Source organism: Salmo trutta, chromosome 14 (genome assembly GCF_901001165.1).
Source record: "Salmo trutta chromosome 14, fSalTru1.1, whole genome shotgun sequence".
NCBI classification, from domain to species: domain Eukaryota; kingdom Metazoa; phylum Chordata; class Actinopteri; order Salmoniformes; family Salmonidae; genus Salmo; species Salmo trutta.
The window spans coordinates 22320552-22464730 of record NC_042970.1 but is presented as its reverse complement, the minus strand read 5'-3'; the positions used below and the strand labels follow the sequence as shown (position 1 = coordinate 22464730).

Here is a 144179-nt window from a genome sequence, read left to right as displayed (position 1 = left end):
TAAATGTGTATGTGAAAGAGAGATGGGGGAAGACTGAGACACTGAGAGACAGAGAAATGTATACATTTCAATAATCAGTTTCAAGGACTCATCATGTATTATTCAAACTTTATTTCCTTAATGTTGTGAGATGGAAAAATTATAAACACATACAGGTCAGGAACAATGTCTCGTCTAAGATAAGTCAGTGTTTTTTCTTTACATAATAACAATGAACTTATAATTGTAACTATCCATGTTTTCTGAAGCAAAAAGAGTGAAAATAAATTATCATAACAATAATTATAACAGCAATTATAACAACAATAGTTGTTCTGTTTGCTTGCTTATTTTTTCAATAAAATCTGTTAAAAATAGGAGACCAGGTGGGTGGTGTGTATTCCAGCATGTGAGGGATGAGGGGTCAGTGGTGTTTGTGTGTGTGTGTACATGTGTGGGGAGGCTGGTTCAGAAAGTCTTTCATTCCTACGGTATCAACAGTCTGTCCACAGCAGCCAGTCAGTGGGGTGGGGTGGGGGGGTTTAAGAGGGGAAAGCAGTGGTTCCCCTATCTCTTCTCTGATAGGGTGGGAGGGGGGGGTACCAAAGTGACTTAGTAGAAAAAAGGCAGAAGAACCATGAATGTCCCCATTCGCACCCATGCGTCTTCGTCTTCCACACACTTGAAGGGAGAAACTTAGCATGCCCACATTCCTCTTCACCCTCTCACTCTCTCTACCTTCAGTCACGTCTCCTCTTCATCAATCTCTCAATGAGGCCAGGCAAAACAATGTCCTACTGACAGTTGATCCCCATTACTATTACCCTTCTAAAAACAGACGCAGTCCTCTTTATGTGGTCCCACAGTAGTGGTGGTGATGGGGTTGGAGGGGTGGTGGTGGCAGGGCCTGATGCAGGGGCTTCAGGGGGCTTCAGTGCTCAGCCCAGGCTGGCGACCGACCTGAGTGGTGGGGATGGCTAAAGGAGGGGTGGTGGATGGGCATGGGAGTTGGCAGCATGTGTCCGGAGTGGCTGAAGGGGGGAAGGTGGCCCATGTGGGTCATGTGTCCAGCCAGGCCAGGGCCACCCCCAAAGGGAGAAGACCTGTCATGCATGCATTTGGACAGCTCATCGTAGCCGTCTCCGGACCGCTTGCCCCTCTTGGACTTGCTGGACATTTTGCGGTTGCGCGTCTGGATACCCTCCTTCTTCATGGTCATTGGCCTGTTTACCTGTGAAGAGCCAGGGAGGAGGGATGTTAGCCAAGGAGAAGCCAGACAAGCCTGGAGTAGGCTACTGGAGTAGGCTTCATATTGATATTTTGTGGCTTTCAATATCATGTCAAATACCTGTTTCTTGTTTTAAAAAACTGTCCAGAACTAAATTATTTAGTCATTGGACATTTTCTTGCACTCTCAATGCTTTTATATTCAACTTTGTCAAGCTTCGTTCGTAATTGTGGATAATTTAGAAAAATCTAAACAACTATGATGGAAAACATATTGCCTTTTTAATAAACGTGAGAAAGAATTCTGATGTGCCATAAATATTAACAGACATTGGATGATCAAGCCACATTAAAAGGCATGAGCATTTTTCCACTTTTGTCTTTAAAATTATATAGAATCCTCTCACTGAACATGAATACATGAGGACTGGAAGCCACGCTGAACCTGAAAGGGCTACTCTCAGACAAGTTGGCATCAATATAACTGACGCCTTTACCCTGAATGACAGTCCCACCCTCCAGCCTCTCCTGGGAGTAACACCCCCCATTGAAACAAAGATGGATTAATAAAAAGAAAAAACGACTGGCGGGTTCTGCTTGACAGGAAAAGCAGACTTTGCGTCCCCAGCCTCTTTCTCCCCGGCTCCTCAATCGATACAAGCTGTCCGCCTACTTGACCAGCTCACCCCCCAGTTTCTATGTAAGCGGTCAGGCTACTTACGTTGTGCAATTTGTAGTAGAGCCCGCAGGCATTGCACACCGGGTCACCATTGCCGTTGCGCCTCCAAAGGGTGGTGGTGGTGGTCTGACAGTTAGCGCAGCAGGTGCCAGCTCGTCTCGCAGCGGACTGAGGAGGAGAAAAACGCATAATGTTAATACATTATGAATAAAGCCATTCAAATGTTAGCTGATTTGATCATTGTATTAGGCAACAGAGGTCAACGAGGAAAGTGAACATGACATGAATACGATTATTGAAATTAACTACCGTGACCATTTAGGCATAGCCAAAGGCGGCTACATTTCAAATGTTCATTCGGAATTTATAGGACATTTCTGAGTTTAGAACTTAAAACCACTCGTTTTAAAAGCCTACTGTAATGTTCCACCAGATCTACCCATATCAACTAGTATCACGCATTGAACAACAGAATAAAGCATTCTCTTCAGTAAATATCTTCCCATGTATCTTTTAGGGTGATGAGTATTATGACTTTGTGTTGCTGTGTAGGCTATTCTCCAACCAACCTCCTCTCAGGGCTACATCCACAAATAACATCAAAGACAGCGCCAGTTAGACTCATGAAATTGCTTAAAGGGAGTCACATCTGTATTGATTTAATTGAATATATTCTGTGATCTATACAAGCTTAATTCAATTTTTCAATTTGTGCAATGCTGCAAAAGCTGTTTCTAGTTAAATGCGTTGTTTCTATCTTTTACCAATTACTGCTGTCATATTTCATTTAATTAAAAAAATTAGATAGGGCACATTAATAATTTATGCCGTCTTTTTGCATGATTCTCCCTTGATCCAGAGAATCAAACAACCCGGTCTAAGACATCTACAATACCAGGGCCCTGTCTGCCAATGTGCTTTGTGTCCATTACAGATAAATTCTTCACACTTAATAAGAAACATTTAAACTCAGAATACAATAACTATACAGCCATGATGCTGCATGTGTGTTTTTCTTTTCATTAACTTAAGGTTTTATCATATCATAGTTGTTCATGCAAAACATCCCCAATAAAAACAACGATGGCGACGTACGGAATGTAAAAAAAGAGAAAGAGAAAAACGACAACAAAAAACACTTCGCATTCCGACGCTTAAAGCTTGTGCCACTGCTAACCCAGCATGACAAACAATCCATTTATTTTCCAATTCCCCCCACCCCCCTCACGTTTTCTCTCTCCACACACACATAACTGGTTCCTACAGTGCTGTGATAATCGCTTTACAGTATATGTCAAAGTCTGGGCTGAAAAATGCAGCAGGGTTTGTTGAAGGCGGAAACACCCGGGAACCTGGCTTCCTTATCGGCCCGGGCAGATATCCGGATAGGAAACAACTGGATGCCCTTTGAACTGAACTCTGAAAACACTTGAGCTGAAAATGCAAAGCTGCGACCACAGACCGACCCATGGAAAATGTAATGGACTTCTCATCGGAAGAACTAGGCAGAGGCGCGCAGCCAAGGAGAAAAATGCAGAAGGTTTATTTACACCAAGCTGCGCTAAAATGAGTTATACTTGTCCCACTAATGCTGACAATGTTGCTAATACAGTCAGAAACAATGTATTTCAGAAAGACAGTTATTCAAAACATATTCTAAACATAATCCCACCCTATTCACCATGCTCTCCATCCCATGACATTTAGCTCAATGGAAGATAGCAATGGTAAAGAAAACAACCATTTCAATTTGTTGAACATTTTGAGTTATTGATTTCAAGGCAACCACATGGGTTGGGCTACACACATGCATTAAAAACATGAGTGAATTGGGCTACAATTAGGTTATCCAACTAATGTGTCTTTGGCACTGCATGACTGGATGAGTATAAGTGTAAGTATACCTGTCTAAGTACAGATTTAATTAGATATTAAGGTATAAGCTCTTGATTGAAACATTTATATTATGTAGGCCTATAGTAGCATATGATTTAATTCTGTGAAATAAATTGAATGTCTGATCAGAGCAAAACTACTCAGATTAAGCCTATAGGCCTACATAAACGAGGTGTGGCGAGTTAAACGTCTACTGATCATGATTCATGAACCTGTTTAGCTGAGGAAAACAGAAGCTAGGAAACGTAATTAGAAAAGCAAAATAAAGTAAAACAATTTTCTTGTAAAATTGAACTAACTAATTTAAAGATTAGATCAATCTAAGAGCTCTATTCAGTCTGTATTGCTGAAGCTTTACAGATTGCGTTTAAATGCAGATTTACCATAAATGCAGTCTCTGCTAAGGGAGGGAACACAGCCTTTAAATTTCAATCAGCCTTTAAATTTCAATCTTGTAATGCTGAACTTCCATACGGATTGAATAGAGCCCTAAATCTACTGCGTAATGCTTAGCCTACATTTTTTTGGAGCTACCCAAATGTTAGGAGTTGGATTGCGCCTTGGACTGCCATTGAAATTAGCCTAAATTACTTCTCACAATTTACTTTTGGGAAACTTGAATATCTTTTTAAAGTTTCAGACTGAAAATGCCAAATCAGTGATGTAGTGGAAGCTAAATGCAAACGTTGAAAATGAAATTTGCATAGCACATAAAACATTTAGAAAGAGGGAGATCTAAAGATGGAACAACTATCATTGGTTGCTAAAATTACTAGGATAATGCCTTTGGCTGCTAGAAAATGAAAGAAAGTTCATTTGAAAACCGATAGAACGTGAGAGCGCATGAGGATGTGTTCATGAAATATTTCTATCAACATTTCTATGGTTGAATTTTGGCTTGGCTACTTTGAAGCAAGGTAAAACATGCCTCATAATACGAAGTAAAACGTCCAGGTTTCAAACAACTAAGGAACAGGAAAAATATAGTGATGCTAATGATTATTTGCATTGATCAATCTCATGTGGCCTACTATTAGCCTACTTGACTAAGAAAGACCAATATTGGATTTATAATTTTAGGTCATTCAGAGTACATATCAATGTTCCTCATAAAAGATTTCACACAGGGCAGGCCTTTTTACATTTTTTTTGCAAAATGAAAGCATACCCACTTCTCTTCTCTTTATCCTATAGAATCAAAGTTATGATTCCTAATCAGGTCTGAATATAAAATGAAAGCAATAAAACAATTTCAAAATAAGCAGGAACCAATATATTTATTTGTTTTAAATAACTTGTAATGATAACTAAACAACTCATCATGTTAATAATATTGAACATTAAACATACAATAATACTTTGGTCCGAGACAAACAAATATCTATAAAAGTGTATGTGCATTAAAAATAACAGGGCTTGGAATACTCCTTGCTCCTAAATGCCTGTGCAGAACACTGGACAAAGTGTTTGTGTGTGTGCACTGTTTTTCACTCACTCCAGTGTGGTGATAACTAAAGCAGCATGGGCATTGGTATCAGTGACAGTATCAAAAGTACCAGCAATAATAATAGCAGTAACAATGGCAATAGTAGCAGTATTGTAACAGGCGGTGTAGGGGATCACCAGGAGGTGAGAGGGACAAACAATTCCAGGAAGATCATAGGGAAAATATAACTTTCCTGGAATTGTCCTGGCAGTATCTGCTTCATGCTCTATTTGGGCCCCCTTTCTCAGATGTGGAGGGGTAGACAGGAGAGAGACAGGGACTCACCAGTCTGCGTTTGGGCTTGATGAGAGGTCTGTTCTGGCCATTCATCTTGTGGTACAGGCCGCAAGCGTTGCACAGGTAGTGACCCGTCCCGTCCCGCCGCCACAGAGGGGTGGAGGTGGCACCGCAGTTGACGCACTCGCGCCCCTCTGAGCAGAATTCAAGTGGAGGGAAGACAAAGGGAAATTTATATAATTAAAAAGTTTACACTCCATCAAAAGCTAAACTGTAACAGATTCACATTAAAGACAATAGTCGTCAGGCCCAAGGAGGACACACAGGTACTAATGAGCCTACTGGAGCCACTTTTCATTAGTAGTGTAATATGAAGTCCTAGGCCCCCCCGCGAGGACAGACAGTGTCTCAGTGTGCAGGTGTACCAGCCAAGGACAATCCATATGACTGTCATTTGTACAGCTTGGTTCAGGGTGAATCTCCATGGATACAGACACCTGTATGTAAAGTGATCCATGTTAGGAAGCCCAGAGACAGCCAGGACGTGTCCAAAGGTGTCCAAACAGATGAATGTGAGACACCATCAAATTAGAGGTACATAATTCATCAGCTTAGCAGGCACACATGATAGGAAACAGAAGTGTGTGCTGCTGGTGGTAGTATTAAATGTGGGCCTGACCACACTGTGGTCTCAACCAAATAGATTCCCATAATATAGCTCAGTATCACTTCATATCAGCCCGGTTTCTCTTTTTCCCTTTACTCGTGCCCTTTAAATTTGTTTACTAAATGTTTTCATTGTTAGGTTTGTGTACCTGACAGCAACTGTGACCCATTTAGTGGTGACCCTGATTGTGTTTTCCTCCTCTGCATTAAGAGCTCAAGCCTTTTCACCCACTTCTACATCTTCAACTGCAGAGAACCAATGGGCGTTCACTCTCTCTCCTCTCAGTTTCACTTCGTTTAATGCACAGGCCCAGTCAAATGGGAGGTTGCTGGCGCATCATGTCTTATTATAATGTCACCGACACCCACAGTCCCACCAAAACCCGAGAGAGGGATCTGCTCTGGACAATGGCAATGTTCACTTTGAAGTGTATTCTGAGTGTTTGACTCTCTCTCCCAGCCCAGCAGAGGCACCAGTATCAAAACAACATCACCTTCCACCTCCACAAATGCTAAAGCTGTTGAATTGTTGTGTAATTTGGGGAGGTTCCACAGGGAGAGAACACTGAGATCGCACTGGCCAAGAGTATAGAGAGAGTGAGGCCATTGCCTTTCGAGCGAGGAGGTAGGTAGGTGAGCGGAGAGGGCTGTTTTGAGGTTATTTAAACAGGAAGCAACACTGTCTTAAGGTATGTGCTGACTGCTGAAATGTCATTGTGGCATTTCATACAACAATCAATCACTGCTACATCAGATGGGACTGACCGATAAGAGTAGTTAATGGCAGGCCTTATAGTTACTGATTTTGGAGAGTAACTCACATAACAGTAGGCTTTTCTTGCATTAAATAATCCCCTTAAAACATTTGTGAACTGTTTGAATTCAAATATTTGCATAACCAATCTACCATACACAAAGTATTGATCTACGAAGCATCGATCAGAAAATAGCACTTTGAGCTCTGGTGATCATCTAAATGAAGACAGTTGTTGCTAATATCTCTATACACTAATGAACTGTTAGAGAGATTCCACACTCAACATATTTTTGGACACCAGGGCCACAACATAATTAGTCTGTGCAAATGCAATAATAAATGTCTCCCTATGAGCTCATGTGATGGCTTGATTAACTATCTAATTCATTATCTAGTATTTGTATTAATTTCTCTGAAGGTGATGTGCTCTTTGGCAGATCCTAAACTGCTATAAGAGTAACATCTATTATTACAATATCATAATATCGTTATTAGCAATTATAAATATCTTATTATGACTTTGTTGTGATTGATGTGGTCATTACTACTAGTGTTATAATCATCCTCTCAACTAGAGTAGGCTACCCTAACCCTGGGTTTTATTCCTTCTCACCATCACAGCGCACTGGGCCAAGGCCATGCTTAAAAACACAAACAGCAGGGCTCTGTCGCCTGTGACGGCGCATCCCGACGGTGCTTTGTTAGTATTGGGGCAAGCAATGGGCAGGGGTGGAGGTCGTGATTTGTTCACTCAGAAGTATAGGCTACAGGATATGGTAGGAGCCAGAGCGTCGTGACTTCTGCATTTTAAGTGCAATAAAGAACTATTCTAAAAGAAAACAAATGGAAGCGAACACTTCTGCCAAACAAGGACATTGGTGGGATATATGTTCAGCATCTAAACCAGATAAACATAAAAACGTCCACTTTGAATATGGTTTAAAAATAGTAGCAACATAAAGACTATAGGCCTAGGCCACGTAGCACTTTTGATAGGCCTAGCCTACTAACAAAAACAAGCACAATAGCTAAGCCGTATTACATTGTCTACTGAAATATTATTATATTCAGCACCCTCTTAAAAATACTATATCCTACTATAAGCCAAATAATCAACGAGAAAATCAATTTTCACGTTGAATTCCCTATTTCTATTTTGGTGACTGATGACTTTAGGCTATCATCTCTTTGCCTTGACTCCAAAACGTGTAATCATGTTCAAGCTGGTCCTGAATATTTGCGTTTGTAATCGGTGATCCTGATTAGTCGTTTCATGTTAGATTCCCATTAAGTGACCCTTTTAAGTGGATGGTGTTTACAAGTGGTGACGAATGAGATGGAACATAGATAAGAGTCGCTGGAACAGGTTTGAGGAGGAGAAAGAAACGCTGCAGGTAAAATAACCTGAATAAACTATTACAGCAACACATACCGGACCACTCAATCTATTTCAAGATAAAATAAACATTTATAGCCCTACAAGTAAAATATATTTAAAGTATGTTAATTATTGTATGTGCCCTGGCAGAAATCGACGCACTTCCAAAGCGTTTTGACAAACTATAGGCCGAGTTTATATCGTCAAACATGCAGGCCCAGATATTGGTATCTTAAAACTTACATAATTATACCAAACTCTTTAGGCACAGGGTAACTTTTGGAATAGAGTTATGAAACTCACCTGAGCATGACCGGGCTTTGCTTTTACACTTCGGCGTAAAGCTGGATGAAGATCCGCCCAGCAGGCTACCGGGGTGGAAGAGGCTGCCGCCGTACTCGTGTGGTGTTGGTAGAGAGTATGGGTAGGTCGGTATAGGGAGGTGCGTTGCGGGAGTTTGGGCACTCATCGAAGCCAGGCTGTTGCGCAAAGGACTGCAACCCTCCATTTTCATTCCGTCTGCGAGTGACACTTGGTACTTTATGGACTCCTTTTCGTCCATTCTCGCAGAGTTGGAGTTTGGAGAAGTAGGGCCGGGGTCCGGGGACACGTCTTTGGGAGGCGTAGGAGGGAAACTGTAGAGATGGTGCGGGCTGGAGTGGGACGCAGGGGTGAGGGAAGACACGGGAGCAGAACTGGAGCTACTACTACAAGGGTAGCCGGAGCTAGCAGGATGCAGTCCGGGCTTGCTGAAATGGCTGACTGCCCATGCGTTATGGTGGTGGGCAGCAGAGATGGCCGCCTTCCCGCTGTCCAGCCACGGAATGCCAGGGCTATGGATGAGGTGTGGCCGGCAAACCTGACTCCCAAGGCGAGCTGGAAATAAGAAATATGCTATTATGAATTTTTACTAATCGAAAGCGATTGGTCCAGTTCTCTCAGAATGCGTAAAAGTGCTGTCTCTTCACCTGTTAATGCAAACTCCAAACTATTTAAACTCGACATCGAGTTATCATTTTCTCAGTGTAAAAGTTAATCAAACTTAAAACCCACGTCATTTAAAATCACCAGCCAAAGCTAAAACAACAATTAGGCTACAACAGCCCCGTGCCATAGCCTATACAACATATTTACTAATTTAAATGTTCATGCTTATTTCCGAAAGCATGTAGGCCTAACTGAGAAGAAAACAATCCACGAGGAGAAAATAGGACCTTTGTAGAGGCCTTGATTGAACTGCTGATTGCCAATGGCCATTGCCTGGTCGTTGCTCAAGTTCCAAAACTTGGGCTAAAGAATATTATTAGCAATTTTGCGCTTTTTATATTATATCCGGAAGTGCCTCTCTCTCTCTACTTTTATAGAAACCCCTGACCCAACAGAGAGGGGTTAAATGACATACTTCCCTTTCCTCTTGCTATTTATTGCAAGAAATTCTCATTTTATGATTCCATGCCGTATGTCAGATACATATAAACCTAGGCTACCCGCTTATGGACATAGATGTGTTAGAGTAATTGAATTCACATATAGGCTTACGCGTTGAAGGAAAAAAAATAACAAAATGTCCTAGGACAAAAAAAAATTAAAGTCCCATAAGGGACTGTTATAACGACTTTTAACTGGTCCGGGATCGTTTTTGCGCATCACATATAACCATTTATGGCAATAATATAGGCCTACCATCAATGAGTTTGAAAGCAACAGGCTGGGTTGATGGAAACATGTAATCGTATTGTAACTCGTACACTCTCACAATTACCTACAGCTTTAAAGCAGACTTGACTAGAACACAAATGCAGTTTAGTTACAAGGCTGAGCGCGTCTTACCATGTGTCTGGCTGTATGTAACCCTGGCCCGGGAGTTGGCATAGTAGGGGTTCCCCTGAGAGTCCAAGTGGTTCAAAAACACGTCCACCTCGTCTGGGGGCAAAAGCGGCGCCATGGGCTCCATGTAGTTGTGGGTCAGGCTGTGGTGATGCGAGTCCAGGTGCTGCCCATTCAACACCGCGTGGTGATGCGCCATCCACCGAGATTGATCAGCTGCGACTTCCATAACTAAGTCGTCGATTTCCTTATCCAAGATATAACCAAAACCCCGTAGCCTACTTTTACTCAAAATATAAATTATCTTTCTGTTGTCCTTCTCCTGGATCAAACACTTTTAAACAGTCCCGAAGTGTGGAGAAAAGGATGGACGTAGTGATGCAGTTGTGATATGGGTTTTCTGCACACTCTCCTTATAGTTTATTTGCTTCAGATATAGAAACCTTGATCCGTCTTGGCTCTTACTGACACCTGCAATGAAACAAAACAAAATGCTCTAATTTAATACACAAGGTGGTGCCAGCCCATTTTGTAGAACTCCTTCGGGGATGTATGCAAAAGATAAGAGGTTGTTATTATCCATATATGTTCAGTCCTCCGAGGAACATTGATTGTATAGATAGGCTAGTCTACCACTGAAGCCCTTTTACAAACAGCCTCCGTCACAAATGTAGCCTACTCATTCATATGTATTATTAAAAAAGAAAAAAAACATTGCTGCAAGTGTCTGTTTTTTTTGCATCCAATCTTATTCCGTTAAAAAAAATATTTATTCTGAATATACCTGGTGAAAGTTTGATCTATAACTACGATCAGCTGTTCAAACACATTTTAATCTCTGAAAGGCCTGATCCGTGAGGTACCCGGGCGTACGCTCATTAATGAAATGTGGCTGTACTGATGCGACTGGCGCCAGTAAATTCAATATCAAGCGAGCCGGGGCGGAGTCACCGGCTAGCAGTGACCTCCTGTAAGCCAACCACAGATCAGTATAGCTACAATTGGCTCATGTATCTCAGCTCTTTCAATTTCCATTCTGCTGTCGAAACAGTAATGCTCGAGACCAAAAAAGTAAAAGACATATCAATCAGCGTTGTAATTTCTTGGGGGTCTTTTTCTCTCTCGTGAAGCTCACAAAATGAGCAATTGGCCTCTGATATTGTCTTCTACCAACACTCAAGAAGTGGACAGCCAAGATGGAGGCAAATTGTAACTATAAAATGTAAATCTACCAAGTTCTAGAGCAGTCAATTACATTATCTGGAAAACGCAATTTAGGCTGTTGTCGCTTAGCCTTGCCTATACCACGTTTAGAGAACGCATCATAATACTATAAGCTTGAATTTGAAGTGTATGCCAATGCTATTTTCAATTGGCTAATTAAATTAAACCAACCATGATTATATTTTCTAATCAACAGGTTTAGTGGGCTAATATAAATGCTATCAGACATCATAACATAATTATGGGTATTTTGGTTAAGCACTCTGTTGGTTATTATTCTGTATTCATGAATAAAATGGTTGGTTTTACGCATAATGCCTTGTTTTACGCATATGCCCTGGGGAACTGCATCGGCAGGTTGGACAAACTTTACAAATATTATATATGCCAATCATGTAAATGTTACGTAGAACAACAACCATTACAAGTGTGAGTTTTCACATGAGACTGTAATGCAAATAAATACAACTTTCAGCACCTCTAGGATTAATATGGTTGGGGGCGTTTTATGACCTCGAAAGTGGGGCCGATGTTGTGAACGCCTAATTGTCTTTAATTAGTAGTCACGACATTCTTCTTGTGAAAACATTGGTTTTGTCTCAGAAATAGGGCGATCAAACACTATTGGCATGGTAATTGCGCCTTTTTCTCACTTGGTGGTGCAGACAGGGCGTCAGGCCTCACTTGCGTAAAACCAACTGGTGACCATTAGCGCCACTTTGTTAATTCTTGTTACAATCTCCTCGTGGGCTAAAACAAGCTGGCTTGCCCAACTCAGGCAGAAAGACAAGAGTGTCGCCTGTTACTTCTTTTCAGTTCGCTGCAGCTAGCGACTGGAACGAGCTGCAACAAACACTCAAACTGGACAGTTTTATCTCAATCTCTTCATTCAAAGACTCAGTCTTGGACACTCTTACTGACAGTTGTGGCTGCTTTGTTTGATGTATTGTTGTCTCTACCTTCTTGCCCTTTGTGCTGTTGACTGTGCCCAATAATGTTTGTACCATGTTTTGTGTTGCTACCATGTTGTTGTTATGTTGTGTTGCTGCCTTGCTATGTTGTTGTCTAAGGTCTCTCTTTATGTTATGTTGTGTTGCTGCCTTGCTATGTTGTTGTCTAAGGTCTCTCTTTATGTTGTGTTGTGTTGTCTGTCTTGTTGTGATATGTGTTTTGTCCTGTATTTATATTGTTTTTGGGTTTTTTAATCCCAGGCCCCCATCCCCGCTTGAAGCCTTTTGCCTTTTGGTAGGCCATCATTGTAAATAAGAATTTGTTCTTAACTTACTTGCCTAGTTAAATAAAGGTTACATAAAAATAAATGTAACCAGGTAGGCTTTTTGCATAGCCCACCCAAAGACTAATGTCTAGGTATATATGTGATTTACTTCAGTATAGATTAGAAATCCTCATGCCTTAGGTAAGCAAACGCCTACTCAGTAATAGGCTACCAACAGAGCATCTGAGACTCATAATATGTAGGCTTACAAGTATAGTGGCCTTTTATTATAATGTGATGAAATACTGTAGCTACACACTACATGGACCTACCTGTTCAAAAGGGAAAGCATCCAGGATGGACTTGTCAGTCGAGACATACTGGCTTACCCACTATGGTAAAAATGTGGCATTTCGTGCCATGCTTTAACGATATTGAATATTAAAAATGAATTGCTTTATTGTGGCTTTTGTAATAAAGAGTGTGCGTGCGTGCGTGCGTGCGTGATTGACAGGCAATAATTGGAGGGAGCTCGGGGCCCAGACTGGCCGCCTCTCTGACGCCGCGACTTGACGTCACAGCATCACAGAAAAGGGGAAAAAATACCAGCGCATGAACTTTATAATCGTTCCAAAAAAGCCTCGAGATCAACGAGGACCAAGCTTTACTTATTCTGATAGAAATACAATGATGTTTTGGTCAAGCTTATGTGAAGTAATTACATGCATTCTACTCAACCTGTGAAAAAAGGGATGCACGAATGCTTAACGCAATGTTAGAGCAAGGGCATTTGCGCAGTTTGGGCTTTGATATGAGCATGTTTGAATGATGTGTGTGTGGCTTGACATTCAGTCATTGGCACTGGCCAGGGGCCATGACATGATGAGCTCAGCTCTCTGTGCGTCAAATCCTAAAATCAACAAATTAGCGTATGTGGGGGTCATAACACACCCAGGGGTCTCCCTAATTATGTAATCACCCAAATACAGATATTCTCCTGAAATGAGACATATATAGCTACAGAAAATGACAGGTGTAGCAGTGAGGAGATTTGTCTTAATAAATAGTTTTTTATATATAATGTGCAACTGTCTGTCGATTCATTGAGCTGGTCTAATTACATAAATTTCAAAAAATGTTTTTTATGGCACTTAGCTAGGTCTAAAGTACAAAATAAATATTCCCTACAGATATTCCATTGAAAAAAGTGCAGGACTTCATGCAAACTGCTTTAAAAAATAAATAAAATGAGCAACGACACAATAGATCTCTCCAAATTATGATGCATCAATTTAATAGTCATGTACCAACTCAAATTTCAAATATGAATTATTCTTGATTTACTTCTTGACCAACCCCTAAATTGTGATCAAAGCAGGAAAAACCTATCATTTTACAACACCTTCACCCAAATGCATGCTGTTTGTAATTCACCCCTGCTGTCTGTCTGTGTTGTTGTCTGTCCTCAGTGCTGTGCTCCTCTCAGCTTTGTGCTGTCTGGCTGGGACTGGGTGGGTCAGGCCCAGCAAGCAAGCCTCTCCATTGTTGTTTTGCTTGTTTGCCAAATGGATTACTCAACAGGATTTACTCCTCTGTAATTTATACCTTCATTAATCCCATTTGTATCTGTGCTGGAACAAAGGATGGGATGATGGGTTGGGGGGGGTCCTCTCTCAAGGACATAGCAGAATTGTCTCACAGGGGATACTACTAGAGTGGTAGAACCCTTGGAGGTAAGCAAGGGTACCTATAGCTGAGGGAAAGCCTTTATTCCTAAAAAAAATTCATTGGCTATCTTTACATAGCAAACACAGGCATAGTTATGAAAGACAATACAATAGTAGCAAAACCATATCAATTCCTAGGTTTTTTTTCTTTTCTGCTGTAGGGTTGAATCTGTGCAGCGGGCAGCTTCAAAGCATGCTGAAGATATACCCTACCACCATTGCTAAGGTAAGGTTGTTATTACTGAACAAGAGTAAGTGTATGAGTTACAGAGAGTATTCAAATAATTAACAGGTGCTGTTATGAAATGTGCTTGCCTTTCTCAACCTGTTTCTTCCCCTTGCTCCTGGTCATCTATCATTTTCCAGCAGGGTGGGGGCAGGGGGGGTAGGGTGGTAGTGAGAGCCACAGAGGGGTTTGTGAAGATAAGCAGAGCTGGGGAGAGGAGAATGACACAAACCAGCTGAAGCATTACTGTCCTTTACTCATGGGTAATTAGATCGAGCCAGGGCACTAAGGGCTATAGACACAAGCACCCAACACCCAGCCCATCCTAGTGGAAGTGCATGGGAACACAGAACAAGATGTGAAAGCAATGGCTTTTCACCCTCACATTAAACTGCATCTATTTACTTTGAAATTGGTATATGTAAGATTTGAATAAATTACACTGAGGTGCAGCTGAATATTGGAGAAATCAAACTACTATTTTCTGAGTAGGCGAATCTAGCTACTATGTTCTAAGGACACCCCATAGCATAATGGCCCATTCATGGATGGACTTCTGTACATTTTGACTTCCTGTATCTCACTGGTAGCCTTGACATCATTTGAGAGTAGTTTATTTAGATTAGGTGATACTTTTGATTTATCTGAAGTTGACCACAAGACACACACACAAACAGACACATAAAAGGGATGCTTAACTATTTGGCATGTGAGGGACTGATAGGTGATAGGTAACCGTAAGGGGCCACGTGTTGAGTTTCGAGTGAAAGCGTCATTTTTATTAGATGATCCCAGTCTCACGCGGGCAATAAATATGCCTGCTCGAGACAACAGTCCCGCCCCTGTTTCTATTCGAGCGCTGAGATCATGACGTTTTTGCCCTTTCTTGTGATGAAAGGGGTTTACTGGAGTTAATGCGGTTGAAAGCACAGGTGACTAGTGGATCCATCGTAATATGTCAATATATCGCTAATGTTGATCTCACACCCATGATTGGTTAGCCTATCTGGATCTGCATAATTCCATAAGAACAACCCGAGGCCACAGCAATTTTCACATTTTAAATGATGATGAACTATTAAATACTTAATGAACATCTAGTACAGAAAATCAGATCACACTAAGTCAGTTCATTCCAAAACGGATACTCGCAATAACCATGTAATAAATAACACTGTTAAACCATTAAGAATTTAATCTGGACAAATTCTAATCGATGCTCTTCTTCTGCTCATATGACGCGGCTGGTATTTTTGTGGGACTCGGGAGGATTATGTTAGGTCTCTCTACCAGATGACTTCATGTTCGAAGTATCACATTGTGTTATGTTCCTAGGCTATATAGCATAATATTTACAAAAAACAGTAGGCCTAATAACTAATGCTCAAAGGAGCTAGCTGTAGGCATAGTAGCCTATACAGTCTCAATGCATTTTTTTCAACTATTTTATTTGAGGTCTATTTAGTCTTATAAAAAAATATTTTTTTAGAAAACCAGGAAAACTTGTTTGATAGTCGTAATTATAGATTTGACAGAGAAATGCAAACAGCACATAATCGTAGCATATAATAGCTCAATTGGATTAGATAGGCTACTTCTGTAACTGCGTAACGAATTGTTCTGAATGGTGAACTATATGATAAACACATGAGAAACGGTTTGCATAAAATACATTCCAATTGTAGTCTTATCACATTGTTGATTATTGTGATGGCTTCTATTTCATGTTGTTCTTCTCACATTCTAACTACTCGGTGTCATTCCGAGTGCCGTGCCATGGCTCTCTGCAGCCTATAATGTAGTATATTTTAAATGATACATAGGCACATTCATTATTTTTGACTGGCATAAAGCTTGGATAGCCTACTCTCTCACATATTGTATTTCAGTTGATGGACAACTATTATTGCAATATGCAGCCCAACCAGTAACAAGATTGCAAGGATCATATATCCTAAATAATTCCATTTACCACAATACCCTAAGTAAATATTGAATAGCTCTTACCACTTGATGGTTGCATATGTAGTGGCTGAGCCCTGTTCTTCGCGATGCACAGGCTAGATGGACACAATCTGACTCGGTCCTGCTCTGTCTGGGAGAGGAATAATGAGACTCAGTCTTGTATAACCGGGTCTCCGTGTCGCTTGCCTGGCACGGCGTAGTTCTAGCACGGCGTAGTTCTAGCACGTTTCCCTGTTATGCGCACAGTGATGAAGGTGGTAGACTTGCCTAAAAATCAATCCGCGTTTGTTGGTGATGCTGCTGTAGAAGTTATGTCGCTCTTTCCCAAGAGTTCTGTCAGCTGGCAAGCAGTTTAGCGACCTCTCTCTCTCCCTTTCAACACTTTCACTTTTTCTATCTTTGCACTGCCCCTTTCTCTCCACTGAAAACGAGAAAGAACTTCATAGACATATAGGGGCTGGAGCAACGTAACGATGTCGGTCGGTGCTTCAACCAGTCTCGATCGTGTTTTCCGGATCCTGGCATTGGCCATTTTGATATGGATTGTGGAGGAGGGTATCTAGTGCTCATTCTTAAAAACATTTTAATCATAAGGTTTATCCGGCCTAAAGTTTCACTTCGTAATCAGTAAGCAGAACAGTTCCTTATGGAATGTTATGTGAGATTGGAAGGTCAATATCACTCAACCAATCCACTTGACGGTGTAACATCTTCCCAATCAGGCTATTTTAAACTGTAATAGAAGTCATATAAAGTAGGCCTTGTTTAGCGCTATGGCGAGGCAATATTTCTTCAAAATAATCTAATCTATGAAAAAACAAATTGTGAATATATTAGCCTACCTATTGAGTTATCGTGGGTTGTTGGGCTATGATGAAGCAAGCTACATAAATCTACATGCACAATAGTAATTGGCCTAGAGCAATCCGGTGTAATGAATTCCTTCGCCAATTTGGATTAAAATACGGTATACCCCATGACCGACCCTCCCTCCTCCCATCTTCTTTTTACTCTGTCCCACACATTAACACCAACTTTTAAAACATGCAAAGCCTCAATATCTCCTGCACGCGACCTGGGCTCGTGCACTGCCTCTGAAGCCAAGCAGGTGCAAGGGTACAAGGACTGCTGCATCCCGGGCTCGTGTCCCCTAGAGTAGACCCACACAAAAAGAGGAGAAAACCAAGCTTGCATCAATTGAAAAAAAAGTAAACTCTGACATAATTAATTGCATTCATTTCAATGCTTAAAATCATTTATGCAAAATTCATCAAAGACCGATCTGTTTTGGCTCATGCATAGGGCCTTGAATGAAAAAAAACAGACAGAATATACACACTGACTTGATATAAGTTTAATTTTCAAAATAAAATAAACTGATAAGAATCGTCTGGTTTATGATAGGTTATATCATTTTACCAAAAAAAAGAAGAGAAGCCGAAAAATAAAGACAGTTATCTTGAGATGGCGCTATGTCAACTCCCAACTGGAGACAGAAAAAGCTCCATAGGCTACATGGTTTAAATTGTGTAACTTCGTCAATGTTGACGCCTTAAAACAATCCGTGCATATACGCCCAGAGAAACACATTTTAAATAGCCTGTATTGTGCATTTAGGCCTACATTTTTCATCAAATAACATTGTTGTAATATAACATCAAATTCAATGACGGCGGACAATTGAAGACAACATATCTTGTTGAAACTGGAGAGAGTGCATTATTGGCTTAGGCCTACTTGCATCCCGTAACTAGCCTTTACCTTCCTTGAAATGCAGACTCGACCCCGGTCATGGTGTTGTTATCCCATTATCCAAACTAGAAGTTAAAGCACAAAAATGAAAATGCACTCAACATTTGAGAACTTGGAGCAGACATAAGAGAGAAATGAGAACGGTAACGATCCATTATTTTCACAGTATCCCACCCCAAAAGCGACAGTTCTTTATTTTACTAAAAGTTGCACCACAATCAACAACAATGGTTATGATCATACCAGTTAATGTTAATAGTTATAATCAAACACTCATCAAAAATAGCTCTTTATGTGTAATGATCTTTTCGTTTATTTAGGCTACAAGACTGTAGAATATCATCACTTGACAAAAAACTGGTTAAGCTAAATTAAGAATTTCGTAACATGCTCAATTAGAATGCTAATTAGTTACAGATCAATAAAAGTACGAGCAGCGCAAGCCTCGTGATCCGTCCAGCGGAAAGAGCTGCCTCCTGATTTGAGCGCGCGATAAAAGCTTATCAGCACCGAGCTTCCATTCCTATTTGCAACTATTGAAAAAAAATGAATAAAAAAGAATCAAATATATATAACCCATAAATTGATGAAGCTGCTCACCTCATGTTTTTTTTAATAGAAAATAAGACATGTCATACTGTCCACCCAAATCTAGCCTATAGGCTACAGTTTGACACCTATAGCTTCTAACATTTTGAAGCAAATTGTCTTGAGGAGAGCCTAATGACAATAATACAAACTTTATAGTTCAAGGTGAACTATAATACAAATAGGCAGAATTATAGCTTAATAATAATAATTGGCCTTACAATAATTGAATAGCCTAATAATCTTTATCATAGGGATATCATAATCACATGAAAATGCATTCGCTGCATTTATTTTTTATGTTTCTTATAATTTTCAACATGTTCTGCAGCAGGGTTTTTGTAAGTGTCTGCATTGTGCTTGGCTGGAACGTTATTATTTCTATATGCATGCTGCATTAGATGCCAGGGCCCTTCTTCTTTTGATTATTACCAGGGGTAGGCTAATATTTCATCGGTGCTAGGCAATCTTTGTTCTCTGTGAAGATAATAAATGGCCTAATCGTTATCAGCAAACTGCTCGGGGTGTCAGCACCGACCGAGGCTGGAAGCAGGGTCCAAAGTGCTGCTGAATAAATTGGTGTTCCTTATCTCTCACTCCCAGATTATCGCCGTCTTTTCAAACGTGCACAACAAATACATTCAATGCATCTAATGCATCATTTGTGGGGGGAAGATCCCGCAGGTTGATAGAGACAGAGACACAGGGAATGCGAAATATTTACACGTTTTACCCGCTCCCGTGTTAGAGCCAATATTAGATAGGCCTTTGGTTCACACATTTTACATATCACCCTATATTAAACATATATCACAGTGAAGTGATATGATGGTTATCTGCCTGATTAATCCTGTCTCCTCAGTTGTTGTCTCTACATTGGTAAAAAAAATAAAAAAAATAACGTTATTTCTTTGCGTCGGATGTAGCCATGTAGCCTATTCGTTTTCAGAAATGCATTTCTATACTGAATAGCTTACTATAACTTAAACTATAAACGCTGACATATGAAACACAATGGAACATAATAACCAATAACAATTGATAATGACACTATGAATGAACATAAATAACAATGCAATAAATAATAACATAATACTGTAATAATTGTAGCTTAGGCTAAATAATAACTACAATAATAATAATAATGCATATGTTGATTAATCATAGTATTAGCAATGGCAATAATATTCACTTCAATATACATTTTTACATTTTAGTCATTTAGAAGACGCTCTTATCCAGAGTGACTTGCAGTTAGTGCATTAGTTTTAAGATAGCTAGGTGGGACTTACAGTTAGTGCATTAGTTTTAAGATGGCTAGGTGGGACTTACAGTTAGTGCATTAGTTTTAAGATGGCTAGGTGGGACTTACAGTTAGTGCATTAGTTTTAAGATGGCTAGGTGGGACTTACAGTTAGTGCATTAGTTTTAAGATGGCTAGGTGGGACTTACAGTTAGTGCATTAGTTTTAAGATGGCTAGGTGGGACTTACAGTTAGTGCATTAGTTTTAAGATGGCTAGGTGGGACTTACAGTTAATGTGTTAGTTTTAAGATGGCTAGGTGGGACTTACAGTTAGTGCATTAGTTTTAAGATGGCTAGGTGGGACTTACAGTTAGTGCATTAGTTTTAAGATAGCTAGGTGGGACTTACAGTTAGTGCATTAGTTTTAAGATAGCTAGGTGGGACTTACAGTTAGTGCATTAGTTTTAAGATAGCTAGGTGGGACTTACAGTTAGTGCATTAGTTTTAAGATGGCTAGGTGGGACTTACAGTTAGTGCATTCGTTTTAAGATGGCTAGGTGGGACTTACAGTTAGTGCATTAGTTTTAAGATAGCTAGGTGGGACTTACAGTTAGTGCATTAGTTTTAAGATAGCTAGGTGGGACTTACAGTTAGTGCATTCGTTTTAAGATGGCTAGGTGGGACTTACAGTTAGTGCATTAGTTTTAAGATGGCTAGGTGGGACTTACAGTTAGTGCATTAGTTTTAAGATGGCTAGGTGGGACTTGCAGTTAGTGCATTCGTTTTAAGATAGCTAGGTGGGACTTACAGTTAGTGCATTAGTTTTAAGATGGCTAGGTGGGACTTACAGTTAGTGCATTAGTTTTAAGATGGCTAGGTGGGACTTACAGTTAGTGCATTAGTTTTAAGATGGCTAGGTGGGACTTACAGTTAGTGCATTAGTTTTAAGATAGCTAGGTGGGACTTACAGTTAGTACATTAGTTTTAAGATGGCTAGGTGGGACTTACAGTTAATGTGTTAGTTTTAAGATGGCTAGGTGGGACTTACAGTTAATGTGTTAGTTTTAAGATGGCTAGGTGGGACTTACAGTTAGTGCATTAGTTTTAAGATGGCTAGGTGGGACTTACAGTTAGTGCATTAGTTTTAAGATGGCTAGGTGGGACTTACAGTTAGTGCATTAGTTTTAAGATGGCTAGGTGGGACTTACAGTTAGTGCATTCGTTTTAAGATGGCTAGGTGGGACTTACAGTTAGTGCATTAGTTTTAAGATAGCTAGGTGGGACTTACAGTTAGTGCATTAGTTTTAATAAGATGGCTAGGTGGGACTTACAGTTAGTGCATTCGTTTTAAGATGGCTAGGTGGGACTTACAGTTAGTGCATTAGTTTTAAGATGGCTAGGTGGAACACCGACATATCAAAGTCATATTAAGTAAATTTTTCCTGAATAAAGTAGCTATCAGCAAAGCCAGAGCTAGTAAGAGGGAAACGAGTCAAGTGCGAGTGTTAGTTCACTAAAAGCTTACAAATGCAATATATAGGCATATATAACAAATACAATAAGCCAATATACCTCAACATTCCCGAAAGTATGGCAAAAGTTTATTAGAGCAAACAGACAAACAGTTTCTGCCGTTTTCTATTGGCATACTGTTTATTCTCTAACAAATGCCTTTCTTAAAATATTCAAATTCAAACACAATTCTTTTTCAATGTTTTATGTGTATGAAATAGGTGTACTATAGACCTGGTGTGGTATGCTAGGACTACTATTCCTTTATTCTCCCATGTTATTTTGATGTCTTATGAGAGCATATTTGGCATACACGATTATGCGTCGATCACACCTACACTGTCGTTGCGCAAAATAGTATGCAGTATCATCTGGATATGTGTGCAACAAAAGTTCAACATTCACCTTCTGATACCATTTCTATCAAGCCATCTAAGCATAAATCCAACATATGCACCACACAGAACACACTGCAACTGCCTCTGCAACGCAATGCTGCAAGACAAACTCATTATTCTATTGGAAATGAATGTACTTCTGGTGTACCAAAACGCAATGACACTGTGGGTGTGATCGAGGTGTAGGCGCAAAAACTTCACCATGGACATCGAGTTCTCTGATAACTGCCCTTTGAAGTTTGCTGTAGTCATACATCTCAGAGTCTACATTACTAATTTGACCGCACAGAGAGCAAAATGTTTTGTATGTGAGAGAGAACCGTTTTCCATTTATAATCGAGCATGGAACATAATGCAGTATTTAGGAGTGACACTTATGACAAAAAAATCCCGTTTTCCAATATACACAAACTCCCCTTTTAATAACAAGGTATCTCCACCAGCCCTGTGCTCTGATGGTCTCCTAGACAACCAAGATAACAGAGCAGCAGTTTTCCATATCAGCACCAGTCTATTATATCCTGGGATTAGCTCTCTTTCCGAAAAGGTCAAACACAAAATCATGACACCTGGTATTTTCACCCTGGCTATGAGTGCACACACATGTATATACATGCATTCACGTGCCATTTCATTTAAAGTCATTAACCTTCAAAATGTCCCTGCTCACAAAATATCAGCATCATAAAGAAGGACCTTCTGTGACTTATGGTGAATGTAGACAGAACAACATAGCAGCAACACAAGCTGAGGCTTGGAGAGGTTACTCAGGCTATAGTCTCATTACCAACCCGCTAGGCCTCCGGTTTTAGTAGCAATTGGGCCCAATGTGCTGTTATGTAGCGACCCCTAGTGATGAGATGATCATTTAAAAGTAGATCAATATTCAAATGAGGAAAGTGGTGGAAAATGGAGGAAAGTGAAGAAAAGTGTGTGTGTTTGTGTGTGAGAGAGAGAGAGTCTGTGTTGAAAGAGGGAGAAATGACGAACATATAGAGAAATTCATGGCAGATAAAAATTCATTGAGTCATTGAGAATAGATACAGGGGATGGAGACAAAGTGAAAGAGAAGGAAAGAGATTGAGAGAGAGGGAGAGTGAGGGATAGAGAGAGACTACAAAAGGCCATTGCACAGCTGGAATGTTCCAGCTGGGATTCCCGATGGCTGGACAGGAAGAGAGTGGAGTCCTGACAGGAAGAGGGTGCTGGGAGGGTTAGTGCTGGGTGGGGAGAGAGAGAGAGAGAGCTGTTTCCTGTTAGCTGCTCTCCCTCTCTCAACACATTTCTCTCTAAGTGTTCTCTGTCTACCTATCCCTCTGTCTTTCGCCATGCTTCACTCCCCATCCACATTAGGACTTGTAGGCCTATTGGTTATGAAACCATCCTATTTCCCTCAAATGTTTCCCTTCAAACTCCTCATGTGAGTTCACACAGCCACAGGGTATGATACATTTGATCAATGGGGTTGTGGGAGGGAGGAGAGTGGGTCAAGCTGCCAAGCCATCAGGTTGCTTGAGGTGTAAATAAACTGGGGAGCAGGAACCAGGTGTTACCACGGTGGTACTTCCTGCCTGTCAGATCTGTCAGCCAGGTTACAAACCCACGTGGGCTCACAATGAAAGCCCATGTACCAACGGGACAACACGAGTTAATGTCAGAGGTTTGACAAAAAGAGGTTGAGAAAACACAGAAAGAATGAGTCTCACAGTAGATATGAAATAGAGTGGTACGTGAAGTGTGAGAGGAAAAATGTCTTTGTCTCTCCTAAACTCAGTAGACAATCAGAGTTTCCTATCAGCTCTGGAGTAGGGGGAAATTGGCTGCCCTGGAAAGGAGAGGGCCACTCTCACAGCCAATGGGAAGTGCCCCTGTCACTCTAATCAGGAGTGATAGAGAGGAGGAAACGTGTGTGTGTGTGTGTGTGTGTGTGTGTGTGTGTGTGTGTGTGTGATTGCATTTGCCCATAGGTACATGTGCATGTCTTTCTCTGTGTATGGATGAAGTTGTTTTTAACTATGTCTCACTGGGTTTAGAAAGCCCATGGATCTGTCATGGATAACAAACACATGTATAAAATAACCATCAGAGCCAGATCTGCCACCTCTTCACCTTCCCGTAGAGATGGATCGCCCAGTGGATGTTTTAGGTGAATCTCTCCCTGAGAGGCATGACCAGCGTGGCTTTGATGGACAGCCATGTGGCAGAGATCAGGGGGTCTTAGTGGGAGCTGTGGACAGTTACATACAAGGGGAGGAGGGCAAGAGGATTACAGTTTCATCAATACAAATCCATAGAGAGAGAAGAGACAAACTGACATAACACACATATACCATGTATACGAACTCTGATTAAGAACACACATACTCTATGGAGTAGATGGAAGCAATGACAACCTTCTCAATGATTGTCCCCCTCTTTCTGTCTCTCTTGCACCTTTTCCTCCATTTCCTCACCATACGACCCACCCTACCTGCCCCAGACAAGAATGTGTCTCTCCACACCCCCGACACAATCCTCTGTTTGAAGTCAGATGAACACAACATGTCAAGATATCTCTCCATCCCTCTCTCTGTTCCCTTCCTTACCCTCCTCTGTCCGTTTGTCTGTCTATCTGTCAGCCGTGCTCATCTCCACCCCCTGCAGCTGTGAGAGGGGCACAGGCGCTCTCATTGTGCTCCTCTTCCTCGCCCTCGCTCGTCTGCACCCGCCACAATCACACCTGCCACCTGCACAGGACATGGGCCCCGACCAGGTAGCTTTCATCTCCCCCCAGCACAGGCCCCTCTGCCACAGGCCTGTCACTGTGGAATGGCAGACACACGGGCTAGAGGACGGAGAGCCATCTCTGTTTGTTTTCAGGTCAAGAGGAGCTAAAGTATACAGGATTTGTCCACAGCAAAGCCATAGATTTTAGCATAGGATGCTACATTTTTTTATGATTTTGAATACAACAGGAGACAGAGACCTGGGAGTGTGTGGGTATTGCCAGAATGCATGATGGGGATTTTCCTTATTTATATTGCCTTGTAGCCCAAAGTCAATTCTATACAGAATACCATCACTTTAGGTAAAATACCATCAACAGCATTTTAGCTATTGTGGGTAGTGAGTACAGTCTTTACAGCATGGAGGACAGTCAAGTATGACAGACATTTGATGGCACATGGTTTTCCATTTGCATTTGTAAGTGTTAATGAGTGTTCATGAATCATGTGTGTGTGTGCATGCCAAGCTGGGCTCAGGGATAGACGTAACATAGTACATGTAAATCCAGGACACTCCAATTAGTATGATATGTTACGTTTCGTATGATATTTATTAATTTGTGGATGTCCATCATCCATTTCATATGATATGTTGCGAATTACAATTTGTATATGTTACGAAGTGCAATTTGTACAATATGTTACGAATTTGCAAAATGTATGATATGTTACAAATTTAAATTTGTTATGGCTAACGTTAGCTAGGTGGCTAACGTTAGCTCAGTTAGGGGTTAAAGTTAGGAGTTAGCTTAAGCAGTTAAGGTTAGGGTTAGCTAACATGCTAAGTATTTGCAAAGTAGCTAAAAAGTAGCAAGTAGTTGCAAAGTTACTAATTAGCTAAAATGCAAGTTGTCCGTGATGAGATTCAAACAAGCAACCTGGTTATACGCCCATCCACCCCGACCAACCACCCTACTTTTGTTTTGCATTAACTAACCTTCTGTCTTATGTAATCATACCAAACATAAGATATAGTTGTAATTTGAGGCTCCCGGTTTTATGTTTACTATGTTATGTCTAGTCTGTGAGACCAGGTTTTGCATGCATATGTGTGTGTGTGTGTGTGTGTGTGAGTATTGAGAACTCCCTTGATGTTTGGATTAGTTTCCTCCTAATCTGCATGGTTTCTCTCTTCTCTCTTCAACCTTCTGCTATGTACGTGTATGTATGTGCTGCATGTATAATAAAATAGGGACAGGGAGGATGGCTTCTCTGAGGGAGTGATTTATGAGCACGCACTTTGAAGGGTCTTCAGTGCAGGATATTGTTCTCTGACAGTGACTGGTCCCTCGGTAGGGTGTGTGTGTGTTAGAGAGAGAAGGAGAAAGAGATTAGGAGAAGGGGGCTGCAGGTGAGCTCTCAACATAATCAATCACCACCATGTCACGTTGCTCTTGCCCTCTATTTCATAGGTACCTGATTTTTTTCCCTCAGATTCATCCAAAACTATTAATTAATTCTGAGAAATAACTTACTTGCATTAGCCTAAGTTACTGCATCAGGAAATAAATATTATTTATGCAACTCATAACAACCACATGGTTCACACACACATGTTCCTCAGCTTTCACTCTTCGCCACATCAGGATACAGTTCTGTTTGTAGATTCCGGTTTAAACAGAATTTTGCTCGGATTTGGTCAAAGCCTCAACCGCAGCCCTGGTGTGACCGGTTATCACATCCCCTAAAGTCTAAAACTAAAGTACGGCAGGGCCAGAACCGAAAGGAACATCTCTAACGAATCTTCATCTCCTACCACCCACAAATCAACCAAATACAGTAAATCACACTAAACTATTACAAGAAAACACATTTTGAATCTGTCGCTATGCCACGCATTTGGGTAAGACATAATCAAATTATTGCCACTATTGGAAGTGATGCCAGATGTGAGAAATTGGTGGTATTATGAAGAGCTAATGCAACATACTGTACTTAAGCAATACTTTCGCTCTAACCCTTGTTTGTTAACAGTTTATTTGCCAAACATACAGCGATTCACAAATAAGTATGCCGCCTGCTGTAGAATACAATAAGATCTAACATACTGGTAACCAAGTTGTGATGTGATGGCGTCATTCAGTAGTAAGAAGCATTACATTACCTCAGCTGCTTTGTTTGACATACCACTGCAAACAAGTGAGGGAAACTATGTCAACTACAGTCTGTCTGCAGAATAGGAAACTCAGCAAAAAAATAAATATCGCTTTTTCAGGACCCTGTCTTTCAAAGATAATTCGTAAAATTCGTAAGATCTTCATTGTAAAGGGTTTAAACACTGTTTCCCATGCATCTTCAATGAACCATAAACAATTAATGAACATGCACCTGTGGAATGGTCGTTAAGACACTAACAGCTTACAGACGGTAGGCAATTAAGGTCACAGTTATGAAAACTTAGGACACTAAAGAGGACTTTCTACTGACTCTGAAAAACACCAAAAGAAAGATGCCCAGGGTCCCTGCTCATCTGCGTGAACGTGCCTTAGGCATGCTGCAAGGAGGCATGAGGACTGCAGATGTGGCCAGGGCAATAAATTGCAATGTCCGTACTGTGAGACGCCCAAGACAGCTCTACAGGGAGACAGGACAGACAGTAGATCGTCCTCGCAGTGGCAGACCACGTGTAACAACACCTGCACAGGATCGGAACATCCGAACATCACACCTGCAGGACAGGTACAGGATGGCAACAACAACTGCTTGAGTTACACCAGGAACGCACAATCCCTCCATCAGTGCTCAGTCTGTCCGCAATAGGCTGAGAGAGAATGGACTGAGGGCATGTAGGCCTGTTGTAAGGCAGGTCCTCACCAGACATCACCGGCAACAACGTCGCCTATGGGCACAAACCCACCGTCGCTGGACCAGACAGGACTGGCAAAAAGTGCTCTTCACTGACGAGTCGCGGTTTTGTCTCACCAGGGGTGATGGTCGGATTTGCGTTTATCATCGAAGGAATGAGCGTTACACTGAGGCCTGTACTCTGGAGGGGGATCGATTTTGGAGGTGGAGGGTCCGTCATGGTCTGGGGCGGTGTGTCACAGTATCATCGGACTGAGCTTGTTGTCATTGCAGGCAATCTCAACGCTGTGCGTTACAGGGAAGACATCCTCCTCCCTCATGTGGTACCCTTCCTGCAGGCTCATCCTGACAGGACCCTCCAGTATGACAATGCCTCCAGCCATACTGCTCGTTCTGTGCGTGATTTCCTGCAAGACAGGAAGAGCCCGGATCTCAATCCCATGGAGCACGTCTGGGACCTGTTGGATCGGAGGGTGAGGGCTAGGGCCATTCCCCCCAGAAATGTCCGGGAACTTGCAGGTGCCTTGGTGGAAGAGTGGGGTAACATCTCACGGCAAGAACTGGAAAATCTGGTGCAGTCCATGAGAAGATGCACTGCAGTACTTAACACAGCTGGTGGCCACACCAGATACTGACATTTACTTTTGATTTTGACTCCCCTATGTTCAGGGACACATTATTCCATTTCTGTTAGTCACATGTCTGTGGAATTTGTTCAGGTCATGTCTCAGTTGTTGAATCTTATGATCATACAAATATTTACACATTAGGTTTGCTGAAAATAAACACAGTTGACAGTGAGAGGACGTTTCTTTTTTTGCTGAGTTTATGTTGGTGTGAGAATGATTGGCTGAGGGGGTCTACCAGCCCTGCAGCTGCAAATCTCCACTGAAGCACAAACACAAAATGCCATTGTGGGGCCTTGTAACGCCACCAAACATCAGTGCTAACAGACATTGTCTTTGCCTTCCTCCAATGTGTATTTTCACAATGATTATTGTAACGCACATACAATACATGAACATTATCATGGCAACTAGAATGGGTAGTTATGGCACAGGAAATGCCTTGGCACGACCTCTTATGACCCTAAAGGGAAAGCGGTGACCTCAGACTAACCTATGTCTCAGGATCGGGAAGAAATAAGCAGGTCTACTAGGGAGTGCCACCATCCACTAGCAGTTTGGGTTGCTAGGTGTGGTCATCCTACTAAGGCCTGGTGTGCACTCCAGAATAAATCGTGTTGGAAATTCCCCAAGAAATGTAGAAAGAGAAGGGAAATGTAATCAATGTCATATACAGTATGTGACATCTTTGAATGTAATGGAGAATTCAACCCACCATTGCCCTCGTTTATTAATTCATTGACAGGTGAGCCACAATTTAGTGTCTTCAAGAATATAATTGGCTGATGTGATGATCAGCAAAATTAAAGAATAAGCCAATTTTTCCCCATGAGTAAGAGAGAATCGGTAAGCCACATCTACATGGATCACATATGAATTGAGCACCAGTTGTTTTATTTGGGGTTGCTTCCATATTAAAATAAAACAGTGCAAACTTTGTAGGCACTCTCCCTTTCCCAAGTCAAAAGGCTCACTTCACCACCACGGATGAGGAAAATATCTTGAGCAAGAGTGCCCTCAGGTGGTGGAACTAGGTTACTTCCCTAAAGAGTTTTAAAAGTGGAGGAATCATTTGGATTTTAAAACAGTTGTCAGACAATGTTTCAAACTCGGTCCAAGGTCCTGTGTGGCTCAGTTGGTAGAGCATGGCGGTTGCAACGCCAGGGTTGTGGGTTCGATTCCCACAGGGGACCAGTACGGAGAAAAAAAAATTATGACATGTATGCGTTCACTACTGTAACTCGCTCTGGATAAGCGCGTCTGCTAAATGACTAAAATGTAAACTTCGTTAATTTCCCCACATTTCGTTTACTAACGATACAGGTTCACATTATCACTCAACGTCTTCGACTGCCCCATACTACTCCACACACGGCCTATTCTCATGCATTCACTAAAACTATCAAAGAAAATATACCATTTACAAAGAGAAATTATACAAATGTTAAAAAATATTACAGAGGGACAATGAGAAACTTAACATGAAAATGGTAACCTTTTGGATTGGGGTCCACACCGTTTCAGAGCTTCAACTTTGTTCAAATATAACAGCCAGGGGGAAGTAACAAGAGTTCGTAAGTGCAAAGGATATGACGAAGACATTTAGAGACTGTTTGACTCACAAGGGATCCCTTATTTGAGGGGCGCTGATGACTACACCACCCTTAAGAGAGCACAGGTTGGAGGGACTCAAAGGAGTATAGACACGGGACAGATGTGACATGAAAACCCTTAAGAGTAACACAAAAAAATATCACCAACAACCATTCACAAAAGGTTAAAAAAAAATGTATATACACAAAAGATTCCAAATTTAAACATGAAAACTCTGCATTTACTCTGAGGAACAACAGAGCTCTTCACACAATTTAACTTAGACTGCCATGTAAGGTGTGACGCAAGCGTTCCCTGTGGTGTTAAGCATAACGCTGTTGTGTTTCTAGCGAGGCACAAAGGCACAAGTGTTTGCATGCACCTACAGGTTCCTTTAGTGTGTGTACTTTGTGACTGGGATGGACAATGAGCTTGCGGGGGAATGTGTGCAAAGGTAAATATTTCTTATTTTATAATAACTGCAGGGCCGGATCAACAGATGTGTAGTTGGGGCAGCACGTGTGTTTTGTACACTGACACGTGTATAGTGGTGTTTACAGGGTGTCCAGCAGACTGTCGATGCGGGTCACCAGCTCCAGTCTCTTGCTAGAGAGGGTCTTCTCGTTGTCGACGTAGGCCTCCTTCTTAACCTTGCCTGCCACCAGGCGCTCAGCCTCCTGCCAGGAGCGACACACCAGCTCCTTCACCTGGCCGTCCAGCTTCTGCACCTCACCCACCTGTTGACAAACATGTGAGGTTCAACACAGTATATGCACACAGGTAGGTATAAACTGTACACACACACCAAACACTATACACACAATTGAATACACACACCTTATCTGCGAGGTCGGAGCCCTCTGCTTTAAGGCGGGCCTGCAGGGAGCTGATGTCGTTGGTGAGGGTGCGGTGGTCGGCCTCCAGGGTCTTGCGGCCGCTGTTCAGGGCCCCTGTGTCTCGAGATTGCTTATAGCGATTCACCACCTCATCCATGTGGCGGTACAGCCCTAAACGCTTGTTGACCAGGGTCAGGACCTGCTCTGTGATGGAGGACACCTTCATACGAACCTCTGCAGCAGGGTCCTGAAACGAGGGGGACGGACGGATGAGACACTCAGCATGTGCATACAGGAAAAAGAAGATAAACATAGAAGGGAGTGATGTGGAGAGTACAAGTGCTAACACTATTAAAGAGACTGAGGAGGAGTATGTACCTTAGTGATGGAGAAGTCCAGGCGCACATAGATGATGACAGTGAAGAAGAGGATGTAGAAGGCCCCCACCACCAACAGGGGCTCCTGCAGCATCAGGACCTTATTGAAGGTATAATGCACCTGGGGGATGAGACAGAGACACTGAGGAACTCACACCATCAATTGGGAACCTTACATAGTATCTAAAGCATTTCTCTGAAAGGGTTTGCAGATGTAAAGCATGCATCTTGATGTTTAATTGTTTTTTATTTCAGTGGCATAACTCGAGCCATTGCTTATAATAATCCTGTCCCCGTAATGGCACTCTGGTTTTCCAGATGCAGTGAAACCAAAGACAAACTGCCTTCCTTTCTCCCCTGAACCCCCCCCTAAAGTCTCTGTTCCCTCCTCCACTAGGGGCTTGCAGCTCACCACTACGTCCTGGATGTGCTGCTCCACCAGGTTGTTTTTAGACGCCACCAGCACGGGACGGCCAAAGGTGTCTAGGTAAGTGTAGTGCAGCTGGTCTGGAATACGGTCAATGGGGTAGGGGGTTTCCACATGGACGTTCCTGAGAGGAAGAGACATGGATCAATAGAATGAAACAGGAGATCTATGCATTTCCACAGATGTTAAATACACATCATGCATACTCACCTGGCGCCTTCTGGCAGTATGAGTTTAACAGTGAGGGAGTCGATGACCTGGTCATCATATACATGGTCAACCAGCCTCATCTTCAGAGCATACTGATCCCCTGAGGACCATAGGAATATTTTAATTAGCATATTATTTTTTTTGCTTTCAGTTAGGCCATCTCTTTAAAAAGAGTTCTGGTTATAAACAGTTATCGTAATCTGGTAATCTAGTCAACTCACCCAGGGTGTAGAGGTACTCGTAGCTGGGCAGATTGTAGCCAATAATGTAGTGGGTTTTCCAGCCACCAAACAGGGGGAAGCGGGGCCTAACCTCCACCTCCACAGAGTCTTCCAGAATATGGAGGTGGGAGGTGGAGATGTTGCCAATCTCATCCCGGTAGTACACATCCTGGGCTGAGGCAGGAAGGATGGTCTTTGTGAGAAAGAGGAGATGTAGTTATTATACAATCTTTACAAGTCACCTTTGAGAGCATGATTTGCAAATGCAACAATATTCCACTGCAATAAAAGTGTCTTTAAAAATCAACACACCTTAAAGGATTTGACTGATGAGATGCCACTGTCAGACTGGCGCTGGTAGTCATAACGGGAGAAAGGCCCTTTCAGGAAGGCCCCTGTGTGCCTCATGTCGATGGTCTCTTCCACAGCAATGTTTCCCCAATGAGAGACTTCAATGATGCGGGTGATGCTGCTAATGGTGAGGAAGGGGGTGTTGTTCTCATAATGGACCTTCAGGGCATCCTAAAAAGAATGAGAAACAAAGAAATATCAAACTTCTCTTCCAAATATGAATCTACTAGGCCAATGTTTGCTATTGAGCTGGCCCAACAGTGTTCAGACCATTCAACAACAGATCAATGCATCTCAAACCCAGGACCCTCAGAGACATTATACCTCACTGAATGGGGCGACATCACGGAAGGGGCCGTACTCAATGGCCTCATCACTCTTGCTGGGGTTGCCCAGCTTGGTGTAGCTCTCCACAGTCTTAGAGGCAAGGCGGACACGGGTGGTCTGGCTGCGGGTGGGGTATGGAGAGTACAGGTAGTGGTTGCCCTGGAACACCACCAGCTGACGCTCAGCCTGGGTGATGTGGGTGGGAAAGGGCCTCAGAATGTGGCTCAGGACTGTCTCCACCTTCACTCGCAGCTTAGCGCCAACGCCCAGACTGGAGGGTAACTGCACCTTGTAGAACTCCCCACTGTAAGAGGTTAGCAGACAGGAGAGGGGTCAGGTCAGTGGACACCAGCACCAACATATGGCTTTAAAAAACAAGGGGACAAACTAAAACAGTGACAGAAACGCCACTGGAAAAAAAGGGTGAAGTTTAACATGGTGAAAATGTGCATATCTAGAAACTTTATAGTCTAATGCTTGACAATGGATAAGTAACATAACCTTACCCTTTGAACACACCGACTGCATCATGGCATTTTGGTACACCAGAAGTACATTCATTTCCAATGAAAAGTTGTGTTTGCCTTGCAGCATTGCAGAGGCAGTTGCAGTGCGTTCGGTGTGGTACATACGTATGCATGAAACTGTATGCTTAGATGGCTTGACAGAAATGGTAGCAGAAGGTGAATGTTGAACTTTTGTTGCACACATATCCAGATGATGCTGCATACTATTTTGTGCAAAGATGCTGTCGGTGTGTTCGAAGCGTTAGTGAACAGGGATGCACCAGCAATTATAGACCTCTCACCTTTGGCCTTGGATCATTGTCTGCTTGAGCTCAAGTATGCCATCCTCCTCTTCATCACCCTTCACCTGGCAAAGACACACATGTTTACATGTCTGTCCAATCCGGTACAATTCAACTCTTATTACTGCAACTGGACCTGATCTTTATTCATTATAGATAGGAATGAGTTTGAGTATGTTGCGTTGTGACTGTAGTTAGTATTCATTCCCCACGGCTATGGGTGGTGTGCACACAATCACTGATAGCACACACAAATCTTAATTTACTAAACATTATCTTACATAATCAAAGGTCCCGAAATCATGCACACAAAAGGAGCTATTCAGAATATAGATAAGACACGGAAATAACTCCCCTCAGTGGATACGTGTCATTCCTGACAGAACGAGTGCTGCGGAAAGGCACGTTTAAATTTTTATATATATTTTTTAAGTGCACTCGTTAGCCCATTCAAACAGTTCCACGCCACAATCACATAATTCACTTGTTTTTCTCTACAGCCTTGCATTGTTAGCTAGATCGGCCATTTAGCAAAATACATTTGATAGATAGCAAGTCGCTATCTAGAAAGTAGTAAGTTAGCTTCCTTGCCTTGACTGGGCGCTGCAGGACAAATATGTGCATGCTATTGCTAGCTAGGTTAACTACCTAGCCTGTGACCTATAATCATTTTTTAGGTAACTACCTGGAGAAAAATGTTTGGTTTACAGCGAATGCATTCCTAAGTTTCTTACCGATGCTCCGACGTACGCAAGGTTGGGGGCCAAGTCGGGCTCTACTGCCAAGATAAAGCTATGTACCGCCGAGTCTCCCTGGTTTGACAGAAGAATCTCTGCAGTTATCTTAGCAAGGTGCGTGCTCAGGTCCACTGTTCGTTTCACCTCTTCGTTCAGCAGCCCGTCGGCAGCTACTCGATAACACAATCCGGTGAGAAGGAGCAGACAAGTGGGAACTGTGCAGAAGGGTATGCTTCGCGCCATTGTTATAGAATTAAACAGTATGTATAGTTGAAGCTAGAGAAAGGGAAAAATAAAATAAAAATGCCGCTTTAGGATCGAAGTTGCAGCCGAAAGGATGACGCTTAATTCATTTCTCACGTAATGGCGTAAACTTCTTCTTCTTCTTCTGTGGGTTTTATGACAGACTACAACCAAAACATGTGTTTTGCCGCCACCAACTGGACGGGTTTAAACAAAAAAAGGTAAAAATAAAATCCATAACTAACTTAATCCACCCAAATAAAAATATTACATTGACAAAACAAAACAAATCTCCATATCTCCCTTCTCAGGCTCTAGGGCCTGAGAGGGTGGTATGGCTTGTGACAATATTCCATGTAACTCCTTCGCCGAGAAATCTTTCAGCCCAAGGAACCTCTCTGCCGCACCTACAATGATTTCTATCTTCCTGGACCTTCTCTCCACCTTGGCAGGGCAATTAATCACCATAGCTATAAAGGCCACCTTCTTAACCTTTAAAATGTCAGGATCCTGCTCGTGAAATGTAACCCCTGCAGCCTGCAGTGAAAGACTATCCACCACCATGGACTCTTCAGGTGAACCATTCAAACCCTCAACCCTTTAACAGCTGCTGCATATGAGATGCTCTGGACAGCCCTGACTTTGGCCACCTCATTGTCTTTCACCCTTGTGGGGTATTCAAAGGATGTGGCTTCATGGTTCCCACCACAATTGCAACATGTCACATTTTCATCACTTTTATAACACAATATGATATTTTCCACAACTTGGACATCTCAGGTTCTCCAGTATGCAAACACTTGAAACATGACCAAAAGCTTTAGAATAATCACACTGCATTGGTCTTTGGATAAATAACCTGACTCTGTAGTTAATATACCCAAACTGCACTTGGATAGGGAGAGACTCCATATCAAAAACAAAAGAACAGATAGACTCTTTTCTTTTTCTTAATTCACCACATGATTCAGCCGACGTGCATCAATCACTCCAGGAATATACACCAATGACCTGAATGGTCAGTAGTGGAAAGACATAGGAAGAAAAGAGGTCATGAAACTGAAAGCAGTGGAGTGTCTAGTAAAGAAAGCATAAAGAGGGCCAAGGTAGGATGCAAGAGTAAAGATGTGTTGGTGTAGAAAGTGGTGAGTGTTTGATGAGACCACAGGGCCTCATTTAAAATCAAACTAGCCAGGTTCATTGGAAAAGGTAGATTGCTAATATTTTGTGGTAGTCAGGCTCAGCAAGGGAAGATTCTGCAAATAGAAAAGCTTCATGGGTAGAAGATTAAAAACCAACACCCTGGTGCTTATGCTAGGTTGATGGGAGTCATCACTGGGGGTCACAATATCTACAGTATGTCCACAGATGATATTTAAGAAAATGTGAAGGGAGGAAGAGTGACTGAGGTCAAAAGGTTGATCAGTAGAGAAGAGGGTCAAAGAAGGGACATAGTGCAGCATTTGGTTGATGCCAGGTGCAGAGAGAGGCTAGAGGCTCAGAAATATAAAAGCAGTCATGATGTATTGTATGCAGAGGCTGTAAGACAGATTGGTAGAACTACAGTACAGTCTGATGGAGCTTCCATTGCTGCTCCTGTACTAAGTGAACCTACTGTCGGAGCTGGTGCTTCTGCTGGTCCTGGCATGGTTTCGAGACCTGTTCATAAATCTTGGGATCATGAATGTGCTGTGTAAAAAGAAACTTTGACAGTAACATCTGTTACCCCCAATAACTATTTTGCCGTATCCACTATAACCTTCAACCTGGCATTTCTGCGTTCCATAACCTGAGCCGTGTTGTTAACCGTACCAATGAAAGTTAGGAAGTTAACTTTATTGACTATCAATGGTTGTTGACATGCTAAATAATTCTAAGGGTGGATTGTTTCAGCATGATATAGATCAAATGTAATGGATTGGGGAGGTAGAAGTTAGTAGGGAATTATTTGGTTTTTAATTGTATTTTCGTAGTGGTACAGAATTTGTCAGACCATGATTGATCGCACACTCCAACACAGTAGGTGGCGACATGCACCTTACACGTTTGTTTGCGGACCGCCATGATATCATAGAAGAAGAAGAACGGTGTAAACTGGTCCAAAGATGCTGTTCCGAAGAAAAAACAGCAGAGGGAGCCATTGTCCTTTTCTCTCTCTTTTTGCAAAGCGTCTCTCTCCAGTAACGCGTGAATCTGTATGTCGCTACAACCTAACCTTACTTGTGAATGACCAGAATAGAGATGGAATATGTTCGCCCCCAGTTACTTCAAATGGCTATCATGGATGGCATTGGTCCTGTACCCAATCATAGCCTAGGCAGCCGATAATGCATATCTAGCATTCCCGTTCGTGGACCGGTTCTTACATAAAGCATTAAGGCTGCAAAGGCAGCATGGATCATCGTCCAAAACATACATCTCCTTCTCATAAAACACGTTTGAATTTCGAACTAGTTTTCATTGGGAAGGCAGGAGACAGAACACAGAATCCTACTAATTACTACACGTGCTTAATTACATCACTTTTGTTTTGAGCCGACTACGCCGTTGGCTTTGAACGGGGTACCTGGCTTATACCCGGGTGGCAGCCCGGTTCCAAATCGAATGCAATCAATTTTCAACGGATGCAAAACACGACTACAGGGACTCGTCGAACCGTCTCATTGACCACTCAAAACCCTCCCACAAGGCCTGAAAACTAGCCCAATTTTTTTCTCACATTTATCCAACAAGTGTCTCTATAATGACAATCTAAATACAACTGATAAAATTGCTTTACCTTGCTCTCTGCATTTCTCCCTTTGTTATGGTTCATCACACCAATTGATTTATTCTGAACTATGGTGATTGATAGTAAATGGTTAAGACATAGGCATTGTGAAATAGTGTTAATACAAGTCACATTGTTCTAAAATAATCATATTATAAACTGGAGTATAAAAATCGAAAAGCCCCAACAGTTTGCTTTTTGGCTTCTTTTATATATGTCCGAGGGTTTATAGCATGGCTTTTGATGATCCTTGGTTGGGGTCTGAGCAGATTATTTGTTGCGATTGCAAATGCAAAACAAATGGTGGTCCGATAGTCCAGGATTATGAGGAAAAACATTTAGATCCAAAATATTTATTCCACGGGACAAAGCTAGATCCAAGGTATGACTGTGGCATTGAGTAGGTCTCGAGACATGTTGGACAAAATCCACTGAGTTGATGATGGCCCCGAAAGCTTTTTGGAGTGGGTCTGTGGACTTTTCCATGTGAATATTAAAGTCACCAAAAAATAGAATATTATATTCCTTAACTACATGTACTCCCTGTTCACCCATGGCTGCGTGCCACCCACAACTCCAACTCAATCATCAAGTTTGCTGACAACACGTCAGTGGTAGGCCTGATTACCAACAACGACAAGTAAGCCTACAGGGAGGTTAGAGCCCTGGCAGAGTGGTGCTAGGAAAATAATCTCTCCCTAAACGTCAACAAAACAAAGGAGTTGATCATGGATGACAGGAGACAGAAGAGGGAGCACAACCCCATCTTCATCGACGGGGCCGCAGTGGATAGGGTCAAAAGAGTCAAGTTCCTCGGCGTGCTAATCACTGAGGTCCTAAAATGGTCTCACCACACTGACACCACGGTGAAGAAACTGCAACAGCGCCTCTACAACCTCAGGCGGCTGAAGAAATTTGGCATGGCCCCCTGAGCCACTGACTGTTCAATTGGCTACTGTCTGACAGACAGAGACAGTACAGGTGCATCAGAGCCAATGACCGAGAGACTAAAAAACTGCTTCCATAACCAGACCATCAGACTGTTGAACAGCCATCACTAGCCGTCTACCAAGTGATGCACACTCACTCACACAGAACACAAGCACAAGCCAGGCACGCACCTGCATAACCACGGGAAGTAGGGGTGTAGATGAAGGGGTTAAAGAAGGATTTTTAAGCCATGAAACAATTGAGACATGGATTGTGTGTGTGCCATTCAGAGGGTGAATGGGTAAGACAAAATATTTAAGTGCCTTTGAACAGGGTATGGTTGTCGATGCCAGGCGCAGCGGTTTGTGTCAAGAACTGCAACACTGCTGGGTTTTTCACACTCAACAGTTTGGACATCCAGCCAACTTGACACAACTGTGGGATTCAACATGGGCCACCATCCCAGTGGAATGCTTTCAACACCTTGTAGTCCATGCCCGACAAATTGAGGCTGTTGTGAGGACAGCTCTAAATACAGCTTTTGTCATTGCTGTTCTGAACCCACTGCCCCCAAGTCGTTGTGACGTCGCCAAGTTCGCCTCCCCCCACCCCTTCCCCATCCATTGCCCTGTATGGAGGTCACATGTGTCCTTTTCCAGCCTGCCCTGTACTGAGATTGCATAATGAAACATACATGGCTTGAAATGCGATCACCGGTCAAATGTGTGTAGCAAGCTACCTAGTTTAATTATCAACAGCAATGCCACAGCAGCATAACATTTGATTAACACTGGAAAACACTTGATTTACATCATCATCAATATTTGGTCTGGTTGGCAGATAGCCTACGAGCAGCAGCACTTCATAATGTCTTTCCTTATAGAATCAGAGCCGCAGGAAGGGTGCTGGAGGTGCTGCAGCACCCCTGATCAATTGAAATAAATTTTACCCCTGATCAATTGAAATACATTTGCCAAAGGTAAAGAATTACTGCTTTGTGTTCAGAAATAAAATAAATAATTCAGAATAGCCTACTACACCATGAGTGAAAAAATTACCTAGCTGCAGATTATGTGTAGCCTACAGTCGGTAATGCTCGGCAAATCTGTCAGTGAACAGCATGCAGACAAAACAGGTCTTTCGCAATATTTCAAATACAATTGAGGGAAAACACAGGTTGGAAAGCAAGCAAGTGAGTGAGCTGCGCATCATTGGGTGAGTCAGTGAAACTGGAAAGCTTTTTTAGGACTATAATGTCCTCCTCATATTGTACAATGTGTCTCTACACACCTTTTCCCCCGATGTTAGTCATGTCAGGAACCACTGTAACTAGCTTCCTTGCAATTTGTGATGAGTGAGTGTGTTGTTGCAGAAATAAATGGGCCTTTGCTACAGAGGCAGTTAGTACCCACCGGTCACACACTGGTTGAATCAACGTTGTTTCCACGTCACGTCATTCCTCCAAAGCTCCATTGTCCTGAGTCTGCACAACTCTGCCAGGACCTAGGATCAAGGGAGATACTAAAGTGTTTTAGTACTATATCTCTTGACACAATGATGAAAATAATCATGGCCTCCAAACCCTCAAGCTGCATACTGGACCCTATTCCAACTAAACTACTGAAAGAGCTGCTTCCTGTGCTTGGCCCTCCTATGTTGAACATAATAAACGGCTCTCTATCCACCGGATGTGTACCAAGCTCACTAAAAGTGGCAGTAATAAAGCCTCTCTTGAAAAAGCCGAATCTTGACCCAGAAATTATAAAAAAACTATCGGCCTATATCAAATCTTCCATTCCTCTCAAAAATTTTAGAAAAAGCTGTTGCACAGCAACTCACTGCCTTCCTGAAGACAAACAATGTATACGAAACGCTTCAGTCTGGTTTTAGACCCCATCATAGCACTGAGACTGCACTTGTGAAGGTGGTAAATTACCTTTTAATGACGTCAGACCGAGGCTCTGCATCTGTCCTCGTGCTCCTAGATCTTAGTGCCGCTTTTGATACCATCGATCACCACATTCTTTTGGAGAGATTGGAAACCCAAATTGGTCTACATGGACAAGTTCTGGCCTGGTTTAGATCTTATCTGTCTGGAAGATATCAGTTTGTCTCTGTGAATGGTTTGTCCTCTGACAAATCAATTGTAAATTTCGGTGTTCCTCAAGGTTCCGTTTTAGGACCACTATTGTTTTCACTATATATTTTACCTCTTGGGGATGTCATTCCAAAACATAATGTTAAATTTCACTGCTATGCGGACGACACACAGCTGTACATTTCAATGAAACATGGTGAAGCCCCAAAATTGCCCTCGCTAGAAGCCTGTGTTTCAGACATAAGGAAGTGGATGGCTGCAAACTTTCTACTTTTAAACTCGGACAAAACAGAGATGCTTGTTCTAGGTCCCAAGAAACAAAGAGATCTTCTGTTGAATCTGACAATTAATCTTGATGGTTGTACAGTCATCTCAAATAAAACTGTGAAGGACCTCGGCGTTACTCTGGACCCTGATCTCTCTTTTGAAGAACATATCAAGACTGTTTCAAGGACAGCTTTTTTCCATCTACGTAACATTGCAAAAATCAGAAACTTTCTGTCCAAAAATGACGCAGAAAAATTAATCCATGCTTTTGTTACTTCTAGGCTGGACTACTGCAATGCACTACTTTCCGGTTACCCGGATAAAGCACTAAACCAACTTCAGTTAGTGCTAAATACGGCTGCTAGAATCCTGACTAGAAAATTGATCATATTACTCCAGTGCTAGCCTCCCTACACTGGCTTCCTGTTAAGGCAAGGGCTGATTTCAAGGTTTTACTGCTAACCTACAAAGCATTACATGGGTTTGCTCCTACCTATCTTTCCGATTTGGTCCTGCCGTACATACCTACACGTACGCTACGGTCACAAGACACAGGCCTCCTAATTGTCCCTAGAATTTCTAAGCAAACGGCTGGAGGTAGGGCTTTCTCCTATAGAGCTCCATTTTTATGGAATGGTCTGCCTACCCATGTGAGAGACGCAGACTCAGTCTCAACCTTTAAGTCTTTACTGAAGACTTATCTCTTCAGTAGGTCCTATGATTAAGTATAGTCTGGCCCAGGAGTGTGAAGGTGAACGGAAAGGCTGGAGCAACGAACCGCCCTTGCTGTCTCTGCCTTGCCGGTTCCCCTCTTTCCACTGGGATTCTCTGCCTCTAACCCTATTACAGGGGCTGAGTCACTGGCTTACTGGTGTTCTTCCATGCCGTCCATGGGAGGGGTGCGTCACTTGAGTGGGTTGAGTCACTGACGTGGTCTTCCTGTCTGGGTTGCCCCCCCCCGCCCTTGGGTTGTGCCATGGCGGAGATCTTTGTGGGCTATACTCGGCCTTGTCTTAGGACGGTAAGTTGGTGGTTGTAGACATCCCTCTAGTGGTGTGGGGGCTGTGCTTTGGCAAAGTGGGTGGGGTTATATCCTGCCTGTTTGGCCCTGTCCGGGGGTATCATCGGATGGGGCCACAGTGTCTTCTGATCCCTCCTGTCTCAGCCTCCAGTATTTATGCTGCAGTAGTTTATGTGTCGGGGGGCTAGGGTCAGTCTGTTACATCTGGAGTATTTCTCTTTTCTTATCCGGTGTCCTGTGTGAATTTAAATATGCTCTCTCTAATTCTCTTTCTCTCATTCTTTCTTTCTCTCGGAGGACCTGAGCCCTAGGACCATGCCTCAGGACTACCTGGCATGATGACTCCTTGCTGTCCCCAGTCCACCTGGCCATGCTGCTGCTCCAGTTTCAACTGTTCTGCCTGCGGCTATGGAACCCTGACCTGTTCACCGGACGTGCTTGTTGCACCCTCGACAACTACTATGATTATTATTATTTGACCATGCTGGTCATTTATGAACATTTTAACATCTTGACCATGTTCTGTTATAATATCCACCCGGCACAGCCAGAAGAGGACTGGCCACCCCTCATAGCCTGGTTCCTCTCTAGGTTTCTTCCTAGGTTTTTGGCCTTTCTAGGGAGTTTTTCCTAGGGAGTTTTTCCTAGCCACCGTGCTTCTTTCACATGCATTGCTTGCTGTTTGGGGTTTTAGGCTGGGTTTCTGTACAGCACTTTGAGATTTCAGCTGATGTACGAAGGGCTATATAAATACATTTGATTTGATTTGAATTTGAATCTCAATGAAATTAAGTTGAACCAACATTGAATTGACGTCTGTTCCCAGTGGGGTTATGAATTGAGATATTAATGATGAAACTCCATTTAATTTTTCAAGGGTGGGATGGGGTTATTTCATTTAGAGCACCTGCTTCCTGAAAGGTCTGTGCATGGCCCTGACACAAGCTATCACACACACACACACACACCTCATACTCACAAATGCACTCGCATATACACTCACACAGCAAAAGCTCAGTATTGAGGAGTAGTGAACTACATTCAACTTTACTGAACAAAAATATAAATGCAACATTCAACAATTTCAAAGATTTGACTGAGTTACAATTAATATAAGGAAATCAGTCAGTTTAAATAAATAAATGAGGCCCTAATCTATGGATTTCACATAACTGGGCAGGGTGCAGCCATGGGTACCCCCACTGGGGAGGCAGGCCCCGCCAATCAGAATTTGTTTTTCCCCACAAAAGGGCTTTATTACAGACAGAAATACTCCTCAGGTCATGAAACATGGGACCAACACTTTAAATGTTGTTTATATTTTGTTCAGTGTACATTTATTTTTGATACTTAAGTACATTTCAAACCAAATACATTTAGCCTTTTACTCAAGTAGTATTTGACTGGGTGACTCAGTATCTTTACTTTTACTCAAGTATGACAATTTGATACTTTTTCCACCACTGGTTAAAAGGGCAGTGCCAGAGGACCTGAGGGACCTACTGGGTACATAACTTACAAGCATGTCTGACATGTATTGGGGTGCACAATTGTGGATTGATTTAAAAAAAACAATAGAATAATCTTAACATTCATTCTAAAACTCTCAGGCACCAGTGCAGAGACCTTAAAACTGGTGTAATGTGTGCTCTCCGTTTGGTCTTGGTCAGTACCCGTGCTGTTGTATTCTGTATGTTTTACAGTTGACTAATGGCTTTCTTGCGTAGACCAGAAAGGATAGCATTACAGTAATCAAGCCTGCTTGTCATAAAAGCATGGATGAGTCTCTTTGTATCAGCCTGAGAGAGAAACGGTCGCACCTTGGCAATGTTCCTCAGGTAGTAAAAAGCTATTTTGGTCACATTCCTAATGTGTGATTTAAAATAGAGTTCAGAATCTAAAATAACACTTAGGTTTTTTACCTGGTGTTTTATCTTTATTGCCTGTGTATTAAAATGTGCGGACAGATTCTCTCTCTGTGATTTCGCTTCAACAATAAGTACCTAGGTCTTGTCTTGATTTAGCTGGAGGAAGTTGTGAGCCATCCAAGTATTTAAACCACTAATACAGTCTAATAATTTATCCGTGGAGCAAAAATCCTCTGGTGACACAGAAATGTTAAGTTGTGTGTTATCAGCGTAGCAGTGAAAATCAATTTCTGATAACGCTTCCAAGAGGTAACATATAGAAACTGAACAGTACCGGACCCAAAATCGAATGCCATATGTGATATGCATTTTCTCTGAGTTATGTTGACCAAGGGTGACAAAAAAAAACTCTTGACCGGTTAAAAAGGTCCTAAACCAATTTAGAACTGGACCGGAGAGCCCAACCCACCTCTACAGTCTGTCCAGAAGGACATCATGGTCAACAGTGTCGAATGCAGGACTTAAATCCAAGAGAACAGAGAGATGTTTGGCATCTGTGTTGGCTCTAAGATCATTTACCACTTTAACTAAGGCTGTCTGCACTGTGGTGGGCACAAAAAACAGATTGGAATTTTTTTTAAATACAGTTGGCATTGAATTTTTTTTATTTTTGAAAACCAATTTCTCCAGAATGTTGCTTAAGAATGGAAGGTTGGAGATTGGCTGAAAATTGCTAAAAGCTCAACAATCTAGATTACTTTTCTTCAGAAGGGGTTTCAGCATAGCAATTTTTAGTGCAGTGGGGAAAGTAAAAAATAAAATAATAATAATATTTCACCTTTATTTAACCAGGTAGGCTAGTTGAGAACAAGTTCTCATTTGCAACTGCGGCCTGGCCAAGATAAAGCAAAGCAGTTCAACACATACAACAACACAGAGTTACACATGGAATACAGTCAATAATACAGTAGAAAAAGATAAAGAAATAAATACAGTATGGGGATGAGGTAGTTGGATGGGCTATTTACATATGGGCTATGTACAGGTGCAGTGATCTGTGAGCTGCTCTGACAGCTGGTGCTTAAAGCTAGTGAGGGAGATAAGTCTCCAGCTTCAGTGATTGTTGCAGTTCGTTCCAGTCATTGGCAGCAGAAAACTGGAAGGAAAGACAGCCAAAGGAAGAATTGGCTTTGGGGGTGATCAGTAAGGCCATCATTGAAAATAAGAATTTATCTTAACTGACTTGCCTAGTTAAATAAAGGTAAAATAAAAATACCAAACCTAACATATTATACTCATTTGAGTTTCCCGGATTTACGTTTACTATGTTAGGTTGAGTGTATTAGACCAGGCTGACCAAGCACGACTTTGCTCAAGCTACCCTGTTTTCTCTAGCTATCACATTTTCAAATGAGGTGACCCCTAATTTGGGAACCCCTGCCATATACAGTAAAAAGAGGGCAGGGTTTAGGGCGTGTCTTAGTCAACATCTGTGATGACGTCAAAGATTGCTGACTCAGGTTGTTGTGGAGGAAGTGGCAAGAGACTGAAAAGAAAAAGAAATAGGCCCTCTTCAAGTAAACCTACAGGGATTCCTCTTGCTTAATCATTTATCTTACTTTAGGAACACAAGTGGCTTACCTACTAGTATTGAACGTATATATTGCATATAATTAAACAGACGTGCGTTCTGACAGCAACGTTACTACACCACTAGCTAGCGAACGTTAGGTTGTTGGGGGGGGGGGGGGGGGGGGGGGGTGGGGGCAGACAGACAAAATTTAAGTCGTCTGTTTTTCATCTAGTAAGACGAAAGGCCCATTTGGACATTCTTTAATATTCCTTCCCTGTGTTTGGGTTGATCAAGGTAAGATTTGTATCTGGTATTCTTTTTCTGCACAAGTTTTGATAAATGGTTATTTTATGTTAACCAATTTACTTACCTAGCTAACGGGTCGTTTGTCTCCGCAGTGGGCGTTGAGCGCTTGACACTGAAGTCAGATACCTAGCTTCTCGACTCTAATATGAGTGTCACTCATCAGTCATACTAGAACATCTTTTTCAAAATCAGTCCTGTCCAATTACAGTTAGTCTAAACAGCCAGTAAGCATCCAAAATCATGTACTTGGCTAACTATCCAAAACCATGTACTTTTCTAAATGCATGCCTCTGTTGTATCTAATTAGCTAGGTGCTAGTTAGTAATGCACCAACTAACGTCACGTTAACGGGCTAGCTAACCTACTAGGCCCATCGGGGGTAACGCCAACATTATGCCAGCTACTAGTTAGCTAAAGTAACGTTGTTAGAAAACAAACAGCCCGTTTAGCCAGAGTTTAGCTAACTGTCATGTTAGCTAACGTTACTCAATTTAGCTAACCTTGTTGATAAAAAAACGTTAGTGTTGAATGACGTGCTCATCTGTAATCATTAGCTAACTAGCTAGTATGTTAGCAACTGGTAAACATTTGTTTACGAGCTAACCTTGCTAGCCAAATGCTTCATACTAGCCAGGAAGGGGTGTATTCATTCATCGGAATCATTTGCAAAAATGTTTCGTCCGTTTCAAAACTCTAGCAAGCAAATGGAAACAAACGAGGAGGGACCTACCTGGGGTGTATTCATTACGGAAACCTTTAGCCGTTTAAGAACCAAACAGAGTAAAACTAGTTTCTCAAGGTTTTGTCACTTGCACAAGTACAGGGAAACGCCGTTCTTGCTTGCTTTTTCCCAACCATGCTGTAATCAATATCAGTAGTACTACAAAAAAAGTAAAGTAGAACAAAAACACATGAGAAATAGATATGAGAACACAAGTATACTAAACAAAAATATAAATGCAACATTTTCAACGATTTTACTGAGTTTAAGTTCATATAAGGAAATCAGTCAATGGAAATAATTTCATTAGGCCCTTATCTATGGATTTCACATGACTGGGCAGGGGCGTAGCTGTGGGAGGGCATAGGCCCAACCACTTGTGAGCCAGGCCCAGCCAATCAGAATGAGTTTTTCCCCACAAAATGGCTTAATTATAGATAGAAATAACCCTCAATTTCGTCAGCTGTCCTGGTGGCTGGTCTCAGATCCTGCAGGTGAAGAAGCCAGATGTGGAGGCCCTGGGCTGGCGTGGTTACACGTGGACTGAGTTTGAGACCGGTTGGACGTACTGCCAAATTCTCTAAAACAACATTGGAGGCGGCTTATGGTAGAGAAATGAACATTAAATTAGCTGATAACAGCTCTGGTGGCATGCCAATTGGACAATCCCTCAAAACTTGAGACATCTGTGGCACTGTGTTGTGACAAAATGGCACATTTTAGAGGGGCCTTTTGTCCACAGCACAAGGTGCACCTGTGGAAGGATCATGCTGTTTAATCAGCTTCTTGATATGCCACACCTGTCAGGTGGATGGATTATATAGGCAAATGAGAAATGCTCACTAACAGGGATGTAAACAAATGTGTGCACAAATTTGGAGAGCAATTGACAATTTCTGGGATCTTTTATTTCAGCTTATGAAACATGGGACCAACACTTTACATGTTGCGTTTATATTTTTGTTAAGTATAAGGCAGGGTCTGTTCCATGATCGGTTCCAATATCATATTTACAATGTGCAGGAATACTGGAGTGGTAGGGTTAGATATGTTTAGGGGTAAGGTAGGCATCAGGATATATGATGAACATTGTAGCAGCAGAGTCTATGATGATTGTATGTGAGTGTGTCTATTTGACAAATTCAAATAGCCCCCCCCCTTTTTCGTTTGTTTCAGAATCGAGGTAGTGAGTACATTCCTGAATTTGTCCAATATAACTATTGTTTTCGTTTCAAAATCCATCCATTTGGAGTAAACGATTTCCGTTGCAGAACGTTTTGTTACAAGTGTACTGATATAGGAAGGACACGTGACATCCCGGCAATTTTGAGAGAAAAAAAGTTATAGCGGAGTTGTGCCTGGTCGTCCCTAGTTACCACAACCACAAAGTCATAAACCCCGCCTATTTCTACAATTTATATTCTTAAAATGTGATTTTCCACCTAACCCTAACCACACTGCTAACTATATGCCTAACCCTTACCTTAAATTAAACCAAAAAGCACATTTTTAATTTTCACAAGTTATTATGATAGATTATTTTGACTTGTGGCTTTGGTAACTAGTGGAAACCGTTATGCCTGTTGTTCACACGCGTGTCTGCTCTCTCATTGGCTAGAATGGTCTCACCTGATCTGGCCTCCTCCCGACTGTCTTCCATTTTTAAAGACATTTATTTTCGTTGTTACTGGCCAATAGTGTAGCAGTTCAATATAATGGATAATCTGTGGTGTTGCTTTCTACATGAGAAACCGATGTGACCCACCTGACTCTCATGAATGTCATGGGTTAGAGATTAAATATGGAGTCAGCAAGGCCACAGTCAGAATTGCCATATTGTTAGAAACTAAAAAAGTATATAGTGCTTCATTTAATTGTTCAGACTGAGGTTAGGCCTATTTTGGCACCATGCATGTATCTTCCACCCTCACAATCAAGAGTGGTCCAATTGATCACTTATGCTGGTCTACATCCCAGGTCAGGGTTCCTGAATGCACGGTCCTGTGATCAAATTTGTATTCGGCGCATGTGACAAATGAACAGGTGTAGACCTTACTGTGAAATGCTTACCTACAAGCCCTTATCCAACAGTGCAGTTCAAGAAATCTAGTTAAGAAAATATTTACAAAATAAACTAAAGTGGGGGAAAAAAGTAAATAAATCCTAAAGTAACACAAGAAAATTATATAACAATAACAAGGCTATATACAGGGGGTACCGGTACCGAGTCAATGTGCGGGGGTACAGGTTAGTTGAGGTAACTTGTAAAGTGACTATGCATAGTTAATAAACACAGAGTAGCAGCAGTGTAAAAACAAAGGGGGGGGGGGTCAATGTTAGTAGGGTGGCCATTTTATTAATCGTTCAGCAGTCTTATGTCTTGGGGGTAGAAGCTGTTAAGGAGCCTTTTGGTCCTAGACTTGGTGCTCCAGTACCGCTTGCCATGTGGTAGCAGAGAGAACAGTCTATGACTTGGGTGACTGGAGTCTTTGACAATTTTTTGGGCCTTCCTCTGACACTGCCTATTATATAGGTCCTGGATGTCAGGAAGCTTGGCCCCAGTGATGTACTGGGCCGTACGCACTACCCTCTGTAGCACCTTATGGTCAGATGCCGAGCAGTTGCCATACCAGGTGGTGATGCAACCGGTCAGGATGCTCTCGATGGTGCAGCTGTAGAACTTTTTGAGGATCTGGGGACCAATGCCACACCTTTTCAGTGTCCTGAGGGGGAAAAGTTGTTGTTGTACCCTCTTCACAACTGTCTTGGTGTGTTTGGACTAGGGCTGGGTGATATGGCCAAACTCTCATATCCTGATATAGGTCATTTCATAAAACGATACATATCACAATATAGCACGTTTTCTGTAAATTCAATGAATAAATGGTTTATAAAATGAACAATGGAAAGGCCTATTTCTTATTACATTTTGAATTATACTCAACAAATATACAACTCGCGTTTCTTGACCATGTAAATTTGGGCCATGTCTTTGCAAATGTAAGTCATAACTGCAGTTGTTATCTCCTTCCATCTTCGTGATTCTTTGCCACATGGTGTGCTGTGGGAAAAAGTCTCTTGCAACGTCTGAGTTGGGGGTTTGTTTTGAGCACTCGACTGTACTTAAACATTTTTTTTAGCTTTTTTGGGTCTCATCCGTATACTCTCTCCGTACTGTTTCGCATGATTCTTGCATAGGTGGTAAAAGAGGTTAATGGTGTTTGAGCCTGTTGTCGGGACTGGCCTGCGGCAAATTTGCAGAGGACGGTTTTTTGGTCCGTGACAGACTTTTCATACCCAAACCACATCCATGCGACCGAAGTGGCCAATGAGGTGGTATACTCCTCAATGCCATTGGATGAATCCCGGAACATATTCCAGACTGTGCTAGCAAAACAGTCCTGTAGTGTAGCATCCGCGTCATCTGACCACTTCTGTGTTGAGCGAGTCACTGGTACTTCCTGCTTTAATTGTTGCTTGTAAGCAGGAATCAGGAGGATATAATTATGGTCAGGTTTTATTTGGGGGAGATATGGTTATGCTGTTTTGTTAAGAAAATGTAGGTCAGTGAGAGCAAGGTGTACTATATTGGGGGGGGGTCTTTATTCAATGTGTCTTTATGGAAGGACTCTGCACAAAGATGGCCTGTACATCAACAGGAATATTTTATTCCACTCTCTGTCTGTGGATCAAGTCTCATAGCTTTCTTCACATGTTGAAACGTTTCTGGTTGACATTAAGTCTACATTCCTCTCCCAAACCTGTGTCCTGTGAAAGTGAAATTAGAGGAACATGTTGTTGGAGGGGCAGGCAGAGTTAAAAAAAAAAAAAAAACTAGTTTTGTTGTTTATGTAGTTACAGTGTCCAGTGAGGCAGACTGTACTTGGTTACATTCCCAGAACTATTCCTGCTCCAAGCATTTCATTGTCTGTAATCCCAATGACTGGACCACTAGCTGTGGACCAAATGTCTAGAGTGAGGTTGAGCTAGCAGCTGGTCAAAGTAGTAAATTGCACAAAGGAAGTGTTATAATATTTACACTGCAGTAGTAGTGGTTGTAAGTAGTAGCCTGTGATAATATTGCTTGAGCCATGCTGTCGTAGAACATAAACTACATCGCTTTTTAACCCGGGGGGGTGTTTCATAGCAGACACACAGGCAGCATGCTTATAGACTATGTACCTGTGTTATAGGTTGCTGTTATACGGTGTTTACCATAACAATGTACATGGTTAGTCCACCATTCTAATTTAGTGCCCCTACTCTTTCCCCAGCTGTGGCACAATGACATCTAGGAAGAAAGTACTACTCAAAGTCATCATCCTGGGAGACTCTGGGTCAGTGTCCTGTCTACCTTGCACAGCTAGGCTAATTACACTTCTCAACTTAAAAGTTTACAAAATATGTTTGTTTACCAATCACTCTGTCATAACTGTTGCTGAATCTCTCTTGTCAGAGTTGGGAAGACGTCGCTGATGAACCAGTATGTGAATAAGAAGTTCAGTAACCAGTACAAAGCCACAATAGGAGCTGATTTCCTAACGAAAGAAGTGATGGTGGATGACAGGCTTGTCACCATGCAGGTACTGGGGAAGGGATGCTATCAATTTACTCATCACTTCACAAGTGCTGTGCTGAAGTAGAGGCCAGTGGGTAGGCCTATAATCTATTGTTGTTCATGAACATGTATCGCCTCCCTGTGCTCTGTCACAGATCTGGGACACTGCAGGGCAGGAGAGGTTCCAGTCTCTGGGTGTGGCGTTCTACCGCGGGGCAGACTGCTGTGTGCTGGTGTTTGACGTGACCGCCCCCAACACCTTTAAGACGCTAGACAGCTGGAGGGACGAGTTCCTTATACAGGCCAGCCCCCGAGATCCCGAGAACTTCCCCTTTGTGGTGCTAGGCAACAAGATTGACTTGGAGAACAGACAGGTGGGTCCAGATGTAGCGTTTGAGACCAGAGCATCTCAGGCAGTAGCTTGTGTTCCCTTCAGAGAATGACAGCTGCCCTTTGCATCTGTCAGGTGACGACCAAACGAGCACAGGCGTGGTGTCAGAGCAAGAACAACATCCCCTACTTCGAGACCAGCGCTAAGGAGGCCATCAACGTTGAACAGGCTTTCCAGACTATCGCACGCAATGCTCTTAAACAGGTAGGGGGGTCAGAGGAGAGCTTATGAGAGCTTTGCTGAATGCCATGTGTGTTTTGTGTATTTACAGTAGTGCTGTCTTGATTTCACACCCCTTGACTTTTTCCACGTTTTGTTGTTACAGCCAGAATTTAAAAATGATTAATTTGAGATTTTGTGCCACTGATCTAGACACAATACCCAACAATGTCAAAGTGAAGTTTGGTTTGCAGAAATGTTAAAGCTGAAAGGTCTTGAATCAGTAAGTATTCAACCCCTTTGTTATGGCAAGCCTAAATACTTTGAGAAGGAGAAATGTACTTAACAAGTCATAAGTTGCATGGACTCACTCTGTGTGCAATAATAGTGGTTAACATGATTTTTTTAATGATTACCCCATCTCTATACCCCACACATACAATTATCTGTAAGGTCCCCCAGTCGAGTAGTGATTTTAAGTGCAGAGTCAACCACAAAGACCAGGGAGGTTTTCCAAAGCCTCGCAAAGAAGATCACCTATTAGTTGATGGGTAAAAAATTTAAAAAGCAGATGCTGAATATCCCTTTGAGCATAGTGAAGTTATTAATAATGCTTTGGATGGTGTATCAATACACCCAGTCATTAAAGATACAGGCGTCCTTCCTAACTCAGCCAATGGTGGCTTTAAAACAGTTACATAGTTTAATGGCTGTGATAGGAGAAAACTGAGAATGGATCAACGACATTGTAGTTACTCCACAATACTGACCTAAATGACAGAGTGAAAAGGAAGTCTGTACAGAATAAAAAATATTCCAAAACATGCATTGTGTTTGAGTCAAATCAAACACAACACATCGCTGAGTAAGTACTGTGGTGGCTGCGTCATGTTATGGATATGGTAGTCATCGGCAAGGTCTAGTGAGTTTTTAGAGCTAAGCACAGGCAATATCCTAGAGGAAAACCTGGTTTCTAACAGACACTGGGAGACATTCACCTTTCAGCAGGACAATAACCTAAAACTCTAGGCCAAATTTACGAGTTGCTTACCAAGACGACATTGAATGTTCCAGAGTGGCCTAGTTACAGTTTTGGCTTAAGTCTATGGCAAGACTTGAAAATGTCTGTCTTGCAATGATCACAACCAACCTGACAGAGCTTTAAGAGTTTAAAAAATAATAATGGGCAAATATCCAGGTGTATAAAGCTCTTAAGATACTTATGCTGTAATCACTGCCAATGGTGATTCTAACATGTATTGACTAAGGGGTTGAATACTTATCTAATGAAGATATAGTATTGATTTATTTTTAATTATTGCCAAGAGTGTGCAAAGCTGTCATCAAGGCAAAGGGTGGCAACTTTGAAGAATCTAAAATAGATTGATTTGTTTAACACTTTTGGTTACTACATAATTCCATATGTTATTTCATAGTTTTGATGTCTTCACTATTATTCTACAATGTAGAAAATAAAGAAAAACCCTTGAATGAGTAGGTGTCCAAACTTTTGACTGGTACTGTATATATTCCACTTTGACATGAGTATTTTGTGTTGATTGTAAAAAAAAAAGAAAAGACAACTCCATTTCAATCCCAATTTGTAACGCATCAAATGTGAAAGTCAAGCGGTTAGAATACTTCGAAGGCACTGTATGTTGAAGTCACACAAAAGCTCAGTGGTGGTGGGAAAAGTACCCAATTGTCATACTTGAGTAAAAGTAAAGATATCTCCATAGAAAATGACTCATTTAAAAGTAGTCACCCAGTAAAATACTACTTGAGTCAGTCTAAAAGTATTTGGTTTTAAATATGTAAATGCAAAAAAATACTTAAGTATCAAAAGAAAGTGTAAATCATTTCAAATTGCTTATATTAAGCAAACCAGATGGCAAAATTGTCTTTTTTATTTACAGATACCCAGGGGCACACTCCAACACTGACATAATTTACAAACAAAGCATGTGTTTAGTGAGTCTACCAGATCAGAGGCAGGGATGCTCTCTTGATAAGTGCATGAATTTGGACCAGTTTCCTGTCCAAATGTAATGAACTTTTGGGTGTCAGGGAAAATGTATGGAGTAAAAAGTACATTGTCTTTAAGAATGTAGTAAAGTAAAAGTTGTAAAATATAAATAGTAATGTATAGATACCCCACAAAACTTCTTCAGCAAAAATACTTAAGTACTTAACACCATCTCATCTTTTAGGAGACAGAAGTGGAGTTGTACAATGAGTTTCCTGAACCGATAAAGCTGGACAGGAACGAACGGGCCAAGCCATCAGCGGAGGCCTGCAGCTGCTGAGGACCTAGGAGACCTACAGGGGACAACTGTTGGCCCTGCTACTCTGTCTTGCCTTGTCTACCCTTTATCCCCCATGCCCCTGTGTGCTCTCCTCTGCCCAATATCAGCCTTCGTAGATGCAAGCAGAGTTCCGCTCGTAAAGTATACTTTACACACACTGTACTCATCCCTGTGTACACATCACACATTTACTCTCAAGATGAGTCTCCAACCCCAAAGAACACCCAGATGGATATTAGAGCATTTAACAGCATATCTGCTAATTATTTCCCCTTAACCTGTCTCAAACACCATTGTTTCCATGGCACCAGCCCCATAACATTTTATAAGGGGGGTTAGATATAGTTCACTCCTAAAGTTCCAGTGGTGAAGGATCACAGATTGAGTAATTTATATCAATGGTGTGTGGGGGTTATACCAATGTACTGCCTGAAGAAACATGTTAATTGGATGTAAACTAGCAAATCCAACATACAAGCGTGTTGAAGGCATTGTTGTCATGTAGGCTTATTCAAACCCTATTTGACACATTTTGGAGCCACAATAAACACTTATTTTTAAGCTCAAGGCAGAAGAGGCAATATGGATTTTAACTCTGCTCCCCAACTGCCCTACACATTGTTTATCAATAGGGGAAAAGTCAAGCGGCAAATTATTTTGTCAACATTGAGACCTGACATGGGGTAGAGAATCAAACCAAGGGAGATATTTCTACTTTAAAAACATATCTCTTTACAATTATTAGCTAGTACCTGTCTTTTTACACCGTCAACTATTACAAACCTTTAAGGCAAAAAAACATGTCTTGTCAGTTTCTCGCTCTGCCGATAGCTCAGGTTGGCAAATTATTTAAGTGCTTAATTTTAATTTTTTACTGATCAGATCTTGTCTGTTCGCATATTATGTTTAGAATTTGAATTGCATCAGAGGACACATGGGGGAAATGTGTTTTCATTAACTTGAGTAATGCTATTATAAATGCACTTAATCTACATTGTTCGAAAATGTCTTTGGGTTTCAGGTAATAATAATGGTTATTGAATAAAGAATCTGTGTGTGTGTGTTAACAGGTAGTTAAAGCACAGGTTACTATCATGGCTCTCATACACACATCTGTTGAAAGACAGTTTACTAAAATCTATAGTATACTCTTGAATACATTGAAATTTTGCATGGGGACACTCACTTGGTATTTGTATTTAGTCCACTACTTATACCAAAATATAAAAATTGGTTACTTGTGAAAGTTCACAGAACACAGGACCATCAATCTGTCAAATGTTTAATTACATTATCTTCAACCAACACCAGACAAAAATGATCAAACCATTTGTGCTCTTCCACCTCAAGACATTCTGCAGTCAGTCAATGTTGGTCCTGGGTTTCTTACTGGCTTCCTGCAGCCACTGTTGGCGAGGCCCTGCAGTTTTCGGCTGCTTCTCAGGCCTGGTCTCTCCTGTGTGGCCCTCCTGTTTGACTTCCCCAGTGTCTGGCTCTTTCCTCTTGGAGGGTGTGCTGCTCTTCAGCCAGCCCATCATCTTACTGCCAGCTGAGGGCTTGGGCTCCTGGGGAAGGAAGTGTATATGATGAGGGGAGGCAGGGAGGAAAGTGTAGTATGGTATGGAGCCCATTAAGTATTTTTACTCTTCAAGGTTTTAAATCTAGTATATGTCAAGTGTTTAGAAAGGTTGTCCCAGACCAATGATCAGGAGCTATTCAATGATTGGAACACAGACATCTCATATGGGTATGTAGCTCAGTGAAGTCATGTAGTTGTACCTTCTTAGCCCGAGGATCCACTGGCAGCAGGCACTCGGGAATTGTTTTGAGAGTTGTTGACCAGTGAAGAGACAGGGTGAAAAGTCAGTTTGTTTTTGGACTGAAGCAGTTTCAGGGCATCCAATGACTTCACCTCACCAAAAACCAGCCATCTTTTGACCTCTGAGAATTGCTGGCATCCTGCAACACAAGCAAAATCATTGGTGATTCTACCTCATACACAAACTTTCATACATAAAACAACATACTTTACTCAAGAAGAGAGTAATGTTTTAAACAGACCCATACTGGTCATGGATGCCTTGAAGATAGGGGATGTACCCAGAGTGATCAGTGTAGGTCTAGAAGGGATCTCCACTATGGGGAGTCAAACAGTCCTGCAATGGTCAGCAACAGCCATCATCTCCACTCACAGACTCCTTTGTCCTCCTACATAAGACAGAAATACATAAAGTCGGTCAAAAGGCAAAGTTTACATGATTTCATTACTGCAGACAAACAGAAGGATCACAAAATGGGTCAGGATGGAGTCGGTGAGAGAGTGCTAAAGTGTTTTTGAGAAGAAAAGGGAAGATGGGAGATCTCATCAGTGTAATCAGACTCAATCATCTTATTCTGAATGTTAGTTTTCTTAGTGATGCAAGGTGCATGTGTGGGTAGGCTCACCTCTTCCAGGTTTACAGAGCCTTCTTCAGACATGCATGTCTGTGTATCCTCCTTATAGGGTGTCCCCTCATCCTGGTCCTCTGTTTTCACGTGAGCGGGTCCTTGAGTCTGGGGGAAATAGATGAAGGGCCGCTTGTCTTTCTCCTGCCTCCTCCATTCATAAAAGCCGTCAGCCAAGAGCAGCGGATCCTGAATTAAATGATACACAAACATTCAGTAATACACAGGGAACCAAGTTTGAGGATGCATGCTGTCCCAGTTGATGAGTTAGTGTGGATTTCATGTGAAGATGAATCCAACTCACTCTGCACCTTGTAGGACTTCTCTAGCAGGCTCCCGCTGCCACAGTTGTTGGTGCTGTACTGCATCTTGCTTGGGTCATTGCTGCCAGCACACACTCATCCACTGGGGCATTCTGAGGGAAAAGGGGTGGATGCAGACCGTCTGGTTAATACACAAATCTCTCTCCAGGCAGGGTGCAAATGAAGCCCCCCCCCCCCAAAGAAACATCCAGCCCCCTAGCCAGGATCAGCTTAACACCTATACTTTGCGTACCTTATCAAAATGTCTTTGGGACAAGGCTGGGCTCATGGACTGCGGACTCTTGTTGTAGGAAGGCTGGTACGTATCTGAATCACATTCTTTCCACCTCGGTCTCTGTACTAAGAGGCGCCCTCTGCCTTCAGGATGAATGCAGTCTAAGATTAATCTTACCCATGTATTTGTGATGCAGTCCTCCCACACATCCTCAGCCCAGTGTCTGATGAAACAACATGCAGTAATGAAATGCATACATTGTGTATAGTACTGACAAATGTAACATTTTCCACGATGACTCAAGGGCAGCATTCCAAACACTTAAGAGACACCCTATCCCCTCAGCCCTCAAATTAAGTGGACACTTCTGATGACGTTTCATGACATCTGACGATTATACACTTGCAGGGCAAGGGCGGAAGGAATGATTTTTTAAATGGACCGCCCTTGCCCGGAAATTCGTCACTGTTCATCCCGCGATGATTGCGTTTTCAGCCACCGGTAGCTTGTGGGTGCTTTATATGCGCTACAGTCAATTATGATTGCATGTCTATATTAACTATATAATTATTAATATACGCCTACTGTATGATAGCTAGCAAATTAATTAGCTAAATAACGTTAGCCTGCCTAGCTGGAACTTCTGAAGGAGGAAAATGTTTAATTCAAAAGAATTCCAAAAGCAAACCAAACACAAATATTACTACTTTTATGAGATGTGTTTGTGCCGCCATGTCCATTAGTAGCACAATTTCTAACATTTTTACATTAGTTTACTTGTATGTTTACTTATCCATGTTGACGTTGATCTTAAATTTCGGCGGACATTTCTTAGCGGATGTATAATCATCGCGAATTGAATTATGGGGCGTTTCAGGCCTGAAGTGAAAATAATTGTTCACTCGCAAACTCGATCAAAAAGAAGGGCTAAGTGGCTTACGTTACGAATTTCCCTTGTTTGGCTAATCGTTGTCCAAAATGGTGACGGGATTACCCCAAGGATATAAGACGAGGGTGTCTTTTTTTTTCTTCAACCAGTCAGAATTTGGGTTTAATACTTTTTATAGAAAAGTTTGATCTTACTGATATATGGAGAGAGAGGTTTCTGGCCGACAGTTCGTTCACTTGGAGTAACAAAACAGGTTCCAGACAATCCAGAATAGATTTTTGGCTTATATCCAAATGTATTGATAGTGAGTGTGTTACTACACATATTTGTACTACTCCCCTCACAGACCATAGGGCCATTTACATTGATATCAAAATATTTACCCCTGATACTAACCTTGGTAGAGGATCTTTCTGGAAGCTAAATATCTCGTTATTAAATAATTATATAGTTAAGTTGAGGTTAAAGAGCTGCTCTCACACTTTTGGGAAAGGGCTTGTGAAGAAAAATCTTACTGCAAGAACTGGGAGCTCTTTAAATTTGAGGTGTCCAAATACCTTAGAAAATATGGTAGTAATCTTGCTAAGACCAGAAAAACTGAGGAGCAAAAGGTGATCATTAAGATAACTTACCTTTCTCAGAGGTCCCCTGCCAGCCTCTCGGGGAGGAGAAAATGAAACTGAGTTACAAAATAAAGTGATATATATATATATACTGCTCAAAAAAATAAAGGGAACACTTAAACAACACATCCTAGATCTGAATGAAAGAAATAATCTTATTAAATACTTTTTTCTTTACATAGTTGAATGTGCTGACAACAAAATCACACAAAAATAATCAATGGAAATCCAATTTATCAACCCATGGAGGTCTGGATTTGGAGTCACACTCAAAATTAAAGTGGAAAACCACACTACAGGCTGATCCAACTTTGATGTAATGTCCTTAAAACAAGTCAAAATGAGGCTCAGTAGTGTGTGTGGCCTCCACGTGCCTGTATGACCTCCCTACAACGCTTGGGCATGCTCCTGATGAGGTGGCAGATGGTCTCCTGAGGGATCTCCTCCCAGACCTGGACTAAAGCATCCGCCAACTCCTGGACAGTATGTGGTGCAACGTGGCGTTGGTGGATGGAGCGAGACATGATGTCCCAGATGTGCTCAATTGGATTCAGGTCTGGGGAACGGGCGGGCCAGTCCATAGCATCAATGTCTTCCTCTTGCAGGAACTGCTGACACACTCCAGCTACATGAGGTCTAGCATTATCTTGCATTAGGAAGAACCCAGGGCCAACCGCACCAGCATATGGTCTCACAAGGGGTCTGAGGATCTCATCTCGGTACCTAATGGCAGTCAGGCTACCTCTGGCGAGCACATGGAGGGCTGTGCAGCCCCCCAAAGAAATGCCACCCCACACCATGACTGACCCACCGCCAAACCAGTCATGCTGGAGGATGTTGCAGGCAGCAGAACGTTCTCCACTGCGTCTCCAGACTCTGTCACGTCTGTCACATGTGCTCAGTGTGAACCTGCTTTCATCTGTGAAGAGCACAGGGCGCCAGTGGCGAATTTGCCAATCTTGGTGTTCTCTGGCAAATGCCAAACGTCCTGCACGGTGTTGGGCTGTAAGCACAACCCCCACCTGTGGACGTCGGGCCCTCATACCACCCTCATGGAGTCTGTTTCTGACCGTTTGAGCAGACACATGCACATTTGTGGCCTGCTGGAGGTCATTTTGCAGGGCTCTGGCAGTGCTCCTCCTGCTCCTCCTTGCACAAAGGCGGAGGTAGCAGTCCTGCTGCTGGGTTGTTGCCCTCCTACGGCCTCCTCCACGTCTCCTGATGTACTGGCCTGTCTCCTGGTAGCGCCTCCATGCTCTGGACACTACGCTGACAGACACAGCAAACCTTCTTGCCACAGCTCGCATTGATGTGCCATCCTGGATTAACTGCACTACCTGAGCCACTTGTGTGGGTTGTAGACTCCGTCTCATGCTACCACTAGAGTGAAAGCACCGCCAGTATTCAAAAGTGACCAAAACATCAGCCAGGAAGCATAGGAACTGAGAAGTGGTCTGTGGTCCCCACCTGCAGAACCACTCCTTTATTGGGGGTGTCTTGCTAATTGCCTATAATTTCCACCTGTTGTCTATTCCATTTGCACAACAGCATGTGAAATTTATTGTCAATCAGTGTTGCTTCCTAAGTGGACAGTTTGAGTTCACAGAAGTGTGATTGACTTGGAGTTACATTGTGTTGTTTAAGTGTTCCCTTTATTTTTTTGAGCAGTATATATATATATATATATATCCACGATAATCGAGAATTTCAATAAGCATTTCTCTACGTCTGGCCAAGCTTTCCTCCTGGCTAACCCAACCCCGGCCAACAGCTCCGCACCCCCCGCAGCTACTTGCCCAAGCCTCCCCAGCTTCTCCTTCACCCAAATCCAGATAACAGATGTTCTGAAAGAGCTGCAAAACCTGGACCCGTACAAATCAGCTGGGCTAGACAATCTGGACCCTCTCTTTCTAAAATGATCTGCCGCCATTGTTGCAACCCCTATTACTAGTCTGTTCAACCTTTCTTTCGTATCGTCCGAGATTCCAAAAGACTGGAAAGCTGCCGCGGTTATCCCCCTCTTCAAAGGGGGAGACACTTTAGACCCAAGCTGTTACAGACCTATATCCATCCTGCCCTGCCTTTCTAAAGTCTTTCAAAACCAAGTTAACAAACAGATCACTGACCATTTCGAATCCCACCGTACCTTCTCCGCTGTGCAACCCGGTTTCCGAGCTGGTCCCGGGTGAACCTCAGCCACGCTCAAGGTCCTAAACGATATCATAACCGCCATCGATAAAAGACAGCCGTGCAGCCATCTTCATCGACTTGGCCAAGGCTGTCGACTCTGTCAATCACCGTATTCTTATCGGCAGACTCAACAGCCTTGGTTTCTCAAATGACTGCCTCGCCTGGTTCACCAACTAATTCTCAGATAGAGTTACGTGTGTCAAGTCGGAGAGCCTATTGTCTGGACCTCTGGCAGTCTCTATGGGGGTACCACAGGGTTCAATTCTCGGGCCGACTCTTTTCTCTGTATATATCAATGATATCGCTCTTGCTGCGGGTGATTCCTTGATCCACCTCTACGCAGACGACACCATTCTGTATACATCTGGCCCTTCTTTGGACACTGTGTTAACAAATCTCCAAACGAGCTTCAATGCCATACAACACTCCTTCCGTGGCCTCCAACTGCTCTTAAACGCTAGTAAAACGAAATGCATGCTCTTCAACCGATCGCTGCCCGCACCCGTCCGCCTGACTAGCATCACTACTCTGGACGGTTCTGACTTAGAATATGTGGACAACTACAAATGCCTAGGTGTCTGGGTAGACTGTAAACTCTCCTTCCAGACTCACATCAAACATCTCCAATCCAAAATTAAAATCTAGAATCGGCTTCCTATTTTGCAACAAAGCCTCCTTCACTCACGCTGCTAAACATACCCTCGTAAAACTCTGGATAAGAGCGTCTGCTAAATGACGTAAATGTAAAAACTGACTATCCTACCGATCCTCAACTTCAGCGATGTCGTTTACAAAATAGCCTCCAATACTCTACTCAGCAAACTGGATGCAGTTTATCACAGTGCCATCCGTTTTGTCACCAAAGCCCCATATACTACATTTTAGTCATTTTAGCAGACGCTCTTATCCAGAGCGACTTACAGTAGTGAATACATACATTGCCTTTTCATTTCATGCATTTTTTAAATATTTTTTTGGTACTGGCCCCCCGTGGGAATCGAACCCACAACCCTGGCGTTGCAAACACCATGCTGGCGTTGCAAACACCATGCTCTACCAACTGAGCCACAGGGAAGGCGCGACCTGTATGCTCTCGTTGGCTGGCCCTCGCTACATATTCGTCGCCAAACCTACTGCCTCCAGGTCATCTATAAGTCTTTGCTAGGTAAAGCTCCGCCTTATCTCAGCTCACTGGTCACAATAACAACACCCACCCATAGCACACGCTCCAGCAGGTATATCTCACTGGTCATCCCCAAAGCCAACACCTACTTTGGCCGCCTTTCCTTCCAGTTCTCTACTGCCAATGACTGGAACAAATTGCAAAAATCGTTGAAGTTGGAGACATATCTCCCTCACTAACTTTAAGCATCAGCTATCTGAGCAGTTTACCGAGTGCTGCAGCTATACACAGCCCATCTGTAAATAACCCATCCAACTACCTACCTCATCCCCATATTGTTTTTATTTACTTTTCTTGCTCTTTTGCACACCAGTATTTCTACTTGCACATCATCATCTGCACATCTGTCACTCCAGTGTTCATTTGCTAAATTGTAATTACTTCGCTACTATTAGCCTATTTACTGCCTTACCTCCTTACTCCATTTGCAACCACAATAGATTTTTCTATTGTGGTTTTGACTGTACCTTTGTTTATCCCATGTGTAACTCTGTGTTGTTTTTTGTCACACTGCATTGCTTTATCTTGGCCAGGTCGCAGTTGTAAATGAGAACTTGTTCTCAACTGGCCTACCTGGTTAAATAAATAAAAAGTCCCACTTCTATGTAGAATTTTATTCCTCATCATGTCTTCTCTACTTTTAGTGGCCTTAACTTCATGTTGGTTTGCAATTATAATATTGACAAAGTTCCAGTGAAACTTTCTGCTTTTCTTCGGCAGGTTCTTGTCATGGTCCTTAATTTATAAGCATAATTTTTCTCCACACAGATATTATATATGGAATAATCGAGGTATATTGTATAAAAATACTTATTTATTTTTAGAATATTGGTTCTGAAATAATATCCTATTGGTGAGCCAACTTGTAAATATGTAAAAAACATCTGCATTTACAAGGAATTCATATCACTTTACAAGGTCCCTGTAACACCTAAAGATTTTGCAATTGTTTTAGATGCCATTCCCTCATGTGTTGCTTTATTATTCAGGAACATGTTAAGACCTGACCCTCAGAACCTACCTTCCATTGACCCTGTTGACTCATCAGTAGTAAAGATTTGTTTCTCTTTTGGTCCATTTAACAGATCGATACAACATCCTGCTGAAACAAGGTTCGTATCTATACCATGCCTTATTGGAACGGATTTATTGATAATATCTGTTGGAAACAAAGTTTGGATGTTGCCACACACATACCTACTTGTTAACAAAATTAAGGAAGTTTCCTTTAAAATTGTTCATTAATATTATCCTCCCATCCACTATATGAAGAAGTTTAAGGAAAACAAACTCAAATTGTACCTTTTGTAATGATCACCCAGAAACGATGTTGCATCTTTTTTGGCATTGTATTCATATAAGAAAACTGTGGCAAGACATCAGTAGATTTATAATTGAACACATTTATGAAGATTTTACACTATTGTGGAGAGATGTACTGCTTGGATTCTTTACCTACGATAGAAATAAGCTGAAACAATTTTATGTCATTAATTTCATTATTCTTTTGGCCAAATTTCATATTCACAAATGTACATTTACAAACAAAACACCACATTTTCTTACCTTACAAAAAGAAATTGAACAAAATTTTAAGACAATTAAATACTCTACTAACAAAAAAGCTGTTACAATTATAAGTGCATGTTTAATGTGATATTGTACCCATTAGCCCAATTGTCCTTTGTATATTATTTATATATACACTTGTTCCCACATGTAGTTCCTGTATTGATTTGTTGTTAATAAAAAAATATTTAAGACTCTCAAATATAAAATAGATTTTGATTTATTTAACAACAAAAAAGTATTTTATGAGTTTCAAACGCAGCCCGGGCCTGAAACGCCCAATAATTCAATTCGTGATGATTGTACATCCGCTAAGAAAAGTCCGCCATAACTTAAAACCAACATTAATATGGAGAAGTCAACATACAAATGGAATTAAAAACGAATGTGAATAAGTTAGAAAGTGTGCTACTAATGCACATGGCGGCTCAAACACATATCATAAAAGTAATTATGTTTTTGTTTGATTCTTTTTTTGAAACGTTAAATTGCGCATATAACTTTTCCTGACATCACACGTATACATTGTAATTTTCAATTTACCTGATATAGTAGAATGGCTAACATTCGATGTCTGCGGATGCGTTGTCTTCTAGCCAAGATATGAAATGCAATCATAATTGACTGTAGCGCACACAACTGTTTCATGATGACTGAAAACACAACCTTGCGATGAACGACTGTCAAATTTCCACGCAAGAGCGGTCCATTTAAAATGAATTAACTCTTCCCACGCCCTGCAAGTGTCAACTCGTTGGACGTCATGATAAGTCATCAGAAGTGTCCAGATGTATAAATTTGAAACAACTTGGCGTTTCCACTCACCATGTGTCCAGCAGGGGGAGGAGATGGATTTCGGCCAACATTCTGCACATTTTCTCATCGATGAAACATTTGCTCTCAATACAGTTTTCTGTTCCCAAAACTGGAAGTGTGTTATGAACAGAGTGGACTAAGGTGTGTATAGCTCGTGCTTGGCTCTGCCTACCTCCTTGCTTGTTCTGCTCACTATGACTCATTTGTTCCCATTGGAAACGACAGACTGGTCTATCTTGGTTTAGCTATTCAAATCGTTGGTTAAACGTTTCCAAACGTCAAGTGCCTTATGAAAGTTGAATGGCACACAACTCTTTTTTAAATATTTATTTATTCAAACATTGTTTTTTTCCATACTAGAGAATAGAAATGAACTATATAACGTTAAAAATAAAACAAAATCGACAACAGAACTTGGAAAATGCCAGTGTGAAACAAAACCAGTTATTTGTTAAAAGGAAATGGATTTCAGCCGACATTCTGCACATTTTCTCATCGATGAAACATTTAATCTCAATAGTTCTGTTGCCAAAACTACAAATGTATTATGAACAGAGTGGACAAAGTTTCGTTGACTTCACCCTTTGCTGAAGTTGTACAAAATCGCGTTGTTTAGGAGTGCAAAGGCTAATTTAGTTATCGCACACGCTCACTTCAGAATAGGCGTTCCCTAACGGAATATGCAGATGATGTTAGAACAGGCCAATAGGATTTTACTACCTCCTTGCTTGTTCTGCCCACTATGGGTTGTGCTACCGGCTTGCAGACTCCAACCTCAAACTACCACTCTCCATCAGGAACATCATCACTAGCTTTCTCCACAACCGTACAATTAAAGTGAAGGTCTCGACAGCTATATCCTCACCTTTTACCCCCGAAGCAGATGTCCCACAGGGGGCAGTTCTAAGCCCACTACTTTTCCTACTCTACATATCAGATATTTATTACCCTCCACCCACCGTAGGCCAAGTCTCACAGTTTGCCGATGACCTCTGCTACTGGTCCAGCTCCAAATGCCCCCAACTTGCTGCAAAAAAACTCCAGAAGTCTATTGAAATGATTGAGACGTGGTCTAACATGTGGCGTGTAAAATTGAACCCACAAAAGACCCAATGTGTCCTCTTCACAAGAAGCACCAGCAAAAAAAGCAAGAAACCCATAGATCTCCAACTCTACGGTGAAACAATAAAAGTAGAAAAAGAAGCAAAATTCCTTGGAGTCACCTTCCAGAAGAACATGCACTGGACAACCCATATAGCGAACAGAGAGAGAGGGACGAAAAAGACTAAACCACCTAAAAACGCTATGTGGAAGAAAATATGGAGCCTCGCCTCAGACAGTGCTGAAAGTCTACATCAGCTACATCCGATCTCTCTTTGAATACGCCCTACCAGCCTGGATAACAGCTTCACCACAGCAGATGAATCGGCTACAGACAATCCAAAACATGGCAATAAAAATGGCTTACAGACTACCAAGATTCATCAGCAATCACTACGTTAACAGCATATCTGGAATCACATCAATCAACAATAGACAGTCAATCATCAGCCAGAAGTCCATCAACAGAGCCACTCGCAACCCATCACTGAAGGAAGCTGTGGGACAGGCCAAATGGACTACAGATACACCCATGTCCATAATGCTGAAACTGACCTAGAGGAAAAAAAAATAAAAAATCATGAAAAAAAAAAAAAACATAAAATAAAATAGAATTAAAAAAATATTTTTTTTTTTGTGTATGTGTGTGTGAAAGTGTGTAGATATGTGAATGCACCCCTTAACAACCCCCCCTGCAGAGTTGTGTACTATAATCTTAGGATTTTTTTACATTTTTGATTATATATTTTTTATTTTTGACTTTTTCTAGTTGTATTTTTTATTTTTTACACAACAAACTCATGTCGGGAAAAGGACAAGGCGAAACTAACCTACGCTTGTTCTGATAAAAATCTTAGGGCACTTAGCCTAGGGGGGATGCCTTGCTTGACCACACCTTCCTTCCTTGCTCTTGGCCTGCCCTGCCTCTTCCGCCAATCCATTTTTTTTCTATGGACAGAAAAGAGCAGAGGCTCTGAGCTGTCCGATCAAGTTCATTGTCTTGTCGGTCTGCCCACTATGACTCATTTGTTGCCGTTGATAACGACAGGCTGTGGTTTATCTTGGTTTAGCTATTAAAATCTTCAGTTAAACTTTTCCCAACGTAACGTTGCTAGTGTGAAAGTTGAATGGCACATTACAAACACTCCCTCACAACCCTTTTTCTGATATTTATTTATTCAAAACAGTCAGTTTGTTTTTCCATACTAGAGAAAATAAATTTACTATAGAACGTTACAAATAAAATTTAAACAAAATTGACAACAGAACTTGGAAAATGCCAGTGGGAAACTATCAGTTATTAGTAAAAAAAAACAAAAACGCCAGCAATGCACATTAAATGATCATAAGCTCTTATGGTGACAATGTTCCAATAGTGAATATGCACTGAAAGTTTAGTTAGCACATTCATGCAAGAACACAGTAATTATCAATACAAAACATGGATACCTCCATTTTCAACATTGAGTGTCAACAACTATGACAATCATGCTACATCATTGCAGGTATTCACTGTATTTCCATTGGGGAGTTTATTAAAGTAACACAAACACTTATGGCCACTAGAGTATGGAAGCATATGACCAGACACATACAACAGTACATACTCATTGTCAGACTGGAAAACTACCCCTTCCCATCTCATTCCCACCCTAAACTATTGCCCCTCTACCCATCCAGCAGCTTGAGGATGCTGTCCCTCTCCTTCAGTGCTTTCCATGCCTGATCTTTCTCCTTCTTTGTCGGCATTCGTTTTTTCTGCCTAGCAGCCATGATGCGGCGGAAGCCCTCCATGACCTCATTATCCGACACCCGGACCCTCTGCCGTAACTCCTGCTTCCGCATCTCCTCCTTTGCCAGGCTGTGAGGAGGATGGATAGTTTAGAGTAAAGGATGAATGCTGAGGCTTGTTATGAATAAAAAAAGGTTAAAATTCCCTTAATCTCTGCTCTACATATTGATGGTGGATGAAGTGGAACACAATGAGAACCAACTGGGCCTTCTATAAGTGCAACTTATTATCATCGATGTCAGAACATCCCTTCTTATAGGTCTTGAACTAAGTCATCATACAATCCTTTTCGACCTTAATAAACCTTATTTCTGATGTTTATTTTACATTTCTCCACTGCCCTTTTCTCCTGTGCTCTCACCGGAGTAGCTCCTGCTTGCGGGATCTGTTGTGGGCGCTCAGGGCTTTGAGTTCAGCCTGTCTCTTGTGTAGCTCAGCCAGCACCTCATCCTCTGAGTCTCCGCCTGCTCCGGGCCGCTCCTCAGAATCCAGAAGCCCCTGAGACATCAGCTCCTCCTTGATCCGCGCTTCTAGTGAGCGTGTGTGAGGAACACTAGGAAAGAGGGAAAGTCAGAGGAGAGAAATAACTACCATAATTTCCGGACTATTGAGCGCACCTGAATATAAGCCGTACCCACTGAATTAAAAAAATATATATTATTTTGAACATAAATAAGCCGCACATGTCTATAAGTCGCAGGTGCCTACCGGTACATTGAAACAAATTTACACAGGCTTTAACGAAACACGGCTTGTAACAAAAATAAATAGGCTTTAACGAAACACGGCTTGTAACAAAAATAAATAGGCTTTAACGAAACACGGCTTGTAACAAAAAATAAAAAATTAGCCGTAAACAGTAGCCTACCAAGAAAGTCATTGCTCCAGACCAAGCTCCCGTGCAGCAGCTCTATTTCCTTTTCCAACAGCCAGATCAATCGCCTTCAACTTGAAAGCTGCATCATATGCATTTCTCCGTGTCTTTGCCATGATGAGGGTGACAAAATGACTACCGTAATCAGAATGATGGGAAGTTTGAGCGCGCTCGATTTAATCTAAACAGTAAACAAAAAAGTTGTTTGACCTTAACCCATTCGGCAATTTCATTGGTCTAATGAAAGCTTCATGCCGCCAAAAAACTGAGCACGTCACAGATTTTTTTTAAATTTGAAAGCGGGAAAAATCCATATATTAGCTGCGTCATTGTTTAAGCCGCGAGGTTCAAAGCGTGGGAAAAAAGTAGCGGCTTATAGTCCGGAAATTACGGTAGTTAACTGATTAGTGAGTTGCAGAACTTCTGCAGAGTTGCAGAAGAAGTAAGCAGTGATTGGAATACTTCGGTGTAATCTACAAAGCCTTTGTTCAGGGCTTGACATTCAGGTAAACTTTCCAGTGGCACATCGGCCAGTGCAAACTGAAAGCTACTGGCCTGAATGATGTGCAAATCATTTAAATTGTATCTCTAATTTACGGGCTGAGCAAGTAGCCTAGAGCTTATAATGACCTACCCTCCAAACACAAATTACATTTTACATAATTATTACTTGACAATATCATATTTACATTGATTGTTTGGAGAGAGAAAATTAAACCTTTGTGCAATCTCAAAAATAGTGTTATTGTTAGCGATTTTGTTAGCGAGTTGTAGGGCCCTATAAAATCAGTTTTATATTTAGCTAAATATAGTTCACGGTTTTGTTTTTCCAGGTTTCACTCTCAAAAATCACATTTTCTTATAGAGTACCAGTCCATAACAACGCTTAAACCAAATCAAGAGACCATTTTTGAGGTCTGGGAAAAAAAAAAAATATATATATATATACACATATAAAATTGGAGGGTGTAGTTTACCTTTAAATCAATTGCTCACCTAGCAAGAGACCATTGTGTTTGGCTAGCTGTGTTTTGTACTGTAGCCTACAATCTACAGTGTAGGCTACATGATGTGATGGCAGGGTTTGCCAAACAAATGCCTCCCCAATGGATACAAATCATCATGATATCACGTAGACCTACTTTGCAGTCAACATTTAATTGGGCCGTTTTTAAAAATATTTTAAAGTCTTTAGAAATATTTATTCAAACAGCACACAATGACTGAATTGCATATCGCAAAGATTTAACCAAGACTTCGGACCAAACTTTTTGAATACCTGGTTTGCATACCCATTGTTGCCTTAGAATTTACTTGTAGATATCATAAGTTGAAACATCTTTCCTAGCTACCCTACCGTTGTCATTTCTGATTCAGAGGGGTTGGGATAAATGCGGAAGACACATTTCAGTTGAAGGCATTCAGGTATGCCTTCAGGTATCCCCCTTCATTTTGTGAGCTGCTGCACCGTGTGCGGCACGTGTTTGATAAATAATCTACATAACGAACTAACATTTTCAGGAATTCATCTGTTTTTTAATTAATTATGTAGCCTAGATTGAAAATAGCATTATTACAATATTTCTTTCACTGGCCCAAGCGGGCCAATGATGTGAATGGTTGACTGGCCCAGGGGGGGGTTCCAAAACCTCCCTGGGCCAGTGGGTATCCTTGTATGTCGAGCCCTGCTTTGTTGCTATTCAGCATATCTATAGAATGTATTACAAGGTTATGAGGGGGTGATGTTACTTTATGGAGGATAGGCCTTTACCTAAAAGCTTTGCCCTGGTTGCGTGGTGAGGTCCCAGCCCCATCGTTCCCACCATCCTTCCCCGATATGTCGGGGACTGGAGAATCCTCCATGGGTGATATGATATTCTCCTGCACGAAAAAACAACAAGATTAAAGAATTTAAATTCTACAGTTTAATTATAAAGTATTCAAATCAACTAGTTATTTGCAGGGTTAAGTTTTCAAAAGTCATTTAGAATTGTATGCATAGTCAACAATAAAGCCTAAGAGTTGAAGTCAGAAGTTAACATACTTAGGTTGGAGTCATTAAAACTCATTTTTCAACCAATCCACAAATTTCTCGTTAAACTAGTTTTGGCAAGTCGGTTTGGACATCTACTTTGTGCATGACACAAGTAATTTTTCCAACAGTTGTTTACAATTGTTCACTTATAATTCACTGTATCACAATTCCAGTGGGTCAGAAGTTTACATACACTAAGTTGACTGTGCCTTTAAACAGCTTGGAAAATTCCAGAAAATGATGTCATGGCTTTAGAAGCTTCTGATAGGCAAATTGACATAATTTGAGTCAATTGGAGGTGTACCTGTGGATGTATTTCAAGGCCTACCAGCCAAGACCTCAGAAAAAAAATTGTAGACTTCGACAAGTCAGGTTCATCCTTGGGAGAAATTTCCAAACAACTGAAGGTACCACGTTCATCTGTACAAACAATAGTACGCAAGTATAAACACCATGGGACCACGCAGCCGTCATACCGCTCAGGAAGGAGACGCGTTCTGTCTCCTAGAGATGAATGTGCTTTGGTGCGAAAAGTGCAAATCAATCCCAGAACAACAGCAAAGGACCTTATGAAGATGCTGGAGGAAACAGGCACAAAACTATCTATATCCACAGTAAAACTAGTCCTATATCGACATAACCTGAAAGGCCACTGAGCAAGGAAGAAGCCACTGCTCCAAAACTGCCATAAAAAAGCCAGACTACGGTTTGCAACTGCACATGGGGACAAAGATCGTACTTTTTGGAGAATGTCCCCTGGTCTGATGTAACAAAAATAGAACTGTTTGACCATAATGGCCATCGTTATGTTTGGAGGAAAAAGGGGGAGGCTTGCAAGCCGAAGAACACCATCCCAACCGTGAAGCACGGGGGTGGCAGCATCATGTTGTGGGGGTGCTTTGCTGCATATGGGACTGGTGCACTTCACAAAATAGATGGCATCATGAGGTAGGAAAACTATATGGATATATTGAAGCAACATCTCAAGATATCAGTCAGGAAGTTAAAGCTTGGTCGCAAATGGGTCTTCCAAATGAACAATGACCCCAAGCATACTTTCAAAGATGTGGCAAAATGGCTTAAGGACAACAAAGTCAAGGTATTAGAGTGGCCATCACAAAGCACTGACCTCAATCCTATAGAAAATGTGTGGGCAGAACTGAAAAAGCGTGTGCGAGCAAGGAGACCTACAAACCTGACTCAGTTACACCAGCTCTGTCAGGAGGAATGGGCCAAAATTCACCCAAATTATTGTGGGAAGCTTGTAGAAGGCTACCCAAAACGTTTGACCCAAGTTAAACAATTTAAAGGCAATGCTACCAAATACTAATTGAGTGTATGTAAACTTCTGACCCACTGGGAATGTGATGAAAGAAATTAAAGCTGAAAAACATAATTCTCTCTACTATTATTCTGACATTTCACATTCTTAAATTAAAGTGGTGATCCTAACTGACCAAAGACAGTGAATGTTTACTAGGATTAAATGTCAGGAATTGTGAAAAACTGAGTTTAAATGTATTTGGCTAAGGTGTATGTAAACTTCTGACTTCAACTGTATGTGACCTCAACAAGAGCCTGAAGGAGCCTCTGTGTGAGAGGACCGAAGGGACAGCCATCCTCTGGGGGGTCGTGCTGGGACTCTGACTTCTTTAGCAGGGCATCCACATCTGAGAGAATAAAAGCATCCTCAAATCAGATAAATACACATGATAATGTCTTTGCTGAATGTAGACAGACACAATACCCATTTATGAAGGCTCATCCATTCAATACCTTTGGCGTCGAGCTCAGATAGTGGTCCCATGAGGCTTTTCTTCTTGTCGTTGGCTCGTGCTCCTTCCCTCTGTTCCTCCAGTAGATCCTCCTGAGCCCATCGCTGAGAGAAGTGTTTCCCCAATGCTGGAATCTTCACAATATAACCAATACAATACTATTAATCTATGTTTTCTCCTTGGGGAAATCTGTAACAGAGGATGTGAGTAACACACCATTCCAAAGCACAACTTATCTGAAGTGTCACAGAATACCTACTATCAGATATGCTAGTAGTGCTTGGGACCTGATAAGCCAGCTACTAATGCAATGAGCATAATATGACATAAAACACAAAAGGGGTATGATTTTGGACATTCAATATTGTACCTTGTAGTATTCAGCCTCATCATCCGGGGGCTTCAATAGTTCTTCCAGAACCCGGATTTCTTCATTTGTGATGTCAGCACAGTATGGCTCTACTGATGCCCAAAATCTGGAAAACATAATACACAGATACACTATACAATCTTGCACGTGGGACAATCTTACACGTGGGACAATGAAAAACAAACACATATCCTATTCTCAAACCAGCTTGTGTCTGTAAGTGACCTTAGAGCACTGTTAAGGGTGTCCACCTACCCTGCCCAGAGTGGGTGAAAATGCCTTTTAGTGGTGAAATTTCACTTGTTATATAATACATTTTACCAAGACAAATATGATTATTGATGTTCTGAATCGTTCAGTGGGGTCTTTAACATATCATTAACCTTATATCCAAAAAGTCAGACATTGTAACCTAATACATCCAATAATAAGCACCAAGCTCTGTTGACATACAGTTGAAGTTTACATACACATTAGCCAAAAACATTTGAACTGTTTTTCACAATTCCTGACATTTAATCCTAGTAAACATTCCTTGTCTTAGGTCACTTTATTTTAAGAATGTGAAATGTCAGAATAATAGTAGAGAGAATTATTTCTTTCAGCTTTTATTTCTTTCATCACATTCCCAGTGGGTCAGAAGTTTACCTACACTGAATTAGTATTTGGCAGCATTGCCTTTAAATTGTTTAACTTGGGTCAAACGTTTCAGGTAGCCTTCCACAAGCTTACCACAATAAGTTGGGTGAATTTTGGCCCATTCCTCCCGACAGAGCTGGTGTAACTGAGTCAGGTTTGTAGGCCTCCTTGCTCGCACACGCTTTTTCAACTCAGCCTACACATTTTCTATAGGATTGAGGTCAGGGCTTTGTGATGGCCACCACAATACCTTGACTTTGTTGTCCTTAAGCCATTTTGCCACAACTTTGGAAGTATGCTTGGGGTCATTGTCCATTTGGAAGACCCATTTGCGACCAAACTTTAACTTCCTGACTGATGTCTTGAGATGTTGCTTCAATATATCCACAATTTTCCTACATCATGATGCCATCTATTTTGTGAAGTGCACCAGTCCCTCCTGCAGCAAAGAACCCCCACAACATGATGCTGCCACCCCATGCTTCACGGTTGGGATGGTGTTTTTCGGCTTGCAAGCCTTCCCCCATTTTCCTCTAAACATAACGATGGTCATTATGGCCAAACAGTTCTATTTTTGTTTCATCAGCCTAGAGGACATTTCTCCAAAAAGTATGATCTTTGTCCCCATGTGCAGTTGCAAACCGTTGTCTGGCTTTTTTATGGCAGTTTTGGAGCAGTGGCTTCTTCCTTGCTGAGTGGCCTTTCAGGTTGGGTCGATATAGGACTCGTTTTACTGTGGATATAGATACTTTTTTACCTGTTTCCTCCAGCATCTTCACAAGGTCCTTTGCTGTTGTTTTGGGATTGATTTGCACTTTTCGCACCAAAGTACATTCATCTCTAGGAGACATAACGCGTCTCCTTCCTGAGCGGTATGACGGCTGCGTGGTCCCATGGTGTTTATACTTGCATACTATTGTTTGTACAGATAAATGTGGTACCCTCAGGCGTTTGAAAATTGCTCCCAAGGATGAACCAGACTTGTGGAGGTCTACAATTTTTTCTGATGTCTTGGCTGATTTCTTTTGATTTTCCCATGATGTCAAGCAAAGAGGCACTGAGTTTGAAGGTAGGCCTTGAAATACATCCACAGGTACACCTCCAATTGACTCAAATGATGTCAATTAGCCTATCAGAAGCTTCTAAAGTCATGACATCATTTTCTGGAATTTTCCAAGCTGTTTAAAGGCACAGTCAACTTAGTGTATGTAAACTTTTGACCCACTGAAATTGTGATACAGTGAATTATAAGTGAAATAATCTGTCTGTAAACAATTGTTGGAAAAATTACTTGTGTCATGCACAAAGGAGATGTCCGAACCGACTTGCCAAAACTAGTTTTAATAGGAAATTTGTGGGGTGGTTGAAAAACGAGTTCTAATGACTCCAACCTAAGTGTATGTAAACTTCCGACTTCAACTGTAGCGGTGCAGGTTTCTTGAATATTTAACATTTTGTGGTCGTCATCTTCAAAGTTCTTTTCGTGGATCGCAAAAAGAAAAATTAGCATGACCGGAGCTGAATTAAATGTAAAAGGCTTTGAAATAAAAAGCTTGGTATGCACTCAGTTAGGGCTGTGGCGGTCATAACATTTTCTCAGTTGGTGATTGTCATGCAAATAGTTGCAGGTCTAACAGTAATTGACCGTTAATTAAAACAAACACGTTTAGCATCTCCTGGCTTTCACGCATAGCCTACAAGCCACTGATGCAGAACTTTGGAACATTACATTAAAAAAAGTATAATAAATCAATTTAATATAGCGCATATTCAATCACAATAAATCCATGATTTATTTTAGACAGGTTTAAACTAACATCATATGAAGAAAATGTAGCTTATTTCAGAAGAACATAAAAGCATATTCTGAGTTGGCCTTTTGTTAGGCCCTGATCTGGCTATGCCATATGGCTGTGGGCTACACTAGTTCACTTAGTAGACAAGATTTGCTTAGAATTCAGTGGCATTATTTTATAGTATGAAGAATAACATTGAACATTGGTGAATAAAATAGATAGGGAGTGCACACATGCGGCTATTCTGTGAGCGGTTAACAAAGAAACAGGTCCTCGTAAACTCAGCAAAAAAAGAAACGTCCTCACTGTCAACTGCGTTTATTTTCATCAAACTCAACATGTGTAAATATTTGTATGAACATCGCAAGATTCAACAACTGAGACAAACTGAACAAGTTCCACAGACATGTGACTAACAGAAATGGATTAATGTGTCCCTGAACAAAGTGGGGGGTCAAAATCAAAAGTAAGTCAGTATCTGGTGTGGCCACCAGCTGCATTAAGTACTGCAGTGCATCTCCTCCTCATGGACTACACCAGATTTGCCAGTTCTTGCTGTGAGATGTTACCCCACTCTTCCACCAAGGCACCTGCACGTTCTCGGACATTTCTGGGGGGATGGCCCTAGCCCTCACCCTCCGATCCAACACGTCCCAGAAGTGCTCAATGGGATTGAGATCCGGGCTCTTCGCTGGCCATGGCAGAACACTGACATTCCTGTCTTGCAGGAAATCAGCCATACTGCTCGTTCTATGCGTGGTGGCATTGTCATGCTGGAGGGTCATGTCAGGATGAGCCTGCAGGATGGGTACCACATGAGGGAGGAGGATGTCTTCCCTGTAACACACAGCATTGAGATTGCCTGCAATGAAAACAAGTTCAGTCTGATGATGCTGTGACACACTGCCCCAGACCATGACGGACCCTCCAACTCCAAATCGATCCCGCTCCAGAGTACAGGCCTCGGTGTAACGCTCAGTCCTTCGACAATAAACTTGAATCCGACCATCACCCCTGGCGAGACAAAACCGTGACTCGTGAGTGAAGAGCACTTTTTGCCAGTCCTGTCTGGTCCAGAGACGGTGGGTTTGGGCCCATAAGCGACGTTGTTGCCGGTGATGTCTCGTGAAGACCTGCCTTACAACAGGCCTACAAGCCCTCAGTCCAGCCTCTCTCAGCCTATTGCGGACAGTCTGAGCACTTATTTTTTTTTAAATGTATTTTACCTTTATTTAACTAGACAAGTCAGTTAAGGACACATTCTTAATTTCAATGACAGCATAGTGGGTTAACTACCTTGTTCAGGGGCAGAACAACATTTTTACCTTGTCAGCTCGGGGATTTGATCTTGCAACCTTTCAGTCACTAGTCCAACGCTCTAATCACTAGGCTACCTGCCGCCCTGAGTCTGAGCACTGATGGAGGGATTGTGCGTTCCTGGTGTAACTCAAGCAGTTGTTGTTGCCATCCTGTACCTGTCCCGCAGGTGTGAGGTTCGGATGTACCAATCCCGTGCAGATGTTGTTACACGTGGTCTGCCACTGCGAGGACAATCAGCTGTCCGTCCTGTCTCCCTGTTTATTGCCCTGGCCACATCTGCAGTCCTCATGCCTCCATGATTGGAAAAAAAGTTGCATGAAAGGCATGAGCTCTGCTCTGTTTCTTGTGCAGGCTGCATACACTTAATCAGTCTCTCATTGACAATTTGACAAGCACTTGTTAATATTCTCACCCATCAGACTATTCTTAATTTAATCTGGTCTTTACATATAGCCTACTAATATATATGTGTGGAATATTTTTATTTATTTAGAATGGCCCACAAAAAAAACATGTAATCTGTAGCCAGCACCTGAATAGCGAATGGAAGTTACATGCATTACGTTTTTAATACGCAAGCATAGGCGGCACGTCCATAAGGCTAGGGGAAGCTTTCCCTAAAGTAAAATGTGAATTGTTTTAAAATCGCATTGCTTACAGTCGTAAGGAAAGGCAGCGTGCACTATTTGGGCAGATTATTGTTGAGTTGCGACTGTGTGAAAAGTAGAGAGCCAAGCCAGGCATTTCACAATATTTTAAAATACAATCGCGGGAAAACATAGTTTGGAAAGCAAATGTTTATTGCTGTAAAGAGAAGACAATAAAAATACTAATCTGTCTATTAGTTAACAAAATTCTCAACTGAATTGAGCGAACAACTGTATAGCCTATCATACTGGCACCAACAGAGAGCATCAGCAATATCCCCTGTGAGTGCGCACTGTGCATATTCACTATTTATCATTGTTGGGTCAGTGCTACATAAAACAATTCTCTAGTCATATAAAGTGTAGTAGAATTGCATGAAATGTGTTTATAAAAGGCCACATTTTTCCCCATGCAAAAAAAGAAATGTATCTAATATAAAATATAGCCTAGGCCTACTCTACACACTCAGCTGCATTGAACAGTAAAAAAAAAAAAAAAACTGTGATTGAGTTAAATTAGAAGCCTAAATTATAACTATCCAATCTACTCATCACATTACGAATAGTAAGCTATTTTACATAAGTCTGCAAATGCTATGATGCAAGGAAACACGTTTTATTCTAAAGGAGCATTTTTATGGTGAAAATTTGCTATCCCAAACTTGAAACTCACGCACCACATATGTATGCCAGGTAAGCTACACTGGTTATAAAGCGGATTAATGTGCTTCATTTTAAGAATTGAGCAATAAATATAGCAGCACGAGAAAGATAGGATCCTCTTAAATAGTGGCTAGTCAAAACTCTTTTCACACGCGACTGGACTTATAAGAACACATTTCAACGGGCTCTGTAGCCTATACTGTTGTGCTCTCCAACTGTGTACCAGGGGTCTTAGACCTACAGGTTACATTTTTTGTTATTTGGCCACTTTAGTTGTGATACAAATCTTATCAAAACGTATAGGCCTATGGGCTAGGCTGCGTGATGTGTGCGACTATGATTTGAAAAAGTCACCAAAAAAAGACATGTGCTGTTTCTTGCCTTAGGCTGCACACACTGCATCATTCACAAGTGATACTACTGTCACCAATCAGACTACACTCAATGTAATATTTCTTTACATAATAATATATGCGTGAAATTAGTTCTGATTTAGAATGGACCATTATCATGCACCCGTCAGAACAGGGGCAGAAAAAAAGTTATAATTTGCACATAAATTGTGAATGGAGGACGCTTTCCCCTCTGTTCATTTTCATGCCAGTCAGGTAGGCTACTCCTGATGTAAAGTGAAGCAATGTGCATAATATTAGGAAAGTTGAGAAATAAATATAGAAAGCTAATGGTATCCTCTTCTTTTTAATAGAGTCCATCAAAACTGTTTTCACGCAATTGCATAGCCTATAGAAATGTTGCGCAACATGAGCTCATGGGCCCTCATGAAGTGTTTGATTTTCGATGACATGTGCATTGATGTCAGAATGATTTGAGGGACAATAGAGCGGTGAGTACCAGGCCATTAGCGACTGGCAGTTAGCAAGTTTGGTAGGCTACAAATGACCATCAGCGGTATCAGAGAGCAGTTTTGGAGAAGTACCGGTGTGACCTTGGTCTGGTGGTAATGCGCAGGAGCACTAGGAGCACACTCATTTACAAATGAAGAATTTGTGTTTAGTGAGTCCACCAGATAAGAGGCAGTAGGATGAACAGGGATGTTCTCTTGAGTGTGTGAATTGGACAATTTTCCTGTCCTGCTAAGCATTCAAAATGTAACAAATACTTTTGGGTGTCAGGGAGTAAAAAGTATAGAATTTTCTTTAGGAATGTAGTGAAGTAAAAGTTGTCAAAAATATAAATAGTTTAGTACAGATACCCCCAAAAACTACTTAAGTAGTACTTTCAAGTATTTTGACACCACTGATAATACATCACCGTAACAGCTCTGCACTCAGTCCTCTGTTGACATTTCACAGAGATACACTTTCTGTGAGAAATTTGGGAAAAATATCAGTCATTTCGAATTAGTATGAAAAGGGTATACTAAAATATGAAAATACGACATGTCACATCTCAAAATCAATATCCATCTTAAGAAAGATGACGAGTTCAACGGGAAAGTGAGCCTGTCAGGTAGCCAGTGGCCTTTATTCTTGCACAGAATCCAGCATATCTGACATGATGCAACATTCCTGATTTCTGACCACTTTTTTTCTGGTCTATATTGATTTAGTCACCCTAATTCTAGCCATCCTACAAGGGTAAACACTCAAATAACATCTGAACAGATTTTGACAGACACATGAGGTTTGGACCATTTTCTTAGAAGATTATCTACACAATTAACATATTATGTTACTCATTGGTCAAAAGATGCGGACACCCTACACTGTTTGAGTGAGATGTGATTGTTACTGACCTGTTGGGGGCATCGTTCTTAGGATTACGGGGAATGTCCTGTGGATCCTCACTTAACTCGTACTCCTGGACTTTGGGCTGTAGATTTTTGGATTTGGGTCGCCCAGGACCAGGCCCGTGACTGCCCTTTCCATCGAGTTTCTGCTTCTTAGGTTTGTGACGTGATGAAGCTGAAAGGTCTGCATCCTTTCCCAGCTTCAGAAAGCGCTTGTCCCCTTTCTTATCCTGCCAGTCTGTGAGGATCTGAGAAAATAGGGACCAGTCACCAACAAAACTTCATTTTCAGAGGATGACACAGCAAGATTTGTAACATCAGGCAAGTATCAGACCACTTGCAGTTTCAGAACCACCATGGCACCAAAATATCTTTCCTGTCCAACATTAGATGGACGTGTAGCAACAGCAGGTAGAGCAAGGAGGCAAAATAAGATATTAGATTTATTTTTTAGATGCACATTTTCTCCTTTCCTCCGCCCGACTGCATGTGCTGCCACAGAAATAGAATGAATAGAACAAGCTTTCCCATTCAAGTCAATGATAGCCGCCAGTCCATCCATTATGCTATCGCGAGTGTACCCATAGGAGAAAAGCAGGAAGCAACAGCAAGAAGTGTACCCATCAATATGTGCTGTGATTTGTTGATTCAACTCAACTGCCATTACAAAAAATACATTCCATTGCGTGAGCTACATTAGTTAATATCATTTCATTTGAATGAACACTGTACATTAACATGGAAGTTATTACATCACAATACCAGGCAGCAGTTGCAAGTGTACTCATGAGTTTACAAGTCAAATTACCAGGGTTAGAGGTTGCCAACCCATTTTAGTCATTGTTTGCTACAACACCTTGCTTGTTTCTGCAAGGGGCAACAAAGCTCTATCATGTTGTTAAGAGTCCATGTTATTGGTAGTGGTTACAGCTATGAGTCTTTCTGGGTAAGTCTCTTAAGAGCTTTGCATACCTGGATTTTACAATATTTGCACTTTTTTTATTTATTTTATTGTTAGAGCTCTGTCTAATTTGTTGTTGATCATTGCAAGACAGCCATTTTCAAGTCTTACCATTGATTTTCAAGCCGATTTAAGTCAAGACAGTAAATAGGCCACTCAGGAACAATGTACAAAACATTAGGAGTACCTTCCTAATATTGATTTGCACCCCCTTTTGCCCTCAAAATAGCCTCAATTCATCGGGGCATGGACTCTACAAGGTGTCCAAAGCATTTCACAGGGATACTGGCCTATGTTGACTCCAATGCTTCCCACAGTTGTGTCAAGTTAGCTGGATGCCATTCGGGTGGTGAACCATTCTTGTAACACACGGAAAACTTTTGAGCGTGAAAAACCCAGCAGTGTTGCAAATCTTGACACACTCAAAACGGTGCGCCTGGCACCTACTACCATACCCCGTTCAAAGGCACTTGAATCTTTTGTCTTGGCAATTCACAATCCATGTCTCAATTGTCTCAAGGCTTAAAAAGTATTATTTAAATCTGTCTCCTGCCCTTCATCTACACTGATTGAAATGGATTGAACAGATGACATCCATAAGGGATCTTAGCTTTCCCCTGGATTCACCTGGTCAGTCTAAGTCATGGAAAGAGCAGGTGCTCGTAATGTTTTGTACACTAAGTGTATTTGGCCTTGTGTTTTAGGTTATTGACCAGCTGAAAGGTGAATTTGCCTCCCAGTGACTGTTAGGAAGCAGACTGAACCAGGTTTTCCTCTAGAATTTTGCCTGTGCTTACTTACACTATATATACAAAAGTATGTGGACACCACTTCAAATTAGTGGACTTGGCTGGTTCAGCAACACCTGTTGCTGACAGGTGTATAAAATCAGGCCCACAGCCATGCCATCTCCATAGACAAAAAAAATAAATTGGCAGTAGAACGGCCTTACTGAAGAGCTAAATTACATTCAACGTGGCACCATCATAGGATGCCACCTTTCCAACAAGTCAGTTCATCAAATTTCTGCCCTGCTAGAGCTGCCCCGATGGCAGATGGCGGTTATGATATCGTTTAGGACCTTGAGCGTGGCTGAGGTACACCCATGATCAGCTCAGAAACCAGATTGCATAGCGGAGAAGGTACGGTGGGATTCGAAATAGTCGGTGATCTGTTTGTTAACTTTGCTTTCGAAGACCTTAGAAAGGCAGGGTAGCATAGATATAGGTCTGTAACAGTTTGGGTCTAGACTGTCACCCCCTTTGAAGAGGTGGATGACCGCGGCAGCTTTACAATCTTTGGGGATCTCAGACGACTTGAAAGAGGTTGAACAGGCTAGTAATAGGGGTTGCAAACAATTGAGGCAGATAATTTTAGAAAGAGAGGGTCCAGATTGTCTAGCCCAGCTGATTTGTAGGGGTCCAGATTTTGCAACGCTTTCAGAACATCAGTTATCTGAATTTGGGTGAAGGAGAAATGGGGAAGGCTTGGGCAAGTTGCTGTGGGGGGTGCAGGGCTGTTTACCGGGGTAGGGGTAGCCAGGTAGAAAGCATGGCCAGCTGTAGAAAAATGCTTATTGAAATTCTCAATTATCGTGGATTTATCGGTGGTGACAGTGCTTCCTAGCCTCAGTGCAGTGGGCAGCTGGGAGGAGGTGCTCTTATTCTCCATGGACTTTACAGTGTCCCAGAATTTATTGAGTTTGTACTACAGGATGCAAATTTCTGTTTGAAAAAGCTAGCCTTTGCTTTCCTAACTGCCTGTGTATATTGGTTCCTAACTTCCCTGAAAAGTTGCATATAGCGGGGGCTAATCAATGCTAATGCAGTGCACCACAGGATGTTTTCGTGCTGGTCAAGGGCAGTCAGGTCTGGCTTTGAACCAAGGGCTATATCTGTTCCTGGTTCTACATTTTTTGAATGGGGCATGCATATTTAAGATGGTGAGGAAAGCACATTTAAAGAATAACCTGGCATCCTCTACTGATGGAATGAGGGAACTATCCTTCTAGGATACCTGGGCCAGGTCGATTAGAAAGGCCTGCTCGATGAAGTGTTTTAGGGAGCGTTTGACAGTGATGAGGGGTGGTCATTTGACCGCAGACCCATTACAGACGCAGGCAATGAGGCAGTGATTGCTGAGGTCCTGGTTGAAGACAGCAGAGGTGTATATAGAGGGCAGGTTGGTTAGGATGATATGTATGAGGGTGCCCATGTTTACGGATTTGGGGTTGTACCTGGTAGGTTCCTTGATAATTTGTGTGAGATTGAGGGCATCTAGCTTAGATTGTAGGATGGCCGGGGTGTTTAGCATGTCCCAGTTTAGGTCACCTAACAGTACGAGCTCTGAAGATAGGTGGGGGGCAATCAATTCACATTTGGTGTCCAGGGCACAGCTCGGGGCAGAAGGTGGTCTACAACAAGCGGCAACGGTGAGAGACTTGTTTCAGGAAAGGTGGATTTTTAGAAGTTGAAGCTCGAATTGTTTGGGTACAGACCTGGATAGTATGACAGAACTCTGCAGGATAACTCCGCCCCCTTTGGCAGTTCTATCTTGTCGGAAAATGTTATAGTTTCAGGATTTTTGGTGGCCTTACTAAGCCAGGATTCAGACACGGCTAGGACATCTGGGTTGGCAGTGTGCTAAAGCAGTGAATAAAACAAACTTAGGGAGGAGGCTTCTAATGTTAACATGCATGAAACCAAGGCTTATAGAGATGCACAATCTGGAAAAGGTTACAAAAGCATTGCTAAAGACCTTGGTGTTCATCAATCCACGGTAAGACAAATTGTCTACAAATGGAGAAGATTCAGGACTGTTGCTACTCTTCCTAGGAGTGGGCGTCCTGCGGAGATCACTCCAAGAGCACAAAGGGCAATCCTGAAAGAGGTGAGAAAGAACCCAAGGGTAACAGCAAAAGACCTCCAGAAAACTCTACAAACAACGAAAGTCTGTTCATGTGTCCACTATCAGAAAAACAGTGAACCGCAACGGTGTTCATGGAATGACACCACAAAGGAAACCACTGCTGTCTAAAAAAAACATTGCGGCACGTCTCAAGTTTGCCCAAGACCACCTGGATGTTCCACAAAACTTCTGGGAAAATGTGCTGTGAACAGATGAGACAAAAGTTGAACTTTTTGGGAAAAATACATTACGCTATGTGTGGAGGAAAAATGGCACTGCACACCAACACCAAAACCTCATCCCAACTGTGAAGCATGGTAGAGGGTGCATCATGGTTTGGGGCTGCTATGCTGCCTCAGGGCCTGGACGCCTTGCAATCATTGAGGGAACAATGAATTCAAACGTGTATCAATACATTTTACAGGAGAATGTCAGGGCAGCAGTCCATGACCTCAAGCTTAAGAGAGGTTTGTGTGATGCAACAAGACAATGACCCAAAGCACACAAGTAAATCAACTAAAGAATGGCTGAAAAGGAAGAAGATTTGTGTTTTGGAATGGCCAAGTCAGAGTCCTGACCTTAACCCAATTGAGATGCTGTGGCATGACCTGAAGAGGGCTATGCAATCAAGACAACCCAGAAATATTGATGAACTGAAACAGATTTGTAGGGAGGAATGGATCAAAATTCCTCCTCAACGTTGTGCAAGTCTTAAAATCAGCTACAGGAAACGTTTGGTGGAGGTTGTTGCTGCTAAAGGAGGATCTACAAGTTACTAAATTCAAGGGTTCACTTACTTTTTCCAGCCTGCAAAGTGGATATTTACTCAATGTCTTCAATAATAATTTGAAGAGTACAACGGTTTGTGTGTTATTAGTTTAGTCAGATTATGTTTGTCTATTATTGTGACTTACATGAAGATGAGACCACATTTTATGAGTAATCAATGCAGAAATCCATGTAATTCCATAGGGCACAAACATTTTTATTGCAACTGTAAGTGTCGGGAGAGAAAAGTTTTGTTCCTCTCTGAAGTAAAACAATATATGGGGCAAGCGAATTAGCCTACCTTCATCTAAATCTGTCTGGAATATATGCAGGCAGTAGTAGCCAGCCATGTATTAGGCTATTTATTATTCGTTGATAATTGAATAAGAGTAAGTAAATCATCTGCATTTTCATCATTTACCTTTTAACAATGTGCGTGAATGAGTGAAGGTACATAACGATGCGCTCTGAGTGATAGCGCAGTAATGCGCACTTGATGTACAGACTTTACCAACATTTAAAGAGCACTTCCGGGTTTTCAGATTACAAGTATCGAGTGTGATAAAACAACAGATACGATTACGATGAGATCGTCACACCTCTAACTGAGTAGGCCTATGCCATCTTAATTTACCCAGTTTATTAAGAGATTTACCATTCAAATAAAAAGTATTACCGTTATGTTGTTATGTAGATAGATTGGTAAAAACAAAGTCAAATTTGTTTGATTTTAAAATGTATGCATTATCATACGCCCCTGGGAAATTGTAATCAAAATTGTCAAATGTAATGATATTGAATATGGGCCATCAGCCTCCTTGACCGGTCGTTCTCTAATATTGACCTGTGGTATAGTAATAGTTAGCGTGTGTAAAAGTGTAGTGCATAAGGGAAGTACCAAAACACCTTGATATAGGGGAGGCGCATGCATGCTGATGAGGAAATGTGGCTAGGATGGAAGAAAATACTTTCATAAAACTTGCAAATGTCAAATATAAACCAGGGGGAAAAAACATAGTACCCTCCCGTGTCCAATAAAAATTTTAAAAACACCCCTTCACCCCAGTAAATTTAGAACTGTCCCTTATGACCATTGGTTACATAACCATGGGTTATACAGTAATTGTGCCAGCCCTAGAGGACACTGAATCATTGGGCAGTCCAATGACACCAAAGCTACTCAATTACTCAGTGACATTAAATATGTGCCCATTGACTCTTACCTGTCTCTGTTCCTCCAGAGCTCTGAGACGACGGCTGGCAGAGGACAGGAGAGTCTCCAGCTCCAGCTGCAGTGTGTCCAGCTCTTCAATACCGATGCCATCGTCCTCTGAGCGCCCGAGCACTGCAGTGTAGCGGGGGCACACCTTCACATGCTCTACTGGCTTAAAGTCATAGTACTTTAGAGGCGGGCAGTCCTTCAACTCACTCATCTTGATGGTTTGAGTGGGCTATGTCTGTGTGGAGAGGCAGAGATAAAGTACACCTTTGATCATACAAAAATGTACAGACTCATACATAATCATGAACAAAAAAACACACACACGCCTGTGCCATGCATGCTTTTGTTCCAGCCCAGTACTAATCCACTTCATTCACCTATTAACGGGCTGGTTGAATCAGGGGGGTTAGTACTGCGCTGGAACTAAAATCTGCACATCCTGTGCGGGTCCCCCCAGGACCAGGGTTGATAGCTAGAACGCTCCATCTGTCCCAAAAAAAAGAAACGCTCCTCACATTACTCACTGAACTCCATTAGCCTACTACTACTACTACTACTACTACTAACTTCAATACCGGGGAACAACGTTGGTGATTGCCATTGAAGATATCGTGAACATTAGCGCGTTAGCTAGCTTAGCTAACCAGCTAACGTTAGCTAGCTTTAGCACAGTACCAGTAGTGTCTGCGCTCAACGACCGGTGTTGCTTCCGAAACAAAAGTGACCATTCATAATATCAACCAGAACCCCAAATACAGTTGATAAATTGACAAAATAGTGGCTTAATTGCAAATACACCATGTAAATGGACCAAATGTTGAATATTTACGCACCAATATTTACCTCTGTACCGGCATCCATTATTGATTGAACCATCTGTGGAAGAGAGGGGATAAGAATAATCAGTAAGAGGGTCTTGTGCGTTAACGTACTAGCTATTATTGAGGCAGAAAAAAATGAACAGTATTTCTCTGAGTGTTGAATGATTCTCAATTGTTAATACTTTTTTTGAGCAATTCCCATGTGACGAATACAGAACGTCAGTGACCCTCTAAATTGTAGAATGGCATCCCCGACAAATACCAAATTGTATTTGGGGATGTGGATTTATGGTAACGGGAATCAAACGAATATTAGGGATCTAAATGTTTTTGTTTGTTGCTAACTTAAGTGTATTTGTAGGTATACTATTACAATAGTCTGTCATATAGTTATGATTTTTTTAAATGAGCAAATTCACTAAATTATAATTTTCTTTAACTCCCCTAAAAAGTGAGGCCAACAAATGGATGCGTCCAGATAGAAAAAAGATGGCCGCGGCGACGGTCAAGTCGAAATCCAATGAAAACGCTCTATTCGCTGTGAAATGAGATTTGCGGAAGAGGTGTTGGCAGGCGTGGCAAAATAACTTCCGCCTTTAAAACCCACTACAACAGAGAAATGGTGAGTGAGTTGAATCTCAATTTAATCAGAAATACCTATTATATTCTCTGCTTTTAAATTCCCAGGTTGAACCTAAATCTGGTAGGTTGAACCTTAATCTGGTGGTTTGACAGAACGCCCTATGAAAAAAGTATTGATCAAAGCAAGACAGACTAGAAATCTCTGACAACACCACATTATTAGATCGTTCAATACTATGCACATGACTGAGGCTAATATGTTTGTAGTAACATGATTGTAGCAAAACCTGTGACCATGTTACTGCCTGTCTAGAGGTCCAGACAGCAGTTTGTCTGAGACGGAAATGTAAAGCCTTAGTAAAAAAAAAAAGTTTCTGGATGATTGTCGTGATAATTGAAATGTAATAGTGATGTTTTCTATCCGTGAGTTAATGGTGGCACTACCTCCCTCAGACAGCGACCCTGCGCCCATACTTGAACGCTGTGCGTGCCACACTGCAGGCCGCCCTCTGTCTGGAGAACTTCTCCTCTCAGGTAGTGGAACGCCACAACAAACCAGAGGTGGAGGTCAGGTGAGTTGTGTGAAAAAGTTTCTTTCTTTCTTTCTTTGTCCTCATGATGACATTAGTGTTATTTGTGACACTGTCTTTTCTCATTACAGGAGTAGTAAAGAACTCCTACTACAGCCTGTGGTGATCAGCCGCAATGACAAGGAGAAGGTCCTGATCGAGGGCTCCATCAACTCTGTGCGAGTCAGCATTGCTGTGAAGCAGGTCAGGGAATATGACCTGTCATTTTGCTTTCAATGTTATCCTTCCATTATCTTGATGTTGTGTGTTTGAGGAAATCAAGCCTTTCATATAGATTTGAAAGCTGTCGGTTGTAATCAATATGGAAACAAAAAAAGTGTTTCGTGCAAATGCTGATTAGTGCACTGTAATTGGCTCCATCAGGCTGATGAGATTGAGAAGATCCTGTGCCACAAGTTCATGCGCTTCATGATGATGAGAGCGGAGAACTTCTTCATTCTCAGGAGGAAACCGGTTGAGGTGATCAATGAAAATCAACTTAGACGTTCATGTTTTAAACTGGGGTTGAAGGAACCAGTGAGATTCATAACAGGAAAGAAAACAGAGGCAGAAATAGAAACAGGAAATGATTCAATTGGTGTTGTTGGTATTGCTGTTGTTGGACTTGCTAATCTTTTTTTTTATTCCTTTTCTCTTCTTCGTTCATCTCTCCATCCTGTCATGTAGGGCTATGACATCAGTTTCCTCATCACCAACTTCCACACGGAGCAGATGTACAAGCACAAGCTGGTGGACTTCGTCATCACCTTCATGGAGGAGATCGACAAGGAGATCAGCGAGATGAAGCTGTCTGTCAATGCCCGTGCCCGTATCGTAGCGGAGGAGTTCCTCAAGAATGTAAGACTGCTATGTGTTAGAAGCAAAACCATCTACATTTTATAGAAATGTGGTCAAATCAGTGGGACTAATGGAACAGTATTATGATGCTTGTCAATGCCTTCCTTTTGTTGCAGTTCTGAGTTGGTGTCCCTCATCCCTCACTGATCACATGACTTGGCCATCACCATGGATCTGTGAGACAGGGCAGGCTCAAGGGTCCGATAGCAGGAAGAGGGTGGAGAAGCGTACTGTAAGTGAACAACCAATCAGCGAGGAATACCATAGAAAAGTGACCAATCCAGTGTGGGTGGGTGTGTGGCACCCAACTGCGTCTCACAAGTATTTCCCTGTACTCATAAATATTGATGACTGTATATAATGAATTATTTTCTAATTAGAACAAATCTCAAAGCCAAGGCAGGTCCTTAAAAGTATTAACCAGGTTGATATTCATGATTACTGGGACAATGAGAATGTGTTGTTGCAACTGAAACAGCCTGTGTTGTTTTTATACATTCTGTGTCTTTATGTACTCTTGTTTTTTGTAACAACAAAGAAAATGTAACCTCAAAATGTAACGATCGTCACGAAGATACATTTAAAAAAATATGTATGTTTACATTTTATTACAAGACATCACAGATTTATTGAACTGTCCTAAAATAAACCATGTTTGAAATGATCACCAATAAAACTCATGAGAGCTTGTTTGTAGTTCTGAGTAATGGTGATCGTGTGTCCCATCCATGCTCTTCTTTTTGTCCACATCCTTGAGGTTGAGTGTGTGTAAGATATGTACACTGAGTATACAAAACATTAGGAATACCTGCTCTTTCCATGACAGACTGACCAGGTGAAGGCTATGATCCCTTATTGATGTCACTTGTTAAATCCACTTCAGTCGGTGTAGATGAAGGGGAGGAGACAGGTTAAAGAAGGATTTTTAAATCTTGAGACAATTGAGACATGGATTGTGTATATGTGCCATTCAGAGGGTGTGCCTTTGAACAGGATATGGTAGTAGCAGGGGACAGTCGCACCAGTTTGAGTGTCAAGAACTGCAATGCTTCTAGGTTTTTCCTGTGTGTATCAAGAATGGTCCACCACCCAAAGGACATCCAGCCAACTTGACACAACTGTGGGAAGCATTGGAGCCAACATGGGCATGCGTCCATGTGGAACGCTTACGACACCTTGTAGAGTCCCTGCCCTGATGAATTGAGGCTGTTCTGAGGGCGAAAGGGGGTGCAACTCAATATTAGTGTTCATAATGTTTTGTACACTCAGGGCACTTTCATTTCAAATTCTATTTCTGTGGCACTAGCTGTGTTGGTTGGGACTCAAGTCTCTACTAAGATCAGCTGTTTCTCTTCAGTTTGTGTAGAGTAAGGTTCACTGTATTATTTCAGGTGTGAGAAAGGAGAAGTGAATGTGTTGCTGGTTCTAAAATGAGCGAGTCAGATCTTGCATGTTTCCTGATTAGAGTCTGGGCCTCTAGTGCTGAGCTGGGGGGAAGGTAGCTGAGCGTTGGGCAAGTAACCGAAAGGTTAGAATCCCTGAGCGACTATGTGAAAAATCTGATGTGCCGTTAAGTAAGACACTTAACCCTAATTGCTCCTGTAAGTCGCTCTGGATAAGAGTCTCTGCTAAATGACTAAAATGTAACTAAAACAGACTGGTTGTAGTATTTATTTTGTTGAAGATTTTCCTCTGTTCGTAAGCCTTAAGCTGCAAACACATTTCATTATGGCCAATTATTATCTTCAAATATTATTTTCATAACACTGAGTTCCAGCACATTCATTCAACACTGGTGCTTTTTGGTAATGTGTATGCAGTTATGTGCTTGGCTGATTTGGAGAAAATCCAACTGTTAGGTAATCTGTAATAGAGGAACTATGTTCGATGAATCTAAGGCAGCTGTATAAAAACACATCTTTATTGAAGATTTTGAAAAATCACAGGAAAAACACAGGAAAAATGATCAAACATTTGGATTCAATAGCAGCCAACATAAGCACCAACAATTGAATATGCCCACATATTTGCATATGCTGATGGTGTAGCCATCACATTTTTATAATTGCACATCTCAAAATACTTTTTAATATAAAAACATTGACATGAAGAACAATAGTGACACTTCTGAGGTTCAAAATGGACAAGTGAATCACAAAATCAATACTATGAGGGGCTTCATACTTTACAAAAATAAGTTGCTGTCCATTTCTCTCCTAGACAAGACAACACTGTAAGCTATATATAAAGCCTTAACACACATAAACCAAACAACTAACAAGGACTTACGGCTCTTCCTACCATGAGAATGGAGCAGCAAAAGGAAATTCCCTGAAAACATACCCCAAAACCCTAGAATGCAAGCAGAACTGTTCATTTAATTCCCATTTCTGTTTGGACCTCTAAACCATTGGTCGGAATGTGCTGTAGACTGACTGAGATACCTACGGAGGAGTAATACGGCCAACTGATACAATTGTACAGGCCAATTCAGGATGCTTACAGAAAAGCCAAAAGGCTCTGGATCCTTCAGTTCACATTGCTCTGAACATAGACACCAAAACAGGACAAGGATGTGCTCAGAGGGAGATGGGGCCGAAAAACAACCTGGTCTCAGAGCAAAACGTGTTATATTTTACTCAAATCCTTGCCACTCCATACACTATATATACAAAAGTATGTGAACACCCCTTCAAATTTGTGGATTCGGCTATTTCAGCCACACCCGTTGCTGACAGGTGTATATAATCGAGCACACAGCCACCCAATCTCCATAGACAAACATTGACAGTAAAATAGCCTTACTGAAGAGCTCAATGACTTTCAACATGATACCACCTTTCCAACAAGTCAGTTTGTAAAATGTCTGCCATGCTAGAGCTGCCCGGTCAACTGTAAGTGCTATTATTGTGAAGTGGAAACGTCTAGGAGCAACAACAGCTTAGCTGCGAAGTGGTAGGCCACACAAGCTCACAGAACAGGAACACCGAGTGCTAAAGTGCGTAAAAGTCATCTGTCCTCGGTTGCAACACTCACTACCAAGTTCCAAACTGCCTCTGGAAGCAACGTCAGCACAATAACTGTTCGTTGGGAGCTTCATGAAATGGGTTTCCATGGCCGAGCAGCCGCACACAAACCTAAGATCACCATGCGCAATGCCAAGCGTCGTCTGGAGTGCTGTAAAGCTTGCCACAATTGGACTCTGGAGCAGTGGAAACACGTTCTCTGGAGTGATGAATTACACTTCACCATCTGGCAGTCTGGCGGACGAATCTGGGTTTGGCGGATGCCAGGAAAACGCTACCTGCTCGAATGCATAGTGTCATCTGTAAAGTTTGGTGGAGGAGGAATAAAGGTCTGGGTCCCTTAGTTCCAGTGAAGGGAAATCTTAATGCTACAGCATACAATGACATTTTAGACAATTCTGTGCTTCCAACTTTCTGGCAACCGTTTGGGGAAGGCCCTTTGCTGTTTCAGCATGACAATGCCCCTGTGCACAAAGCGAAGAGTGGAGGCTGTTATAGCCGCAAAGGGGGGGGGGGGGATTCCATATCAATGCCAATGATTTTGTTATGAGATGTTCGATGAGTAGGTGTCCAAATGTAGTGTATGTTACTTAAAGTTAGGTTACATTACATTGGCCTACAAATGTAATATCGATAGTACAATATAATATAAATTGTAGGACGTATAGTATCCTACGTCTTGATCGTTTAGTATGATATATTGCATTCGACTGCTTTAGAAGGATATGCTACGTTAGACTGCTTTAGTATGATATGCTACGTTCCACTGCTTTAGTATAATATATTACATTTGACTGCTTTAGTATATGATATGCTCCGTTAGGTTAGGGGTTAAGGTTAGGAGTTAGATTAAAGGGTTATGGTTAGGGGAAGGGTTAGCTAACATGCTAAGTAGTTGCAAAGTAGCTTAAAAAGTACAGTGCCTTCAGAAAATATTCATACCCCTTGACTTATTCCACATTTTGTTGTGTTACAACCTGAATTTAAATTGATTAAATCGTTTTTTCCCCCTCACCCATCTTCACACAAAACCCCATAATGACAAAGTAAAAACATGTTTTTAGAAACTTTTGCAAATTTATTGAAAATGAAATACAGAAATCTCTCATTTACATTAGTATTCACACCCCTGAGTCAATACATGTTAGAATAAGATTTGGTGAGATTACAGCTGTGTTTTTCTGGGTAAATCTCTCAAGAGCCTTGCACACCTGGATTATACAATATTTGCACATTATCATTTTTTTAATTCTTCAAGCTCTGTCAAGTTGGTTGTTGATCATTACTAGACTGACATTTTTAAGTCTTCTGTCTTTAAGACAGAACTGTAACTAGGCCATTCAGGAACATTCAATGTCGTCTTGGTAAGCAACTCCAGTGTATATTTGGCCTTGTGTTTTAGGTTATTGTCCTGCTGAAAGGTGAATTTTTCTGTTGGAAAGCAGACTGAACCAGATTTTTCTCTAAGGATTTTGCCCGTGCTTAGCTGTATTTGTTTCTTTTATCCTAAAACAACTCCCTAGTCCTTGCCGATGACAAGGATACTCATAACATGATGTAGCCAACACCATGCTTGAAAATGAGTGGTACTCAGTGATGTATGGATGTTGAATTTTCCCCAAACATGACGCTTTGTATTGAGGACATGAAGTTCATTTATTTGCAATTTTACTTTAATGCCTTATTGCAAACAGGATGCATGTATATTTTTATTCTTTACAGGCTTCCTTCTGTTCACTCTGTCATTTAGATTAGTATTGTGGAGTAACTACAATGTCGTTGATCCATCCTCAGTTTTTCCCTATCACAGCCATTAAAAACGAACTATTTTAAAGTCACCATTGGCCTCATGGTGAAATCCCTTAGCGGTTTTCTTCCTCTCCGGCAACGGAGTTCGGTAGGATGCCTGTATCTTTGAAGTGACTGGGTGTATTGATAAACCATCCAAAGTGTAACTCATAACTTTGCTTTGCTCAAAGGGATACTCAATGTCCGCTTTAATTATTATATATTTTTTTACCAATGTACCAATAGGTGCCCCTTTGTGAGGCATTGGAAAACCTCCCTGGTCTTTGTGGTTGAATCTGTTTGAAATTCACTGCTCGCCTGAGGGACCTTAGAAATAATTGTATGCGTGGGATACAGAGATGAGGTAGTCATGTTAAACACTACTATTGCACACAGAGGACATGCAATTTATGTGACTTGTTAAGTAAATCTTTACTCCTGAACTTATTTAGTCTTGCCCTAACAAACAGGTTGAATACTTGACTCAAGACATTTCTAAAAACATTATTCCACTTTGATATTATGGGTTATTGTGTGTAGGTCAGTGATACATTTCAAATTTAATCCATTTTGGAAAAAGTCAAGGGGTGTCAATACTTTTCCGTAGTTGCTAAAATGCTAATGTTGTCCATGATGAGATTTGAACACACAACCGTTGGGTTGCTAGACATTCGCGTTATACGCCTACCCATCCACCCTCCTTTCGTTTTTGCTTTAAGTAATCTGTCATCCCAAACATATAACTAACTTAGCATACTAATTTGAGCGTGCCAGATTTACACAGGCTAATGTCATGTAACCTAACAAAGTAACATATACTTAATGGAGTGGCATGGATTTTTGTAAAATACAGTACCAGTCCAAAATTTGGACATGCCTACTCATTCAAGGGTTTTTCTTTATTTTTACAATTTTATACATTGTAGAATAATAGTGAAGATATCAAAACTATGAAATAACACATATGGAATCATGTAGTAACCAAAAAAGTGTTAAACAAATCAAAATATATGTAATATTTGAGATTCTTCAAAGTGGCCACCCTTTGCCTTGATGACAGCTTTCCACACTCTTGGCATTCGTTCAACTAGCTTCATGAGGTAGTCACCTGGAATGCATTTCAATTAACAGGTGTGCCTTGTTAAAAGTTCATTTGTGGAATTTCTTTCCTTAATGCGTTTGAGCCAATCAGTTGGGTTGTGACAAGGTAGGGGTGGTATACAGAAGATTTGGGGCACCTATTTGGTAAAAGACCAAGTCCATATTATAGCAAGAACAGCTCAAATAAGCAAAGAGAAATGACAGTCCATCATTACTTTATGACATGGTCAGTCAATTCTGAAAATGTCAATAACTCTGAAAGTTTCTTCAAGTGCAGTCGCAAAAACCATCAAGCGCTATGATGTAACTGGCTCTCATGAGGACCGCCACAGGAAAGGTATACCCAGAGTTACCTCTGCTGCAGAGGATAAGTTCATTAGAGTTACCAGCCTCAGAAATTGCAGCCTAAATAAATGCTTCAGAGTTCAAGTAACAGACACATTTCAACATCAACTGTTCAGAGGAGACTGCGTGACTCAGGCCTTCATGGTCGAATTGCTGCAAAGAAACCACTAATAAAGGACACCAATAATAAGAAAATACTTGCTTGGGGCAAGAAACACAAGCAATGGACATCACAACAGTGGAAATCTATCCATTGGCCCAATTTTCCAAATTTGAGATTTTTGGTTCCAACTCCCGTGTCTTTGTGTGACGGAGAGTAGGTGAGCGGATTATCTCTGCATGTTTGGTTCCCACCGTGAAGCATGGAGGTGGTGGTGTGATGGTGCTTTGCTGGTGACACTGATTTATTTAGAATTCAAGGAACACCTAACCAGCATGGCTACCACAGCATTCTGCAGCTATATGCCATCCCATCTGGTTTGGGCTTAGTGGGACTATCATTTGTTTTTCAACAGGACAATGACCCAACACACCTCCAGGCTGTGTAAGGGCTACTTGAGCAAGGAGAGTGATGGAGTGCTGCATCAGATGACCTGGCCTCCACAATCACCCGACCTCAACCAAATTGAGATGGTTTGGGATGGTTGGAACGCAGAGTGAAGGAAAAGCAACCAACAAGTGCTCAGCATATGTGGGAACTCCTTCAAGACTGTTGGAAAAGCATTCCAGGTGAAGCTGGTTGAGAGAATGCCAAGTGTGCAGAGCTGTCATCAAAGCAAAGGGTGGCTACTTTGAAGAATCTAAAATATATTTTGATTTGTTTAACACTTTTATGGTTACTACATAATTCCATGTGTTATTTCATAGTTGTGATGTCTTCACTATTCTTCTACAATATATAAAATAGTACAATCAAAGAAAACCCCTTGAATAAGTTGGTGTCCAAACTTTTGACTGGTACTGTATGTTTTGCTTTGAGACCAGGCTGTGAAAACATTACATCGCCCAACAAAGAACCATCAATTGAGTGAGTTGCACAGATAGAATGTCCATTGACTCTGTACCACTAGAGACACAAGTAATGACACTTAGTAATGACACGTAGTAACAAGGAGGTAGAGGAGAGCCCAAACTTCAATCCGAGTGGCTTGCATTTCAGAGGTGAGGTGGGACTGTCTGCAAGGCATCTTCTGTGGTGCGATGAACGTTGACGTTCTGAAAGAGGAACATACACGTTTTACATCCCTTTGAAGACACACCAGAATGACGAATCAAATCTCAAATCTCATGTCCATGGAGTTTCAAAATAAGGGACATGTTCTGTGGTTACCAACTTAAAAACAAAATCCCCCATAGCTTCAAGGGATAGAAGTCCTAGAACAAGGCATTTCATTCCAGTGAGAGACACCATGTGCTATACACAGTGAAGTTTGTTTATGTTTGCGGCAGAGATAATGGTTTAGAGAAATAGATATTAGTTTAGACAACTGAACATTATTGTTCCTGGTCAGCTGATTATGTACACACTTCCTAGCCAGTGTCTAGGACAAGTAAATGTGTGTATGAAAAAGGCATGTTTGCAGTTGGCTTTGTAGATGAGGAAAGTTACTGTTATGGTGACGGGTACGGTGTCAGGAAGAGGCCAAGCAGTGTTCTACAAACAGGTGTTGATATTGAGTCTGATGAATAGGCATTTGTACTCTACAGAGGAAATTACTTCCAATACAGCCTCTGCATATTAATAAAGGTTGAGGACCAAATGCTCCGCATTTGCATAGCACAATATAAGAGGTTTATGAAGACATTTGTAGAACAAAAACGTGAGGGTCAATGTATCGATACATAAAATACAGCAGGGCTGGTCAAGTCGATTTTATTAACATAGCCAGTAAACAGTGATATGTAAATTACTTCCTCATATTCCATTTGGAGCAGAGACCTTCACATTCTAATAAAAAATATGTTCCTCTGGGCCGTCTTCATACATGATTATAAAATTAACATTTAATCTAACTTGATCAAATTAAAAATACACTAAACTGAATGAATTTTTTAAAATAACTAATTAAAGAAACACTCAAGAGTTTAGGTTTCAGAGTAAAGGTGCAAAACACTACCTCATCAAGTAGACATTTGTGCAACGCTATGAACACCGACAGACACACATTCAACTTTTAAACGAATTAAGACAGTGAGTCACATTGAAATCCACAGACTCACTACTGACAAATAATAATAAAATACTGAGCTTCCCGAATAGAAAAGTGACATACATCCATGAGACTAAATTTAAAAAAAGGTTATCCTAAAATGAAAATATTTGAAATGAAATGTGCTTCGGGTTAATCGCTTCACATTTGGCAGTTCAACATTGATTTACAAAACCATTATGTCAATTTGGAGAGGAAAAAAAGCAGCAGGTCAATAAACCAAAAAAATGACACCAGACCCTTATGGTAGGGATATTTACAAATGAACTAGATTCCAGTTAATTATAATTATTATTGAATACTCCAAAACAAATCAGAGTACTTCTGATGTCAGGAAGTAAAGAGGGTATGGAGTGACTGAGGACTAAGTGTCTGATTGAAGGACAAGTTAATGGGGCTGGGCCAGAAGGAGGAGTGGAAAGAAGGGAGTGAGAGCATGAGGGATACTATCTCACTGATGTGCTGGTACTGTTAGCAAAGCCTCCTCAGCCATCCGCGACACCTTTACGTTCTGTTCAGCAATGAAACAAAAGGTTGGGGTCAAACATCAGGGAAACAAAATAGCTATAATGGGAGGATGGGTGGGAAAGACACAGGGCTCTATTCTAACAAACCCAGCGCAATGGTAAATCTTAGCGCTGGTGGTAGCGTTATAGGTTCTGGGTGAGTCAGAAATATTTTTGGCATTTTCACAACAGGAATTATAGGCAGAGTAGTTGGTGGTGGCGTGAAAGGGCTGGGTTTTGATGAATAAACAAGTTGAGTGTGTCAAGACTTGGTCCTTCACTGGCCAATCAGAACATAAACCATGGCTAAATATGCAGTTGCTTCAAGTTGTGTATTTATGGTCTTTTATGTATTGCAACTCCAATTCGAATGTTAGTCCGTTATAGCCTAGTTCGCTAAATATGTTGAACATATCAGCCCACATTGTTTTAAAACACATTGCTTCAATATGGAAACATAGGCAACAGCATTCGCACTAATACAGGGGCATAGTCTACTGTAAATTGCAGTCTGGACATGCCAAACGTAGTCAACAAGCAACATTAAATTCACTAGGCTATTGATAAGGCCTAAAATGGCAGTCCACAATTCTAATAAAAACAAAATAACTTGTTTTAAAGAGGCAATGTCTAAATACAGTTCCAGGCACCATAATTGCTCCCCGTGGGCATATAATACAGACCAGGCAAATAAGACTATGGAGGGTTTTACACACATCCAAACTTTTCACAGGAGCTGGATAAAGAGAACGGGGGAATGGCCACTCACCGTTATACTTCACAACTGTAATGTTTTAGAAACATCATGGAACCACCTTACAGATCATATTTGCACTTCTCCAGAAATAGCAGACAAAATTTCCATTGCATTCAAGCCATGTATCATTAAAAAAAAAAAAAAATCTGTCGTTGATATGGCATTATGAGGACTGAATATTTTGGAAGAGCATGTCTTCGGTAAATCGGATGTGGGGTGCTCTTTGAAAATGGGGATGGATAGCCTACTTGAACAAGCAAAACGCAGATTTGTGAATTGTGAATAATTAAAATGCACAAGGGCTTAAACCTCCAATATTTAAAAGCACTCCCAGTAGAAACCATTTATTCAAAAGCTACTTTTGACCAAGATAAAAAAGGCCCACCTATGCGATGTTGTTAAACCAGCCTTGATTAACGGGAGAGTAGGCTATGCTTGTTTTTGAATCCAATTAAATGAAAGGGGCAGAAATCAATAATTTGTTAAGGTTTCTAAATACAAGGTTCACTGGCACATCTTTCATTCCATCGGGACTGTGCATCATGGCTGGAAAGGCTGCACTTCCGCTCTCAAAATCATGCCATTATCAACAGCGTTACCGTTAAGACCTGCATTTTGTGAGTCTTAAAACTTACCATTAGTGCTGCATGATATTGTAACTTTTGCGGGTTTTTTTTAAAGGACACACCTCAAATATTGCCACCCCTCCCACCTCAGTGCAAACGAGCTGATGTTCGACAGGTAAATTGACAAACCTGGCGTTAGGACTGGAAAATGGCACTCTGCCATTTTTTACATGCCTAAATTGCAAACTAATGTGCATTTGACACTAGCACCTCCTTAGCACCAATCATGTCATGAACATGATTCCTAATCACACAGATTTCACCTGATGATTTAACATCATGAATCATGTCGTTTCATCCCACTATCCTCTAATTGGTTTATTCAGGATGAGCGTGTGAAATGGTGATGGACAATGGATAAAGGTCACAACATGAGTAACTATCATCATCTTTAGTACTGATACCAGTGCACATGACATCTTTACAATAAAGAATCCACTCTAAGCATTACTATTAAACACGCCTCTGATTATGAAGCCATTGCAACCAGGACTGTTGAAAAGCACTACAGCTGCACAGGTTACAGAGTTTAGAGTCATCTGTCAAGCGTCATCTGTCAAGATTCCCCCTTATGTTTACCAAATCTGCCACCAAATCAGTATCTGTGTGTGCGAGTATGTAGATATACCAACCTCTGGTCTATCTCTGTGAGTGTTCACTGCGTCCACATTTAGGTAGATGGACTCCACCTTACAGCCTGAAAACACAGAGCACAGAAAGGTGCATTCTTGCATTATAAACAACTAAATCCAATGTGAAATATTTCTGTTATTTCACATTGAAGCAGGTACAGACAGGACTGCGTAGCAGTGGAAGGCCAGTCTTACCATAAGCTACTGGTGTGAGCTTCAGCACGGTGTGCAGTGGGCACTTCAAGTAGGGCAGTTCCTCTGAGAAACAACACACAAACATTACCAAGAAATCTATTACAAAAGAGATCTACAAAAAGGGGACTAAACAACACCTTCCATCGGTCTTATCCAGGAGAGACAACCAGACTGACCTGCGGTTTTATCCAGGAAGTATGCCAGCAGGCAGCGCATGATAGCCTGGTGACAGACAACCAGGATGTTCTCCTGTCTCTCCAGCTCCATGATGACCGGCTCCAGACGCTGCACCAGGTCTTCATAGGACTGAGGGGACAGGTCAACGGTCAGATACAGACAGCCTAACCAAGATACTCACTCAGCTAAAAAGAGAGACAATAACTTACAGCAGGGGGTAAAACCCCCCCCAAAAAACAGGGCCCCGAAAAATACTAAAAGATGAGAAATTATCTTCAGTAATGGGGTCTACAGTGGAAAACAATGTAGAAAGCATTTTTGCAAATTAATACAAAATTAAAACTGAAATATTACATTTACATAAATATTCAGACGCTTTACTCAGTACTTTGTTGAAGCACCGTTGCCAGCGATCACAGCCTCGAGTCTTCTTTGGTATGACGCTACAAGCTTGGCACACCTGTATTTGGGAGTTTCTCTCCTTCTCTGCAGATCCTCTCAAGCTCTATCAGGTTGGATGGGGAGCGACGCTGCACAGGTATTTTTAGGTCTCTCCAGAGATGTTCAAATCGGGTTCAAGTCTGGTCTCTGGCTGGGCCACTCAAGGACATTCAGAGACTTGTCCCGAAGCCACTCCTGCATTGCCTTGGCTGTGGGCTTAGGGTCAATGTCCTGTTGGAAAGTGTTCCTTCGCCGCAGTCTGAGGATCTCAGTGCTCTGGAGCAGGTTTTCATCAAGGCTCTCTGTACTTTGCTCCATTCATCTTTCCCTCAATCCTGACTAGTCTCTCATTCCCTGCAGCTGAAAAACATCCCCACAGTATGATGGTGCCACCACCATGCTCCACCATAGGGATGGTATTGGCCAGGTGATGAGTGGTGCCTGGTTTTCTCCAGACGTGATGCTTGGCATTTAGGCCAAAGAGTTCTATCTTGGTTTCATCAGATCAGAGAATCTTGTTTCTCATGGTCAGAGTCCTTTAGGTACCTTCTGGCAAACTCCAAGTGGGCTATCATGTGCCTTTTACTGAGGAGTGGCTTCCGTCTGGCCACTCTACCATAAAGGCCTGATTGGTAGAGTGCTACAGAGATGGTTGTCCTTCTGGAAGGCTCTCCCATCTCCACAGAGGAACTCTGGAGCGCTGTCAGAGTGACCATCGGGTTCTTGGTCATCTCCTTGACCAAGGCCCTTCTCCCCCGATTGCTCAGTTTGGCCGGGCGGCCAGCTCTAGGAAGAGTCTTAGTGGTGGTTCCAAACTTCTTCCATTTCAGAATGATGGAGGCCACTGTGTTCTTGGGGACCATCAATACTGCAGACATTTTTTGGTACCCTTCCTCAGATCTGTGCCTCGACACAATCCAGTCTGGAGCTCTACGGACAATTCCTTCGACCTCATGGCTTGGTTTTTGCTCTGACATGCACTGTCAACTGTGGGACCTTATATAGACAGGTGTGTGCCTTTCCAAATCATGTCCAATCAACTGGATTTATCACAGGTGGACTCCAATCAAGTTGTAGAAACATATCAAGGATGATCAATGGAAACAGGATGCACCTGAGCTCAATTTTGAGTCTCATAGCAAAGGGTCTGAATACTTATGTAAATAACGTTTCTTTTTTTTGGTATAAATTCCCCCAAAATTCTAAAAGCCTGTTCTCACTTTGTCATTATGGGGTATTGTGTGTAGATTGATGAGGATTTGTATTTTATTTAAATACATTTTAGAATAAGGCTGTAACGTTACAAAATGTGGAAAAGTGAAGGGGTCTGGATACTTTCCAAATGCACAGTATGTAGCTATTTATTTAGCAAGCTAAAAACCCAGCCTAACGTTAGCTAGCTGCTGGGAGAATGTCATGTCATTGGATGAGTGGCCGACTTTTTCCCTCTCATATCGTTTTTCGGCGGCTACAGCTAGAGATGCAGGTGCCATTTACTTAGCCAACAAGAAATGTGAATTGCTTTGCTAGCTAGCTATCCTGAACGACTTATCCAGGTAGCAAGCACATCTCTTAGTTGTTCATCTAATGTATCTGGCATCGATTAAAATGGGCAGGCAGGCAGTTCCCATTCGGTTGTCAAAACTTGGGTTGGGACAAGCGTGCATTGGCAGGCAAGCTGCACAAGGGCGAGCAGGCTACTATTCCCTATCGTTAATCAGTGCAATTTTGACGGCCAACTACAAGCTGAAAAAGTTCGAGGGTTTATCTACTTTTGCCTTGTTAGATTTTAGCTCATCTCGCTCTGGCTAACGTTAGTTGTTGATCTTAGGGAGGGAGAGCGCCTACCTGTTCATGGTTGTTTGATCAATAGGACTGTAAAGTTTCCAAATCTATGGATGCCTGTGGTACAGTACTTAAATATTTACAGAAATCTATTCAGGTGTATATTTTGGCTTTTGGCGAATGCTTTCTAATGGTCTAAAGTCACACTGATGCTACTGCCTGTAAACACAGTCCAGCTCAAAGTACATTTTTGCAGGCCAGTGTGGCAAATGGCTTATTTGCATATAGGCCTACTGTAGCTCTGATTGGCTATGGCGCACCGGTCTGTGTAGATTCCGGTCCTGGACAAGACTGACACGTTTTTATTTACTGCAGTGTCTTAATTGTCCAAACGCACAGCTGCTTTCCAACTATATATTGCTATAGAATTTTCACAAATGCCTTACTCTGTCAATCCCAAACATTCCATGAAAGTATGGAAACGACCATATCTAAGTGCTCGCTTGTCAAAAACTTTGTTAAGAACTGTACAGCTCTTCAGCAGAAGCAATTTCTCACACATATTTCTTGACACATAAAACCAGCATTCAGGTTGGCAGAGCACTTTCATAATACATAAAGATGATTTAACAAATTAGGCATTAGAAAATGTTCTTCTCACTCACCTCTCCCTTGGGGTAACGGTAGCGGTATTTGTCCTGGTCCCTCATTGCAAACTCCAGCGGGTAGTGCTGCTGGATCTCCTCATACATCATCTCCTCACACACACCCTGAGGATAAACACACATGCACCACTTCAGTTACTCAAACACACCGCAACATATTTAGTAAATCACAGACTTGCACAATTTTCCAAATCTACATCTGTATATTGTATTTTAGTTACAGTGTTTATGCACGCTCCATATTTATTTATATACTGGGTTCTTGACAAACCTCACTAGTATATCTTCTGCCGATGCGGTCCGGACCCTGAACAGCTTCTACCAGGCCATAAGACTGCTAAATAGTTAATTAAATAGTTAACCAATTGCTACCCGGACTATCTGCATTGACTCTTTCTGCACTCTTAACTCATCACATATGCTGCTGTTACTGTTTATTATCTATCCTGTTGCCTAGTCACTTGATCCCTACCTATATGTACACATCTACCTCAATTATCTCATACCACTGCATATCAACTCGGTACTGGTACCCAGTGTATACAGCCAAGTTATCGTTACTCATTGTGTATTAATCCCCGTGTTTTTATTTTTGCCATTATTTCAAAATAATTGTTGGGAAGAGTCCATAAGTAAGCATTTCACTGTTAGTCGACACCTACTGTTTACAAAGCATGTCATTTGCACATCATTCTTAGATCTTGTGTAAATTAATCCAGTGTATATATACGTACAGACTAAGGGTTTCCAACCTTTTTAGTATGATAAAAAAATGAAACTTCAAACTACTAATTTCATTTGAAGTTTCAAATAGGCATATTCTCTTCTCTCCCCTGCAACTCTCCTCCCCAGTCCTTAGTGAACTATATATTTTGTGTCAATATACCTGGTAAAATAATGGTTAATAAACAACTAAGAAGGGCCCTATAAAATCTGATTTCTTGGCAAAATTTTATTTGTTTTATATTTTCCCAAATTAGGTTTTCTGAGTTTTACTTTTCTCGGTATTCGCTTTTTAACATTTTTTATTCACTCTCAAAATTACAATTGTTCATAGAGAAACAACAGAATTGGATGTTGAGTCCATGTCAACGATTAAATCATAGAAGACTGTGTTCTTCCAGACCTACAAAAACAAAGAAAAAAATTCATAATTTCCCCAATTCCCCTTCAATTGCACATGTGCTGTCTAATGTGCCGGTCTAGCGATGGTTCTGTACTGCTGCTGCTCATTTCATGGAAAAATGTGCAAATAACTAATAAATACTAATGATATACATCTGCCAGGTAAGCATACTTTGCATTTAAATTGAGAAGGTTTTGGGGAAAGTATCTGTCAACGCACAAGATCTTTTGCATCAACTGGCTGGCTACACAGTGCGTAGACAAAGAAACGCGTGCACCAGGCAATATTGCTGGAAATGAATTGGCTGATATGGTGTGTTTAAGCAAATAGTGTCTAACCAGGGGTGGGATAATGTCAATGTTGTGATGATTAGATAGTAGCTGGGAGCTTGCGGTGTCTGATACTTGTGAGATTAGTTTATGACAGTTTGCGGTAGAACACTTGAAAATTGCATGTACTTTCAGAATTGTTTGGCGAGCTACCGCAACCTGTTAGAGACCCCTGGTATAGATTGTAGCTATGGGGGTAGTCGGCTGTACCTACACCAAAACTCCAGTATTTTTCCTTCATAGCCTGTTCTCCATCTTGTTTTTTAATAGGGAGTCAATTTGTTGTCAGCACTTTTACTTCCATGATCAGCAACTGCTAAGGGAGGGGGGGAGTAGCATTAGGACGAATGTCCATGGGAGTAGAAGGGAGAAAGAATGTCCATAGGGGGAGTAGAAGGGTGGAAGCAGCAGGATAAAGAATGTCCATAGTGGGAGTAGCAGGTAAGTTGAGGGTGTGGTTGGAGGGGATGTCCATGAGAGGGGGGGAGCAGGTAGCTGACTCAGCAGCCTGATGGTCTGAGGGTAGTCTCAGTTCAGTTTTTGCCATGATGCTCCTGCACTGCCCACGTCTGAATGATTGAAGCGGAGAGGACAGGGCATTGCTTGGGTGGATGGGGTCTCTGATGATCTTCTTGGCCTTCCTGCAACATCCAGTGTGGTATGTGTCCTGTAGGGCAGACAGTGCGCACCCACACTCTGAAGAGCCTTGCGGTCTGCTGCGGTGAAGCTGCCGTACCAGGCTGTGATGCAGCCCAACAGTATGCTCTTGATGGTGCTCCTGTAGAACACTGAGGGCCCTCGGGGACAGGCCAAATTGCTTCAGCATCCTGGAGGTTGAAGAGTCGCTGCCGTGCCTTCATCACTATGGTGTGTGTGGTTAGACCATTTCAGCTTCTTTGAAATGTGTACGCAGAGGAATTTTAGGTTATTGACCGTCTCCACGGCGGCCCCGTTGATGAGGATGGGGGCGTGTCCAGCCTGGTTCCTCCTGAAGACCACAATCAGCTCCTTTGTTTTGCCAATGTTGAAGGAGAGGTTGTTTACCTGGCACCACGCCATCAGAGTGCCTACCTCCTTCCTGTAGGCTGTCTCGCCGTTGTTGGTAATCAGGCCTACTACTGTCGTGTCGTCAGCCAACTTGAATATGGAGTTGGAACTGTGAGGACACAGTTGTGGGTATACAGAGAATACAGGAGGGGACTGCGGACGCATCCTTGTGGGTCCCCCATGTTGAGGATCAGCGTTGTTGAGTAGGTAATGCTGCCTACCTTCACCACCTGGAGGCAGCCCGTCAGGAAGTCCAGGACCAAGATACATAGGGAGGAGTTCAGACCCAGGGCTGTGAGCTTTGTAATGAGCATATAGGGCACTATGGTATTGAAGGCCGAGCTATAGTCAACGAACAGCAGCCTCACATATGCATTCCTTTTGTCCAGGTGGGTGAGGGCAGTGTGCAGTGCAATTGGATCTGTCAGGGTGATAGGCAAATTGGAGGGTCAAGTGTGTTGGAGAGGGAGATTGGTGAGAATCTATTTAATCATTTTTAATTTAATTCAGTCTAACACAAAATGTGGAATAAGTCAAGGGGTACAAATAAACTCAGCAAAAAAAAGAAACGTCCTCTCACTGTCAACTGCATTTATTTTCATCAAACTTAACATGTGTAAATATTTGTATGAACATAAGATTCAACAACTGAGACATAAACTGAACAAGTTCCACAGACATGTGATTAACAGAAATTGAATAATGTATCCCTGAACAAAAGGGGGGGGGGGGTCAAAATCAAAAGTAACAGTCAGTATCTGGTGTGGCTACCAGCTGCACTAAGTACTGCAGCGCATCTCCTCCTCATGGACTGCACCAGATTTGCCAGTTCTTGCTGTGAGATGTTACCCCACTCTTCCACCAAGGCACCTCCAAGTTCCCGGATATTTCTGGGGGGGAATGGCCGTAGCCCTCACCCTCCGATCCCACAGGTCCCAGGTGTGCTCAATGGGATTGAGATCCGGGCTCTTGGCTGGCCATGGCAGAATACTGACATTCCTGTCTTGCAGGAAATCACGCACAGAACGAGCAGTATGGCTGGTGGCATTGTCATGCTGGAGGGTAATGTCAGGATGCCTCAGTGTAACGCTCATTCCTACGACGATAAACGCAAATCCGACCATCACCCCTGGTGAGACAAAACCGCGACTCTTCAGTGAAGAGCAGTTTGTGCCCATAGGCGACGTTGTTGCCGGTGATGTCTGGTGAGGAACAGCCTTACAACAGGCCTACAAGCCCTCAGTCCAGCCTCTCTCAGCCTATTTATTGCAGACAGTCTGAGCACTGGTGAAGGGATTGTGCGTTCCTGGTGTAACTCGGGCAGCTGTTGTTGCCATTCTGTACCTGTCCCGCAGGTGTGATGATCGGATGTACCGATGTTGTTACACGTGGTCTGCCAATGCGAGGATGATCAGCTGTCCGTCCTGTCTCCCTATAGCGCCGTCTTAGGGGTCTCACAGTACGGACATTGCAATTTATTGCCCTGGCCACATCTGCATTCCTCATGCCTCCTTGCAGCATGCCTAAGGCATGTTCACGCAGATGAGCAGGGACCATGGGCATCTTTCTTTTGGTGTTTTTCAGAGTCAGTAGAAAGGTCTCTTTAGTGTCCTAAGTTTTCATAACTGTGGCCTTAATTGCCTACCGTCTGTGAGCTGTTAGTATCTTAACAACCGTTCCACAGGTGCATGTTCATTAATTCTTTATGGTTCACTGAACAAGCATGGGAAACCATGTTTAAGCCCTTTACAATGAAGATCTGTGAAGTTATTTGGATTTTTACGAATTATCTTTGAAAGACAGGGTCCTAAAAAAGGGCTGTTTATTTTTTTGCTGAGTTTACTTTCTGAAGGCACTGTAGAATCATAAGAAGTGCAATATATATCGTATCGGCACCTGAGTATCGTAATATCGGATTATGAGGTCCATGGCAATTCCCAGCCCTAATAGATTGCATTTGGATTACTCATAGGAGCTAGTAACATAAGCATTTTGCTGCACCCGCTATAACATCTGCCCAACTGTGTATGCAACCAATAAACTTTAATTTGATATCACACACAGTCACACAGGTGGCACTGTGCAATATTGAGAAGGCAGTAAGTGAGTTCTTACCGCATCTATCTCGTTGAGAGCCTTCCACTGCTCGTACGGCACAGACACTGCCTCAGCTGTCTGGATGGTCCTCTTCATCTGGCTGGTCCACACCTTCAGATCACTGATTTCCTGAGACTGGATGAACTGGCCCAGATAATTGGCAAACTGCACATGGAAAAAATCCACACAAAAGAGAAAAAAATTATAATAATTAAAATATGTAAACCTATTCAATATTAAAGAAATTAAAAAGTAGAATATATAAGGTAGAGATCAAGTCTAGAGATAGAGTTAGCCATACCTCCTTGCCCCTGGGGGAGAGTCCAGAGTCTCCTCCAATGCAGCCCTTGACATTAAGGTCACTCTCTCCATGGCGACACAAGTAGATGGAGCGTGGTGTGATGTGGATGTTCATGAGGTAGTAGACGATCCGGCTCTGGATGTGGTCCTGGACCTGGTTCACCAGGTACCTCCGGCCCACGTCCATAATCTTGATGTAGGACAGATCCCTGGGAGAGAGGGGGCGAGGGACAGGCCAGAGAGCTTTAGGAATCCCGTACTTCACGAGAGAGAACACGTCTTAGAAACAACATGCATTGAAACCAGCTTTAAACATTTTCACAGATTAAAAGGACAAGCAACGTAATTGACTGTTGTAATTGGAAATTATTTGATTAATTATTTTCATGTATTTGACAGACAAGATGGTGCCGACAGACATGATCACCCTACTTCTAGCTCCTAGCCAACTTTGCAGTATTCTTTGGTGTTATTTCTTACATTATTTGCTAACAACATTTCTTGTATTATTACCGACAGCCGTAAATAACTTTTGGATATTCAAGCAGAAATTTGACTTCCAGGGCTCCCGAATGGCGTAGCGGTCTAAGGCACTGCATCGCAGTGCTAGAGGCGTCACTACAGACCCGGGTTCGATCCCAAGCTCTGTCGCAGCCGGCCGCGACCGGGAGAACCACGAGGCAGCGCATAATTGGCCCAGCGTCGTCTGGGTTAGGGGAGGGTTTGTCCTTGTCACATTGCCCTCTAGCGGCTCCTTGTGGCAGGCCGGGCGCATGCACGCTGACTTCAGTCGCAAGCTGTACAGTGTTTCATTCGACACACTGGTGCGGCTGGCTTCCGGGTTAAACGAGCAGTGTGTCAAGAAGCAGTGCGGCTTGGCGTGGTCATGTTTCTGAGGATGCATGGCTCTCGACCTTTGCCTCTCCCAAGTCCGTACGGGAGTTGCAGCGATGGGACAAGACTAACTACCAATAAATTTGACTTCCCTGACATGGATCCTTTGTTTAAACTTCCAGAGGCAGCTGTATTCATCCCGGGAGCTGTACTAAAGAGGTAGAAGGAGTGGGGCCCTAGTCAGACTCGGGTGTTGTGCAAACCATCCCCTGCTTCCTAGTATATTACTCGCCAATGTTCAGTCCCTGGACAATAAAGTAGACGAGCTCAGGGCAAGGATCTCCTTCCAAAGAGACATCGGGGACTGTAACATACATGACTCTCTAGGGATATATTGTCCCCGTCTATTCAACCAGCGGGGATCTCCGTCCACTGTGCAGACCTGAATGATTAACTTCTCTAGGGTAGAGGGCAGTATTTTGATGTCCGGATGAAAAGTGTGCCCGTAGTAAACTGCCTGCTACCCAGACCCAGAATGTAGGATATGCATATTATTAGTAGATTTGGATAGAAAACACTGAAGTTTCTAAAACTGTTTGAATGATGTCTGTGAGTATAACAGAACTCATATGTCAGGCAAAAACCTGAGATAAATCCAACCAGAAAGTGGGAAATCTGAGGCTGTAGTTTTTTCAAGTGATTGCCTATCTAACACACAGTGACTTAGGGTTAATTTTGCACTTCCTAAGGCTTCCACTAGATGTCAACAGTCTTTAGAAAGTTGTTTGAGGCTTCTATGGTGAACAGAGAGCCAACAAAGGAAGCTGGAAGTTGTTGACTCAGGAAAGGACATGAGTTCATTGGCGCTCATTCACGTGAGAGGTAGCTGTGTTCCATTACATTTTTCAAGACATTGGAATCGTCCGGTTGGAATATTATTGAAGTTTTATGTTAAAAAGGCCCTAAAGATTGATGCTATACATCGTTTGACATGTTTCTACGAAGGTAAATAGAAGTTTTTTTTTTACTTTTCGTCGTGAAATTTTCAGCGTGCTTCCTACATTTGGAGTAGCTTACTGAACGCGCAAACAACAAGGAGGTATTTGGACATAAATTATGGACTTTATCGAACAAAACAACATTTATTGTGGACCTAGGATTCCTGGGAGTGCATTCAGATGAAGATCAAAGGTAAGTGAATATTTATAATGCTATTTATGATTTTAGATGACTCCAAAATGGCGGGTATCTGTATTGTTGTTTTCTGAGCGCCGTACTCAGATTATTGCAAAGTGTGCTTTCCCCGTGAAGTTTTTTTGAAATCTGTCACAGCGGTTGTATTAAGGAGATGTTTATCTATAATTCTTTGAATAACAGTTTAATATTTTATCAACGTTTATGATGAGTATTTCTATAAATTGATGTGCTCATTCACCGGAAGTTTTTGAAGGAAAAACATTTCTGAACATTACGGGCCAATGTAAAACGGATTTTTGGATATAAATATGAACTTTATCGAGCAAAACATACATGTATTGTGTAACATGAAGTCCTATGAGTGCCATCTGATGAAGATCAAAGGTTAGTGCTTAATTTTAGCTGTATTTCTGGTTTTTGTGACGCCTCTTCTTGCTTGGAAAATGGCTGTGTGGCTTTTCTTGTTTAGGTGGTGTCCTAACATAATCTAATGTTTTGCTTTCGCCGTAAAGCTTTTTTGAAATCGGACAATGTGGTTGGATTAACGAGAGTTTTATCTATAAAATGGTGTATAATACTTGTATGTGTGAGAATTTTTATTTATGAGATTTTGGTTGTTTTTGAATTTGCCGCCCTGCTATTTCACTGGCTGTTGAATAGTGTGTCCCGCAGGTGGGACAATCACGTCCCACATACCCATGAGAGGTTAACAACTCATGGTGTAATTGTGGTAACATACAGGAACTCAAGTTATTTTGTTCTCCAGATCTGGAATACTTCACCATCAAATCCCAACCACATTACCTCCAGAGAGAATTTTCTTCAGTCATTGTCACTGCCATGTACACTACCATTCAAAAGTTTGGGGTCACTTAGAAATGTCCTTGTTTTTAAAGAAAAATCACATTTGTCATCCATTAAAATAACATCAAATTGATCAGAAATACAGTGTGGACATTGTTAATGTTGTAAATGACTATTGCAGCTGGAAACGGCTGATTTTTAATGGAACATCTAAATAGGCGTACAGAGGCCCATTATCAGCAACCATCACTCCTGTGTTCCAATGGCACGCTGTGTTAGATTAGCTAAGTTGGCATTAAATAGTATCCACAAAACACCAGTCTCAATGTCAACAGTGAAGAGGCGACACCAGGATGCAACCTGGAGTCACTGTTGACGTTGAGACTGGTGTTCTGTGGATACTATTTAATGAAGCTGCCAGTTGAGGACTTGTGAGGCGTCTGTTTCTCAAACTAGACACTAATGTACTTGGCCTCTTGCTCAATTGTGCACAGGGGCCTCTTTCTATCCTGGTTAGAGCCAGTTTGCGCTGTTCTGTGAAAGGAGTAGTACACAATCTTCAGTTTCTTGGCAATTTCTCGCATGGGATAGCCTTCATTTCTCAGAACAAGAATAGACTGCCGAGTTTCAAAAGAAAAGTCTTTGTTTCTGGCCATTTTAAGCCTGTAATCGAATCCACAAATCCTGATGCCCCAGATGCTCAACTAGTCTAAAAGGGGGCCAGTTTTATTGCTTCTTTAAATCAGAACAGTTTTCAGCTGTGCTAACATAATTACAAAAGGGTTTTCTAATGATCAATTAGCCTTTTAAAATGATGAACTTGGATTAGCTAACCAAGTGCCATTGGAACACAGGAGTGATGGTTGCTGATAATGGGCATCTGTACGCCTATGTAGATATTCCATTTTAAAAAAAATCTGCCGTTTCCAGCTACAAGTCATTTACAACATGAACAATGTCTACACTGCATTTCTGATCAATTTTTGCTTTTCTTTCAAAAACAAGGACATTTCCAAGTGACCTCAAAATTTTGAATGGTAGTGTATATTTTCCCCCAAGTTAACACCTTGACAGCTCTCAAGGAACTACAGTGGACTATGTGCAAACTGGAAACCGTATATCCTGAGGCCGCATTTATTGTAGCTTGGGACTTTAATGACAGAAATCTGAGGAAAACATTACTGAAACTATCAACACATCTCCTGTGCTACTCGCGTACCACGGAATCATTGCTATTCTCCCTTCAGGGACAGCTACAAGGCCCTCCCCCACCCTCCATTTGGATCCTCCCCACCTATAGGCAGAATACATAGGTATACACTGACCGGGTTCATCAGGAAGTGCATAGAGGAGGTTGTTCCCACTGTGACGATTAGAACTTATTCAAAACAAAAAATGTGGACAGATGGCAGCATTTGTGCTAAACTGAAAGCAAGAACCACCATATTTAACCATGGCAAGGTGACTGGGAACATGGACGTGTACAAACAGACCAGCTACGACCACTGTAAGGCAACACGACAGTACAAGCACAAAGTGAAGTCGCAATTCAATGGCTCAGACACGAGATGCATGTGGCAGGGACGCCACACAATCAAGGATTATAAAGGGAAAGCTAGCTACGTCGCGGACACTGGCACCTCGCTCCTGGATGAGCTAAACACATTCTTGGCTTGCTTCGAGGAAAACAATATCGACAATGGCCCCCAAAACTCACGAGGACTGTGTGCTCTCATTCTCCGTGGCCAACGTGAGTAAGTCATTGAAGAGTGTTAACCCTCGCAAGGCTGCAGGCCTAGACGGCATCCCAAGCCGTATCTTCAGAACATGTGCAGACCAGCTGGCTGGAGTGTTTATGAACATATTCAATCCCCACTTGCTTCAAGATGTCCACCATTGCTTCTGTACCCAAGAAAGTGAAGGTAACTGAACTAAATGACTAATTGCCCAATAGCACTCACTTCTGTCATCATGAAGTGCTTTGAGAGACTAGTTAAGGACCATATCACCTCCATCTTACCCGACACCCTAGACCAGTGGTCACCAACCGATCGATTGCGATCGACGGGGGGGGGGGGGGGGGGGGGTCTTCAAGGCCTTCCTAGTTGATCAACAAACATTTCTGTAGAAAAGCTAACATTAAAGCTAATCATTTCCATTTGTGCGGAGCAAGATATACAACTGATCCATTTTGTTATATCTTCAGATTTGAAATATAATATGGTTTGAAAAAAACAATATTGGTAGGCCAATATGCTGTTAAAATGCATTAGGCCTACTGCACAAACCTCATTCCTACCTCCCGGTTTTATTAGGTTGTTGCATAAGTCATGTTTAAGTCATGTTTCTGTTGGTGATCACTGCCCTAGACCCACTACAATTTGCATATGTACCAAACAGATCCACGGACGATGCAATCGGCATTGCACAGCACACGGCCCTTTCCCACCTGGGCAACAGAAATACCCATTTAAGAATGCTGTTCATTGACTACAGCTCAGCCTTCGATACCATAGTGCCCTCCAAGCTCGTCACTAAACTCAGGGCACCCTGTGCAAATGGGAAATAGACTTCCTGACGAACCGAGTGGTGAAAGTAGGCAACAACACCTTGACCACGCTGATCCTCAACACGGGGGCCCCACAGTGCATGCTCAGTCCCCTCCTGTAGTCCCTGTTCACCCATGATTGCGTGGCCACGCACATCTCCAACTCAATCATCAAGTTTGCTGACAACAAAAGTGGTAGGCCTGATTACCAACAGCGATGAGACAGCATACAGGGAGGTGACGGTCTGAATACTATGTTTTTTTTATTATTAATACATTTTTCAACTATTTCTTTATTGTACAGACATACACACACAATTTTTTGGGGGATCCATTTTAGAATAAGACTAACTCAACAAAATGTGGAAAAGGGTCCCATATGTTTAAGTAGTTGTCACTTGTTAGTCTATAATTATCTGTTGTAACTAAGTACAGATGTTCTTACCTTTGACCTGTAACTGCCAGTATCAAATTGTAAGTATTGAATGCTATGGTTAAAGTTTGCACCAGACTGGATTCGAGGACACACTGAATATATCTGTGACACCGTGTGATTCTGTAGCAGCTGATGTTGTGACTTCCTACAAGCTTCTCGGGGTGGTGAGAAGGCCCATTAAACATTCTTCACTTCTGCTCTGGAGGTGTCTCCCTGAATTCTTGTAATAAACTAGATTGATTTTGATTGGCTCTCAATGACTACTCTCCTTTTTGTTCACCTGGAAATTCTTGTACTGATAAGTTCATGTTAAGTATCCCTATATTCCTGTTATTACAGTGCTATCACTCTTATTAGTACGACTGCGCAGTAGTCTCACTGGAGATGGACCTGGCCTGAGTGTGATGTGACTATGTACTGTGGTAATAGGGTGAAGTAAACATTGTTAAACTGGAACCTAGTCATTGTGTCATTTTGAGTTAACATTGGTAGCAGAGGATGGTTAATAACTACAATGTGCCACCTCACTTCCACCAGAAGAGGTTGTACGAAAGTTGTGAAAATTTACTTGGAATCTGGACACAGGTTACTAATCTGGACGAGAAAAAGCAAGCACTTGTGGTATTATTGCTCGAGGGAAGAGCGAGAGATACAGGACATATCTGTGGAGGGTTTGAACAAGGATGACGGTATGAGAACTGATCAGAGCACTGGATTCTGTGTTTCTTAAAGAAGAGAAAGACCGTGCCTACGAGGCATACTTAAACTTTGACTGTGTTAGAGACATTCCGGTTGCAATGACGGACTCCAATTGATTTCGAACAGCGGTACAATATGATGCGCAAGTACGACATGGTTTTCCCAAATGCAGTACTAGCTTTCAAGTTGCTAGATACTGCCTGTCTGGATGGTAGGGAGAAACAGTTAGCTTTGACTGCTTGCACTGTGCTAACTTTTGCATCCAATCTGAAAACTGAACAATCTGTTAAATACATGGACAGAGAAAGTGGTATTCCACACACAGCAACAGTCATTGGACGAGCAGGAAAAAGCCACAAAAAAACACCAGAACTGGTACAATTTGCAGTACTCTGAACCAGCTACACTTTCTGGTACAACAGGGTCAAATGACCTGTCACTTGTAGATAATCTCAGAATTGAACCAATGGAAAATTGAGAAAAAGTTGAGTGACATTCAAAATGATGATGTACTTGATACAAAGGACGTGTCATTTGACTCAGCTAAACTAGATGTGCTCAGTAATTGGAGGAAAAATTGAGTGTTTGAGGAAGTCACAGACATTGGCCAAAAATGTGTCTCAACAAGGTAGGTGTGTACCCTTAAAGCATCCTTAACTGGAATAGTGCCAAAAGCACATCTAGTGGCTAGAGGTTTTGACGAGCTGGCTGCTAAAGAACTCAGTCACTCAGTTTGCTGCTGACAGTGATCTGCCAGAAAAAATTTGAAATGTCATTCCATAGACATCAAATGTGCATTTTGCAGGGAACAGAGCTGTCAAGAGACATTCACATCCGATCTCTGCCTGAACTAAGACCTAAGGAAACTAAAAAACTGTTTGTATGGCCTGGCAGATGCATCACTCTACCGGTACAACAAAGTCAAGGCAACAATGCTGTGTACAGGTGGAAAAATGTCACAAGTGCATCCTGCAGTCTTCTATTGGCTTTATCAAGACTGCAATGTGACTGGAGTGCTTGCAATGTGACTGGACTACTTGACTTCATCTGGGGTGGCTCACAGACCTTTGCTACAACTGTGATTCCACAGCTCAAAGCTGTTTTCCTGGTTGGCCACAAAGGAGCAGCTTGCTGACTGTCAGACCAAAAAGGGAGCATCCAGTATTGTGCTCCTAAAGGCACTCAGCAATGGAAAGTGGCAGCTTGAGTAATAAAAACTCTCACACAACCCATTTGTAATGGGGAACTTAAATAATACTTAGGACATTTAATTATTGTGTTGATGTTTTGTTTGTCTTTAAAGAAAAGTTCATGTTTTAAGTACCCCTATATTTCTGTTATTAAAAGTTAAAGGCGCCGGAGAGAATGGCTGCCGTTTTACAGTTTCCTAACCAATTTTGCTTTTGTGTGTTTTTTCACATTATTTGTAACTTATTTGGTACATAATGTTTCCGCCACCGTCTCTTATGACCGAAAAGAGCTGGAAATCAGGACAGCGATTACTCACCTCGTATTGAAGGACAATGTTTTTCATTAACGAGTCGAACGAGAGGGATTTACTCCAAACACTCGACAAGGCCCTCATCCCCATCATTCGCAGGAGAAAAAGATGGAGATGTCGAGGACAAAGGTTGGGGAGCCTTGAAAGGATCCGGCGACAAGTGGGTAATTTGCCTTTACCATCAGTCCTATTAGCCAACGTACAATTATTGGATAATAAAATAGACGAACTACAAGCATGAATATACAGTTGAAGTCGGAAGGTTACATACACCTTAGCCAAATACATTTAAACTCAGTTTTTCACAATTCCTGACATTTAATCAGAGTAAAAATTCCCTGTCTAGGTCAGTTAAGATCACCACTTTATTTTAAGAATGTGAAATGTCAGAATAATAGTAGAGAGTGATTTATTTCAGCTTCCATTTCTTTCATCACATTCCCAGTGGGTCAGAAGTTTACATACACTCAATTAATATTCAGTAGCATTGCCTTTAAATTGTTAAACTTGGGTCAATCGTGTCGGGTAGCCTTCCACAAGCTTCCCACAATAAGTTGGGTGAATTTTGGCCCATCACTCCTGACAGATCTGGTGTAACTGAATCAGGTTTGTAGGCCTCCTTGCTCGCACACGCTTTTTCAGTTCTGCCCACACATTTTCTATAGGATTGAGGTCAGGCCTTTGTGATGGCCATTCCAATACATTGACTTTGTTGTTCTTAAGCCATTTTGCCACACCTTTGAAAGTATGCTTGGGGTCATTGTCCATTTGGAAGACCCATTTGCGACCAAGCTTTAACTTCCTGACTGATGTCTTGAGATGTTGCTTCAATATACCCACATAATATTCCTACCTCATGATGCCATCTATTTTGTGAAGTGCACCAGTCCCTCCTGCAGCAAAGCACCCCCACAACATGAGGCTGCCACCCCCGTGCTTCACGGTTGGGATGGTGTTCTTCGGCTTGCAAGCTTCGCCCTTTTTCCTCCAAACATAACGATGGTCATTATGGCCAAACAGTTCTATTTTTGTTTCATCAGCCTAGAGGACATTTCTTCAAAAAGTACTATCTTTGTGCCCATGTGCAGTTACAAACCGTAGTCTGGTTTTATGGCGGTTTTGGAGCAATGGCTTCTTCCTTGCTGAGTGGCCTTTCAGGTTATGTCGATATAGGACTAGTTTTACTGTAGATATAGATACTTTTGTACCTGTTTTCTCCAGCATCTTCACAAGATCCTTTGCTGTTGTTCTGGGATTGGTTTGCACTTTTCGCACCAATGTACGTTCATCTCTAGGAGACAGAACGCGTCTCTTTCCTAAGCGGTATGACGGCTGCATGGACCCATGGTGTTTATACGTACGTACTACTGTTTGTACAGATGAACGTGGTACCTTCAGGCGTTTGGAAATTGCTCCCAAGGATGAACCAGACTTGTGGAGGTCTACATTTTTTTTCCTGAGGTCTTGGTTGTTTTCTTCGATTTTCCCATAAATGTCAAGCAAAGAGGCACGGCGTTTGAAGGTAGGCCTTGAAATACATCCACAGGTACACCTCCAATTGACTCAAATTATGTCAATTAGCCTATCAGAAGCCTCTAAAGCCATGACATCATTTTCTGGAATTTTCCAAGCTGTTCAAGGCACAGTCAACTTAGTGTATGTAAACTTCTGACCCACTGGAATTGTGATACAGTGAAATATAAGTGAAATAATCTGTCAGTTAACAATTGTTGGAAAAATGACTTGTGTCATGCACAAAGTAGATGTCCTAACCGACTTGCCAAAACTATAGTTTGTTAGCAAGAAATTTGTGGAGTGGTTGAAAAACGAGTTTTAATGACTCCAACTTAAGTGTATGTAAACTTCTGACTTCAACTGTATATCATACCAACTGGACATGAAAAACTGTAATATCTTATGTTTCACAGTGTCGTGGTTGAACGACGACTTAAATAACATACATCTGGTGGGTTATGCACTGTATCGGCAGGATAGAACAGTAGCCTCTGGTAAGACAAGGGGTAGCGGCCTACGTATATATTTGTAAACAACAGCTGGTGCACGATATCTAAGGTCTCAAGGTTTTGCTCACCTGAGGTAGAGTATCTCATGAAACTGTAGACCACACTATTTACTAAGATAAACTATCTATATTCTTCGTAGCTGTCTATTTACCACCACAAACCGATGCTGGCACTAAGACCGCACTAAATGAGCTGTATACAGCCATAACCAAACAGGAAAACACTCATCCAGAAGTTGCGCTCCTAGTGGCAGCGGACTTTAATGCAGGAAAACCGAAATCCGTTTTTACCTCATTTCTATCAGCATGTTAAATGTGCAACCTAAGGGAAAAAAATTCTAGACCACCTTTACTCCACACACAGAGACACATACAAAGCTCTCCCTCGCCCTCCATTTGGCAAATCTGACCATAATTCTATTGTCCTGATTCCTGTTTACAAGCAAAAACTAAAGCAGGAAGCACCAGCGACTCGTTCAATAGAAAAGTGGTCAGATGAAGCAGATGCTAAGCTACAGGACTGTTTTGCTAGCACAGACTGGAATATGTTCTGGGATTCTTCCGATGGCATTGAGGAGTACACCACATCAGTCACTGGCTTCATCAAAAAGTGCATCAATGACGTCATCCTCACAGTGACTGTACGTACATACCCCAACCATAAGCCATGGATTGCAGGCAACATCCACACTGAGTTAAAGGCTAGAGCTGCCGCTTTCAAGCAAAGCGATGAACCATCAAACAGGCAAAACAGGACTAAGATCAAATCGTACTACACCGGCTCAGACGCTCGTTGGATGTGGCAGGGCTTGCAAACTATTACAGACTACAAAAGGGAAGCACAGCCGCAAGCTGCTCAGTGACATGAGCGTACCAGACGAGCTAAATTACTTCTATGCTCGCTTCGAGGCAAGTAACACTGAAACATGCATGAGAGCATCAACTGTTCCAGACAACTGTGTGATCACGCTCTCCATAGCCGATGTGAGTGAGACCTTTAAACTAGGGACGCACCGATATGATTTTTTTTGGGCCGATATCCGATATTTTCCTTGCCAAAAAACACGATACCCGATATTTAAATGTTAGTGTCCTTTTAAGCATTCCAGTACAGGTAAATAGTTGAAACACACACACACACACCAAAAAGTTATTTTGTTGGCATTTACGTATGTCCCCATTACCAGTAAAACAATCAAAACCAATTTCCACAGCCTCTAGTAGAGTACTTTTCCAAGTTAACCCGATGGTCTGTGTTGGCATTTTCGTTGAGCAAGCGCTTCAATGCCATGACAGGGTTTCACGTCTGCTGCAGAGGCAGTCGAGCTTATTTTTCAAGTCAGTTGTTCGAATGGAGCTAGGAGTGTTCATGTTTCAAACATGCTCTCAAATGCCATTGAAATGGCAGCAGGGGTATGAGAACCAGCACATTCTTAAGCATGCAATGCTTCTTTCCTCAATAGGAAATCCTCGTCGACCCACTGTGCTGTCAGACTCATAATGCTCATGGGGCTGACATCGCTGGTCCAAATGTCAGTCGTGAAGCTCATAGCGACCCATAGTGACCCATAGCAAGTAGCTCACGGATGCGTTTCAACAATACCGGTAGGGCAACATATGAAAAATAGTGCCTACTTGGTAGTGTGTACCAGTGCTCGACCAGTCGGCGAAAGCCAACATCATCCACAACAGAGAACGATTTATTATCAAGGGCATTGAATTCCATTATCTTGGCGTTAATGGATTTCGCATTTGAGTTGTCTAGCTGAAATTGTCTTAATCTTTCAAATGACTGCTCGATCCACACAGCAGACATTGTAGGCTAGGTGTTGCACGTGTAGTGCTATATTTTTTGTGGCGTCATTACGGGATCTACCTACGTCATATAGGTACGCACGTCAGCTTTGACATCGGTTTTGCACATCGGCCAATGCCGATGTTGGCATTTTTAGCTAATATCGTCCGATTCCGACATGCTTACCGATATATCATGCATCCCGACAGGTTAAACAGGTCAACATACACAAGGCTGCAGGGCCAGGCGGATTACCAGGACGTGTACTCCGAGCACGCGCTGACCAACTGGCAAGTGTCTTCACTGACATTTTCAACCTGTCCCTGACTGAGTCTGTAATACCAACATGCTTCAAGCACACCACCATAGACCCTGTGCCCAAGAACACTAAGGTAACCAGCCTAAATGACTACCGACTCGTAGCACTCACGTCTGTAGCCATGAAGTGCTTTGAAAGGCTGGTCATGGCCTGCATCAACACCATTATCCCTGAAACCCTAGACCCACTCCAATCTGCATACCACCCCAACAGATCCACAGATTATTCAATCTCTATTCATTGACTATAGCTCAGCGTTCAACACCATAGTGCCCTCAAAGCTCATCACTACGCTAAGGACCCTGGGACTAAACACCTCCCTCTGCAACTGGATCCAAGACTTCCTGACGGGCCGCCCCCAGGTGGTTAGGGTAGGTAACATCACATATGCCACGCTGATACTCAACACAGGGGCCCCTCAGGGGTGCGTGCTCAGTACACTCCTGTACTCCCTTTTCACTCATGACTGCATGGCCAGGCACGACTCCAACACCATCATTAAGTTTTTTGATGATAGCAGTGGTAGACCTCTCCATCAACGTGATCAAGACAAAGGAGATGATTGTGGACTACAGGAAAAGGAGGACCGAGCACACACCCATTCTCATCGACAGGGCTATAGTGGAGCAGGTTTGAGAGCTTCAAGTTCCTTGGTATCCACATCACCAACAAACTATCATGGTCCAAACACACCAAGACAGTCATGAAGAGGGCACAACAAAGCCTATTCCTCCTCAGGGGACTGAAAAGATTTGGCATGGGTCCTCAGATCCTCAAAAGGTTCTACAGCTGTACCATCGAGAGCATCCTGACTGGTTGCATCACTGCCTGGTATGGCAACTGCTCGGCCTCCGACCGCAAGGCACTACAGAGGGTAGTGCGTATGGCCCAGTACATCACTGGGGCTAAGCTTCCTGCCATCCAGCACCTCTATACCAGGCAGTGTCAGAGGAAGGCCCTAAAAATTGTCAAAGACTCCAGCCACCCTAGTCATAGACTGTTCTCTCTGCTACCGCATGGCAAGTGGTACCAGAGCACCAAGTCTAGGTCCAAAAGGCTTCTCAACAGCTTCTACCCCCAAGCCATAAGACTCCTGAACAGCTAATCAAACAGCTACCCAGACTATTTGCATTGTCACCACCCACCACCACTTTTACGCTACTGCTATTCTGTTTATTATCTATGCAGTCACTTTAACTCTACCTAGATGAACATATTACCTCGCCTAACCAGTGCCCCCGCACATTGACTCTGTACCAGTTACCACCTGTATATAGCCTCGCTATTGATATTTTACTGCTGCTCTTTAATTATTTGTAACTTTTATTTCTTATTCTTTTCTAGGTTATCTATTTTTTACTTAACACGTATTTTTGTTAACTGCATTGTTGGTTAAGGGCTTGTAAGTAAGCATTTCAATACAACACCGGTTGTATTCAGCGCATGTGACAAATAAAATGTGATTCGATTTGATTATTAATACACCTGCGCAGTAGTCTCAATGGAGATGGACCTGTCCTGAGTGTAGTGGCGACTATGTTCTGTGAAGTAAACGTTGTTAAACTGGAACCTAGTTGTTGTGTAATTTTGAATTAACAGTTACAACTGTAAAAGCAACCACTTTTGAATAGAAAACGGTCCAGAGAACGCTTTTCAATGAAATAATAGGAGACAACTCTTTGTTCCTCATTGAGAGAAGATGCTCACCTGTCTAGAACTTCATCCAGGGTCTCATAGGAGTTCTCATAACACTTGATCCTCTTCTTGAAGTCCTCCATAGCCTCCTCTGTGTTGCAGTTGGTGTAGTCAGGGCTGCCCAGCTTCACTTGCTGAGCAGAGAAAGAGACAGTGGAAATAAGACTTATTGGTGCTCTCTATAAAGAGTTAGCAACAGGAACTGTGGATGATCACTCACCACAATGTTTTCTGCAATGACTTCAGGGTCTTCACAAACAGACTCTACAAAAAACACCTAGGAGAAAAGGGAATAGGGTAAACCCCAAGGATAGACAAAACATCTAAGTCACATAGATGGGTAGGGTGTTAACCAACAAAACCAATGCATGCGTAACCAAAAGGCTAGAAACTGACAGGGTTGGCTTACAATCAAAGGATTATTGACAACATGTAAGCTATAATTCATCTGCAAATGTTTATTGAAAAATATATTTGCCCAATAAGCAGTTGTTCGCTTCCAGATACATTGTTACAGTTGTTGGTGAGCTAGCTACCCTAGCCATGTTACTGCAGATATGATGTGTCAAAACAAGAGATGGTATCAAGAACAAAATACAACCAGCTGAAATAAACCATCTACAATTCATCAACACAGCAGCTTCTAGTTATTGCCGCTAGCTAGGGCTGATAAATCGAATTCAGATCAAAATTGAGATATTGACATGTGCAATATCCATATAGCAAGAGGCTGGCTGCGATTTTCTCCTTTCTATGACATGCCATTAATACAACAAAAAACGACACTACGGTACCTCCAATGAGATGCGCTAGACTCTGTTTATTCCCTCTGTACATGCACAGAGGATGCTGACCAATCACAAGCGGGCTCTCTCACCCTCTGCATAGCATGCTCATGCTGGCCAATCCGCAAAGAGCGAGCAGTTACATGCTGGTGAAGAGACTGTGTCGGAAACATAAGTGCTGCTAGTGCCAACAAGAAGCCGACTTGGTGCCATAGAAGGACGCATCTTCAGTGATGGCAGTATTTCGGCTACAGGCAATCCGGTGTCAACCAAATGCAAGTATTTTGCAAAAAGTACCTCAGAGTTGTGGTGACAACAAGAGGCAACAACTTAATTTATTCCATAATTTGAATAAAAAAACATCCCGCCGACACAGAAATCACAGAGGCAATCACCTATCACATAGCCAAAGACATGGTTCCTATTTACACAGTCAGCAAAGACTGCTTCAAGAAGATGATAAACAAGCTGGACAGGAGATACAAGATTCCATCTCGCACATTTATTTCCCCCAAGTCGCCATCCCAACACTGTATAACAAACTTAAGGGAAAAGTTTAAACATTGAATGTAGCGTTGAACGACTGGACCAGACTCCAATATTTTGGACACAGGATGCACCGTGTAATCGGTAGACTACGTGTTACATGTTTTTAAGGCACTGACTTATCATTTCAATTATAATAATGATGGAGCCTACTTCTACATAATTACACAATCATAAGACTCCTATTCCATCTGCAGCCTATGGCTGCCTGAATAAACAATTAACTTAGCTTTTTTAAGAACTAATAGGCCTAATGGTAAAATAGGAACTCATGTTATAGCACACTATATATTTTATGATCATGTTTTTTTTATTTTATTTATTTCACCTTTATTTAACCAGGTAGGCTAGTTGAGAACAAGTTCTCATTTACAACTGCGACCTGGCCAAGATAAAGCAAAGCAGTTCGACACATACAACAACACAGAGTTACACATGGAATAAACAAACAGTCAATAATACAATAGAAAAAGTCTATATACAGTGTGTGCAAATGAGGTAAGGGAGGAAAGGCAATAAATAGGCCATGGTGGCGAAGTAATTACAAAATACCAATTAAACACTGGAGTGATAGATGTGCAGAAGATGAATGTGCAAGTAGAGATACTGGGGTGCAAAGGAGCAAGATAAATAAATACAGTATGGGGATGAGGTAGTTGGATGGGCTATTTACAAATGGGCTATGTACAGGTGCAGTGATCTGTGAGCTGCTCTGACAGCTGGTGCTTAAAGTTAGTGAGGGAGATATGAGTCACCAGCTTCAGTGATTTTTGCAGTTCGTTCCAGTCACTGGCAGCAGAGAACTGGAAGGAGAGGCGGCCAAAGGAGGGATTGGCTTTGGGGGTGACCAGTGAGATATACCTGCTGGAGCGCGTGCTACGGGTGGGTGCTGCTATGGTGACCAGTGAGCTGAGATAAGGCGGGGCTTTACCTAGCAAAGACTTGTAGATGACCTGGAGCCAGTGGGTTTGGCGACGAGTATGAAGCGAGGGCCAGCCAACGAGAGCGTACAGGTCGCAGTGATGGGTAGTATATGGGGCTTTGGTGACAAAACGGATGGCACTGTGATAGACTACATCCAATTTGTTGAGTAGAGTTTTGGAGGCTATTTTGTAAATGACATTGCTGAAGTCGAGGATCGGTAGGATGGTCAGTTTTACGAGGGTATGTTTGGTAGCATGAGTGAAGGATGCTTTGTTGCGAATGTTTAAAATGTATGTTTGTTAATATGTAGGTGTAATAATCCTATCTATTATTATATGTAGCCTATAACAATGTTGGAACATAGTTATTCACTCTACATTCATATGATCTCATTTTAGAAGTGATGTTCTATACCCTGACAGTTGGTTTAACCACGTCTGATGGAATTACCAAGTTTTCACCCAAGTGTTGAAAATTGCAATTCATAATTGATATTCCAATATCTGGCCCCACAAAAAATACATTTCTATTAGATATTTTGTCCAAATCGTGCAGCCCTAACGCTAACTATCATTGAAAATAAGAATATGTTAACTGACTTGCCTAGTTAAATAAAGTTTAAATTAAAAAAATACTATATAAAAACTGACAACACCCAGCATTTTACCTCAGAGTTGTGCACTGATTTTTGTTGTGACTTTGTCAACTCACCCGTCTATACACAAGCATGATCATCATCACCACCACTGAAGAAGCCAACATTACCTTGAAGCCATTCTGCTCAGCAAACGCGGTGATGGTCCCTCTCCTCTCTCTAGTGGTGTTAGTGGCATCAAACACCTGGAAAAGAACGAAACACACACCATCACACAGACTGACAGAACCACTGCACTGTAATCCATATACAAAAACACAATGAGATATCACAGCATTTCATGACGGGATAATCCCATCCCAATGTTAAAGGGCAATTCCACCACTTTGAACCTCATTTTCATTGTCTACATCACAATACCAGTGCCTACATACGTGAAAAACACACATTTATTTCTACAGCACATTTCTATCACAGAAACACACCATTTCCACATATGTAGACACTAGTATTGTGCTTGTAAAAATGGATACGAGGTTGAAAAGTGTCGGAATTGACCGTTAATGCGCACATAATCCAGCCGCAATATTATATTTGTTTTTATAGTGATTGATTGTACACACCGCAACTTGGCCTCCTTTGTCAGCGAGGTACTGTCTGACATCATTCAGCGCTGCTGACGCACACTGCCTACAAGGGACAGTGGGAAAACTGAGTCAGAGGCAGCAGTGACAAGACTAAAAGAGCCACTGGTGGGTTAGCAGAGACAAATAAATGTAGTTTGCTTAAATCACAGACACCGGTTAAAAACAGGAAGTAATATCATATAATACCGTGATATTGTTAGGCAATATAAACCTGGTTAAAAAAAGGTGAAATAAAAATAAATAAAAAATTGGGGGGATTCAAGGACAAGTGGATCTTCTCAGTGTTTTAACTTGTTCACAGCAGAGGATCAAAGCACTGGAAATGTTTCTTACTGTCTGATCTTCAGGCCCTCCTCATTGTCTGGACGGAAGAACTCAAAGGACTTGTAGATCTTCACACACTCACGCCGGTACTGCCCAACATTGAACTCTAAATAGAGGAAAGAAAGAGTTATATGCTTTACTTTTCTAGATACTATTACAGACTAGAGGTCGACCGATTAATCGGAATGGCTGATTAATTAGGGCCATTTTCAAGTTTTCATAACAATCGGTAATCGGCATTTTTGGACACCGATTGTGGCCGTTTAATTTTTTATTTTTTAAACTAGGCAGGTCATTTAAGAACACATTCTTATTTTCAATGATGGCCTAGGAACGGTGGGTTAACTGCCTTGTTCAGGGGCAGAGCGACAGATTTGTACCTTGTCAGCTCGGGGATTCGATCTTGCAACCTTCCGGTTACTAGTCCAACGCTCTAACCATCTGCCTTACATTGCACTCCACGAGGAGCCTGCGTAACAGGCTGACTACCTGTTACGCGAGTGCAGCAATAAGCCAAGGTAAGTTGCTAGCTTGCATTAAACTTTTCTTATAAAAAACAATCAACCTTAACATAATCACTAGTTGATGATATTACTAGTTTATCTAGCGTGTCCAGCGTTGCGCATAATCAATGTGGTGCCTCGAATCCCAGCCTACTTCTCCAAACGGGTGATGATTTTTTTATTTTTACTTTATTTAACTAGGCAAGTCAGTTAAGAACAAATTCTTATTTTCAATGACGGCCTGCCTGTTCAAGGGCAGAACGACAGATTTGTACCTTGTCAGCTTGGGGGTTTGAACTTGCAACCTTTCGGTTACTAGTCCAACGCTCTAACCACTAGGCTACCCTGCCGCCCCATTTAACAAGCGCATTCGCGAAAAAAGCACTGTCGTTACACCAATGTGTACCTAGCCATAAACATCAATGCCTTTCTTTAAAATCAATACACAAGTATATATTTTTAAACCTGCATATTTAGTTAATATTGCCTGCTAACATGACTTTCTTTTAACTTGTGTCACTTCTCTTGCGTTCCATGCAAGCAGTCAGGGTATATGCAGCAGTTTGGGTCACCTGGCTCGTTGCGAACTGTGTGAAGACCATTTCTTCCTAACAAAGACCGTAATTAATTTGCCAGAATTGTACATAATTATGACATAACATTGAAGGTCGTACAATGTAACAGCAATATTTAGACTTCGGGATGCCACCCGTTAGATAAAATACGCAACGGTTCTGTATTTCACTGAAAGAATAAACATTTTGTTTTCGAAATTAGTTTCTGGATTTGACCATATTAATGACCTAAGGCTCGTATTTCTGTGTGTTATTATGTTATAATTAAGTCTACGATTTGATATTTGATAGAGCAGTCTGACTGAGCGGTGGTAGGCACCAGCAGGCTCGTAAGCATTCATTCAAACAGCACTTTCGTGCGTTTGCCAGCAGCTTTTCGTTGTGCTTCAAGCATTGAGCTGTTTATGACTTCAAGCCTATCAACTCCCGAAATAAGGCTGGTGTAACCGATGTGAAATGGCTAGCTAGTTAGCGGGGCGTGCGCTAATAGCGTTTCAATCGGTGACGGCACTCGATCTGAGACCTTGAAGTAGTTGTTCCCCTTGCTCTGCAAGGGCCGCGGCATTTGTGGAGCAATGGATAACAGCGCTTCAAGGGTGGCTGTTGTCGATGTGTTCCTGGTTCGAGCCCAGGTAGGAGCGAGGAGAGGGACGGAAGCTATACTGTTACACTGGCAATACTAAAAGTGCCTATAAGAACATCCAATAGTCAAAGGTATATGAAATACAAATCGTATAGAGAGAAATAGTCCTATAATTCCTACAACCTAAAACATCTTACCTGGGAATATTGAAGACTCATGTTAAAAGGAACCACCAGCTTTCATATGTTCTCATGTTCTGAGCAAGGAACTTAAACGTCAGCTTTTTTACATGGCACATATTGCACTTTTACTTTCTTCTCCAACACTGTGTTTTTGCATTATTTAAACCAAATTGAACATGTTTCATTATTTATTTGAGGCTAAATTGATTTTATTGATGTATTATATTAAGTTCAAATAAAAGTGTTCATTCCAGTATTGTTGTAATAGTCAATATTACAAATAAATAAATAAATACAAAATCGGCCGATTAATCGGTATCGGCTTTTTTTGGTCCTCCAATAATCAGTATCGTCGGCGTTGAAAAATCATTGTCGGTCGACCTCTATTACAGACTCTGGAGGGGAATTCTTACGAGTTTGAGTGTGTGTGAGTGGATTGCCAAAATGTAATTTCAGGTAAAGGGGCTGAGAGTTGGTACCTCTGGTAGGCACGCCGATCCAGTTGAGATAGCGGGTGAGCTTCTTGGAGATGTAGGTCTTCCCTCTGGCTGGGAGGCCCACCGTCACTATCAGGGTGGGGCAGTTGGTCATACATACTGCACATGGAAAAAGAGTAGAGGGAGACGGGTTAAATTATTCTACTATATTTGGACAGAGACCGGCATTGAAATATAAACATAACCGAACACAGTGCAGGCTATAGCAGTGAAGGGCTCTGATTACAAAAACGTTTCACTAAATTGTCCTAAATGACCCTTTGGAGTCAATTCCCAAGTGAACTTTTGTCCCTCAACTGACCTGCCCACTGTAACTCACACTAACTATTGAGCCAAGTGAAAGAGAGCAGTTTGCAAAGATGGCAGCATTGTGTTGAAATTGGATAAGGACAACATATTCCACCAATCACTGTAGGTGACGCCCAATGCTATCTAACATGAAGAAATAAAACCATATCAGAAACTGGGAATGTTGTCAATAAGGAGTAGAGGTACCAAATGTCACAAGTGCCACCATTGCATGCTATTGTGAAATGACAGTACAAGCCAAGGCATCTGGAGACTTGTAACCTAGTTTCCACACACACCCTTTCTCTCACCCAGTCTGTAGAGGACAGGGTGAGAGAGGAGCCAGTGTCTCGGCTTCATATCATATCCCTTTGGTGAAAAAGATACTCCAGTGGCGTTAATACAACAAGTCAATGCCAGGAACAAATGTCAAAGTTGCCTATATGTTTGTGAGTTTCAAACATAAAAACCTGTGCAGCAAGCCAGTAACTGATCAGGTTATGTATTACAAACCATGGTGATATTCTATGACTTAACAAGCCAGTAAAACCTGATGTTGTCATAGAGATCTCTCATGAGGGAAATGTAGCATGCAAAAGACTATTGTCATAGCAGCTTATTATGACCAGGAAAGTGGCCTATGATGTCTGGTCAACCCACAGAACAAATCATACTAATAAAAATACTATTGAACGGGGTAATACAGGCTTAGAAAATCAGATCCACAGAGTCCAGTGCCAGGAGTCAGGACTAAGATTCATGTTTACCAACAAGTTTGGATTGATAAAGGATGGGGCAGATGATTTAGGACAATGCCATCATGGATTACCATCTACTGGCCTGTTGTGAACAGTCAGTGCTGGGAGAACAGACAATAGACACTTCAATGAGCAGTGTGTCCTGAAAGTGACTTAGTTTGCCACTAATGCTCAACCGCTTGGGTTGTTGTACTGGCATCTGCTTCTTTCACAAATCAGGAGAAAATATACAATGAGATTAACACTGAGAAGCAAAGGACGCTGCTCTGGACTGGAGAGGGGCCAGTCCAATGACAGTATGAAGAACCAGTCAGAAGGGCAGTCAGAACAGACAGTCATCAGATAACAGGTAGCAAGGATCATCAATAATCGATTGCCAAGAAGACTAATGTTCTTTCTCTGGCTGACGATCACGCCGTTGATACATTCACATTTTCTCCACGTAATCGACGAAAATTACGTTACGACAAAATATATGGATAAGAACCTGGCTTGACGCTTGGCTGCACGTTTGTAATGTTAACTAGTAAGAGATAAATGTAACGTTAGCTAACTATGAATAAAATGCATTTTCAACACGTAAACAACGTCCATTAAATGTATTATTCGTGCGTGTGCAACAACCGGCTTGCTGTCTAGCCACGTCGGTAACGTTATATACGCACCCTTTCTTTGAGATATGTGTTTCTCGGGAAGGCCATTTTTACACGGCAACGGCATCCAGATTTTCTTAAGCGGGTTTTGAGTGAGTTCACGCGGCGTTGCAGAGTTCGATGGTCGTTCTTCCATTCCAACTTCCATTGAGGACATGGTGGTTGCTTCGACTACTGTGGCGCGGAGCCTTTTGTCATGCGTTTCAGATGAATGGTCTCGCATCAGTTCTGAGGAAGTCTGGCGGTGTCGTGGTGAAACCACAGAAGGATGTGTTTACCCTAATCTCGCGAAAACACGCGCACATTTGCTCAGAAACAATGAAGTCACGCTATTGCTGTTAATGCTATTACAATTTCATACTTCCAAGTTTATATTGGGATTAAATGCCTACTAAACGACTTCATTCTTCCCTAAACATCTGTAGTTTCAAGCTCTCTACAAACACGGACAATGTATCAATTCGGAGACACTAATACGCTGTATTCTGTTTACCGTAGTAACTACACAATACGACATCGAATACCAAGAATTCAAGATCAAATCACATTTTATTAGTCACATGTGCCGAATACAAAAAGTGTAGACTTTCTCCATTAGACGCAGCAGCTAATCTTCCTGGGGTCCCTGGGGGTCAACATAAAACTTGTAAATACATGACAAAGTACAGAACAGTAATAGACAAGAACAACATAATATATTACATTAAATTCAAATTAAAATAAATTATAAATAGGACAGATACCAAGAGACAACAAAAATACTATTTACACACTATTCATATTATTATATACAGTACAGTTAAATTAGATCTTTGGTACTTTGGCATTCCTTGTTATGGTCACTATAGCCAATGGGAATTGATATTGCTTGGGAGCAAAGCTCTGCAGCATTGGTGAAGATATGATCAATACAAGTGGATGTCACAGATCCAACACTATTGGTATACACTCTAGTTGGTTGAATAACCTGGGTCATGTTGGCATTAGTCACAGTAAGAAGCTTCCTCTTGAGAGTACAACTAGATAGCATCAGAGACCTTATCGAAAATCACACACATATTCTCCAGACACTGAGAGTTTGCACTTGGTGGGCTATAGCAGCACCCTAAAAGAAGAGGCTTCAGATGAGGCCGGAGAACCTGCAACCACAGCACGCCTACTTTATTTGTCATGAGATCCTCTCTGAGCTTTACAGGAATATGGCTTTGAATACAGTGTATTCGTAAAGTATTCAGACCCTTGACTTTTTCCATTTTGTTACGTTACAGCCTTATTCTAAAATGTATTAAATCGTTTTTTTCCCTCATCGATCTACACACAATACCCTATAATGCCAAAGCAAAAACTGTTTTTTTGAAATTTCTGCAAATGTATAAAAAAAGGAACCTGCAAATATCACATTTACAAAAGTATTCAGACCCTTTACCCAGTACTTTGTTGAAGCATTTTTGGTGGCGATTACAGCCTCGAGTCTGATTGCGTATGACCCTTCAAGCTTGGCCCACCTGCATTTTGGCAATTCCTCCCATTCTTCTCTGCAGATCCTCTCAAGCTCTGTCAAGTTGGATTGGGAGTGTGACTGCACAGCTATTTTCAGGTCTCTCCAGAGATGTTCGATGGAGTTCAAGTCTGGGCTCTGGCTGAGCCACTCAAGGACATTCAGAGACTTGTCCCGAAGCCACTCCTGTGTTGTCTTGGCTGTGTGCTTTGGGTCGTTGTCCTGTTGGAGGTGAACCTTTCTCTCGATCTTGACTAGTTTCCCAGTACCTGCCGCTGAAAAACATCCCCACAGCATGATGCTGCCACCACTATGCTTTCCCGTAGAGATGGTGGCAGGTTTCCTCCAGACGTGATGCTTGGCATTCACGCCAAAGAGTTCAATCTTGGTTTCATCAGAAAAGAGAATCTTGTTTCTCATGGTCTGAGAGTCATTAAGTGCCTTTTGGCAAACTCCAAATGCATTTTACTGAGGAGTGGCTGCCGTCTGGCCACTCTACCATAAAGGCCTGATTGGTGGATTGCTGCAGAGATGGTTGTCCTCTGGAAGGTTCTCCCATCTCCACAAAGGAACTCTGGACCTCTGTCAGAGTGACCATCGGTTCTTGGTCACGTCCCTGACCAAGGCCCTTCTCCCCTGATTGCTCAGTTTGGCCGGGTGGCCAACTCTAGGAAGAGTCTTGGTGGTTCCAAACTTCTTCCATTTAAGAATGAAGGAGGCCACTGTGTTCTTGGGGAACTTGAATGCTGCAGACATTTTTTGGTACCCTTCCCCAGATCTGTGTCCAATCTGGAAGGGGCCCAATGGTCAGACCTGGTTACTGACCTTGTGTACTGAGTCTGTGTGAGTTCTGGAGGTTCAATACGTGGTACTGCCGATGAGGGGATGTGAGGGTGTGGTAGTGAGGGTTGTGGCAGGCTCCAGTTGTTCTCTTAGAGTGTGGATGGAGGTGTCTCTGTGTTGTAGCAATTATATGACTGCTGACAACTCCCTTTGTAGCTCCTCCCTGATGTCAGCTACCTCTCTCCTCATAATGCTCTAGACCGTTGCCAGCTTCTCTCTCAGCCCCTCCTTATCCTGCCACAGAACTGTCACCTCACCACAAAGCTCATTCACCTCTACCTCCAGTAGGGAGATACTCCCAAAGCCTGGAACATGTTGTCGCTCTCCATGTCTGCAAGGGTGGCTTGGTTAGATATGAGTGTGGGACTTTAGGAATTAACTGATTTCTCATCAGTCTTCTGATTAAAGTGTAGAAGTTAGAGTGTCATTCTCTTTCAAGGTGTCTGTTAGCTCTTTCAGTGATGTAAACTCTTGTATATATAGAGGATTAGTACAATTTCTAAGCAATTGAATCGTTACAGTGCCATTGTTGTAGGCATTAATGGTGAAGAGTCGATTATCAGACTCCTGTTCATGAAATACCAAGATTTGTGGACCATTAGTGATTCATCTCTTTCCGACATGGCCAAAGTACCTACATGTGTCAGAATACCAAGCAGCACTATGCTGTGTTGCAGGCTTTGGTTTTCCGATGTATATATTTTGAGGTTGGGCGTTAGCACGGTAGCACATGGGGCACACCAATTGGTGTCACCTCATTAGTCAGTATGTGTTACACCTGTGCTGGTTTGTCATCTCGTTAGTGGGAAGGTGTTTCACCTGTGCTGGCCCTGGTGATATTTAAGAGTGGTTGGCCGAGTGCTCCAGTTGTTTTGAAAGAGGAGAGTTAACACCTTTAGTTGGCACGTCCGAGTTTAATTTCTAGATAATCAAGCCTTTATCTGATCTTCCCTGGTTTTGTTTTGCTCCACTTTTTGGTTTGCTTCCAGACTTTAAGTTTGGTATGGGGTTTTATTTTGTTTGCCTGTTCTTGGGCAAATTTAGTGGGTGCTCAAGGTGAGTGTCTTTTAGGTCCAAGTTGTTGCTAGATGACTTTCAATGGACACCCCCATGAGTGTCTTTCAGAACTCCTCCTAAAACCCCACTTGTTTTGGTTGTTGTCAATGACTTTGTTAGTTTCCGTTTGAGTAACAATGTATGGTTTTCTTGCTGGGCAACATGACATCTGTATAGAAGAGCAGGTCAGAGATTGTATTGTCTCCAATTAGAGTATAATCAGTAAACAATGTCTCTGGATTTTCCTCTCCAACTTTGGTTTGTGATGCTGTTTACAATGTCCAGAGTTGATGCATGCAACTTTGAAATAATGCATTTTTTTATATTGTTTGTTTCTATAGCTACTTTCATAATCTCAAAGCACTTCAAAAACAAACAAGCGATACATGAGTATCCTAACTATAGTTTAACTTAACTAGGCAAGTCAGTTAAGAACTTTCTTATTTACAATGACGGCCTACCAAAAGGCCTCCTGCGGGGACGGGTGCTGACAGTTAGGTCAACCAATAGATGCCAAGTCTTTTAGTGCATGTATCCTCCAAAGATGGAGAGGGACAGTTCATGGCTTGATCAGAGGAAGGTTGGTCATGAAGTCTGACGATCATGTAGAGGGCTACTCTGGAACCAGCCCTAGTTGTGTAGCTACTGGACTAATGAAAATATTAAACTATTAAATGTGTAATTTAGGGCAATTAACACTGTTCACACCAACTACAATGTCCAGAATAATCCTACCTTATGTGCTTGTTTTTGTTTCCTTTTCAATTACTTGTACTGTCTTTCCTTTAAAAATCTTCCAGAAACCCTCCAAATCAATTCCTTTTTCTGTTGGTCCTCATGTCCTAGTCCCTCAAACCTACTCTTGTTGCTTCTTGCCAGATCAAGTAGACTAGCTAGCTTTCATAGCCAGGTTGATCAATTAATCTTCTAAAATGAAAAATATCTCCAGATGTGGAGACAGCACTCCATTGAAACCACCAAACTGTTCCCAAAAAACAATTAACAATTATTCAAAAAATTAGGAGCTTAACTGCTGCTGCTGCTCAGATGTAGTTGAGGTGATTGAGGTAATATGTACATATAGGTAGGGGAAAAAGTGACTAGTCAATCAGGATAGATAACAGAGTAGCAGCAGCAGTGTGTGTGAGAGTATGTGTATTTGAGTGGAGTGTAGTGTGGGTAGAGCCAGTGCAACAAAGGGGGTCAATGCAAATAGTCCGGGTAGCCATATGATTAACTGTTCAGCAGTCTTCTGGCTTGAGGGTAGAAGCTATTCAGATAGACTGTAGGCTGCTACAGATGGAAATAATGGTACAGGTATAACTCACAAGATATACATCTTAACACTAAATATATAGATGTTACGGTGTAAAACCATAGCGTAAAACAAATATGGGAGCTATATGCTGCTCAGAAAAAAAGGATATCTAAAAACACTGAGTTGTTTTTTACAAAACTGTTCAAACCGCAATGGTGGGACAATTAGCTGATGGGTAAATACCAAAGTAATATTGTAATGCTTCCATGACCTCAGGATAGCAACAGGTTCAGTGTTTGTGAATAACTTTTATCTCAATCCCAAACAAAAGGGTACACCTCTCCAATACAGGTAGTGTTTGTCCATAAGATGGCAGCATTGGGCTAGCTAAGCTTAAAATTGTGAAGCATTGATAGTACATTATGGTGGATCAGAAGACCTGATAACACACAATAGCCCATGCAAGCACAATGTGCAGAAGTGGGCACATAGTGGGCACACCTCATAGTGATTATAATTGGTACCCGAAGGTCATAACGGTAATGAATATGAAAATAACCTCTCACTCAATGACAAAACAAAGGAGCTGATCGTGGACTTCAGAAAACAGCAGCGGGAGCACCCCCCTATACACATTGACGGGACAGCAGTGGGGAAGGTGGGAAGCTTCAAGTTCCTCGGCGTACACATCATTGACAAACTGAAATGGTCCACCCACACAGACAGTGTGGTGAAAAAGGCACATCAGCACCTCTTCAACCTGAGGAGGCTGAAGAAATTTGGCGTGGCACCTAAAACCATCACAAACTTTTATAGATGCACAAATGAAAGCAACCTGTCGGGCTGTATCACCACCTGGTACGGAAACTGCACCGCCGGAAACCGCAGGGCTCTCCAGATGGTGGTGCGGTCTGCCCGACGCATAATCAGGGGAAAATTACCTGCCCTCCTGGACACCTACAGCACCCGATGTCACAGGAAGGTCAAAAAGATCATGAAGGACAACAACCACCCAGGCCAATGCTTGTTCACCCCGCTATCATCCAGAAGGTGAGGTCAGTACTGGTGCATCAAAGCTGGGACCAAGAGACTGAAAACAGCCATCAGACTATTAAATAGCCATCACTAGCACATTAGAGGCGGCTGCCCTATACATAGACTTGAAATCACTGGCCACTTTAATAATTGGAACACTGGTCACTTTAATAATGTTTACATACTGTGCATTACTCATCTCATATATAAATGTCCCTTTTTCCGGACCCTGTCTTTCAAAGATAATTCGTAAAATCCAAATAACTTCACAGATCTTCATTGTAAAGTATTTACATGGGATTGGTGCAAGCAGGTTGGCTGCTATAGTCAGGGGTTCCTTACGAGCGCCACGTCTATTTCTATGGGCACAAGCACTGTTCATGACACAAACTGTTCACACCCTTCTTGTTGGCAAAGATAACATTTTGCAGGTTTAAAGCTAATATCCTGCAATTCTACACATTTTGTCATGGGGTGCAGAGAACATATTGGGAAAGAGGATACCTAGTCAGTTGTACAACTGAATGCATTCAACTGAAATGTGTCTCCGCATTTAACCCAACCTGAATCAGAGCGGTGCGGGGGGCTGCCTTAATCGACATCCACGTCTTCGACACCCGGGGTTTTACAGTTTTAAAGCAAATTTTCTTGCAATTCTATACATTTTATCCATGTCTAATGTGCATTCATGTGATATTTGAGTGACTCAAACATTAAAACATCACAACAAAATCCATGGGCTAAAAGAACCTTGCTAAAAACGTTCGCTAACATGGGTTAGTTGATCTAGATATTTCTCTAAGGTATGCAATGAATGACATGACGAGGAAAACTGATAATGCACTTCCCAATTTCGAAATCTACTATTACAACTTTCAAGAGTAAGTTGTTTGGGAACCACTATGCTAAGTAATTACAGAATATCAATGAATATTTGGTGTTATATCACTTGCACTTAATAGAGGCCTTAACAAAGGCTTCCAAACGTACAGCAACTACAGGGCAAAACAGGTCATGGCAAAATGCTCAACCAATAAAGGTTTATGACTTGCTACCACTAAGCTGTCTCCTATACATTTTCAACTAAATAAGGGTGAAATAAAGGTTAAATAAAAATTGATATCCATATATCAGTTAAAATGTTACAGCATTCTCACTAACTGGTGCAAAAAAATATAGCCTCTTACAAAGCACACCTCAAAATAAGTTAATGAACCAGAAACAACAATATTTGTTTTTGAAGCAAAAGTTTTTTTTTTATACATTTTTACCCCCTTTTTCTCCCCAATTTCGTGATCACGATCTTGTCTCATCGCTGCAACTCCCCAACAGGCATGGGAGAGGCGACAGTCAAGTCATGCGTCCACCGAAACATGACTCGCCAAGCCGCGCTTCTTAACACCCGCTCGCTTAACCCGGAATCCAACTGCACCAATGTGTCGGAGGAAACACTGTTCAACTGACGACTGAAGTCAGCCTGCAGGGGCCTGGTCCACCACAAGGAGTTGCTAGAGCGCAATGAGCCGAGTAAAGCCCCCCCCCCTCCCCCGGTCAAACCCTCCCCTAACCCGGATGACGCTGGGCCAATTGTGCGCTGCCCTATGGGACTCCCGGTCATGGCTGGTTGTGACAGCCTGGGATCAAACGCCAGGCTGTAATGATGCCACACCACTGTGATGCTGTGCTTTAGATCGCTGCGCCACACGGGAGTCTGACACAAAAGGTTTTTGACGCTCCAAAAATATGGTACGGTACTGTAATCTGGAATGTAATTACAGTACAATTCTTTCCCTGCCCAGAACATTTTCCCACAATTCACTATAATTTACAGTATGCTGCAGTTAAACGTGTCACACAGTATTTCACTATTGATAATACACAATTTCCCTTTATACATTTTGTCGTTACAGTGTATGTAAATTCCCTGGTTTCTCAACCTGCCAGATAGGTGTGCTTGCCAGGAAGCCTTTTAGCCTGTCATTTATAGTCAAAACATTGGGATAGCATACAGTGAATGCCCTATGAGCAACTAAGGCAGTGAAAACACAATTCATACATAGTTGCCAGTATTGTTTTTGGTGTAGCAGCTGCAACTCCACAGTGAGGTGGTTTTCCAAGACATCTGTGAGGATATAAATCAACTCATGACGGAACCTTCTACACTACATTGTATCATGAACAGAAAGTGGGTCTAGCATGGCCCCTCCCACACAACCTGGCCTCAGAGCATTTCATATTATTCTGTACATAAAACCGAAACACTACATTTAGTATGATATGTTTCATATGGTACATATTAATTTGTGGTGTCCATCACCAATTTCATATGATATGTTACGAATTACAATTTGTATTATATGTTATGAATTTGCAAATGTACAATATGTTACAATTTTGCAAAACCTGCAATGTATTAAGAATCTACAAAAAAATGACATGTTACAAATTCTTGCTAGGTGGCTAACATTAGCTAGCTTGCTGTTAGCTGGGTTAGGGTTAGGGGTTAAGTTTAGGAGTTAGGTTAAAGGGTTAAGGTTAGGGGTACGGTTAGCTAAAATAGTTAAGGTTAGTGTTAGGGGAAGGGTTCGCTAACATGCTACGTAGTTGCTAAGTATCTAAAAAAGTAGTAAGTAGTTGAAAAGGTGCTAATTAGCTAAAATTCTAAAGTTGTCCGTGATGAGATTCGAACTCGCAACCATTGGGTTGCTAGATCTTCTCGTTATACGTCCAGCCATCTACCCAGACGTAACCATTTGTCTTATGTAACCATACCAAACGTAACATATCATACTCATTCAGGGTCCCGGATTTACATTTACTGGTGTAAACGACCCTGGGTTTATAAGCTAGGATATCGACTCTGCCGCTTGAGCATGCTTTTGGGGTACAGTCGATAGCGCGCTGGACTTCAGGCTAGAAGGTCGGGGGTTCGAGGCTTGTTCTCTGCCTGTTTCATTACATTGGTGTCAGAAGTGGGATCAGACCTTGCATCCACGACAGTGCGTGTGCTTGGCCAGTGAGCACGTTCCTATAAGACGTAGAATCGCAAGCTAGCTAGCGTGATGACGCGCTCTTTGAAAGGAGGGATTAGCGTAACGACCCTGGGTTTATAAGCGCGGATATCAACTCTGCTGCTTGAGCATACTTTTGGGGCACAGTCGATCGTGCGCTGGACTTCGGGCTAGAAGGTCGAGGGTTCAAGGCCTGCTCCCTGCCTGTTTCATTACACTATGTTACATCTAGTGTATGAGACCAGGCTGTCCCACGTCGCAGCTGTCAGGGAGATTTCGCCCTTAATAGCTCAATGGTTGTGCTAGAAGCAATAACACATAGAAACTCACTTAGCCTAGAAATGCCAAGGTTATAAGTAGCATGTTTATCGTTTCCTATATAATATATCGTAATTGTTCCTAAAAAGTAAGTTTATTTGAGTTGAAATAAAAGATTCCAAAGGGGTCTGTGGTTTAAATATCGATTATTTTGCAGAGCCTAAATTCAGCAGACTGTCCTTCCAAATCGGCCATAAGAAACTAATGCATGTCACTGTCACATTACATTATTACCTTTGTCTGGCAAACACCAGTAATCCTGGTAGCACCAAGTAGGCTATAGGAATGAATTGTCAAGCTTTGATCACATATTGCAAACTAAATGTACACTTTATCCTATGAAACTATACTGCCTATGTTGAATGAATGGACGTGTACGACTGAGTGGAGTCAGCTTCAAATTAAATAGCTGCTCATAGGCAATAAATAACATATGTTTGTCAGTGTGGTAAAACAATCTGTCGTGAATGTCAATCTTCAAAACGTCTACATTGTAGGTCGTATCGTCGTCACTATAAGGTCCTTTTTCAGCGTCAAAACAACACATTGCCTATGACATCTACACTTGTTTACGTCTTCCCGAAAAGCCCATACGTCGTTTTCAGTTGGCTATTCGCAGCCCAGCTTTGGTCGAATGTCTGCATGCATAGCACATAATAAACCTTATTATCTAAAGTCCAAATTCCTTACCCGTCCGATCCAGATTCTGCGTGCTTTTTGAACGACTGGAGCCTCTCATCATCCCTATTTAGTTCTGGTGTAGCCTACGTTGCGTAGAGGTTGGTTGTGGTGTGTGCGTCTGATGAGAGAGGGGCAATCACACGGAAGAAACGTGCCGCAGCCAGTTGAGGTCTAGAGCTGTGTGATACTGTGATGCATGTTGTCTATGCATGCACACACCCACTTCTGCTGGATTGCTTCAGAGTGATTGGGATTCCTCTGTAAGAGGCTCAGGCTGAGTTACTATTCAGTTTCTCAAGATGAACATATTTGAACACATGATATTTGTCTTATTGTTCACACTGTGTTTCAGCTTGGGCCAGGAAATCAAATGAAATCACAAGACAGTCAGGTAGGAGTTTAGGACAAGTAACTGATGCTGTAGTAACTGAACAATGCCTACATGTCCTTGGCCTGCTGCATTGAATGAGTTACAGGCTATATATAGACTGAGATGTAGGCCAAGGTCTTCCAGTGAGTCTAAGAACTCATTTATTTAAGTTTCCTCTGGGAGATTGTGTTTACCATAGATGGGATCTGAATGAACACATTTTCAGTGCAATACACCTGAAAGTTAAACTGCTGTAGCCTAATCTGAATTTTGCAATGACATGGCCTATTGATTTAGTAGCGACACTAAATTAGCTATATGGGTTAAGTGGACACACACGCACACACACACCTAACAATGTGACCCAGCAGCCCAGCAGAGATAACAGTGCAGCACGTGACCCGCCTTTGTGGACTGAAGATCGAGAGAGAGCAAGAGAGAGAGAGATAATTGCAGGGTGCTGTATGTGAGCACAAGATCTAAGGGTAGATAAATTAGGGGGTCATCATAATGGTGAGAGGGAAAGGGACCTATGGTAAAAGGCTGATAGGAAGAGATAGAGCAAGTTAGAAAGCGTGAGATAAGGGTCAATGTGCATGAGAATGGCTTGACCCCTCTCCTGTTCCTCACCATGTCTCCATAAGACCATAGTGATTAGCATCCCGTCGTACCACCTTTTCACCTTTCACTTCATCCCACATATCCCCCTCCCACACTCTAGCCTCTGGCAGCATTCTGTGTCCAGGGCTGGCTAAACAGGCTGTGTCCCAACCAGTCACTGCTGGAGGCACAATAAATACCACCCATACCCAGTGGCAACCCGGCATTCAGGGCAGGTGGGGCAGAGTTACATTAGAAGTGCCCATCCAAGATGACTCAAGGTCATTGGCCACAGATACAATGACGTCAACTCATGTTATATCTACAGTAGATTTGATTGGACTGATCATGTCAACATCATACTTCCAAAATCTTAGCAAGCAGTCATCGTCAGGAATCAAGTTGACAATCTACTGGCAAATCCTTTTTAATCCTTGTCATATGAAGATAAATAATGAAGATAAATTATAGATAAAATGTATTGGTGCTCATCAGCCACTGGACATAAACATTACACAACAAGTTGGAAATCGCAAATTCAACAATGAGTGGTTTGGAAGGAATCAGTGGCTAACTGCAAGCATTGCAAAGCAATCATTAGCTTGCTATTCAGTGGAGTGGCTGTGTGGTCCCAAGTCTAAGATTAACAGTCTCTTTTCATAGTTTCAAATTATAAACATTCAACATTGGCCATGCTGTCAATGAAGCATGATTTTTGTCACGCTCAAAACAACTGTTAACTTGGAACTGCAAAATCTAACTTTAGTGAGTTCAAGAAAACTGTGAACTCGGGAAAAACGTGCTTCGACTGGGAAAATAGGTTTTGAACTTTCATCCAACTCGGAATTGTACATTGGGAACTCGGGCCTCTTTCTAGAGCTACGACCTGAAGATCACTGCCATCATCATGATTCAATCTTTTTTTTCTTATTTTTTTCCCAGTTGTCTAGAAAGCACCATAAATCCAGAGAATGCCAGAATCGCCACCTTCTTATTCAAGTGAGCACAGCTCAACAAGTTGAGTCCAAAAATGTATTGTATGCTGCTGCATACATGATGTAATATGCCAGGGAGATATGAATACTGTAGCTAAGAAAGTAACATTAAGTGTATGTTGTGTAGTAAGCTGTTAGTAGCCCATGTGCCTCACCCTATTAAACTGGTCTATTTTCACCTCTAAATCTTTCCTCCTGTTCTAACGTGGTGGTGCACATGTAGCCTATAACCTGCTTTTGAGAAATGTAATCGTTGAATATAGTAAGAGCTTTCATTGTCTGGTTTGTCACTGTTTGTCGCCATTATAGTGCAATTCACGTATTGTTTAGTGTTGTGTAGTGGCTTTGCTGGCATGCATCCCACTTTTATTTTTTGCCACACCAAGATTTACATGCTAAAATCGCTACTGCCCATACCAGCCTCCTGCTTTAATCATGCATCTGCTGCCATGACTGTATTGAGCATGCTAGTGGCTGTGGGGGAGTTGTGGAGCTGCTTTGAAGTGAAATCATAACCAACAAATGCTTTATAACAGAGTTATAAAGTTTAACAGGCTAAGTTCTTCATGCTAGTTACCATCTTCTACCCCAGACTGTTTTCATCATCCATTGTGACATAGTAAATTTGCATTTTTATTTCGAAGTACCTTCTTGTCACACATGAAGAAAAAATGTCTCTCAGAGTGGAAAAATGTAATTCCTGCAATATGTTCTGTTTTATTACTATGTATTTTACTTCCATCCAACAAAATGTAATGGATAAAACACAGACTGTTGGAGGGCTAAATGAAGGGGCATACTATCTGTGAACTGTCACTCGAACATTCCTTTTCTGCCCTAATTCCTCTGGTGTAGAAAGTGAGATCTGAGAATGTCAGTGAAAATATCCATGAGAAGCAAACAACAGCTGTGAGGTCATGATCTGTTTGAGCCAAATATAAGCACGGCCGATATCCCATATTAACAACAGCCCAGCCAAACACAACTACACCAAACAAAAATATAAACGCAACATGTAAATTGTTGGTCCCATGTTTCATTAGCTGAATTAAAAGTTCCCCAAAATGTTCGATACACACAAAAAGCTTATTTCTCACAATAATTTTGCACAAATTTGTTTACATCCCTGTTCATTTTTCTTTGCCAAGATAATCCATCCACCTGACAGGTGTGGCATATCAATACTTATCAAACAGCATGATCATTACACAAGTGCACCTTGTGCTGGGGACAATAAAAGGCCACTCTAAAATGTACAGTTTTGTCACACAACACAACGCCATAGATGCCTGAAGTTTTGAGGGAGCGTGCAATTGGCATGCTGACTGCAGGAATGTCCACCAGTGCTGTTGCCAGAGAATTTAATGTTCATATCTCTACCATAAGCCACCTCCAATGTCGTTTTAGCAAATTTGGCAGTACATCTAACCGGCCTCACAACCGCAGACCACGTGTATGGCGCCGTTTGGGCGAGCAGTTTGCTGATGTCAACGTTGTGAAAAGATTGCCCCATGGTGGTGGTGGGGTTATAGTATGGGCAGGCAGGCAGGCATAAGCCAATGGAATTTAATCAATGGCAATTTGAATGCACAGAGATACCGTGATGAGATCATGAGGCCCATTGTAAGGCCCATTTTTCTTAAGGTATCTGTGACCAAGAGATACGATGGCTTGCGAAAGTATTCACCCCCTTGACATTTTTCCTATTTTGTTGCCTTACAACCTGGAAATAAAATAGATTTTGGGGGGGTTGTATCATTTGATTTACACAACATGCCTACCACTTTGAAGATGCTAAATATTTTTTTATTGTGAAACAAACAAGAAATATGACAAAAAAACTGAAAACTTGATAACTATTCAGTCAATACTTTGTAGAGCCACTTTTTGCAAAAATTACAGCTGCAAGTCTCTTGGGGTATATCTCTATAAGCTTGGCACATCTAGCCACTGGGATTTTTGCCCATTCTTCAAGGCAAAACTGCTCCAGCTCCTACAAGTTGGATGGTTTCCGCTGGTGTACAGCAATCTTTAAGTCATACTACAGATTCTCAAGAGGATTGAGGTCTGGGATTTGACTAGGCCATTCCAAGACATTTAAATGTTTCCCCTTAAACCACTCAAGTGTTGCTTTAGCAGTATGCTTAGGGTCATTGTCCTGCTGGAAGGTGAATCTCCGTCCCAGTATCAAATCTCTGGAAGACTGAAACAGGTTTCCCTCAAGAATTTCCCTGTATTTAGCGCCATCCATCATTCCTTCAATTCTGACCAATTTCCCAGTCCCTACCAATGAAAAACATCCCCACAGCATGATGCTGCCACCATCATGCTTCACTGTGGGGATGGTGTTCTCGGGGTGATGAGAGGTGTTGGGTTTGCGCCATACATAGCATTTTCCTTGATGGCCAAAAAGCTCAATTTTAGTCTCATCTGACCAGAGTACCTTCTTCCATATGTTTGGGGAGTCTCCCACATTCCTTTTGGCGAACTCCAAACGTGTTTGCTTATTTTTTCTTTAAGCAATGGCTTTTTTCTGGCCACTCTTCTGTAAAGCCCAGCTCTGTGGAGTGTACGGCTTAAAGTGGTCCTATGGACAGATACTCCAATCTCCGCTGTGGAGCTTTGCTGCTCCTTCAGGGTTATCTTTGGTCTCTTTGTTGCCTCTTTGATTAATGCCCTCCTTGTCTGGTCCAATAGTTTTTGGTGGGCGGCCCTCTCTTGACAGGTTTCTTGTGGTGCCATATTCTTTCCATTTTTTAATAATGGATTTCATGCTGCTCCGTGGGATGTTCAAAGTTTCTGATATTTTTTATAACCCAACACTGATCTGTACTTCTCCACAACTTTGTCCCTGACCTGTTTGGAGAGCTCTTGGTCTCCATGGTGCCGCTTGCTTGGTGGTGCTCCTTGCTTAGTGGTGTTGCAGACTCTGGGGCCTTTCAGATCAGGTGTATATATACTGAGATCATGTGACACTGAGATTGCACACAGGTGGACTTTGTTTAACTAATTATGTGACTTATGAAGGTAATTGGTTACACCAGATCTTATTTAGGGGCTTCATAGCAAAGGGGGTGAATACATATGTACACACCACTTTTCCGGGGGGGGGTTTAATAATTTTTTTAATTTCACTTCACCAATTTGGACTATTTTGTGTATGTCCATTACATGAAATCCAAATAACAATCTATTTAAATGACAGGTTGGAATGCAACAAAATAGGAAAAACACCAAGGGGGATGAATACTTTTGCAAGGCATTGTACATATCTGTATTCCCAATCATGTGAAATCCATAGATTAGGGCCTAATGTATTTATTTAAATTGATTTATTTCCTTAGATTTTACTGAGTTACAGTTCATATATGAAACTGTTGCATATTGCGTTTATATTTTTGTTCAGTATAACTTCTTCCTCCCATCCCCCAAATACCAGAGGGCAGCAACCATGTGTGCTGGAAGTAGGGGAAAGGTGATTCATTTTGGTATGTTCTAAACATATGAGGATGACCTTCCAGAGAAGAACTCTGAGGGTCAAACAGCTGTGTTCCAAATAACAGCTCCACTGCTTCTATTTATACAGTTGCTGGTGAAAGTCTACACACCCATTGCACAGTCTTCACATTTTGCTGCCTTAAAATTCAATCTATAAAGAGAATACATTCCATTTTTTTCTGTACCGATCTACACAACCTTCTCCACAATTCCAGAGTGATAGAAAAATTATAGAACATTTTCCAAATTAATGAAAAACGAAGATGTATTGATTGTGTTGAGTTAATACTTGGTGGAAGCACTTTTGGCAGCCATTACAGCTGTAAATTATTTTGAATAAGATTCTACCAACTTTGCACAACTCTTAGGGCAACATTTATCCATTGTGTTTGTCAAAATTGCTCAAGCTCATAAAAACATTTGGTTGGGAATCATTGATGGACAGCAATATTCAGAATAAAAAAAAGATGAAAGGAGCAAAGCCCAGATAAAAAGTTATTCTGAATACCTAACCCAGGTATAGAGTTGTATTTTTAAGTGGGACAATTCCACAAATTGTAATGCCAAAGACACAATAGAATGGTTTTCCAATAGGTGTTGAGGTTTTGTGAATGGTCCAGTCTCAGTCCTGACTTACACTACATTACCAAAAGTATGTGGACACCTGCCCGTCAAATGTCTCATTCCAAAATCATGGGCGTTAATATGGAGTTGGTCACCCATTTTCTGCTATAACAGCCTCCACTCTTCTGGGAAGGCTCTCCACTAGATGTTGGAACATTGCTGCGGGGCCTTGCTTCCATTCAGCCACAAGAGCATTAGTGAGGTCGGGCACTGATGTTGGGCGATTAGGCCTGGCTCGCTGTCGGCATTCCAATTCATCCCAAAGGTGTTTGATGGGGTTGAGGTCAGGACTCTGTGCAAGCCAGTTAAGTTCTTCCAAGGATCTTGACAAACCATTTCTGTATGGACATCGCTTTGTGCATGGGGGAATTGTCATGCTGAAACAGGAAAGGGTATTCCCCAAACTATTGCCACAAAGTTGGAAGCACAGAATTGTCACGGTTGTGTGGAGACGGACCAAGGCGCAGCGTGATTAAAGTTCCACATCTTTATTTAGTGCGAACTTCCAAACAAAACAAGTAAACAATCAACGAACATCATGACATCAG

General features: G+C 41.9%; 6 protein-coding genes, 1 long non-coding RNA gene and 1 pseudogene across 16 annotated transcripts; 2 read left to right on the top strand and 6 right to left on the bottom strand.

Annotated features, from left to right (window-relative positions):
- Positions 1 to 93: 93 nt before the first annotated feature.
- On the bottom strand, positions 94 to 17489 carry LOC115207638 (GATA-binding factor 2). 5 transcript variants are annotated; one of them, XM_029774928.1, is made up of 6 exons: positions 16533 to 17489; positions 10136 to 10603; positions 8609 to 9181; positions 5553 to 5710; positions 1928 to 2053; positions 94 to 1210 (listed from the first exon to the last, which is right to left on the bottom strand). In XM_029774928.1, the coding sequence occupies exons 2-6, from the start codon at positions 10359 to 10361 to the stop codon at positions 911 to 913; spliced, it is 1383 nt and encodes a 460-aa protein (XP_029630788.1). In that variant the 5' UTR covers positions 10362 to 10603; positions 16533 to 17489; the 3' UTR covers positions 94 to 910. The 5 variants fall into 5 exon arrangements, with proteins under 5 accessions (XP_029630788.1, XP_029630787.1, XP_029630786.1 ...); XM_029774927.1 differs by lacking the exon at positions 16533 to 17489 and adding an exon at positions 10917 to 11010; XM_029774926.1 differs by lacking the exon at positions 16533 to 17489 and having other exon boundaries at positions 10136 to 11010.
- Positions 17490 to 28893: 11404 nt separating this feature from the next.
- On the bottom strand, positions 28894 to 39446 carry LOC115207637 (dolichyl-diphosphooligosaccharide--protein glycosyltransferase subunit 1). 2 transcript variants are annotated; one of them, XM_029774924.1, is made up of 10 exons: positions 39423 to 39446; positions 33331 to 33395; positions 32520 to 32826; positions 32157 to 32366; positions 31845 to 32037; positions 31624 to 31723; positions 31399 to 31537; positions 30988 to 31107; positions 30611 to 30856; positions 28894 to 30510 (listed from the first exon to the last, which is right to left on the bottom strand). In XM_029774924.1, exons 2-10 carry the CDS (start codon positions 33345 to 33347, stop codon positions 30328 to 30330), a joined length of 1515 nt encoding a protein of 504 aa, XP_029630784.1. In that variant the 5' UTR covers positions 33348 to 33395; positions 39423 to 39446; the 3' UTR covers positions 28894 to 30327. The 2 variants fall into 2 exon arrangements, with proteins under 2 accessions (XP_029630784.1, XP_029630783.1); XM_029774923.1 differs by lacking the exon at positions 39423 to 39446 and adding an exon at positions 34065 to 34451.
- Positions 39447 to 44772: 5326 nt separating this feature from the next.
- Positions 44773 to 54376, top strand: LOC115207635 (ras-related protein rab7). The gene is made up of 6 exons (XM_029774922.1): positions 44773 to 45131; positions 50139 to 50201; positions 50321 to 50447; positions 50578 to 50796; positions 50889 to 51017; positions 53183 to 54376. Exons 2-6 carry the CDS (start codon positions 50149 to 50151, stop codon positions 53276 to 53278), a joined length of 624 nt encoding a protein of 207 aa, XP_029630782.1. The 5' UTR covers positions 44773 to 45131; positions 50139 to 50148; the 3' UTR covers positions 53279 to 54376.
- A 168-nt stretch (positions 54377 to 54544) lies between these two features.
- On the bottom strand, positions 54545 to 55236 carry LOC115207191 (abasic site processing protein HMCES-like; annotated as a pseudogene).
- Positions 55237 to 55259: 23 nt separating this feature from the next.
- On the bottom strand, positions 55260 to 57635 carry LOC115207636 (uncharacterized). The gene is made up of 5 exons (XR_003881031.1): positions 57201 to 57635; positions 56279 to 56483; positions 56028 to 56138; positions 55724 to 55912; positions 55260 to 55486 (listed from the first exon to the last, which is right to left on the bottom strand). It is a non-coding gene; the product is annotated as an uncharacterized LOC115207636 (long non-coding RNA).
- An 8152-nt stretch (positions 57636 to 65787) lies between these two features.
- LOC115207632 (transcriptional adapter 3) lies at positions 65788 to 85232 on the bottom strand. 3 transcript variants are annotated; one of them, XM_029774918.1, is made up of 10 exons: positions 85154 to 85232; positions 84984 to 85026; positions 84152 to 84385; positions 78299 to 78540; positions 71478 to 71583; positions 71109 to 71241; positions 70899 to 71002; positions 69069 to 69178; positions 66785 to 66976; positions 65788 to 66492 (listed from the first exon to the last, which is right to left on the bottom strand). In XM_029774918.1, exons 3-10 carry the CDS (start codon positions 84359 to 84361, stop codon positions 66300 to 66302), a joined length of 1290 nt encoding a protein of 429 aa, XP_029630778.1. In that variant the 5' UTR covers positions 84362 to 84385; positions 84984 to 85026; positions 85154 to 85232; the 3' UTR covers positions 65788 to 66299. The 3 variants fall into 3 exon arrangements, with proteins under 3 accessions (XP_029630778.1, XP_029630779.1, XP_029630780.1); XM_029774919.1 differs by having other exon boundaries at positions 84994 to 85026; positions 85154 to 85226; XM_029774920.1 differs by lacking the exons at positions 84984 to 85026; positions 85154 to 85232 and adding an exon at positions 84528 to 84551.
- Positions 85233 to 85488: 256 nt separating this feature from the next.
- Positions 85489 to 87693, top strand: LOC115207633 (actin-related protein 2/3 complex subunit 4). Its single transcript, XM_029774921.1, has 6 exons — positions 85489 to 85593; positions 86007 to 86125; positions 86215 to 86326; positions 86507 to 86602; positions 86810 to 86980; positions 87097 to 87693. The coding sequence occupies exons 1-6, from the start codon at positions 85591 to 85593 to the stop codon at positions 87100 to 87102; spliced, it is 507 nt and encodes a 168-aa protein (XP_029630781.1). The 5' UTR covers positions 85489 to 85590; the 3' UTR covers positions 87103 to 87693.
- Positions 87694 to 94081: 6388 nt separating this feature from the next.
- pfkfb4a (6-phosphofructo-2-kinase/fructose-2,6-biphosphatase 4a) lies at positions 94082 to 137733 on the bottom strand. Of its 3 annotated transcripts, none has more exons than XM_029774917.1 (14): positions 137554 to 137733; positions 126128 to 126244; positions 123815 to 123911; positions 123458 to 123524; positions 123005 to 123079; positions 120205 to 120261; positions 119997 to 120118; positions 106135 to 106342; positions 105852 to 105998; positions 101235 to 101339; positions 98343 to 98472; positions 98167 to 98229; positions 97972 to 98036; positions 94082 to 94455 (listed from the first exon to the last, which is right to left on the bottom strand). In XM_029774917.1, the coding sequence occupies exons 1-14, from the start codon at positions 137603 to 137605 to the stop codon at positions 94396 to 94398; spliced, it is 1365 nt and encodes a 454-aa protein (XP_029630777.1). In that variant the 5' UTR covers positions 137606 to 137733; the 3' UTR covers positions 94082 to 94395. The 3 variants fall into 3 exon arrangements, with proteins under 3 accessions (XP_029630777.1, XP_029630776.1, XP_029630775.1); XM_029774916.1 differs by lacking the exon at positions 137554 to 137733 and adding an exon at positions 127857 to 128112; XM_029774915.1 differs by lacking the exons at positions 94082 to 94455; positions 137554 to 137733 and adding exons at positions 95098 to 95961; positions 127857 to 128112.
- Positions 137734 to 144179: the final 6446 nt, after the last annotated feature.

Excerpts from the sequence above, each read along its gene's own strand:
- LOC115207638 (XM_029774928.1), bottom strand. The coding sequence starts at position 10,361 with ATGGAAGTCGCAGCTGATCAATCTCGGTGGATGGCGCATCACCACGCG. Across the intron at positions 9,182-10,135 it reads TACATACAGCCAGACACATG|CTCGCCTTGGGAGTCAGGTT; the intron begins GTAAGACGCGCT and ends TCTTATTTCCAG. Across the intron at positions 2,054-5,552 it reads TCAAGCCCAAACGCAGACTG|TCCGCTGCGAGACGAGCTGG; the intron begins GTGAGTCCCTGT and ends TCTCCTCCTCAG.
- LOC115207637 (XM_029774923.1), bottom strand. The coding sequence starts at position 34,310 with ATGGCGCGAAGCATACCCTTCTGCACAGTTCCCACTTGTCTGCTCCTT. Across the intron at positions 32,827-33,330 it reads ACAATGATCCAAGGCCAAAG|TGGGGAGTTCTACAAGGTGC; the intron begins GTGAGAGGTCTA and ends AACCTCTTACAG. Across the intron at positions 31,724-31,844 it reads CGAGTACCTCTACACCCTGG|GGGATCAGTATGCTCTGAAG; the intron begins GTGAGTTGACTA and ends TATGGTCCTCAG.
- LOC115207635 (XM_029774922.1), top strand. The coding sequence starts at position 50,149 with ATGACATCTAGGAAGAAAGTACTACTCAAAGTCATCATCCTGGGAGAC. Across the intron at positions 50,202-50,320 it reads ATCATCCTGGGAGACTCTGG|AGTTGGGAAGACGTCGCTGA; the intron begins GTCAGTGTCCTG and ends CTCTCTTGTCAG. Across the intron at positions 50,448-50,577 it reads ACAGGCTTGTCACCATGCAG|ATCTGGGACACTGCAGGGCA; the intron begins GTACTGGGGAAG and ends GCTCTGTCACAG.
- LOC115207632 (XM_029774918.1), bottom strand. The coding sequence starts at position 84,361 with ATGAGTGAGTTGAAGGACTGCCCGCCTCTAAAGTACTATGACTTTAAG. Across the intron at positions 78,541-84,151 it reads CTCTGGAGGAACAGAGACAG|ATCCTCACAGACTGGCAGGA; the intron begins GTAAGAGTCAAT and ends CTATTTTCTCAG. Across the intron at positions 69,179-70,898 it reads TCCTTCAGGCTCTTGTTGAG|GAGAATATCATATCACCCAT; the intron begins GTCACATACAGT and ends TTTTTCGTGCAG.
- LOC115207633 (XM_029774921.1), top strand. Across the intron at positions 86,126-86,214 it reads AAACCAGAGGTGGAGGTCAG|GAGTAGTAAAGAACTCCTAC; the intron begins GTGAGTTGTGTG and ends TTCTCATTACAG. Across the intron at positions 86,327-86,506 it reads TCAGCATTGCTGTGAAGCAG|GCTGATGAGATTGAGAAGAT; the intron begins GTCAGGGAATAT and ends TGGCTCCATCAG.
- pfkfb4a (XM_029774916.1), bottom strand. The coding sequence starts at position 128,067 with ATGCGAGACCATTCATCTGAAACGCATGACAAAAGGCTCCGCGCCACA. Across the intron at positions 105,999-106,134 it reads TCTCCCCCAGGGGCAAGGAG|TTTGCCAATTATCTGGGCCA; the intron begins GTATGGCTAACT and ends TTCCATGTGCAG. Across the intron at positions 98,473-101,234 it reads ACCGTTACCCCAAGGGAGAG|TCCTATGAAGACCTGGTGCA; the intron begins GTGAGTGAGAAG and ends CTGTCCCCTCAG.